The sequence below is a fragment of the Cydia strobilella genome, chromosome 26 (assembly GCF_947568885.1).
Source record: "Cydia strobilella chromosome 26, ilCydStro3.1, whole genome shotgun sequence".
In the NCBI taxonomy this organism is placed as follows: domain Eukaryota; kingdom Metazoa; phylum Arthropoda; class Insecta; order Lepidoptera; family Tortricidae; genus Cydia; species Cydia strobilella.
The window spans coordinates 6,205,377-6,349,555 of NC_086066.1; the positions used below are offsets into that span (position 1 = coordinate 6,205,377).

Below are 144,179 nucleotides of genomic sequence, written 5' to 3' on the forward strand. Positions count from 1 at the left end.
ATAGGAAGTGTGTGCGTGATAGATAACAATAACATCAACAATATTGTCAATATATTACTAAATACTTTAGTCTTTAGCTTGGAAATTCCAGGAATTTCCCATTCCCAGTTTCCCACTCTCCTGAATATCTGTCTGATCTGAGGTGAGCCATCTGAGGAGCGTTCGGAGTTCATTGTGTTCACACTCAGTAACAAACTTCTAAATCATATAAAATTTTGCTGCTTTATTTTAATACGTAAAATAAGACAAGGAGATTTAAAAATTATAAGATTTGTAAAGATAAACTATTTTAATTACCGTGATGATTTTAGGTGATGCATTGTTTGCATTACGTACTTACATAATATATTCATATTTTTGAACGTACGCTCGATTGTCAATGACGGCTCGTTTGTGAATACCATGTGAAGTTAGTCATTATTCTGAGATGTGAAGACATTGGACGAAAGAATTAATAATAAACGAAAACGTCAAATCAAATGAAATGAAAAACCAAACGGATCCGGCCGGGCCGCCACATTTTGTATATTGCGCGTACATTGCTAAAAATGAATAATAGTTAAGAATTTTATCTTTAAAGGTTTGTACAGTGCTTAAAAATAGTTTTATGAATTAAATAGTGTCTTAAGGTAAGATTTTTAATAACTTTTTCACTGTTTTAGTGTCGCCGCTTACTACGTCTGACCTTGGTCCTTATCTTTGGGGTCAGTAGTAGGGTCAGTTTTTTGGATTACTTTGATTCGTTTTACTAGTATATACAATCAAATTACACAATATTTTTTTAGTTATGAATATTACGACTAGTTACTTGCTAATTTCCTTTTTATTATTAGAAAACTGATTTACCATGGATGTGTTACAGTATCATTATCATTATCATCTTGCTCGCGTTGTCCCGGCATTTTGCCACGGCCCATGGGACCCTGAGGTCCGCTTGGGAATTAATCCCAAGAAATGGTAGGTTTTTTAGAAAGCGACTGCCATCAGACCTACCAACCCAGAGGGTAAACTAGGGTCCGGTTTCCTCACGATGTTTTCCTTCACCGAAAAACGACTGGTAAATAGCAAATGATATTTCGTACATGTTCCGAAAAAGTCATTAGTACGAGACGGGGTTTGAACCCGTGACCTCTGGATTGAAAGTAGCATGCCCTTACCGCTAGGCCACCAGCGCTAAGGCCAGCGCTTGCTCATGTTACAATATCAATAATGTTAAACTCTGACTACTCTAACATTGCACAAACTTGGCAGTAAGAACGCATACATATCCCTATTCCCTATAAGCGCCATAATTGACGACTTGGCATGAAAACTTAGCATGGTCTGATATCTTTGCACCCAGTCTGTAGCTGACCATAATAACTTCATACCCAAAACTGTGCATAACATAATCAATCCATAATTACCTCGGCGAGCGATAAAATATTTTACAATGAGATTAAAAAAATGTTGCTTGACCTGTGTTGCTACAGTGTGAATGAATTTATTTTAAGGAAGTGTAATAAGCCCTGACATTAGATAAAAAACTGAGATATAGATATAATAATTGTAATAACGAATAATAAATATAATAATTGTAATAATGAACTTTATCAATAGAACTACGAACACAAATTGTATATTGTAACGTAGTATAAATTTATTATAATTATATGGTTGACATTGTATATTATAGTATGGCTGAATTGACGTGTAAAATTTGTACAATTTTATCAATAAATGTATCTTATCTTATCTTATCTTATCTTATCTTATTACAAATCATTAGCATTTTAATATATCAGCGTTTTAAAAAATACAAAAACCACCATTGCACTGAGCGCTTTATTTTCCTTATCCTATTGTTGTACTGCCCAGTTTTTCTCTAGTGTAAAATTTTATATAATATATAAATTTTATTTATTTAATCTTTATTGCACAAAAGAAAATACAAATGTACAAAAGGCGGACTTAATGCTACAAGGCATTGTCTACCAGTTAACCTTCGGGCAAAGCAGATAACTTGTAGGCGGTGCAACATCACATTGTAATTACATATATAAATGTGAAGTGTCTGTCTGTCATTACAGTTCAAAAATGGAGGATGAGGATTTTCTTCAACCATCTCAGTTCTCCCGGACACAACAGCGCAGCAACTCCACCAATCGCTCCCAAATGGTCACAAGCACCATGAACCCGTCACCCAGCGGTTCCCAAGTCAGGCCGAGCCAGCCGAACCAGGCCCGCAGTCAGCCATCATTTCAGACAGAGCTGTCGCAGATTCAAGATGGGCTGAGGTTTCTTACTGATAGAATACAACAGCTTTCTGGAAACAGGTAATATTAAACTCTTTTATTTAATGATGTCTTCCTCCCACCAAATCCATTTAGAGGGTCATAGTCCCTCTCAAGAGGAAGTTGATTATTCTCTTCAAAGGCTTAGCGAGGGGAGGATGGGCATAAATCAGGGATGTTTGCTAAAGCGCATATAAATTGCGGTTTTATACAACTATGCGCAAACGATGCGCATCCCTGGTTGCGGGTGCATATTTATCTCAGTTCTAGGAAATTTCAGCAAAATTTTACAGGAAACAAGCGAAACTTTCATTATGGAAATGGACTATTTCGATTTCCATTGTTGTGAGTAGGGAGTGAAATCAGTGTAATGTAATTTAAAGTTTGTTTGGATTTAAATATATAATAAATACTGATATATATGACATTTATGGAGTACATAACATTGACTAATAGCATCGCAGTGAGATCAAACTTAACCTTAAACTATACAATTAAATCTAAAATTATACTAATTAATTATATTTAATTTAATTATCATTTCCTGCCCATTATTTTACAGACTTAGAACTATGACAAATTATTTTCAGACAGCGTGGGTACTTATTCTTAAATTTATTTTACTTACACTGTTGGCTCAGTAAAGCGCTACTTTTTTCGGTCCTGGGCTATAAATAAATAAATAAAGCCTTTATTACTGACTTATTTTTTTACAATAAAACATCTTTATATATATTTAACTTATTCTAATCTGTGTTTCTGACATCGGGACGATTTCATTGTCAGTCTGCCCTTTGCCAAAGGCCTTCCCTAGAATTTGCCATAACTTCCTGTTCATGGCCTTCCTTCTCCATAATGGTCCAGCTATTTCTCTAATTTCGTCTTCCCATCTTTTCCTTTGTCTTCCTGTTCTCCTTTTCCCATCACGGTCCTGGGCTACTTGTCCCCAATTGTTGACAATATCGTTCCAGCAATATCTTGGAGGACCAACACTTATTTTACCTTTCTTTTTTCAGGGGCATCCAGCGACCAGCGACAGCAGAACTTAAGCCGAACGTTAAAGAAGAATGCCAGATCTGCCACAAACTTTACGCCAACAAAACGACACTCTTCAGACACTACCAAGGTATTCATAAGGAGATGAACCCAGAGAGGTTCCATGGCTGCTTGGTTAACAGCACTGTAGTTAGTCTCGATGCTTCTTTCAGAGAGATACAATGTCCTATCTGTGCATATTTAGCTCCCACGCAAAGTGCTCTTGATGCCCATAATAGAACTACTCATAGCAATGTAGTTAATGCAAATGTAAATGTAGCTCCAACTCAAATCACTGTTGATGCTCAAAATAAAGCAAATAATACAGCTACAGCTGTCACCAGTAACGTGAATAATGGTAATTTTAAAGATAAAATGCACAAATGTGAAGAATGTGCTTGTTATTTTGAAGAGAAAAGCAAATTCGATGAGCACATGAAAGTACAACATGGTTTTGAAGTTGTATGTAAGATTTGTAACAAGAATTTCCTCTTTAAAGACATTGATGGACATGTTAAGAAGAAACATCCTGATGTCTATAACAAGAAGCGTAAAGATAACGTTGAAAATATCATTGTTGAGAAAGTGATGAAAAGTAAAAAAGGGAGGGTTCATGTTTTCATTTGTACTAAATGTGGTACTAAAATTTATGACAAGATGGAAGCAGAAAGGCATGCTAGAGGCCACAAAAAGGGGCTTAAAATAAAAGTAACTCCAAGAAACAAAGTAGCAAATGCTGAAGAAAGCATTCCAGTAGTGAGCTTAGATGATGATAACGTTATACTCACATGCACCAATTGTGATATTTCTACAGGTTCCTACGATGCTGCTGTTGAACATTCACAAAACCACATAACAAATAATATACAATTTGTGACACAAATTTGTGAAATATGCGATTTGAAGTTTGAACCATTATGCTACAAGAAACACATTGACTTGCATTACAGAAACAAAGAAATACACAGAGAATCGTTTAAATACTTTAAATACAGATATGAATTCCTGTCCTTTGAAAATTGGCTCAATTGTTTTGATATGACCGAGCCTGTAGTGAAAAAAATTATATCTGAAAGCATTTATGCACACACACGGTCTGTTAAAATGAGGGTCTTGCATGAAGGTTCATACAGACTTTACAAATGTTGTAAATGTGATAATTTTGTAGAGCCGGCCGCGGTGTACAACCATACTGTGAACTACGACACTTGTGTCAAAATTAAGTGTAGTTATCCTTGCAAAATTTGTAAAAGGACCTTCAACAATCGATTGGCTATAAACAACCATATAAAGAATCACAAAAGCGAAGAGGCATATAAGATTGTGTTATTCAATCATGAAAATGATAAAGAATTAAATGAAGTACTTAATGCTAATAAATTGCAAAATACTGCGAGCACCAGTAATGGTAATCTTTCCAATGTACTGTATAAATGCTTATGCGGTCTTTGTTTCGTAAGAAAAGAAACTGCTGATAAACACAAAATTATATGCCCTGGAAAAGATGCCAAAAATCCTTGTCTAAAATGCAACAACAAATATTTCTTCACTCAAAAAGAGTTAGTGGCGCATGCCTTTGAACATCATCAGAACGGAATACGAATTGTTATAGAAAATATTCATCCTGAAGTTATTGTGGTTGATTCTGACGAGGAAATCATTGAAATTGATTCAAGTGATGAAGACGACGGCCAAAATGAAGGTGTTAACAATATTCAGATTAGAGCTATAAAAACTGAACATGCAATCCAAAGTTCCAGTGATGAGGCTGGCAAACAGAACATGAATACGATAGGGATGGCAGCAGCTGACGCAGGCGTCACAAACGAAGAACATATGGCTTTGGAAGCCGCTACATTAGATATAGAAAAAACAGAGCAAGATGATACAAATGAAGATGAAAATAGACCTAATCACGAAATGGGAGAAATGAATAATGAAATGACCGATGACGATTCTCAAGACACAATTTCTTATGAAAATACAGAAACCTGCTCAGATGCAGTTACCCAACCTCCTGATGTAAACGAAGAGGGTCAATTAAAATTAGTTGCGCCAAATTTGTTAATAAACCCATTCCATAACCCCTTTGAAAACGGGTTTCTAAAAGTATGGGATGTTGGAGCGTTAAACAGAGAAATTAACACTGATATCGAGAATATAAGAAACCAAATTGAAACGACGACTGACAAACCATCTAATGAATTTGCTATAAAAAAAGAGAAATCTTGGTTGTATGATCCTACTGACTTTTCTCATATTTCTAAACGACGGTCTTTAAGGCAAGAAATGCGTCCAAGTTCTAGTAATCAACTAGTTCCAGAAGTGGAGTCACTATTAACAGATGAGGAAACAGGCATCAATCCAGACAAAGAAGAAACAGGACATAATAATATGCGCAAAGATTATACAGACAACAATGTATCTAGCAATGCCCAAACAGGTATAGATCACACTATTAATGGTATAAATGATGAACAAATATTAAATGAAATATCACACATTAACAATCGCAATGATAATACACATGAAACTTTAAACAACATTGAAGATATACATGACAGAATTGAAGTAGATAAAGATAATGACGCCCAAACAGAGTTGAACAGAAATGATAGTCACGGGGTTAATATAAATAAATCTCGAATTCTGAATGAAGAAATAGAAAATAATGAAGATCATGACGACGACCTTTTTCTTCCATCTCTACCACCAGGCATTGAAAATCGTGGACACATTGAGCTTAATAACAATCAGAAGGAAATTCCTAAAGTTATGCGTGAAGAACAAGTATGTAACCAAGTACACTTATCTAATGACACAACTAATGTTGAAACAGATAACCCAACTGAGAATGCAGACGAGACAGAACACAATACTAGATCTGAGAATGAAAAGAATGATTCCCTTAATGCAGACAGCATTGTAAATCAAACAGAAATTGATAATGATAAAGTAGGTGAAAATTATAATATGGATTCTAGGCCATCTGTTCTCGAAGACACACCTACAAACACTAATATTGGCGGAAAGGATATGGATTCTAGGCCATCCTTTGTGGAATACACACCAAGAACTACTATTGTTGATGAAAAAGATTTGGATTCTAAGCCATCTGCTCCGAAAGATACAACAACCACTAACATTAATGATATTAGTAGTAATATTCAAGTAGTTTCGAATGAGCCTCCAGAAAACCAAATAATGGCTACAGATAATATAATTAACATAAAAAGAGAGTTCCAATACATGAATATAAATATAAAAAGAGAATTAATTGAGGAAAACGAAAACACTGAAAATAGCTGTGATAAAGATAATCTAGTACAAATAAAAAGAGAACCAAATTATAATTTAGAGAACGTATACAAAGATAATAAAGAAAATGATTTTATTGATACGGAAAACGTGAATAATGATAACTATAATAATTGTAGTATTTTCTAAAAATACGATGACATTTCTTTTTCAACGTTTTTTTTTAAATTATAATTAATGTTTATGTTAAATAAGTGACTTACGTGCGTGAGTCGGCAGCAAAAATATTATACTTTGATTTTTTTAGCATTAGAAAAGGGGTAAACAATCTTGAGTCTTTTTATTGAAAAACGCTTTAAATAAAATAGTAACTAATTATTACTTATGAAACCAAAAGAATGTAAATGATCATAATAATATGTATTTGCTTAACACATGTTACATATTTGCTGTGATTTATTTTTCAATAAAAAGATTCGTCAATATCCGGTCCACACAGAGCGAGAATACGCGCGAGGCAATTTCCTCGCGCACAAATCGGCCAGTGTATACTTGCCTCGCGCGAGCCTCGCCGCCGAGGCAAGTCTACACTGGCCGTTTTATGCACGAGGAAATTGCCTAGCCCGCGCGTATGCTCGCTCTGTTTGGACCCGGCTAATGTTTACCCTTTTTCTAATGCTAAAAAAACGATGAGTAATTTGATTTGTCTGAATATTTTTGCTGTTATACTCGTATCTGTGTCTACCTCTACTCTACAGTGTTGCCATAAAACTATTCAAAGTTAAATTTAAACTCCTGAAAGGGGTTCTATATTGCTTGATGTTTATTGTCTATTATATTCTTCAGATCTAATCTAAATAGATTACGTAAACGCGCCAAAATCCACCATGTACCAATAAATACCCTGGCAAGATTTTATTTGGCGTTCGTCATGTTGCGGAATTTCAGTGGCACTATGTCACCGAAGTAAACAAGAAGAGAAGGTATCACAATTTTACCACAAAAATGTCAAAAAAAGATTGTCAAAAATGCAGCTTATAGCGACACTATCTCAGGCCAAATAGAACCTTATCACGCTTTACTTTAAAGAACAAATTTGTGGTGGAGTTCAAGAGCTCATTATATACAAAAGACATGACACAATGCGCAGTCTATTTAGATTTGTCTGTTTTTCTTTTGTTATTGTATTATCTAGTAAAGTTAAGGATCTAGTATCACCCGATACATATACTAATAGAGTAGTGTCTTTTCAAAAGGGTTCTATTTCTCGAAAACCATACAAAAATAAACCCTTTTGACAAGACAATCTTCAATAGTGAGAGGTACGTTCAGCAGCAGTAGCCGCTAGACGGGCGATTTGTTCACAATGTAATGTGTTCATTGTTCCCTTATAGTATTTTTAAAACAGCATAGGTACGGTTACACGTGTCATCACCATTTATAATCTTAAAACGCAAATACTCACAAAATAATACTGATATGACATTTGCCACCGTACCCATGATGTTTGAGAAATACTATAAACACAATTTCAATCATTTTGATCAACTCGCCCGCTTAGGTACCTATTTCATGATGGAGATCACATCTGTCACTGTATCCAATTATATGTGAAAATATTATAGACAAACTATAAATATATTAATTGTAGATGGCGTTACTGCAGCATGTTCCTTATATATATTACATAGATAACAGGTGCTGTGATTATATTTTTGTTAAGTATTTGTAGAATACTAGGGTAGAGTTCCGAAAATCGGAATAGGGAACGAGCCGCCTCGCGAAAAGTAGCTCGGTCTGAGACGTGTCTCGCCCGAGGCAATGCGGCCGCGAGTGCGTTTGCTTCGTCCGAGGCACGTCTACATGTACCGAGCTGCTTTGCGCGGCAATAGGGAATATTACGCACAACTCTGCGTAGAGGGCGCTACTAGCACAAACCATAGAGTAACTTATACTAGAGCGGTACTGTCATAGTAAATTTTGTAACCCCAGTAAATTCACTGCCATCTGTCGACACACTTTAAAACTAAAAATGAAGATTTATAAAAATACGATAGAATGTATTTAAATATAGATAAATGATTTTTTTTATTCGCATTAATTATTTTTATGATTTTGACCCATGTTCTTTCACTGATATGCGTTAAAATTGTTAAATAACAAACGAAACCGTCAACGCCATCTATATGACTGTAGGCCAAAACTAGTAGCGCCCTCTGAACGAGAATCAAATTTACTTGATTTTCGAGGCACGTTTTTTCCTTAGACTGTATCCATCTATTACGGAGTTATATCTATCTTTGCACAAACTAAGGGTCTACCGCGAAACACTTAAATCTAAATTTTGTTATCTTCCTCTATCACGAGCGATAGAGAAGCAGATAACGTAATTTCTATTTTCGCGTTTCACGGTAGACTCTGTAAGCAACCGCCTTGGCCTTGATGCATCAGTCGTAGTGAAAACTATAGTATGTTATGTACATAGACATAGTATATACAAGTAGTTATAGACATGAAACCGAGCGACCAGGGGCAAGAGAAAGTCATATTCATGTATTGACACTCATAAATTTCGGTATTTCGCCATCGCCTCCTTGCTATGATGCCATAACCCGACCATGAAACAAGTAACTGTCAATTTTTTTTTGTGACACACTTTTATTGCTGACTGTACTTCTTCTTATTTGCATGTCTATCGAGTACTTCTTAAGACCTTTCTAATGAGCCTAAACTTGATGTGTTTGTGTTTTTCCATCAAGGAGTTCCTTTGACTATCTACCGGCTGCATCATCAGAACACCTCCATGTTAGCATATTATTGCATTGTCACCGGTATTACGATAGTACTCCAAATTTCAACTGAATCAGATACCGGGAAGTGGTTCAAATTTTAGGTTCAAGATTTGAAGCACTATATATATATATACATACAAAGGTATATACGCAATGAAGCTAAATAAAAGTGTGTAAAAATGCCCGGTCGGTGATAAAGACAAAGCATGGCATTATTTTTCTCTTATAGGAATCGCAATAAGACTATCTTTCTCTATCAAAGAGTGTCAGGCCCTTGGTTATGTATAAGCAAGTATAAGTTAGTCTATGGTTTACAATATGTGGTAGTTACACTCTGGCGGCAGAACATTGCTGTAATATCCCCTATTTCCTCGCGAGGCGGCTTTTTCTGTGTGTACTGTGTACCAGCCTCATGATTTAAAATAAGACGTCGGTTATAGTTATGCCAAGAACTTTGCCATACAGAGGACTCGCTTAACCTTTTGGACGCCTATGACGGATATATCGGCACCGCAGGTCCAACGCCAAAGACGGATTTAATCGGTCAAAGACCACAGAGCAACATAGACCTACGTGCATGTGCATAAAGTTCATTTCAGTTTCGACACTTCGGTGACGTGGTCGAAAAGGTTAAAAGTCACGTTCAAAGCAAATTCATTTGGAACTATCCTGAATGAAATTGATAGGTTTTATTAAAATGCCAGTCAATTAATATTTGTTAAACTTATTGATTTGTTATTGTGCCATATAAATATCATAACACCTTATAAAACAGTCCCTCGCCGCGTCTGCCTGTATGTATGTATGTTCGCAATAAACTCAAATACTACTGAACGGATTTTCATGCTGTTTTCACCTACTTGAGGAAGGTTTAGGTGTGTAATTTGTTTTGTATGAGCGAAGCCGGGGCGGGTCGCTAGTTTGAAAATCCTGAATTAAGTTGAAAATGCCAGTCAATTAATATTTGTTAAACTTATTGATTTGTAATTGTGCCATTTTGATTATTAATTATTATTTTAAGTTTAAGTTGAATAAATACTCTGATGATTATTTATGTTTTTGTTTGTCATCATCATCATCATATATTTAAGAGTAGTCTCTTGTCGGTGGAGCAATTTCCATGTTTCGCGGTCCTCTGCCTTCTCTTTGAGAGCCTGATACGACATGACGTTGAGTTTTTCCTTTATTTGATGCATGTACGCTCTCCTTGGTCTTCCCTCCTTCCTCTTTGCTTCAACTTTCCCTTCTATGATGTTTTTAATAAATTCGTCGTGTCGTATCAGGTGCCCAAGCATCTTTCCTCTTCTATTATCTATAGTTCTTAACAAACTCATCTTCTCTCCTACTATACGTAAAACCTCTTCGTTGGTTTTCTTTTCAGTCCAACTGATCTTTGCCATTCGACGCCAGCACCACATCTCAAAAGCCTCCAGCCTCTTCCTATCACGTTGCCTCATTGTCCACGTTTCGCTTCCGTACAGTGCTATGCTCCAGATGTACACTTTTATACATATTTAATTGAATAACCAATTGAATTTAAAGCCTGTAAAAAGGTAAGACAGGTTTTCTTTTAGAATTTAAATGAGAGTCCAGCCAAAAGTTCCTAAACTTTGCGTCTCGACTCACGATTGGTCACGATGCCCTATATGGGTATAGAAAATACCTACCGCACGCTATCACACTTGCATATTCAAGTGATAGAGAGGCAGATAACAAAATTTCGATTTTTGCAGTAGTCACTTCGCCGCTTTAAAATTCTAGATTTAGACTCCGACCAGGCTGAGGTTGCTCTGACTTGGCAGTGGATAAATAGGATTTGAATAGGATACAAGCATAATGAACACCCTTAGGCCCCATTCGCACGAGACCTTAATAAGCGTTGCGTGTGCGACGCACCCATTTGTAATGGCGACTGAAAACCAACTCTTAGTTTAAGTTAGATAAGAATATTATAGCATAATTTTTTATATGGACTATTGTCTGAAATAAAGTGATATTATTTATAAGTAAGAGCGAGAAAGCGATATCTCTTTCTCGCTCTTACTTATGGCCCTTATGGGTGGGTCAACACGTAACTCTTTTTTTTTAAGCTCTCGTGCGTCTGGGGCCTAACACACTGGAGAATAAAGTTTTGTGTTCGATCACATATTATTATGATTTAACTATTTCTGTGATTATACTGTAGTAGGTTTACCTTGACTAGGCTTGTTATGATTATCAAATTTATACGAATGCAAAATTCGGGGCATGGAGACTGTATAAAGAAGCCAAATCTCTATGTATGAAAAGTGTCCATCAAAAAACAGTAATTAGGCGGCGCCACTGTCGCGACGCTTTCGTATTGAACACTATAGACAAGCAAATATACAAGACTACCATAATAGTCCAGAACGCCGCGACAATAGGAATAAATGGTATTGCATGTGAGGGTTGAGGAGTGGTTAGTCCTACCTCACAGTCCAGTTGTAGTCTTGATAATCTGCTTCGCTCATCTGCCTTATGCACCATCTGTGGTTAAAAGGGTTTATATGAAATGACGCATCACTAAGTGTCTACCACTAAGTATGAGAGTTTAAACCTCTATCTTTTATGTCTATATGTTTCTAAGGATGATGGCATCTTCCATCAATCATAAATAAGTGTCAAATGATATCTATTAGTTACTATAACATATATGAGAACCATCTTACCCGGCCGGATGTAGGTTATATCGGCTACCAATGTAGCCGCCCTTCGCAAAGGGTGTACTCAGTACATGCATAATACGTGCTGATAAAGGAATACCAAGCGACCGTAGTCATCTCTGCACTCCTGCACAGGATAAAGGAGAACCTAGCAGCCAAGGCCACAGAACTCCTAGAGCCGGCCACCACTGTGGTCACTCTTACATATTGATAAATTACCTAGTCCGCTTTACCTAAGATGGGCTCCAAAGAACTTCCACGACCTTCATCGTGAACTCATAGGTACAAACTTACTGGATCCACGGATTACCGCGTGGCAACCAGCAAGATGGCTATTAAGTTATAAATCAAGATAATTGTACAATAGTATAAGACAATAGGTACAAAGCAGTAAACACTTAGCTTTCAGGTAAACCAGCCCATGTGGTCACCGACTCTGCGCGTCGCCTTTCTTGGCTTCTTGATAATAACACTTGATAGCACACATTATATCAGATCACATTATTAGATCTATCTTCTTCTTCTTCTAATGAGAGAATGGCCGTTATTACCCAAATATGAAAACTTTTGTCTCATCGAAATGTTAAACCATAGACAATATCTTATTTAAATCTTCGCGACACTGTCGAACCGATCCGACTTGACTCGATCGGATCGACTGTCGCGACAGCCACCATACACCGAAATACTACCAAAAACAACCTACGTAATTTGGTCGGGTTATTTGTTGCCTTATATGGTTCATGTTATACTCATGTCCCAGAGCCTAACTAGCGCCACCGGAGAGATTAGGAACTATTATTTAAAGCTTAACGCGGTCACTTTTACAACAATTCTGCCATAAGAGATTGCGATCCTTTCTATACCATTTACCATCCATAATTCGGGGATTCTACTCAGTATAACGTATAACAAAGTAGACGGTGTAGTTAATTGTTGCTGATATTTAATAATGTAAGCTAATACATGGACATAAGGTACACTATCATTCACTGCAATGTGCGATGTTTAATGTATTCGCATTCATTCAACAGTGTTGCTATCCAAAAAATACGAGCATTAAATAAAGATGATGGGGCTCGCACAAAATCTTACTTATCTGTGAAATTAAAAAAAACTAGCTGTCACACGAAATCGTCGAAATGTCATTGTCAAGTCGATTGCTATATTTGCGTGTTATCGTTTCTGTGCACAAAAATATCAACAAAGTCGTTTTATAACTAAGAACCCGCATAGTATATCGCTAAATTGATGTTAGATCCTCCGCCATGAGTACAATTGGTATTGTACAAATACACGAGTCGATAAGTCGCGGCAGGGGTCACTATTGCCGTATTTGTTTTCGGTCTACAGCGGAGACGAGACTCGTCAAGCCTGACCATTCGAAAAACTTAATAAATAAATTGGCAATACGTTTTAAGGTAAGTGTACTTGTTATATCGATGCTTTTTGTGGTAAATAGGGGCAAAACATGAAGCGAGAACACAGACCAACCCCTACAGACAGAGCTTATAGGACGACTCGCGGTCACCACTCGTGCGAGCAATAGCGCTTTTAAAATGGGGCATTTTCTATGAAAAGGGACCTTATTGTCGATGGCGCTTACGCCGCACAGCGTCGCGCGGCATTGTATTTATATCGGAGCATCGTTTATAATGGCGTAAGCGCCATCGACAATAAGGTCCCTTTTTATAGAAAATACCACAAATAATGATCGCGCGCCGCTCCGATTACTTCCGTCCAAATTCACGACCTGTTAACAGTGTGCGCGTGTCTAGGAAAATAAATCGTAATTTATTTAACTGGGAAATCATGGGATTTTGCAGTGTAAAATGGTGTGGCAAGTCATCTAAGACTTCTACTTACAAAACAGATTTAATAACATTCCACAGGAAAGTCAGTTTAGTGTTAATACTTGAAGGGTACACAAAAAGAATATCAGTTTGTTTGGAAAATGTGATAATAGGGTAGTTGACACATGAAAGAAAAGAAAGAAAAGAAAAGAAAGAAAAATAACTTTATTTTGACTTCATGTTGAATTTTATAACTTAATCTAGTTAAATAGATAGAAAATGAGCAATTTATCACAATACATTGGAAACTTAAAAAAATTATGGAAATAATAAATCGCAGACCGGCTGGAATGCCCGTATATGAGTCACTGTGTAAGTGTTCATGTACGGGCTCCAGCAAGTAAATGATTGTTTATAATTTAGTGTAATTTTTTAATTTATGTAATTTTAATTTAATTGATAACCTGTTTTAATTTAATTTATGACCTATTTTAATTTAATTGTAATTTTTAATTTGTATTATTGTGGACCATTGTTGTCTGGAATTAAATAAATGATTATGATTATAAAAAAAAATACAAGACCTGAGTTTCGCAAAAAAACTTTTTATTTTTATTTTCGTTCCATTCCTTACATTTTATTAAAAAAAATATTGTACAGCAACAATATACATAAACGCAACATTTCAGCAAAATCGCAATTTCCTTGTTTTCCATACTTCGAAACGGCTTTTAAGCAAAGTGACACAGTGACGTCACAATGTGTTGCCATCTGTGTTAGAGCGTTTGCTCAGTAAAGTGGCGATGCCAGACTTTGACCATCATTTGTGACTTTTGTGTTGCTTTAAGACAATGGGTCCCATACAGACATTTGATCCTCAAAATAAACCTGATCGACTGATACCATTCATAAAAAAAGCCGGCCAAGTGCGAGTCAGACTCGCGCACCGAGGGTTCCGTACTTTTTTCCTCCCTTTGGGTACGGAACCCTAAAAATTGTTAACTACCCTATTAATCTCAAAATGCAGAGCTTTTAATAAATAATAATTTAAAGTACTACCTTGGTTTCAGGGGCCAATCCAAGTATGTGTCATATGCGAAGCCCTAGCACTATCTGCGGCGCGGTTTGTGAGAACCCTAGAGCTGGCAGCTCGAGTGAGCGATTTGTTCACCAACATGGGTGCAGTGCAGTGGCAGAATGTTCTCAAGTGTGTGGCGGCACCGGACAAGTACCCTAAGGTAAGATATTATTGGCATGCCCCAGCTTGACGGGTGCAATTTGGTTTCATGTTTATAAAATGCGAGGACAAGTGAAAGTTACTACCTAAGGTAAGCTATAATATTGGCACAAGGCGGACACGCTATACGTAAATAAATAAAATTTCTTTATTTCGGACAAATGCATAAAAAATCACTTGCGTTTCTATGTGTGAACGGCACGTCTGTACACGCTTCATGCGTCATAGTGTGAGTAAGTTGCTTAAAAATAGTACTGAGCGGCCGGCAAACCTTCCCTTCTTTTTTAATAGCCGGGTCCACACAGAGCAAGCATACGCGCGAGGCAATTTCCTCAAGCACAAAACGGCCAGTGTAGACGTGCCTCGACGTTTTGTGCTCGAGGAAATTGCCTCGCGCGTATGCTCGCTCTGTGTGGACCCGGCTATTAAAGAAGATTTTTTCCATTTGTCAGGTGTTAAACGATGAAAGCATCTCCCGACGAGCCCTGGATCTGGACGCGGCGCTGCGTGCGGTGCCGCGCTACGAGCTGCGACGCACCGACACGCTGGTGGTGCCCTCACCGCCGCAACGGTCAGAGATCCTACTCGACTAATGGAAATTTCGTTATCTGCATCTTTATCACTCATCACTCTTGCATATTCGAGCGATAGAGAGGCAGATAACGAATATCTTAGGCCGCGGACTGGATGCACAGGACCATCTAAAGATAACCAAACAATCGCTCGTGCGGCAGCCACAGAGCGGCTCGAAAAAAAGGTATAGACGAATGAATTCGGCGGTCACCGCTTGCCGCACCTCTGGTCGCATGCGACCAATCCGCGGCCTTACCCACAGTCATTGTCTTGGTCAACTTATTTATAGTGTCCAGAATGACCTGAATGGCCTGGTTCAGATATGTTCCTGATATACCCGATTATTATTTTTATCAATATAGTAATGATATAAATATAAATTCACAGGCAAGACACGGTAGTAATGCAACACGCCAACCCACCCATACCTACAGCGATGCCTCTGGCGCCCATAGTAATGGCTTCCACGTTGGCGCCTATGGTGCCCGCGTTGTCACCATTGGCGCCCAGACAGCCGGGGCCCACAACCACGCTGAACGCCAACACTAAGATCTCGGTGGACCCAGAGATGCAGCATGTACGGGTGGTAGATAAGGAGACTAAGCAGATTATTTTACATCCTATGGTGAGTTTAGATTTATTTATTTCAGGATAAAAATTACACTATAAATTTGCATCAATGTCAAAATTATGCTAATCTTCTTATTTATTTATTTATTTAATCTTTATTGCACAAAAGAAAATACAATCGTACAAAAGGCGGACTTAATGCTATGAGGCATTCTCTACCAGTCAACCTTCGGGCAAAGCAGATAATTTGTAGGCGATAGGTTATCATGATCATCAAATCAAGGGGTGTTGGAATCTGGTACAGAACAATCCAAGATAGACCCTTTTGGATACCCTGGTTTGATTCTGCCAACCTCTCTAGAAAAGTGTTAGTCTCAGCTTTCCGAGTCCGGTCCGGACACATCCCTACAAACAAATTTCTGTGCATGATGGGTGTTAAATCGTCACCACTGTGTGCAAACTGTCAGAAGACTGATGACTTGTCTCACGTGTTGTTGGAATGCGTCCGGAATTCGGACTTGAGAAAAAGAATTTTTGGTAGTCTGGGCTCCATGCACAATGGACAGATCAATTGTTGGTTGGCAGAGCCTATATCGGACAAAGCAATCAGTGTTTACCACTTTATTGACCTCTCCCTTGAGTAGGGAACTATGATAGCACCCATGAGGCTGACATGTTCACCTAGAGTGTCCAAAGCCTCCATAAAAACCACATTAAAAAAAAAAAAAAAAAAAAAAGGATAAAAATTACACTATAAATTTGCATCAATGTCAAAATTATGCTTATCTTCTTATGATCGTCAAATCAAGGAGTGTTGGAATCTGGTACAGAACAATCTAAGATAGACCCTTTTGGATACCCTGGTTTGATTCTGCCAACCTCGCTAGAAAAGTGTTAGTCTCAGCTTTCCGAGTCCGGTCCGGACACATCCCTACAAACAAGTTTCTGTGAATGATGGGTGTTAAATCTTCACCACTGTGTGTAAACTGTCAGAAGACTGATGACTTGTCTCACGTGTTGTTGGAATGCGTCCGGAATTCGGACTTTTTTTTTTATCTGGTTTTTATGGAGGCTTTGGACACTCTAGGTGAACATGTCAGCCTCATGGGTGCTATCATAGTTCCCTACTCAAGGGAGAGGTCAGTAAAGTGGTAAACACTGATTGCTTTGTCCGATATAGGCTCTGCCAACCAACAATAATTGATCTGTCCATTGTGCATGGAGCCCAGACTACCAAAAATTCTTTTTCTCAAGTCCGAATTCCGGACGCATTCCAACAACACGTGAGACAAGTCATCAGTCTTCTGACAGTTTGCACACAGACTTGAGAAAAAGAATTTTTGGTAGTCTGGGCTAGATGCACAATGGACAGATCAATTGTTGGTTGGCAGAGCCTATATCGGACAAAGCAATCATTGTTTACCACTTTATTGACCTCTCCCTTGAGTAGGGAACTATGAAAGCACCCATGAGGCTGACATGTTCACCTAGAGTGTCCAAAGCCTCTATAAAAACTAGATTTAAAAAAAAAATCGTCAAACATTACATACTAAGAAATATAAAATAAATTAAAATAATTTTCTATCTCAATAAGGATCGTCATATAAGTATGTATAAACAAAAACATGTCAAAAATTGATGTCAATTTAAGCAAAGAGGATATAATAAGATAGAGCGGTACTGTCATAGTAAATTTTGTAACCGCTGTAAATTCACTGCCATCTATCGACATACTTTAAAACTAAAAATGAAGATTTATAAAAATACGTTAAAATGTATTTAAATATGTATAAATGATTTTTTTATTTGCATTAATTATTTTTATATGATTTTGACCTATGTTCTTTCACTGATATGCGTTAAAATTATAAATAACAAACGAAACCGTCAACGCCCTCTATACGAGAGTAGGCCAAAACTAGTGGCGCCCTCTGATCGAGAATCAAATTTTCGTGATTTTCGAGGCACGTTTTTTCCTTAGACTGTATCCATCTATTACGGAGTTATATCTATCTTTGATTTAAGCAATTTAGCATCATCATTAAATGACAATCAAAAATAAAATAAATGTCATTATTAAAATACAATAAATCATTTGAATCATAAATAAAATTACATATATCATTACAAATTCAATAAATTCAATTTAATATTATATATCTGTATATACGGCAGTCTCTTTTTGGCCCTGTTATTTTGGAGGGAAAAGGGTGCCGAGAAATGAGACACGGTCGTTTATCGTATGGCTATATTCCGACTGACAGGCCTGTTGCCGGGTGCAACCGGCTGACGAGAAAATCTCATCTACCCCCAATATCTTAAACCTAACAGGCCCAGTGGTTGACTGGTAGAGAATGCCTTAAGGCATTAAGTCCGCTATTTGTACTTAGAATTCGATGTCCAATAAAGTTTATCCATCTACTTCAGGAGACGTATTTGCAAATATAATTATTTACTTTACACTTTATGGGAATTATAATTTCCTAAGTTATCTATTTTTAACAATTTAATGTCCAAATATTACTCAGTGTTTTCCTAGCTATAGCTCCAGTAACGACAAATCTAATGGCACCGTACAATGCCATCTACTTGAGCTGTCTAATTTGTAGTAATATACAGTTACAAACAAAACTTAGGTAATTAGCGGGGGGTATTACTGCAAAATTCTGCCATCAGAGTGCAGCACTAGCCCCTTTAGTAAACCATAGAGTATTTTATACATATATACTGATGACAAACACTAAACTATGACGAACTAAAATATGACATTATTGCATCAAGGCGGTTTGTTCACAGAGGACCTACCGGGAAACGCGAATCCGAAATTTCGCTATATGCCTCTTTATCGCTCGAATATGCAAATGACAGAGATGTTAGATAACGAAATTTAGATTTTCTCGTTTCGCGATACACCCTCAGATTGTGGTAGTGGCGCCCCCTACGCAGGGTTTCGCTTAATATTTCCTATTTAATTTATCGATATAGGCACTCCCTACCTGTCATTAAAAAAAACGGTCAAGTGCAAGTCGGACTCGCGCGCGAAGGGTTCCGTCGCCAAAAAAATCACGTTTGTTGTATGGGAGCCCCATTTATATTTATATTATTCTGTGTTTAGTATTTGTTGTAATAGCGGCAACAGAAATACATCATCTGTGAAAATTTCAACTGTCTAGCTATCACGGTTCATGAGATACAGCCTGGTGACAGACGGACAGACAGACAGCCAGACAGACAGCGGAGCCTTAGTAATAGGGTCCCGTTTTTACCCTTTGGGTACGGAACCCTAATTACCCATTAGGTTAGGTTTAAAGATATTTATTCTCATAAAAGCCATACAAGTCACTTACACGAGAACAGAGTTATAAGCATAGAGTAACTTATACTAGAGCGGTACTGTCATAGTAAATTTTGTAACCCCAGTAAATTCACTGCCATCTGTCGACACACTTCAAAACTAAAAATGAAGATTTATAAAAATACGATAGAATGTATTTAAATATAGATAAATGATTTTTTTTATTTGCATTAATTATTTTTATGATTTTGACCCATGTTCTTTCACTGATATGCGTTAAAATTGTTAAATAACAAACGAAACCGTCAACGCCATCGATACAACTGTAGGCCAAAACTAGTAGCGCCCTCTGAACGAGAATCAAATTTTCTTGATTTTCGAGGCACGGTTTTTCCTTAGACTGTATCCATCTATTACGGAGTTATATCTATCTTTGGTTATAAGTAAAAGTAATCCTATTAACGGTAGCATAAAAGTCGCTCGAGAGGTACTCATTTTCAATGCCTGCTGCCTAAAAACGTTACATATGACCTCTTCAATTTACAGGTTCACGGCCTCGATGGGAATGTATACGTACCTTCACTACAACTTCAAATACTCAACAATGGCATAGTGAGGAGCGCTCCAAACATTCAAAATGTAACTCCGGCTTTCGCTGACAGTGGAACATTGGATGACCCCCTAAACATACAAAATGTTGTGTCCCCACAATCAACTCCAGCTAAGGATAATTACTCAATATTACGACACACTTTACAAACGCAAGAGGAAATCAAAACATATAAAAAAAAAGAAAAAAGTGAATATTACAATTTCTTGGCATCTCAAATGGAAGAAAAGAAACAAAACTCAAATGTGGAAATAATCAAAATGAACGATTTGAATATAGTTCTCAACGATGAGGGTGAGAGTAAAAAGAAACGCAAGCGTAGCGGGGGTTCTATGGAGAAAACTTTGAGTGAAGTAGAGTTATTGTTAAGTGAGAACGCTAAAGGCGGGTGTGAGATTAGGTATGAGATAATAGATGATGATGATGTTGCGAAGGATAAAGTGGAGGCTTCGAGTAGGCCGGTTTTGAAGACGAATCGGACGGTGGATTGGGAAGATAAGATACCCATGGATGTGATATCTTTTATGGTAAGTAGTACCTAGTAGTAGTAGTAGTAGCAGTAGTAGTAGTAACTCTTTATTGTACAAAAATAAACATAAAAAAATTAATTAAAAATTAAAAAAACACGACTGCAGTTTAAAAGCGAACTGAAAAGCTAAAAAATATTTTGTAAATTCTTACTTTCTCAAAATTAGACTTAAACCCACATGTTGCATATATATTATTAATCGTCTTTCAAAGCTCTTCATTTTGATATCCCACTCGATAGGTTTTCAAGATATTTTTTTCTAAAGGTGGCGTAATATGGCGTATTAAGTCCGCCATGTTGTTTTTATAATGACGTCACATAGCCTATGTCACCCGGGATGACGTAAGGATTCCAATGATATATCATACATCTAAATCGGTTAAGGCATTCAGAAGTTATGGTGGAATAAAGAAACTCACATACATACAAACATGAACGCTGAAAACAATACACTCCTTTTTTGGGCAGTCGTGTAACAAGAGAAAAACGCATCATTTCATGCTCTAATGTTACTGGAAATAAACTATTTGTATTTGTACAAAGGCGAACTTATCCCTTTCAGGGATCTTCCAGTTAACCTTTGAGCAATTGAGGGAGAAATGGAGAACGGTAGACATCAAAGCTGTACTAAACGGCAAAAAAGAAAATATTTAATTTCCTAAAATATAGGTAAACCTACAGTATATAGCATAGGCATGGGATCCACCTTCCCTATTTATTATACAGGGTGGCTAAAAAATAAGTGCATTCCCGTTGCCAGGGAGGTTTTGGGATTATACTGAGCAACTTTTACTATGGGACCAACCCCGAAATAGCAAAAAAAATTTCCTGTTTCATACATTTTGGCTGGTCTATTTTCTATGGGAGGGTATTTTTTTTTGCGATTTCGTGGTTCGTCCCATAGTAAAAGTTGCTCAGTATAATCCCAAAACCTCCCTGGCAATAGGAATGCACTTATTTTTTTAGCCTTATTTTTTATCTTAGAACTATTCTAGAGTATTCACTGTATTACTATTTACAGTATTTACTATAGATACAATACCTACCTAATAAGTTTTTGTGGTAAGCTATTACTTAACTTGCAATGTACCTATGTAAGTATGTATGTAACTATTATTGTACGGATCAAATCTTGCAAGTTAAATTTGACCAACTTCCCGGTTTCCGATGAAGCTGAAAATTTGTATACATGTGTAAGTCGGGTGACAATGCAATATTACGGTACCATCGAGCTGATCTGATGATGGAGACAGGAGGTGGTCATAGGAACTCTGTGATAAAACAACGCAACCTAATTGTGTTTGGGTTTTTTTAGAATTGTCTTGATGAGTATTAGTTGCCTGTGGAAAGAAAAGTACAGTCAGCGATAAAAGCTTGTACCAAAATATTAATTTTGCCAACTTATTATAATTTTTAGGACGCGACCGACCCGAACCCCGAGGAGAGAATAATGCAGCCGCCCCCCATGGGGGTCATATCGGACGTTCGCTCCGTGCCCAACGACTTTACCGAACCCATCGAGTGCATCGACCTCTGTTGACGTGTATACACGTCCACTTTAACCACAAGCGTCTCACGGTCCTAATGGGTTTAACACATTTTACAAAAAGATCTCTCCTGTGGACAATACAGTAAAAAGTAACGACCCGGGTACATAAATATAAGGGTTTTCTTATTTGAGTCTCAAGGTACAGTGTAAAAATTAGCTTAAGATTCTCTTAACGTTGCGGTGTCTACAGGAAAGACGCGAACGAGTTAACCATACAATAAAATGTATATGACCCTAATTAATACTAGTACAAATTACCTCTAATGTTTGAATCATTATTAAGAGTCCCCAGCAAGTTCGGCCGAATTGCACCTTCCCATACAAACGGAGTTTCGTTCTCATTTTAAAACTACGTGTTGGATTGTAATGAAACTTTGCACATACAGTGATATGAGGTATATGTATGCCTGTAATTAGTTTATATAGCTCCAGTTTATAAAACAAACGAAATAGAGCAAAAACAAGTTTTGTATGAAAAACTTAAATTCGCTGTATTTTTTTAACTATGGTATCTGAAGCTACATAAACTAATTACAGAGATAGATATACCTTATCCTATTGTAAGTACAAAGTTTCAGAGCAATCTCTCAGACGCACCCACTTTGTCAGTAGAAAAAGGCGCGAAATTCAAATTTTCTATGGGAAGTCAACTCTTCGCGCCTAATTTTTTTAATTTGCCACCTTATTCTATTGACTAAGTGGGTGTGCCAGAGTATATATGTATAATGCCAGAGTATATATCACTACGTAGTATAAAACAAAATCGCTTTCCGCTGTCTGTCCGTCTGTCCCTATGTATGCTTAGATCTTTTAAACTACGCAACGGATTTTGATGCAGTTTTTTTAATAGAGTGATTCAAGAGGAAGGTTTATATGTATAATTTATAAAGGATTTGTGTAAATTAGTTGAACTACCCGTGCGGAGCCGGGGCGGTTCGCTACTGTAATAAGAGAAGACGTTAAAATTCTGACAAATCTTTATTTTTACTTTGTTTCATAAAATTATAATATTTAAGTGTTATTGTTGTGTCAAAGCATTTAATTTTATGGATTAAGTTAAAACTAGTGGCTCTGTGAGCTATACTGTGTGGTTCTGCCATTTTGAAAAATTTCCAAAAGTCATGGAGACTGTATAAAGGAGCCAAATCTCTATCTATAATCTCTAAAAAACAGTAATTAGGCGGCGCCACCATACACCAAAATACTACCAAAAACAACCTACGTAATTTGGTTGGGTTATTTGTTTCCTTATATGGCTTATGTCCCAGAGCCTAACTAGCGCTACCGGAGAGATTAGGAACTATTATTTAAAGCTGAAAGCGGTCACTTTTGCAACAATTCTGCCATAAGATATGTGCATCCTTTCTATACCATCCATACATAAGTGAATTATCAAAAAAAAAACTTGTAGAAGAGAACGGCCAGTCATAAGAAAGTAGTTTTGCTTGAGCTAAAACATAGACCTTCAGTCTCGCTCGGTTAATAATGAAAAAGTACTGAGAGCCAGAATATTTTTGAAATAGACAATACAAATGATTTTATAAACTAAACTAAACCATGTTCAAGTTAGTCTTTACATTTAATGCGATCCAAATACAGCTCAGGTGTGCGAGCGGGACACTATATACGTGCACAGCGCTTTCTCGCTCACGCACCAGAGCGCTGTAGGTATAGTTTGTCAAAGGACTGTCTCATTACAAACATAGACAAAGAATCATCTTTGTCTTAAACTAGTCATGGAGACTATATAAAGGAGCCAAATCTCTATGTATGAAAAGTGTCCATCAAAAAATAGTAATTAGGCGGCGCCACCATACACCGAAATACTACCAAAAACAACCTACGTAATTTGGTCGGGTTATTTGTTGCCTTATATGGTTCATGTTATTAAAATTAAATAATCATTTATTTTCAGGCATGGCCCATAGAGGTGTTAGTAACAAAAAAACTTAAATACTAATGTTAAACTCATGTCCCAGAGCCTACCTAGCGTCACCGGAGAGATTAGGAACTATTATTTAAAGCTGAAAGCGGTCACTTTTGCAACAATTCTGCCATGAGAGATTGGCATCCTTTCTATACCATCCATAGTTATAGTATTTTCGAACTCAATAGGTACGGTGACAGGTGTCATCTTGTAATATATGCATGCAAACCGGCGCGGGCGCGGTGTCGCTCCTTGCGCACCCCTTTTGTATGAGTCAGTAATAAACGGACCGTCTACTGTACTGCTGTGTTTCCTTCACGCTCAAATACCTTCAAATACCTCACATCTCCATAAAATGTATAACCTTAAAACGCCAAATCTCGCAAAATCGTATTGACGTCAGCCTACCCTTGTTTCAAAAATACTATGCGCACTATCCGTACCGAATGGGGTTGGCCGGTCGAAGTGTTTAGCAGATGGCGCCAGCATAGCTTGCCCTGGCAGTCCCTAGAATTGTGTCAAATTTTTGTTTTTTAATGGAATTTTATGCTTCGGATGCCAGCCCTTTAAGCCAACTCTCATAGAAAAAGGGGCAAACTATGATGGCGCCATCTATGCAAATCTTTGAAAGTTGCCAACCCATGTAAGTATGTAATTTTAGGCAGTCATCGCACCGATGTTGTTTCTCACGCAGCGTTGACCAGACATGGTAACCGAGTAATAGTCGTCATCAGATATATCGGAGCGGCCATGGTAGTACTCACAAATATCTGAACTCGCCTCTATTGTCAAGGCGTTAGAGTGCGTGTTCAGATATTTTCGAGCACCTTCGCCGCTTCGATATATGGCGACCGAACAATACCTATGTGTATAAGTCAAAAACTTTGTTTGTTTTGGTTATTGTAATATGAATACTCTTACCAACAAGAAATATAAGTATTGTTTAACATAAATTATGATTCACAACTGTCATAAGACATAATAAAATTTAAGTTGTATAAAAGTTTTTATTTTATTTGAAGATTACGGCAAATCCAAAAAGAACCTACAGGGACAGTGTACGTTGGAGTTTCTGCCATCTTGTGACTTAAGTCGGAAACTTAAACGTGTCATTGACACTTCACGCCCCGCAGGTGCTGCCTGCTGCCCCCTACAGTGCATGCACGCTCCCTTGCGCGTTGTAGGTTCTGCCATCTTGTGGCCTAAATCGGAAACTTAAACCACAGAATAAATATAGTACAGAAAGGACACTTCCTACGCCGCACCCATAAGTGAGAGCGAGAAAGAGATCTCTTATGGGATCGGCGCACCAAGGTCACGGTGCGGTAGTCTGTTAAAATCTTCCTATTGACCATCGGTTTGCCAGACTATAAAAAAAAATATTTTCGGCTGATGCGCATAAAGCAAAAACAATATGCAATAACAAAACGCAACCCAAAAATCGCAAAAAAAATGCCAGCTAGCTCGAGCGTTTTCTGTCATGGCGGCCGCTGCATGAATAATGAGTATTGCGGAATTGCTATTCAATTCGTTGCTCGTTGTGATTTTAATTAAAAAGTGTCGTTAAATCAAGCTAGTGCAAGTAAACTATAATTAATAACGTCATGGTTTGAGTTACCAAGCGTCACCGTGTAGAGTTTTAGCAAATTAAGTGTATTTTCACAGTGGACTATGTGCTAACGCTAAGCATTAGCAAGCATTAGGTTGTAACCATGACGCAGTTTTTACCTCCTAATTTGCTTGCCCTGTTTGCGGCGAGGGATCCTATCCCTTATTTGCCGCCTGCAGCGAAGCTCCCGCATGAGAAAAAACAAAAAGGCTACGATGGCGTCGGCGCTTTTCTCAACATCTTTGAGGTTAGTTTTTAACTTATACATCTTTTATGCGAGGAATATATGATGAGTAATTATTTGGGTAATTATTTGGCTAGGCACGATCGTGTGAATTTGGATCCAGATGTCGTATAAATTCAAGTTTATACGACAGTTTCCTTTTCATTAGACATTTCTTAGTTTCTTTTTGCTTTTCCCGTTATTTGAAAATACGAATTTCGCATGGTTGAATGACCATGATATTGCTTACATAATTTTAGCATGAATGAAATTGAGATAATCGATGTTGATTTAATTGATCTCTTGAAATTAACCTACACTGCATTGCAGATAAAGAACAAAGCTTTCAGTCAATACATACATATGAGCTTTCATCTTGCACTTTCTAAATACCATATTTGATGATTTTCACATCTCTTTGAAATCATACGGACTAGCACTTGTACTTAATAGTATTTTGAGCATTTGTGTGAATTAATGTATTATAAGGACCCATTTGCATGCTGCCAAAAACAGCTAAAAAGGCTAGACCAATGTAACTTTTATAATATCTATGTAAAACCCTTTTTATGTGCAAATAAATGATTATGATTATGATTGAGAATAGAAGTTACTGTCAAATTTTTCTTTGTGATACCAGTTGGGAGACACTCCTCCTTTTAGGCAAACTCGGCTCCGTTCAGCTCAGCATTGCTCCAAGCAATTATTAGGGTTGGCACAACTTGATGTCTATTTGCGTGTATGACCACAGATAAGATAATGACTTTAATTTTGACAGCCCTAATTAGCCGAAAGGGATAGTGCCATACATTAGAAAGGAACAGCATGATTCAACGCTGAATTGCTGTCAAACTATGGGTTTGTAGGAAGTGGCCTTTCTGTACGGTAGTACTGTTGACTGTACTTCCCATTTGCATGTCTATGAAGTATTTCTCGAGGCCTATCAAATGAGCTTCTCGATGTGTTGTGGTTTCCATCGAGGAGCTCCATCGGCTACTTTCCAACTGCATCACAGATCAGCTCCATGTTAGCATAATATTGCATTGTTGTCAGTATTAAGGCCATACTCTTAATTTCAACTCGACTAGATGGGGTCCCTTTGTTTGACATAATTATTGAAAGTCATAATGTAATAATTGTCATATTGTTAACTTTTCAGGATTTTCCTCGGGTTATCCTATAGATAGGTTAGGTTAGGTTTGTTCAGGCAATCCTGAAAAGTTACGCGTTTCTGAGAAAAACCAAATTATGACTAATGATAATTTGACAATCATTACATTATGACTCAATAATTATGTCAAACAATAGAGACCCGAACTAGATACCAGGAAGTGGTTTAAAAATTAGTATTTAAGTTATAAGTGTAAAATGAAGTTCCTCCTATTACTGGTAATCATCATTACCTTACTCAAGCGTATACATAAAATTTACTCTGCCTGCAGATTTTTAAGCAAGGAATTCAGTAATCAGTGTGTTTATTGCTGTCATAAGTTATACAAGTTGGTACATTTTGTTGGTTCAGCTATGAAACCCTGTAGGGCACTGCAATATAACTTAAATCTAACTTAATTAAAAACTGTAATAGATGTCATATATTAAAGAAAATGTGAATTTCTCGACTATATGCCATCTTAGTAAGACTAGGCGTCTTTGACCAGCTCTAAGGGCAAGCAGTGCGCGCTTGCACCTCCTAAACGAACTCCTTACGGATTTACGTTGTAGCTAGAGAGACTGGTGCTGCCATCTATGAACAAGTTAGGGAACAAATCAAATTATTTTTATTAAATATTTTGATGTTTTTTTTTTTTTTAAGTAGTCACACTACTATATATAAATTAAAAACTGTAATAGATGTCATATATTAAAGAAAAAGTGACGAAGCCCTCCAGTAGTGAAGGCCGGATTCGAACCGGCGTCTAGCTATCGTGGCTAACGCCATGAACCCCTAGGCCACCCCGCCACGGCGGTGCCCGTCCGAATTTCTCGACTATATGCCATCTTGTTATATATATATATATAGTATATTCCCAAACTTGTTCCTAACTTAATTACTTAATCACCTTACACCTTGAAGACATGCCTCGTGTGAGACATCAGGGCCGCACTTCTGCTGATACTCATCTCTACTAATTCCACTACTCATAATTTCCTTGGAAAGTGGGACATTGTGTGGACCTGCCTAATCAATGTATTATTAAAACCTACATTTCAGCATCCATCAGAAACGCCGCCGCCCACCCGCGTGGAAACCCGAGAGGAGCGCGCGGAGCGTCGTCGCCGCGAGCGCGCAGAACAGACAGCCTATAAGCTGGAACAAGAGATTGCACTGTGGGACCCGGTGGCTAACGCGAGGGCCACTGCTGACCCTTTCAAGACGCTGTTTGTGGCCAGAATTGTAAGTAAAAATCCCAATATACAAAACTACAAAACTACAATGCAGATTGCAGACCCTGGATCTAAGAGAATTTCCTTTATAAGTCATAAGAGTGTCAGAAATAATGCAAAATTGAACCCTATCAATTTGAAATAAAGTTCATAAAGGAGGGAAATATATTCCCTCTGCCTTATAAAGGCTTAAAAAGGCTTTAACAATGCATATTTTCACTTGGGGAGGTGTTGTAATTGTCACTTGTCAGCATTAAAAAGTTACGTGGTTAAAAAGTGACTGGACAATAAGTTCAAATTTCCCAGATAAATAATAAAATTGTTTTTATTTAAGTTCACTTCCGGGAGCTGTCAAGTAACGAACCGTATCTGTGCTACAGCGTAAATTTAATTAAAAATCTAGTGAAATAACAACTATCTGGTTACGGAAAGTGTACGGCGGTACGAAATATAAATAGTGACAATTAAATCACAAACTAAAAGTGACAAAAACAGTGCGTAAAAACCGAAAAGCGCGAAAACAAAAAACAAGAACAAACATAACTATACGTATAACTAGTTATCATAACCTACGAACTGTCACATCTTCTTCTTCTTCTTCTTCTTTTAAAATTATGGCTTCAGCCCAGTGGGACTATTTCGCCAGTATCAAGGTATTGAGAGGTTTACAAACGACAAAAATTGTACGGTTGTACAAGACAGTGTACGGTGATTTGTTAGCTCTTGTAAATCGATAGCTAGTCTTTACAAGAAGCACGTGGACTACCGGCCGTTGACTCCAAGATGGTGGTTAAACGCGCTTCAAAATTAATTCTCCATTCACTGCACACTACCACATTAGTTTACTGTATAATAAGCTATCGATATTACACTTTAAACAATATTAATAAGCAAAAAACAAAGTAATTAATCACGATGCTAACTATCAAGATGGCGCTCGAACCGGAAGTCAACTGTCACATATCGAAACACGATATCCGGTGTTATGACACTTAAGCTGTCAAATACATAAGAAGTTGCCAGTACAAAAAGCTACCAAAGACAGAATTAGTGTTACCAAGTACTGCCCAGTGTTGCACGATATTAAAAATTCCTACCAATTAGTAGAATTTTCAACAACTATGGAAAAACTGATAACACAACTAGTAGAAAAAAATGGAGACCATGAACATAAATATAAATAAAATGAAGGAAGAATACAAAGACCAAATGAAGGCACAAAAGGAAAAACTCACCACTGATTTGGCCTCCACAATCGATGACAAGCTGAAACCACTCTTTGAAGAAAATAAGGTACTGAAAGACAAAGTAGAAACTCTAAACAACAAAGTCCGAAGCCTGGAAAAAGAAACAAGAAGGAACAATATTATTCTTCATGGAATCGATGAAACAGAGGAAAATAATAACGAGCTCCAAAAACTGGTCATTGAGGCATTCAGCACGGTGAGCACAGCTGCGGGATCAGAACCGTTTGATAAGTGGGAACTGAGTGACGTCTACAGACTGGGCAGAAAGCAAGAAAAGAAACGTCGACCCATACTAGTAAAACTTACCCTCGCATGGAGAAGGACAGAACTGCTAAAAAACAACAAAAAGTTTCCCCTGGACACCTATGTCACAGAAGACTTCCCAAAAGACGTCTTAAACACAAGAAAAGAACTCAAAGCAAAGATGCAAGAAGAGATCAAAAAATGAAACAACGCACTGATTCGCTATGACCGACTCATAATCAGAGAAAGATCAAACGCAACAGAAAAAAGAAAAAGGTCACCAACGATAACACCAACAAAAAAAGACTCCGATGAAGAAGTGCCCCAGAAGGCACCAAATAAAATATATAAGACAAATGCTTTCGATCTCATGAACCGCCCAAGGGCAAATTCATATCAGTCCACGAGCGAACGAAGCGAAGAATAGCAATGAACGACAGACCCCCGGAAACACACCACAGTAGATCAAGCAACCAACATAAACTATCATTCCCCAAGACGAATAGCGGTCATCGTGGGGAATTATGACCGCAACCCTCCAACGAAAGAACCACAAACAAATCATGCGCAACAAAACTCTAACCAGTAATCCCAGCGAAACTAAACAACAAAAAACTACACAACAGAAACTTGAACAAAAAAACAATTTCAAAACAAATGAAGAACCTGTACGCATAAAAACACTACAAAATGACATGAAACTGCAGGGAAAGAAAAATGAAGAGAATTGGAGGAGGCCTCCACTCAAAGAGGGGTCCAAATTAAATTAAATTAGTAAATAACATACACAAACTTAACACTAACTACTAGCTATAAGAAAATTACTAACAACACGCAAAAACTTTAATGTAAAATTGGAAATTTGGAAATAAAGGCTTTTTTATTTTATTTTTTAAGTGGAAGCTTCTAAAATGCCTGCCTGAATATTTCCTAGACAGGTTCCAAATCCAAACTAGGACAATTCTGGGATTAGGAGCATTTTCAGGTCCCATACTGATAAATACAGTATACTAGCAAAACCGCCCCGGCTTCGCACGGGTAGTTCAACAAATTTACACAAAACCTTTACAAATTATACACATAGCCCATAGCCCTTCCTCTTGTATCACTTTATCTATTTAAAAAACCAGCCAAGTGCGAGTCGGACTCGCGCACGAAGGGTTCCGCACCATTATGCAAAAAAACGGCAAAAAATCGCGTTTGTTGTATGGGAGCCCTACTTAAATATTTATTTTCTTCTGTTTTTAGTATTTGTTGTTATAGCGGCAACAGAAATACATTATCTGTGAAAATTTCAACTGTCTAGCTATCACGGTTCATGAGATAGACCCTGGTGACAGACAGATGGACAGACGGACAGTGAAGTCAATCAATCAATCAATCAAACTTTTATTGGTAAAATAGAAGTATTTTATATGTCAACACATTATTATTATCTTAATACATTATATATATATTAATCTTATAGAACATTACTTACACATTTCACAGGAATAATTATATCTTAGTAATAGGGTCGCGTTTTTACCCTTTGGGTACGGAACTTTAAAAAACGGAGTTGCGTAGTTTCAAAGAAGAAGAAGAAGCATACATAGGGACAGATGGACAGACAGCGGAAATCAACTTTGTTTTATACTATGTAGTGATAGCTCTTTAGTCAAAATAAATATAATAACAATTTCTTTTGTTACAGAACTATGACACATCAGAATCTAAACTGAGGAGAGAATTTGAAGGCTATGGAGCCATTAAAAAGGTAAATATTCTAATTGATTGTTGAGATCTAGCAAAGATAGATATAACTCCGTAATAGATGGATACAGTCTAAGGAAAAAACGTGCCTCGAAAATCAAGAAAATTTGATTCTCGTTCAGAGGGCGCTACTAGTTTTGGCCTACATTCGTATAGATGGCGTTGACGGTTTCGTTTGTTATTTAAAAATTTTAACGCATATCAGTGAAAGAACATGGGTCAAAATCATAAAAATAATTAATGCAAATAAAAAAAATCATTTATCTATATTTAAATACATTCTATCGTATTTTTATAAATCTTCGTTTTTAGTTTTAAAGTGTGTCGACAGATGGCAGTGAATTTACTGGGGTTACAAAATTTACTATGACAGTACCGCTCTAGTATAAGTTACTCTATGGATCTAGGCACCATTGTCACATAAACTAAGGGTGTGCCCAGTTGGCGGAGAACAAGTTTCTTTCTATCTGATTTAAAATATATAAATAAAATAAAATTCGTTTAATTCAGACTTAAAATGGTTCATACATGTTAGTACTTAATACTATCTTAAGCCGCGTGTGTGAACACTATTTTTAATAGTACTACTGGCTAATGGCTCAACTTGAACCACATTAACTAATACTTAACTAGTGACTCTGTGAGTTGTAGACCAGTGCCCCGTTTATCAAAAGCTTGTAGCTTGTAATACAAGTGGAAGTCCCTTTCTAACAAAAGCAGCCCCCGCACCGCTTCGGAACGGACGCCTGTTCGCGCATGCGCCACCTAGCGGTCATATCTGTCGTAATAGACGCGTTTCTGAACTTTCTGTACTTAGTTTCTGTATTTATTCTGTGCTATAGGTAAAACTTCTTTAATTTTTTTTGTGTTCCAGATATACATGGTGTACAACAAAGAGGACGGAAAGCCGCGAGGCTACGCGTTCATTGAGTACGAGCACGAACGCGACATGCACTGTGAGTACTGTGCGCGCGCGCATGTATACAGGGTGTATGGTTCGTGACGGATAAAATCACACTGCTCGGTTCTCTTCAGTCATTCCCTCAATGCTGAGGATCTTGACATCATTTCTTCTGTTGAAGACCAGGTTCCTCCATAGACTTCTATTCCTCACCAAGCGCATGGCCTCGTGCATAGGATGACAATTTTACAAAATTTCGGTCTTTTCGGTTTTTTCCAGTTCTATTCAGAAAAATTAAATATGTCACACACAATGCCACTGATGAGTGATGACAGTGTCAAGCCCATAAAGAAACACATTAGACATGCAACCTTAACCTACCTGTTTAAATTCCTAATTAAGAATATTGAAAAATACAGAAGTTTTGAAAAAAACTTGGTTTATTCAGCTTTATTCTTTTTTTCGGAAGTATTGTAAGTTGTAACTGAAATTTGCATTGTTTTTTTCGTAAGAAACTTGAAAAAAACGAGCCGTTTTGAAATTTTCCCGTAATTTTCAACGCTACTCGTTCAGTGATTTACACACTGTCTAGTAGGAGTAGTAGTAATGCTCGGTTAAACTTGGGTTTTTAGTAATGAACATGAAAATTGAGCAAGTGTAGTCATATAAGGGACAATTGCAGCAAGCCATCAACATAGTAAATCTTGAGAGATCTTACGGGGCCCACTGACTATCAGTCCACTGGACGATATCCGCCTGTTAGTTAGAATTTGATAAGGACTGATAGTCAGTGGGCCCCTTTAGCTAACCTTTCCTATAAAATAATAGAGGTAGAGCAGAATTAAAAATGAGGAGTTCTCTGATAAGATTTAGACAACAAATAATTAACGAACTTTTTCTGTAAGATAAAATACTTCCTGTACCGAGCAGTGGGTGTACATAGTAAGAACTGTCATGAAGCATATTATATTATTAATTATATGTCTGAAAAATATAATTCAAAGTCACGAACCATACATATTCCTGACTCGTATTAACATATGTCATGTTCATACATGTGTATGACATTTTTTTTGCATTTTTCTTTACTTTCGGGTACCTTATTGAAATATCGACGTATTATCTATGTATTTATTTATCATTATTTTTCCCTTAATGATATCATAGTTTATCATTATTACATTATTACTCCCTTCGTTATAGGCGGTTATTAAGTAAAGTATAATGATGACACATTTATGAATATGATCTAAACTCTTCATTAAAGAGTGTCATTATTTTGTGAAAATAATGATTTGGAGAGTTATCGACCTTTATGCGGGGTGATTTCCAAAGATATGTTAAAAAATAAAAATCTATGAGACACAGCTTAACATTTATTAATGAAGAGAATATCATGGTTTAATCCTTTTGTAAATATATCCAATGCTACTAATATAATGTACTATATCTACTTGATTGTATAGTACATCGTTTTTCATTATTTATGAATCATAATTATTTGTTTAGTCCGCAAATATACAAAATGTTACTTTGTCAGCAGACTATGTGTTTAAAGGAACTTTAGGATGTAGGATGTTCCAGAAAATTGGTTATGAATACAATTGAAAGAAAGAAGAAAGAAAGAAAATACATTTATTAAAACCAATTATACCAATAACAACTTGTTTTGTTGATAATTTACTCTTTTTATTAAGTTCTGCATTTGTAAAACAAAGGCAACTACACAATTTAACGTTTATAATTTTACGAAAACGAATCAACTAATGTTACGCTCTTATTTCAGATTATATCTTCTTGAGTTTGTGGGCTCAAATGCTTAAAATACAAATGTGTGCTTTCTTTTTTTATCTCATTGTTAGTGAAATGATATGAAATATATTTTTAAAGACCCCCGCAGAAAGGTCCCCACGGAACCTAGACAATTGAGTACATGATTAACAAGGCATTTTCTATTTTATATCACAGACCCAGCCGTTAAGACCCCACTCGAGTAACCGGCCATATAATAGGTTTGTATGTGGTAAGATGCCAACATACAAATATTTATTAAAAACCCAACCAAACCTTATTAATTATAGTAGACCGAATTCGTTGATAAAGCTACTTATATTCAAACTGTTTAGGCAGAGAGATATTAAGTTTTTTCATTTGAAATTGAATATTAAAATGACACAAAAACAAGTAGAAACATTGAAACACCTTATTTAATTTTGCACTTATTATATTATTTTATAGCTTATTGGGCTTGACGTTCATATGTATTTTCCTTATCAACAAAATACCAAATTGTATTGACGTGTTAAATCTTTACTGTTTAGGAAACAAGATAGCCATTACCTTTTAAGAGGCAAGAAACTAAATATAAAACTGTAGGTACAGCTGTGTAAAGAGCTAAATCAAAATAAAAATGTAATTCCTGATTGTGCGCAGTCATTAATTCAGTATTTGAATTATTGAACTACGTATTATTCCAAAAATAATGAATATTATCAACATAAATGACCAAATAATGATATTTCAAGTAAAATTTATAATTAAAAATTATTTGTCAAACATATTTTCACTGCATACTCTCTCTTGCCTAATAGTTGGGGTGTAAGCAAGCATTAATTGGCTCTATAGAGCACCAGGTAAAGGTATCTTCGCGTCGCTAAAAGTTAAAAGAGTAAGTAAAAGTGTAAGTTGAGAAAAGCGTAAGTTGCGGCTCGGGGCGTGAGCGGGCGCCGCGATTTTCGACGAATTAGGAATCTGAGGTATTTAGGTATTTTTAAATAATATGAACCATAGTCTAAAACAATAACAAAACTTGTCGTGTTCTTGATCCACCGTTATTTCAAAATGCAAATGCAAAGAAAAAGCCAAAACATACCAATATCGTCAGCCCTAATTATAATAATGTAATAGTAAAAGTAGTTAATAATTAATAGTAAACAAAATTAATTATAATAGAGGAATAAAACTATGAAAACGGATTGTATCGCGTAATTCGCGTATATTGAATTTATAATACATCCCGACGTTTCGAACCCTTTGCAGCTTTCGTGGTCAACGGGTGACTGAGGAAAAACTACGGGTGTATTATAAATTCAATATACGCGATTTAATCCGTTTTCATAGTTTTATTTTATGAGTAACTATCGCGGTAACCGAAGACAATATTATATAATAGAGAAATTCAGAATTTGGCACCTTTTCTAGTATTGTAATAATCACGATATTTACATTTTTTTTGACCAAGATGATACAACTATACTAAAAAAGTGATTGTGATTTTTGAAAGCTTGTCAAAATATCATAAATTATTCCATAGGTTCAATCGATTGTGTACACGAACAAGATACGTAATAAATGTGTGCCCCTAAAGCAGAGTCACTAGATGGTGGACTCACGTCAAGAGATAATGTGCCTATTGAAAGCCAAAACAAATAAAAAATCTGATATTAAATCAGATTCAAGATTAAAAATGTGTGTACAATACAAATGATGTAACATAAACCTCATTTCTTATCGGGAGTTGCGGTCGCTCATGCCTCGGGGTTTGGATAAAATGGTAAAACGTAAAAATCCGGTAAGTTTCAAACGGATGGTGGGTATAAAACAATTTGTACTTTTTTTAATTGACGATTTCGTTCTGGCGTCTCTCGGCTTGGTCATGGTAGGTACGACAGTAGGTATGATTTCTATTTATGTCTATGTTTACAGGTAATGTCATTAAAGTTGAAAGTAATGATCATTATTTTCAACTTTAATAGTATGTGATATTGTTTTGAAATATGATTGAGTTATTACTATCATTATTCTCAATTGTAATTAAATTGATGTCATTATTTCTTACTTTAATATTTAATATTATTTTCAACTTGTGTTGAAAGTAATGATTTATTATATTCAACTGAAAGGTAAACTGACTGTTGTTATTGTTTTAAGTGTTATTATTTTCACAGTGAATTTCTTTTCAAAATTACTGAAAAATCTACAGTAGCAGTGAAAATACAATGTTACATGGACTGTTCTTCTTCACACAAATTCAATATATTCAAAATTATAATAACTATTATCTTTTGTACGAATTACAGTCCACGTAAATAATAACACTATTTTATGACTGATTTGTGACGGCTAGACGTTAACTTTCATACATTATTTGTATGAAAACATCGTTTTTCCAACACCAGTATGGTTAATTTGACCTTGTCTATCTAAATTCTAAACTACTAACTGACTGACAACCCACATATAAGTTGTATTTTGGACACTTTTTGGTGTGGTGGGTGGCACTAAGATGTGAAAAATAAAAAAATAAAACTATTTCAGCCCATATTTTAAGGTTTGTGATTCTCATGGTTCCACGTGTGTTTTAAATTCTGCGGATTCTAAAAAAGCCTCACGACGATATGGGAAAAAGCAAGACAAGTTAGTATTAAGACGTTTAAAGTAACGCAAAACGTATAGGTGGCGGCGACATACTGTGGCAAGGAACTTACATTAGAACTGGACGTTCCGAGGATAGGTAAAACATGACCTTGAATTACGCCACTCATCTCTTTTTGCAGGATGATGAAAGAAAGGACGCTTACCACGAGGAATTCCGTACAGGGTCAATGTACGATATGCCTCATGGTAAGCGTTATTAGTATTCCTTTATGCTCTTGAAATTCGGACAAGGTCAAATACCGTTGGGCCGTCACGATCAGTCTTCAAAGGCCCGTCTAACCCGACTAATAACACCCACAGCGGCGTACAAACACGCGGACGGCAAGAAGATCGACGGCAAACGGGTGCTGGTCGACGTGGAGCGAGCGCGGACCGTCAAGGGCTGGCTGCCGAGGAGGCTCGGTGAGTTACCACAACTACATGTAGCACCAGAGTCAAGGGCTGGCTGCCAAGGAGGCTCGATGAGTTATCACTACTACATGTAGCACCATAGTCAAGGGCTGGCTGCCGAGGAGGCTCGGTGAATTACCACTACTACATGTAGCACCAGAGTCAAGGGCTGGCTGCCGAGGAGGCTCGGTGAGTTACCACTACTACATGTAGCACCATAGTCAAGGGCTGGCTGCCGAGGAGGCTCGATGAGTTATCACTACTACATGTAGCACCATAGTCAAGGGCTGGCTGCCGAGGAGGCTCGGTGAGTTATCACTGCTACATGTAGCACCATAGTCAAGGGCTGGCTGCCGAGGAGGCTCGGTGAATTACCACTACTACATGTAGCACCAGAGTCAAGGGCTGGCTGCCGAGGAGGCTCGGTGAGTTACCACTACTACATGTAGCACCATAGTCAAGGGCTGGCTGCCGAGGAGGCTCGATGAGTTATCACTACTACATGTAGCACCATAGTCAAGGGCTGGCTGCCGAGGAGGCTCGGTGAATTACCACTACTACATGTAGCACCAGAGTCAAGGGCTGGCTGCCGAGGAGGCTCGGTGAGTTATCACTACTACATGTAGCACCATAGTCAAGGGCTGGCTGGCTGCCAAGGAGGCTCGTCAGTTTTCAACAATTTCGGTGTCAAATAAGAGTACAGCCCTGTGCCCACCTAATAACAAGCGGCCACCAACATACCCATGGTTTCAAGTTCATGCTCATATTTAGAATATACTCAACCCTGTGGTTCAGGGCCACGCGGCAGGGTCGCCTTGTGAAGTGATGGCGTTAAAGGAAATAGGAAAATTCTTAGAAGTTCTTGTCTAATGTTGACATTCAATTGCTCAAGTTGTTATTGAATCCCATCGGAAACCCAGAGCTAAGTTGCTTACTATTAAGCCCCCAGAGACCCCACACTGGTGTCTTTTGAGCGCCGACGTCTAGTCAGCGCTATGGATAATGGTGTCGCTGCGCAGTTGCGCCAACGTTGCGTCAAGCAGCAGCCATAGAGTTGACTAGACGCAGTGGCTCGGGAGACGCTGGTGTGGGGTAGCCCTAAACCGGCAGGATTCGAATGAGGGCTAACGCGTATGAATTCGCCGCTAGGGGCGCTAGTGTAGATGGTGGTCTTTGCAAAGTTCGAAATGTCACTTGTCACTTCAATGACTGATAGCTGTTCTTTAGTCTTTTGGACCACCATCAACAGAGGCGCCAACTGGTGAGCAAAAAAACGATAGCCCTCATTCCATGGACGCCTTACCACTAGAATATAATAAGTGGGCGGTCTTACCCTTTTAACGCTACGGTTATCTTGCGCGGCGCGTCATAGTGATCGTTATCAGAATGCACGAAAGTTGGTATTGGTCTGTAGCCGCGCGCCTCATTAGACGTCTTAGGCGGTCAAAGGGTAATTTTCTAACTTACCTGGTTTTTTGTTTCTCAGGTGGCGGACTGGGCGGAACCCGGCGAGGTGGTGCCGACGTGAACATCAAGCACTCGGGCCGCGAGGACAACGAGCGTGAAAGAGAACGCTACAGCCGCGAGCAGAGAGAGAGGGACGAGCCGCGTAAGTACATATACTAGAGTCGGAACAAGCTAAGTCTCCATGGCATTTGCATTAACAAAGTGTAGCGATGTCATCATTCATGTCAAATTTCTATGAAGATATTTATATAAGTTAGCTTAAACAGATTGTACATAACATATACTGGTTTGACGTTATACTTGTATGGACGCTAACGTTCACGAGGCTTCATTATACCTTTTCCTTAATCATATTCGACGCGCAAGTGAGCAACAATTCGGTCATAACCAAGATTTTTCGGGCGATAACTACCTGATTAAGGGGAATGTATAATGAAGAACGTCAGCTGATGTTCCGTTTGCGTGTTGAGACACGGTAGCCGTATCTTTTCACCCATAAATAAAATAAATAAAAATAAAACAATGAATGTTTCGTGTTGAAAACTGAAAACGATTTCCATGAAAGAAGAAAGAAAGAAGAAAGAAAATACATTTATTTGACGCCACAACATAGTACATAAAAAAAAGAAAAGCATGCAGACAAAAAAACATTTGGACGCCAAAAAGGATCCCCACTCAGCATAGTGCCGCGGCAAACCGTGGCGCTGGTTTTCTGTGGGGACCTGGCTTAATCTAAAAAATAATGGCGACACGTACGCCAACGACACACAAATAAAATTTACATTGACATAAAAATACAAACATTATTAAACAGAAAATTAAGACAAACAAAATATTAATAACCGCCTTTTTTAAATATATTTATAACGAAAGTTACAGAAAAAACCAACACCAGAACGAACTAAACTTAAGACTAAAACTAAAACAAAGACTAAAACTAAAACAAATCATCAAATTGATGCTATTGAAAAATGAATGCTATTGCTTGTATCCAGGTGGTGGGCGCCGGCGCAGCCGCTCGCGTTCACCGCGCCGGCGCAGCACGTCCCGCTCTCGCCGCCGCGAGAAGGAACGAGACAGACCGAGGGACGAAGAGCCGGCTGAGAAGTACCTAACCATCTTTTTATCATGTCAACCGAACGCGTGCGCTTTGTAATATACAGATCCTTATGAGAGACGGCACACAGCTTGCGTGACGTGTGCGACGTGCGTGCACGGCTCCAACATTTTAGCGCACGGCACACGCAGCAGGTCTGCTCTGGCCTTTAGATTCGTGAAGTATCAATATTGATACTGAAACAAGACAAGTGCTAACGAAGTTCTCTTGAAATTGTAAGGATGATATACATTTTTCATTGTAAGTGAATTTGGAACGGGAGACCTTTTTATTGACCTCTGGGTGCCTAGAAGTTAAAGATACCAAAGTGACAGTTCTATTAGTTAGTTTGGTTGGTATTAGGTAAATTTAGTTTTTATAAAAATCCAAATTTAGTGTAGCCCTCATGTTTCGGAACTTTTCATTTTGTGTAACATGTAACATAACCGATGTCGTCACACAGCCGCCGCCGGCGCCGCTCTCGCTCCCGCTCTCGCCGGCGCGACAAGGACAAGGAGAAGCACCGCGACCGCGACGCGCGCGCAGACCGCGACCGCGACCGAGACCGCAAGCGGCCGCGCAGGGATAAGGACAAGGTAACACTACAGTCTGTCTCTGTCACTCCCGCCGGCGCGACAAGGACAAGGAGAAGCACCGCGACCGAGACCGCAAGCGGCCGCGCAGGGATAAGGACAAGGTAACACTACAGTCTGTCTCTGTCACTCCCGCCGGCGCGACAAGGACAAGGAGAAGCACCGAGACCGCAAGCGGCCGCGCAGGGATAAGGACAAGGTAACACTACAGTCTGTCTCTGTCACTCCCGCCGGCGCGACAAGGACAAGGAGAAGCACCGCGACCGAGACCGCAAGCGGCCGCGCAGGGATAAGGACAAGGTAACACTACAGTCTGTCTCTGTCACTCCCGCCGGCGCGACAAGGACAAGGAGAAGCACCGCGACCGCGACGCGCGCGCAGACCGCGACCGCGACCGAGACCGCAAGCGGCCGCGCAGGGATAAGGACAAGGTAACACTACAGTCTGTCTCTGTCACTCCCGCCGGCGCGACAAGGACAAGGAGAAGCACCGCGACCGCGACGCGCGCGCAGACCGCGACCGCGACCGCGACCGAGACCGCAAGCGGCCGCGCAGGGATAAGGACAAGGTAACACTACAGTCTGTCTCTGTCACTCCCGCCGGCGCGACAAGGACAAGGAGAAGCACCGCGACCGCGACCGAGACCGCAAGTGGCCGCGCAGGGATAAGGACAAGGTAACACTACAGTCTGTCTCTGTCACTCCCGCCGGCGCGACCAGGACAAGGAGAAGCAGCGAGACCGAGACCACAATCGACAGCGCAGGGATAAGGATAAGGTAATGTCACAGGCCGGACACAGTACCGTATTAAGACATTTTGACGCCTTATAATATTTTTCATACTCTATGGGTAGGGTGACAGGTGTCATCTCCATATAATTTATTAATGTATTAATTTATTTCAGGACCGCGATCGCAAGGAGCCCAAGCTGCGGGTCGACGAAATCAAGGTCAAACAGGAACCGCATACCGGTGAGTACATTTACTGTATACTGTATATGTTATATACTTACTTACTCTGTTGGCTCAGCGACCCAAAATGAGTTGGCCTCCGACCATGAATCTAGTATAACTGGATCGGTCATGAGGAGTGGGGGAAAATGACCGAACGGGATAGTCTTATGTATCTTTCAGTAGGAGTAGCAGAGAAAGCGCTGTTATTGTTTGTCCTTGTCATAGTTTCACTTTTCCACCGCTGCCACAACCGAGGTTGTGGCAAACAAATAAGTACGTGACATGTCATGTTTGTTCGTTGCTTGTTTAATTATCGTTGTTTTGTATGAAATTGTGCTTTCTCTTATGAAATATAGTGATGGTTTGCGTTTTGAATGCTTGAACTTTGATAAAATAATGGTGAATTGTTCTGTAATCGGCTGTAATAGCCGCTCTGAGCAAAAATATGAGATCATAACCTTTCACACGTAAGTACGGTATTTTACACCTTCCCCTTAACGCAATATGTGAGAATAACATCGTAAAATTACGTTACACTCAAAGCAATGTAGAATCAAACGATTTCAATTAAAATATCACAATTATTTACGCAAATTAACAAAACATTATTTGTAAAATTATCCGCCCAAATTACGTAGGTAGGTAGGAGTCTGAGGTCAGCCATTTTTAAACTTCTTCTTAATTTAGCTGCATAACAATCATGTTAGGGATACCAGATGAAAATATCATAATTTTATGGGTAATTTTGACCTCGAAGTTTTTTCGTACTTCTAATTCCAAAAAATAAATAAACAAATGTTGTGAAGATTAAATGTGGTGTACATTAATTGGTGTGATTGCGATTTGTGATTTCTTTAAATTAAAACCCATAATACATTTTATTTTACGTTTTATTTACTAAACATGTTTAGTTTTGTACCACCTGCGCGAATTATAGGAGGTATTTCATTGTTTATATGCCTAAAAAGAACGGCCCATTGACATTTTATTTAACAATTTTTTAATACCGTCAAACAAGCTAACTTTGCCTCCAGGGTAATCGCCCCAACGTGATATCAAATATTGGGGTAATTTTTACCAATATGGTATCCCCACGTTTATGACGTCATCTATGTCTATCCCTTACGGGCGCACGCGTATAGCTGGTCTATATAATGCTAGGTCCATGCCTCCGACACAAGACAGCGCCACTTTTCTCGATCCTGTGCGACCTCTCGCCAATTGGTGACTCGAAGTTCGCGCAGATCCGCCTCCACCATGTCGCACCAGCGATACCTGGGGCGTCCGATAGGACGTCTTCTTGCTGGGCGGCCCAGGTATGCTCTTTTCACGTTCCGATCCTCATCCATTCTCTTAAGATGGCGCAACCAACGGAGTCTGTGAGCTTTAGTCTCTCCCATGATGTTAGGTTCAGCCACTAGGTCTTCAATCTCATGGTTCCTAAGGACTGTCCAGCTTCCATCCGGTATATGTTATACTGCGAAAAAAATGTTGGCTCTCCCGTAGAAAACGTCGACCAGGCCCCGTAGACAACATGCCAATCGCTAACACTCCGTAGCGAGTAGCGAACGAAACGCAACTGTCACTGTCACACTAATATGGAAGAGTGTTAGACACAAAGTGATTTGATGGCGAAGCGATAGCGATTGTCACGGCTAGGCCGCCTGATCTACCAAAATGTATGAAACAGCCAAATTTTTCGTGATTTCGATGTTGGTTGGGTAAAGTTACTCAGTATGGCTAAGAGTTGCAAAAATAAAAACACTGTATAGAAGTCTCGGTTAATCTTTAGTTATTTACTTATTTACTAGCGACCCGCCCCGCGGCCAAGCGGCACAGGTGCAATGCTGATGTATTATACATATAAACCTTCCTCTTGAATAACTATTAAAAAAACTGCATCAAAATCCGTTGCGTAGTTTTAAAGATCTAAGCATACATAGGGACAGACAGACAGCAGGAAGCGACCTTGTTTTATATTTTGTACTATTTAGTGACTTATCGGACCACTTTCGTGTAAAAATCCCCCGAATCATTTGGTTTGTAATCATACTCATTTATTAATAATATTATTACATACTAGCTTTTGCCCGCGACTTCGTCTGCGTGGAATTAGTAATTTGGGTACCTTAATTCTTAAACAAATCTGCTTTTTAATACATCCTTTTTTCACCCCCAAATTGGTCCACACTATACATTTCCACCCCATTTTTTACACCCTTAAGGGATGATTTCCGGGATAAAATATTCTATATCCTTTCCCACAGCTCAAACTATCCCCATACCAAGTTTCATCTAAATCGGTTCAGCGGTTATTGATTCCCCATACAAGTTTCCACCCCCCTTTTCACCCCCTTGAGGGGCGAGTTCTGGGATAAAAAGTATCCTATGTCCTTCCCCGGGACTCAAACTATCTGTATACCAAATTTCAACTAAATCGGTTCAGCGGTTTAAGCGTGAAGAGGTAACACACAGACAGACAGACAGACTTTCGCATTTATAATATTAGTATGGATTACACGTCAAAAATGTAATTACATGAGACAGATTACATTATTTTACAGTTTTGAGTAGTGTAGGTACAAATATGTCAATTAATTTTACAATTGTGAGCTTTATCATATTATTTAGTATTTTATTTTATTTTGTTGATAAGAATGTTAACATGACATTATAGTTGAACCAATGCGTCACGAAACTTAAAACTAACAGCAATAATAATACATAAAACAGCAACAATTATAACAACAATAATAGCACATTACATTAGTATAGACAGACAGACAAATTATATTGGAACAGTTGAGCACCTAGCATCCATCGCCTCACAGAATCTCAGGCATTCATTATACACTGCCGTCCATCGCCACGCAAATAGGTCGCACTCGGGCGTTGATGCCAGGAGCGTATTGTTACATTAAATTATTTTTTGGATGTCAATTAATATATTGTAGAAGTCATTCAGACTGTAAAAGGCATGGGAGAGGAGCCATTTCTTTAATTCACGCGCAAATGAGTTGGACGATTCTATCTTGGTGATGACTTTTGGCAATTTGTTAAAAACTTTGGGGCCCAGAACCTGCATGGTCTTGGAGGACTTAGTCAGTCGCTAACTTGCGGGAATCTCATAGACGTATTTTTTATTTTCAGATTATCCCGAATTCACGTTGCCAGCCATGGACGTTCAGATCAAACAGGAGCCAGCCGACGAGGACGAAAACAAATACAACCCGGAGGAGGCCAACGGGGACGATTACAACTATTAAACAGTCGGGCTATTTACACATTTTTTTGTATAGTTTTTCTCTCAAAACTCACTTTTTTTGGGTGTCTTAGAATTGGGGACAAGGAGAATAGTAAACGTAGTCCTCATTTTCCTCTCTGGTTATTAAAGCCTGACCAGGAATATATGATCACGCACCATGTTGCGGAATTTCACTGGAACTAATTTTTACATACTATATGAACTATTACCCTATACATGAAAACATCATGAGAATGAACAGCGCCCCCTTGACAATGATCATATATTACTGGTCAGGCTTTAACATTATAGAAAGTATTTTTACACAATTATTGAAATTATTGATTTTACTGAAATTGAAATTTGATGTATGTTGAACCTTAACTACGCCTCTTCGTTTGGTTTTTTTCGATTTTAAGATTATTATAAGAGTTAGGAGCAAAAAACAAATTCAATACAAATTTTTAAATGCTCCTAAGTTTTATAATAATTAAAAATTCGAAAAAATCCAACGAAGGGGCATAGCTTGTGGTTGACATACATCAAATTTTGTCTAAATATTTTCAATTTTGTTAATAATAATAACTTAACGTCCACCTGCCATAACAGTGTTTTAACATTGTTATGGCAGGTGTCCGGAGTTCTTTACAATAGCCCAGTCTCATTGTCCACCCAAACTTCAATCCATAGACCGGTATACTGTTCACTTTCTGCAATAGTCCCAATGCCTGCTGCGACCGGTTCATGGGTGTCTATTGTTGCGCCTGTGAACGGGTTCCAGCAGGCGTTCTACATGACATTAAAGCTCTCCAAGGGGCCTCTACGTGTTGGATCTATATCCCCACGCAAGCCTATCAAAAGACCGGGATTTATAGGCCCGTGATATCGAAGGAGATACAAATAACTTAATATCCAGAGAGGAAAATGAAATGAAGATTACGTTTTTATGAAGAGGCGGTATCGGGGTGGTCCTCCACTTTCGTTTTAACGCTAAGTAAATAAAAAAAACCGGCCAAGTGCGAGTCGGACTCGCGCACCGAGGGTTCCGTACTTTTTTAGTATTTGTTGTTATAGCGGCAACAGAAATACATCATCTGTGAAAATTTCAACTGTCTTAGCTATCACGGTTCATGAGATACAGCCTGATGACAGACAGACGGACAGAGGAGTCTTAGTAATGGGGTCCCGTTTTTACCCTTTGGGTACGGAACCCTAAACAGTATCGGAATTACAGATGTGAATAATCAGAGTCACGTCATTTCGATTTAAGATTCGATAATAGGGAAATAGAAATATACTTAGTCCATATTGTAAAGTATAATTTCGAGCACTTTATTGTTTGAAAGTGCTAACGATTAGGAAATCCAAAACTAGTGCTCGTAAGTTCTGAGAAAAGTTTTTATAAAAAAAATGGAAATACCCAATAAAGTCGTATTTTAAGTAGCGTGCGTGTTTTGCTACATTTTCTTGGACACTATTTTGAAGATTTGTGACGTTTTTAAGTAAACGTAGTCCTCATTTTCCTCTCTGGTTATTAAAGCCTGACCAGGAATATATGATCACGCACCATGTTACCACCACACCACCACACACCACACCACCACATTATAGCTTACCATAAGGACGAAATTTGCTTGTATCTTTATACCAATAACATGCCAGAGCGTCCTTATGGTAAGCGACAATGTGGTACCTTTTGCTTGAAGACGACACATTTTTTGTTATTTCCGTTTATTTGGTAAAGGTTTTACATTTCTAGCAAAGAGGATATAATAAGATAGAGCGGTACTGTCATAGTAAATTTTGTAATCACTGTAAATTCACTGCCATCTATCGACATACTTTAAAACTAAAAAATGAATATTTATAAAAATACGTTAAAATGTATTTAAATATGGATAAATGATTTTTTTTATTTGCATTAATTATTTTTATATGATTTTGACCCATTTTCTTTCACTGATATGCCTTAAAATTATAAATAACAAACGAAACTGTCAACGCCCTCTATATGAGAGTAGGCCAAAACTAGTGGCGCCATCTGATCGAGAATAAAATTTTCGTGGATTTTCGAGGCACGTTTTTTCCTTAGACTGTATCCATCTATTACGGAGTTATATCTATCTTTGATTTCTAGTAAACAATCGGAAACTAGCTAAATCTACAAAATAGTGTCTTTAAAAGTGGTTAGGAATAGACGCTCAAATAACCCTCCTTTTGGCTCCGCAGTCGGTTAACCCTCGCGGTCAAATCCGGCGGAAGTAAACTAAGTAATATTACTAATATTCAAATAGATGAATTTTATTTGCGACGAATACCTTATTGTATTCAAAATGGATTATTTTTAATGATGTCTGTAAAGTTATAATGGTGATAACTTAAAAATTGCCTCGTGTCTAATATGTTAAGGAGTTTGTAAACTCGTTTCCAACCGGCTTGCCCATAAAAGCGCATAGCTTATGTAAGAAAGGTCTGGGTTACCTAGGAACAAATTCATATACACGGTGGCTAAAAAATAAGTGCATTCCCTTTGCCAGGGAGGTTTAGGGATTATACTGAGCAACTTTTACTATGGGACCAACCACGAAATCGCGAAAAAAAATTGGCTGTTTCATATATTTTGGCTGGTCCATTTTGCATGGGAGGGTATTTTTTTTTTCGCGATTTCGTGGTTGGTCCCGTTGTAAAAGTTGCTCAGTATAATCCCAAAACCTCCATGGGAACGGGAATGCACTTATTTTTTAGCCATCCTGTATACAGTGTGGAAAAAATTAATGGGCCCTGGAGGGAAAGTGCCTTAGTTTGCTTAAAGGAAACATTCTTTTATTTTTAAAAAGAAACAAAACGGCATTCAAAGATTTTTTTTAATTAGCTTGTTTCACCCGGCAATAGAGACCAAAAATTAAAAAGATAAACACTCGCTATTTTATTTTACTATTCGATACAATACAGTTAATGTTCATGATAACATTTCTCCTAGAAACATTAGGCCTTACACTCGAAATAATCGATATAAAATCGAATATTTAGTATTCAATAATATTTTTAGACGAAAAATTGAAAAAAAATATGAAAAACCTTTGAATGCAGTTTCGTTTATTTTCAAAAATAAAAGAATGTTTCCTTTTTTTTTAAGCAAAATGAGGTAACTTAAGGTTTTGATGTACTTGCCCCCCAGGGCCCATTCATTCTTTCCACACTATACGTATTTGAGAGCCTATCGCGGATTATTTCTTTTGTTCATTCGTCTATTTGCCTCTTTATCGCTCGAATATGCAAGGCAAGAGTGATAGAGGCAGATAACGAAACTTCGCAGTAGGCCCTCCTACTCCTACATAGACAAGGGGCATTTCTTAAGTTTTTGCAAGACGTTGATATGCGGTGTTTAGACCATATGTGTGACGTCACTGAGTAATTAAGTAATAAACAATTAAGGGCTGATTATTTACTTGTTTTATTTGTATACATTTTTCCTGAAGCAAGCAAGATGATTTTGTAGGGGCACTTAAATTTTAACCCTTAAATGCATGTTTTTTTTATTTTTGGTTGGAAAAAATGTTTTTAATTAATTATTTGGATGTAGGATCTAGGAAGCATATGGATGTATACGGTTTGTATACATTTGGCAACAATATGCATTTAAGGGTTAAGTATACAGTCGGGAAACGGGTATAGCACAAGCAAGCAAACGATGTGAATTTGAGAATTCATACGAACATACGACTAGTAAAAGTAGTGTGTTCGATTTCGGCATAAAAATTACGCTTCGGTCGAAACTAGAGCAAATCCGAACCTTCGGTTTCGGCAAAAATCCGGTTTCGGTCGGAGACTACAAAAAAAAACCGGCCAAGTGCGAGTCGGACTCGCCCATCGAGGGTTCCGTACTTTTTAGTATTTGCTGTTATAGCGGCAACAGAAATACATCATATGTGAAAATTTCAGCTGTCTAGCTATCACGGTTCATGAGATACAGCCTGGTGACAGACAGACGGACAGTAGTCTTGGTAATAGGGCCCCGTTTTTACCCTTTGGGTACGGAACCCTAAAAAGCACATTGGGCAGGACGAGACTAGGGAAGAATCTAATGTAGATTTTAGACATATCTATATATTTTGATCCACAATACAAAATGCCATAAAAATTTATTTTATTTATTTGAATCCCAAATATTACATAATTCAGAAAGATAATAGTTTGCCGCTGGTCATATAGTTTGAATATTCTCAAATGATTTTTACGGCAAAGACCGTAATCTGTTAAACAAAAGCCATTGTTTCTTTTACGCGAGCGCGTGGCCATTGTGTCTGAGTGCGTGCCACGTAAAAATCATTTGAGAAGATTCAAACTATAATGAGAATTAGTTCTTATAGCTCTTATTGACCAATCGCATGGCCTCCCTGTGACCAGTCTCACTGGCGCCGTGCACAGTGCCAAAATGGCGTCGACTTGTGGCCTCGCCGGCGAACAGGACTCGCGGGGCCCCTGAAGAGTCCACGAGCGGCCTCGCGAGCCAATCGCGCGCGTCTGGGTACTGCGGAGTCAGGATGTTGTCGTAAGTGTAGCTGCCGCGGGTGTATGGGTTCGTGTACCAGGTTGATCTGAAAAAAAAAAAATATTGGCATTGTCATGTGTAGTCCTATTTTGAACCTTAACCTAATTACTAAACTCTGACTTATAATTAAATTCCAATAATCTAACCTCACTTTTTCTCTTTTCCGTATGTTAAGAAACTAAACAAAGCTAAAAGGATACATCTATATTTATTTTAAATGCTAGAGTATGCAAAAGGGAAATTTGAGTTTACTTCTTTACATATTTTCCATTATTACGAAAAAGGATCTGAGTGAGGTTAGTTTTTTGGAATTTCATTACAAATCAGAGTATAGCGTGCCGCATATGTTTTTGGGAACTGTCCAGTCTGGGTCCCCACGATACAGGCTGTACCTAGTGTGGGGATCACTGTAACTTTTATATATGTACAAATGGACTTTTTGGCAAATAAATAGATTTTTTGTATTTTGTAATAAATAAATAATGATGAATGGCTCTAGGAGGATATAACCAAAATTTTACGGTACTTAAATAATATTATTTTATCCAATAAAAACTTTTAATATTATTTCAAAGCTTAGAGCGAGATATGTTTATGGAGAAGGGATAACTTTCGGTGATAAGTACGTCAGATAAAGGGTCATACACATATTACGTACCTGATGATAGCGGCAGGCTGTGGTACAGTGACGTTGAGGGTGTTACCCATGAACCTCTGGAGCAGTTCTACGCATTTCGTCTTCACCTGGTCTTCTGGAAGCGTTTCAACCTGCCGAAGGATATTTTATTACATATCTTTACAAGTACGTTGCCGGCCTTTAAAATAGGAGTACGCTCTTTTCTTGAAGGTTTGGATACCCTATCGATCCGGCTACTTAAGGACGATGGTGAGAAAAGTTCGATTTCCATTTAAACCTGCGATATATTTTTAATAAAGGTCATGGATGTAAGTAAAGGGAGGTAGATATGGCACCCGGCGCTCGATCGTGAGCCATCAAATATAGGTTCCGGAACATATATAGAGTAAGTCGTACGGCTGACGCCAATGTGTCAAGGTTGTCACAATCATCTACTAAATATTGTCTGCATTTTAGTTTTGTCAACTATGAACGTCACGCGTCTATTATTAATGAAAGGTCATTGGTTAAGGTAGTGTTAGGTCTCCTATCCTACCTCCTTAGCAATGTCCCCACTGGTCCATAAATTCAGTACGTTACTGGACCCCACGGGCCGGTGGGCCCCTATAATCTTGGTGACCCAGTGGTCTGTAACCGGTACTTTCTTGCTATCCTCTCCCTTCCATATGAATCCAAACCTGGAAATAATATAATAGGTGTGAATTGCGTAATGAGATAAGCTAGATAAGTGGGCAATAAATTGCTGATATGATCCAGATGATAAACAATTTGCATATTTTTGGCACTTCGAGAGTATAAATATAAAAATAAATGTATTTTTTAGGGTTCCGTACCCAAAGGGTAAAAACGGGAACCTATTACTAAGACTCCGCTGTCCGTCTGTCACCAGGCTGTATCTGAACAGCTAGACAGTTGAAATTTTCACAGATGATGTATTTCTGTTGACGCTATAACAACAAATACTAAAAAGTACGGAACCCTCGGTGCGCGAGTCCAACTCGCACTTGGCCGGTTTTTTATTTACAAGTATTGTTGATGACGATGTTCGTGTATATTTAATTAAATATGCTTCCTAGTCTGATATAATTTTTAAGTAGTTATTTATATATGATGAATATTGTGTAAAATGGAATGGTCAGCTAATATAGGTCAGTCCAGACGGGATGATCAAATCGATCGATTTGATACGAAAAGAAATTGGCTTCGATATCATATAGCGTCCACCCACACCAAGTCCCCACGTACACAATTTAATCAACAATTTTAGTTTCATGGTGACATTAAAGCGCTTTTAATTAATTTTAATCTTCATTTTTATGTTTAACTGCTTTTATGAGCCATGTTGCTTGATTAATAAAATATATATTATGTATATATTAACCATTTATCGCTTAATAATGCCATATATGGCGGATATGATATTAAACTCTATTGACAGCTATTAAAGTTCAAATTTAAACAAATATTATTTATTACATGCAGGGTTCATTAAAAAACAAATGCTCCCAAACGCGCATACTAGCGTCACAAATCGGTATTCTTACGTCCGCACCTCCATTTTATCGGTCATAATCTTACAATCGAACAAAGTGGAATCGGCGAGCCAAATTTGCATCAACACCACCTGATTTCATCAGACAATTTAATCATATTGGCGGAGAATTGTTCCCGCCTGGACTTGCCTTATTCTTTCACCCGGAAACCGGACTTCACTAGAAAGTGTCCTGGTAAAAGATGTACAGGATGGCCAAAAATAAGTGCATTCCCTTTGCCCAGGAAGGTTTTGGGATTATACTGTAACTTTTACTATCGGACCAACCACGAAATTGCGAAAAAAAATTTTACCCTCCCATAGAAAATGGACCAGCCAAAATGTATGCACCAGCCAAATTTTTTCGCGATTTCAGGGTTGGTCCCATAGTAAAAGTTGCACAGTATAATCCCAAAACCTCCGGCAACGGGAATGCACTTATTTTTTAGCCACCGTGTATATTATAATGTATGTTTTCAACCCACCTGTTTACATTCAACGGCCACCAAACTTCATTAAACTGTAACATGATTTTGTCCAGTACGCCCATGCTTATTTTCTCAATGGCTGTTTGTTTGTTCTCGGGCAGAGGCGGCGAGAAAAGTGTAGAATATCTGTCAAATAACTGTTTTGTTAATTTACACATTTAATGGAAAGTTGTTTTTTTATCACTTAATTGTGTAAGCAGATTGAGTACGGAAGTAAGCACATTATTCACTCACAGCTACTCGTACTTAAGAGATACCCTCATATACAGTGGCGTAGCTAAGCGTGGGTGAAGTGGGCCGTCGCCCACGGTCTCGCGCCCCATGGGGGGCCTCGCGCGAGGCCCCTTCGGGCTCAGTGAAAGAAAAGGGCCTCGCTGATGCGATTTCGCCCACGGCTAGATTAGTTCACACTACGCCACTGCTCATATAGCTACCTAAAGTTCCTATGAAATGTTCTAGGCATTTTTTTCTGCACGTTTATTGTCGGTGCTAGTTCCGTGGTCAACTCGTAAACTATCCACTAAAGCAGAGAGCAACGAAATTCAAACACTAAACAGTGATGACGGAAATTCTGTAGACGAGTGCCTTATTAAATATATTAATGACGGGTCACTCACGTGTTTTAAGTCGAAAACGCTCGACATGTTTCACTCCGTACCGAGGAGCGTCATCAGGAGCTTGCGTCGACGGTGACGGACCGGCGCAGACTGCGGGCCGCAGCCCTCCGCGCCCGATGACTCGGCGCGGGCGCCGGTGGCGGCAGGGGGGGCGAGAAACTACCCTCGTTTACGGCATTATTGTCAAATGATGGGTTGCACACAACACTCACTACGTCATTCGCTAATGGTTCGTCCACACTGTCCACCGACGTAGTACCCAAAACAGTTTTCCAGCTCGGAGGCACTGACCAACCACAATCACGGTTAAAATTCGGATGACGACCAATTTCGATAGCCTCCCGTACTTTTCGCTGAATCACAAACTTTTCTTTCGCCAGCATAGTTACCTTATCGAAACGTATATAGTGAGTCGAATCCGAATCCAACACGTGTTCCGTCACCGCAGAACCCCGGCTATCCCTGTTCTTCATACTACGTATGTGCTCGGACAATCTGGTGGAAATGTTTCGGCCCGTCTCTCCTATGTAGTTTTTCCCACAGGAGCAAGGAATCATGTATACACCCGGACTGTTCAAAGGCTCCCTATCCTTTGGCGAACGCAGCACCTGTCCTAGCTTCATATGAGGACGGAAAATCGTCTTAATGCAGTATCTCCGGCGTAATAAGTGTCCGATTTTATCCGTCACGCCCTTAATGTAAGGTAGGTATAGGGGCAATCTCTCTGCCGTAGTTAAACGGGGACGCGCTGATGCGTTCGCAACACGATAACTCTGCCTCCAGTTATAGCCATTGCATTCCAATACCCGCCTCACGTGACCCAGCTCATGGTCCAAGTACTGTGGATCACAGAGGTTCAAGGCCCGATTAAACAGTGTTCTGGGCACAGAAGATAAGTGGCACGGATGATGGTGCGAATCTGCCCTCAGATATCGATCTGTATGTGTTGGTTTACGATACACTGTGGTTTGTATCCGCCCACAAGGTTTACGCATAACCAAGACATCCAGAAACGGCAGCTTTCCTTCGTTTTCTTCCTCCACTGTGAACTGGATCTTGTGATGCCTGGTATTGAGGTGCTCCGTGAGATCCCTTAGGCTGTTTTTCGAGACAATAGCGAAGACGTCATCAACATACCGCCACCAATATCTAGGTCTAACAGGCCCGCTATTTAAAGCATTTTCTTCAAACCATTCCATAAAGATATTGGCGGTCACAGGAGCTATCGGTGAGCCCATGGCCACTCCATCAACCTGAAGGTAATATTCCCCGTGCCACATTAAATATCCCGACTTCAGACATAACTCTATTGCTTCCATGTACACGGCAGGCAAACTAGTTTGACTTACGAGGTTAGAAATAATCCTAATCGTCTCATCCACCGGCACATTCCACCGCACCGCACCGGCACCGTCACCGTCGACGCAAGCTCCTGATGACGCTCCTCGGTACGGAGTGAAACATGTCGAGCGTTTTCGACTTAAAACACGTGAGTGACCCGTCATTAATATATTTAATATGTCTATGTCTCACGGAAGTTTTGTTACGAGTGCCTTACTTACCCTTCAGCACTCCGAGAGACGCGGTGACAATGTCAGCCACGTAGGAGCTACCGTGTGGCTACACTCGACGGTGACGCGCTCGGTGGGCTGCGGGGCCCTGATGACGCGTACCTTATTCAGCTTCATGTCCAGCTAGAGCGTCAAGTTAGCACACTTACTTGTCCTTCAGCACTCCGAGAGACACGGTGACTATAACAGTGTCAGCCATGTAGGAGCTGCCGTGTGGCTACACTCGACGGTGAGGCGCTTGGTGAAGTGCTGCGGGGCGCTGATGACGCGCACCTTATTCAGCTTCATGTCCAGCTAGAGCGTCAAGTTAGCACACTTACTTGTCCTTCAACACTCCGAGAGACACGGTGACTATAACAGTGTCAGCCATGTAGGAGCTGCCGTGTGGCTACACTCGACGGTGAGGCGCTTGGTGAAGTGCTGCGGGGCGCTGATGACGCGCACCTTATTCAGCTTCATGTCCAGCTAGAGCGTCAAGTTAGCACACTTACTTGTCCTTCAACACTCCGAGAGACACGGTGACTATAACAGTGTCAGCCATGTAGGAGCTGCCGTGTGGCTACACTCGACGGTGAGGCGCTTGGTGAAGTGCTGCGGGGCGCTGATGACGCGCACCTTATTCAGCTTCATGTCCAGCTAGAGCGTCAAGTTAGCACACTTACTTGTCCTTCAACACTCCGAGAGACACGGTGACTATAACAGTGTCAGCCATGTAGGAGCTGCCGTGTGGCTACACTCGACGGTGAGGCGCTTGGTGGAGTGCTGCGGGGCCCTGATAACCAGCACCTTATTCAGCTTCATGCCCAGCTAGAGCGTCAAGTTAGCACACTTACTTGTCCTTCAACACTCCGAGAGACACGGTGACTATAACAGTGTCAGCCATGCAGGAGTTGCCGTGTGGCTACACTCGACGGTGACGCGCTCGGTGGGCTGCGGGGCCCTGATGACGCGCACCTTATTCAGCTACATATCCAGCTAGAGCGTCAAGTTAGTACACTTACTTTTCCTTGAGCACCCCGAGGGACACGGTGACTATAACGTTATCGGCCTCGTAGGAGCTGCCGTCGCTACACTCAATGGTGACGCGCTCGCTGGGCTGCTGCGGGGCCCTGATGACCCGCGCCTCCTTGTTCAGCTTTATGTCCAGGTTGGGTAGACCCGGACCACCGTTGTATTTGTTCTGAATTTAAACCAACCTTTAAGACTGCCTTTCCACTGAGATAATACTCAATATCTTTATTGCTAATAAGGAAGTATCCATGCAGTAGTGGATACACAGTATGAAACCAATTTGAAACAGTAGAAAAAATTAATTTTAAACATGTCAAAAATATAGATACCCAATAAATAGCACATAATTAAAATTGATGAGGTTATTTCGATTACAATAATAATTAATAATTATACAGATTAATACATCATAAAATTCTGACTATGAACAATAAATAGTTCTCAGGGTTTGCTTATCGCTACACACACAGATGAGTGGAGATGAGAGGAATCAATATTGCATTATGTTGGGCACTAGCATAGAGTAACTTATACTAGAGCGGTACTGTCATAGTAAATTTTGTAACCACAGTAAATTCACTACCATCTGTCGACACACTAAAACTAAAAATGAAGATTTATAAAAATACGATAAAATGTATTTAAATATGGATAAATGATTTTTTTTATTTGCATTAATTATTTTTATGATTTTGACCCATGTTCTTTCACTGATATGCGTTAAAATTGTTAAATAACAAACGAAACAGTCAACGCCATCTATACGACAGTGGGCCAAAACTAGTGGCGCCCTCTGAACGAGAATCAAATTTTCTTGATTTTCGAGGCACGTTTTTTCCTTAGACTGCAAACATCTATTACGGAGTTATATCTATCTTTGATTAGATGAACTAGTCAAATACGCCTAATCTTTCTAAGATTGAATATACTCGAGAAATTGGGACAGGTTAATACCAAGCTAAGTAGGCAGCGATTTTGATAGCCCAGACAGTACAAGTGTTATTTTAAATGTGTTCAGATAACACTTGCGCAGTATAAGTAAACTCTGTTTTTTTATTCCGTAGACTAAAATTATTTATTTATTTTAAACTTTATTGCACAAGAACAAGTACAAAAGGCGGACTTAATGCCTTGAGGCATTCTCTACCAGTCAACCACTGGGCCAAACAGAAATTGTTAAGGTGGGTGCAGTGCAGTGCGATGCGAAAAAAAATAATTTCTAAATATAAATTCTAATACTAACGCCAATATACAAACTAGTAATATTTATATACTATAATACCTTTATAAACTACATAAATAAACAATATAAATATATATACAAATTTATCATAAAATTACATTTCATGTTGTACTAAGAAATGTCATGTCTTACACATGAAACGTCATTTTAGTCTGAATAAAAAAGCCGGCCAAGTGCGAGTCGGACTCGCGCACGAAGGGTTCCGTACCATTACGGAAAAAAACAGCAAAAAAATCACGTTTATTGTATGGGAGCCCCATTTAATTATTTATATTATTCTGTTTTTAGTATTTGTTGTTATAGCGGCAACAGAAATACATCATCTGTGAAAATTTCAACTGTCTAGCTATCACGGTTCATGAGACACAGCCTGGTGACAGACGGACAGCGGAGTCTTAGTAATAGGGTCCCGTTTTTACTCTTTGGGTACGGAACCCTAAAAACAGACCTTAGTGGAACTAAAAACTAAACTCTCGATCAGATGGCGCCACTACCTTTGGCCTACTCTCGTATAGATGGCGTTGACGGTTTCGTTTGATATTTAACAATTTTAACGCATTACAGTGAAAGAACATGGGTCAAAGTAATATAAAAATTATTAATGCAAATATTGCAAATAAAAAAAAAACATTTGTTCATATATAACTACATTTTTTGATATTTTTATTTTTAGTTTTAATCGTGTGTCGATAGATGGCAGTGAATTTACTGTGGCTACAAAATTTACTATGACAGTACCGCTCTATCCTATTATATCCTGTTAGACTAAAGCGTGAACTTACCAACATAATATCGAAGAAGGTGTTGTAACCATGCCGAGCCCAGCTCACGGACCTGTGGCCTTCCAAATCTTCGTAATCCCCCCCAGTAGTCACATCGTTCCAGTCACTAGAACCTGTCAAACATAAATAATAAATAAATATTGGAAATTCTTACACATATTGACTAAGTCCCACAGTAAGCTCAAGAAGGCTTGTGTCGTGGGTATATCACTACCAGTGGCGTAACTAGGGGGAGAGCAGGGGGGGGGGAGTGCCCGGGCGCCATCCAAGGGGGGGGGGGGGAAACTTTTGTCAGTCGTCAGGGGGCGCAAATTTGGTGACTGCCCCGGGCGCCATATCCTCTAGCTACGCCCCTGATCACTACATCTAATAAACAAAGTCCCCCCGCCGTGTCTGTCTGTTTATATGTTTGCGATAAACTCAAAAACCGGACAAGTGCGAGTCGGACTCGCCCACCGAGGGTTCCGTACTTTTTAGTATTTGTTGCGGCAACAGAAATAGGTTCATCATCTATGAAAATTTCAACTGTCTAGCTATCACGGTTCATGAGATACAGCCTGGTGACAGATAGACGGACAGCGGAGTCTTAGCAATAGGGTCCCGTTTTTACCCTTTGGGTACGGAACCCTAAAAACTACTGAACGGATTTTCATGCGGTTTTCACCTATTAATAGAGTGATCCTTGAGGAAGGTTTAGGTGTATAATTTGTTAATGTTTACCCGTGCGAAGCCGGGGCGGGTCGCGAGTATGTAATATATACTTAAATACATGGAGAACACTCGGACCCAGGACCATCGGCTTCATAGGCAGGGTCACTCAAGACAATATAACTACGTTTGCACCATAGAGTAACTTATACTAGAGCGGTACTGTCATAGTAAATTTTGTAACCCCAGTAAATTCACTGCCATCTGTCGACACACTTTAAAACTAAAAATAAAGATTTATAAAAATACGATAGAATGTATTTAAATATAAATGATTTTTTTTATTTGCATTAATTATTTTTATGATTTTGACCCATGTTCTTTCACTGATATGCGTTAAAATTGTTAAATAACAAACGAAACCGTCAACGCCATCTATACGACTGTAGGCCAAAACTAGTAGCGCCCTCTGAACGAGAATCAAATTTTCTTGATTTTCGAGGCACGTTTTTTGTTTTTGGAAACTTAAACGAGAATTACTTAAAAAAAGCAATTAAGTATCCGTTCAGAAAGATTCTTGTTACAATTTTTCAAAAAATATTATTAAAAAAAATATATACTTTTTGGTATAATAAGACAATTTAGAAAGGCAGAAGGAATATCTAACAAAGCCTGTATATATCTACTTATGGACCTTATGGTCTTGATATCTCAATATAAATTTGGCAAGTTCAGAAACGGTGTACGTGTCGGCTTCGGCTCCGCGCACGCCTCCCAAATGTCCGGAACACCATTGTTCCGTGATGGGAAAGACGTACAAATAATAAAGACTATATTTGATAATTAATTTTTCCAAACTTGAAATAAAACTATGAAAACTTATATCGCGTATATTGAATTTATAATACATCCCGACGTTTCGAACCATTTACAGCGTTTGTGGTCAACTATCGCGGTAACCGAAGACAATATTATGTTCCAAACTTGTTAGTTATATTTTATATCTATGTTATTATTGTATAGATACGAAACAAACAAAAAAATGAACCTATAAATAGATAAGTAAGTTTATAGGAGGTGGGGGAAAGGTTATCAATTTAAAGATAGTTTAATTATCTTCTTAATCTTTTTTTTTACATTATTTCGTCTGATTTTTAGGGTTCCGTACACAAAGGGTAACAACGGGACCCTATTACTAAGACTCCACTGTCCGTCTTTCTGTCACCAGTCACCAGGCTGTCTCTCATGAACCGTGATAGCTAGACAGTTGAAATTTTCACAGATGATGTATTTCTGTTGCCGCTATAACAAATACAAAAAAAATCTCTAAGAACAAATTAAATTATTTTCTATGAAAATATTTTAATTTGTGGTTTTTCAAGTAGACACACTACTATTTAAACTATAAACTGAAATAAGCCAGTCAGGGGGCGCCACAAGCCTTCGGGAATTGTCATATACTTGGAAATTTCGACCCATGCCACCGTGGCCGGATAGCCGAGCGGTTCAGGCACCTGTCCGGTAAACGGGGTACGCTGGTTCGATTCCAGCTCTGGACACTGGAGGCTTTGGTCATTTTTTTTTCCTTCGTATATGATATTTATTTCAGTTTACAAAAAAATTGTACGGAACCCTCGTAGGGCGAGTCCAACTCGCACTTGTCCGGTTTTTTAAAGGTTTTGAAAGGTACATACCCTCCAAGTAATTCACATACAGGTTCAGGAACTGCAGTAATCCAGATGTGAAATCTCCGTCCTTAAGTAAATGGGGATGACTTTTTGTGATTTCTTCCATTATTCTGAAAATTTAATACGTCATATTAATTAGGCTCAATTGGCTCAAATCTCTCCTGTGGACACAAGCAAAGTTATAAAGGAGTACCTACTCCTTTTCTATCAGCCTGTACGAGAGAATCATCATTCAAAAGCAAAGATATAGATATAACTCCGTAATAGATGGACATAGTCTAAGGAAAAAACGTGCCTCGAAAATCAAGAAAATTTGATTCTCATTCAGAGGGCGCTACTAGCTTAGGCTTACTGTCGTATAGATGGCGTTGACGGTTTCGTTTGTTATTTAACAATTTTAACGCATATCAGTGAAAGAACATGGGTCAAAATCATAAAAATAATTAACGCAAATAAAAAAAATCATTTATCCATATTTAAATACATTTTATCGTATTTTTATAAATATTTATTTTTAGTTTTAAAGTGTGTCGACAGATGGCAGTGAATTTACTGGGGTTACAAAATTTAATATGACAGTACCGCTCTAGTATAAGTTACTCTATGTTCAAAAGATATTTATTTACCAACACAAAAAAACAATAAATTGCAAGTACGCAAGTAGAGATAAAATACACTTATTTTCACCTCAGCAGCTCGAACAAGATTACTTTCGGCTCTCCCTGGAGTAAGGAAAGTGCGACTTTCCTCACTCTAGGGAGTGAAGGAAGTGCGACTTTCCTCACTCCAGGGAGTGAAACAAAGTAGCTTTTTAATTTAGTGAAGGCCATGAACTGCCACTTCATACTTTTTTTTTGTCTGTATTATTCTGTGTAATTCGAAATACATTTTAACCTTTAATATGTTCTCACTACTGAGGTGAAAAATTATGTGTGCAACACGAGAGCAAAGTTATTTTACATCTCGTGTTTTTGAGTCCTGAGAAAGCGAAATATTCTATAATTGAATCACGAGCGAAGCGAGCAAAATAAACACTCGCAAGAAAAACCAACTTTCCTCTCTTGTTACACAAATAACTATTGTCATTGAAATGCCAAGCAGCTTGTGGCTATGTTTTCCACATAGAAAGCGTTAGCGTTTAACGACGAAATAGTTCAAGACTTACTTCCTCGTGGTGAAATTCCCCTGACCCTCCGTTGGACTAGGCCCCTCTTCGATCTGAAGAAGAAGCTGGTCGACCAGCTGGGAGTCTACCGGCGAGCCGTCGGAGTGGTACGAGAGCATGGTCGGGTCTTGGGGTACGATGGTGATGTTGTGCTGCGTGGCCACGTCGTAGACCCGGCTGTTCTTGGTGCCCACTATCCTGGAACAGAATTGGTGGGTAACGGGAGTTGTATTGTACCCGTTCGCTTAAAGTTTGACGTTACCTCCCGGCCCGCTACCCCGCATCAACCCCTTACGCCTTATACACTCAGCTACCACAGATTTACATTATTTTTTAATGCTCACTTTATTATTAAAAAAAGTAGTGATAATAAAAGTAGTTGTAAGGCTTTGGTGGTCGAGTGAATAAGGCTTTAGAGGGGGGGGGGAGCGAGCCGGGAGGCAAGTTGAAGCGAACGGGTACTGTTGAACTCATGTCGACTTATCACCTCTCGTTGCGAATTTTCTACTTTCCGCTCTTGTATAGTAGTAGTTATTTCTCTGGGAAAACAAGCATTTTTGAGTTTTTATATGTTTTTCGAGCAAAGCCCGGTCTCCCAGATATTGTACTACTGTAATACTGTAAATAATTATTTTGTATCTGGTAGAGTCTGTTCGGAAAGTGAAGAGTCGTGGAATGTATGTATATAAGAGAATCTGTGCTCTTAGGGTTCCACTTACCATTCCGCCCCTAGCTCCACCACCCCGTTCCCGAAAGCCACAGTATGCTCCCTCTCCCCCACTGGGCCTCGATCGCTAGCACGCGCCGCCCGACGTCGACTCTAGGTTATTATATTATCTGTGCTCTGGGGTTCCACTTACCATTCCGCCCCTAGCTCCACCACCCCGTTCCCGAAAGCCACAGTATGCTCCCTCTCCCCCACTGGGCCTCGATCGCTAGCACGCGCCGCCCGGCGTTGGCTCTAGGTTATTATATTATCTGTGCTTTAGTGTTCCACTTACCATTCCGCCCCTAGCTCCACCACCCCGTTCCCGAAAGCCACAGTATGCTCCCTCTCCCCCACTGGGCCTCGATAGCTAGCACGCGCCGCCCGGCGTTGGCTCTAGGTTATTATATTATCTGTGCTTTAGCGTTCCACTTACCATTCCGCCCTTAGCTCCACCATGCCGTTCTCGAAAGCAACAGTATGCAGCCTCTCCCCCACTAGGCCTCGATCGCTAGCATGCGCCGCCCGACTTCGACTCTAGGTTATTATATTATCTGTGCTCTGGGGTTCCACTTACCATTCCGCCCCTAGCTCCACCACCCCGTCCCCGAAAGGCACAGTATGCACCCTCTCCCCGAAAGCCACAGTATGCTCCCTCTCCCCCACTGGGCCTCGATCGCTAGCACGCGCCGCCCGGCATTGGCTCTAGGTTATTATTATTATATTATCTGTGCTCTAGGGTTCCACTAACCATTCCGCCCCTAGCTCCACCACCCCGTCCCCGAAAGGCACAGTATGCACCCTCCCCCCCACTCGCGGCTGCGCCTCCATCGCTAGCACGCGCCGCCCGGCGTTGGCCAGCGTAGCCGCCGCGGTCACGCCCGCAGCGCCGAGACCAACCACTATGGTGTCATAATGAGGTGGGCTAGAGGAAGTTAAAAAAAATATAGCCCGTAGGTATCACAACACAAGTTCAAGTAATAGATACCCTACTTAATTAGATGATAATTAGTGTATTTAGTCTTGTCACTTCACCTTGCGATAACTTACCCCACATTATCACTCATTAAGCTTTAATAGCTTCAATATTTTTTCTGATATGGACTGAAATAAATAACATTACCGTCGTAATTAGTGATAACTGTGATACTGATTAAAAGGTTAAATTCTAACATAATTGCATGCTTTCTTTTTTTTCTACTAACAATAGAATAAGTCACAAATGTAAACATTTGTGGCTGGGTTCCACATGGAACCCAGTCATTAGTAAGTGTAAGCGAAACCAAATATCGAAAGTTGAAAAATCGAATATTGTGAGTGTTGTGTGTCGACCCGGTAACATCCCTAGTGCGCAAAACGTTCAAGTTAATAAACAAGACCAAGTGCGGGTAGTTCGAAAAACTCGCGCGCCTAGAAGATGTTGATGTCAACTTTAGACAGTCTTCTCCGAGACCACGGGGACAACGCCGTCCTCGAAACGTCGGAGGTGGGTTTAATACTTATTTTACGCGATTAAGTCCCGTCGTTGTAAATAATAATTTGTGCCATTTTCAACCAAAAGGGTACTTATTGTAGGTTGTTAATAAGGCGCTATTTCCATATAGCTTAAATTCGAAATCAACCTTATCAACAAGCGACAATGTGGTACCTTTTGGTTGAAAACGTAACATTTAATTAAGTAAGAGTTGAGCGCGGTATGCCAACAAACTGGTTACTCCAGTTTGGCGCATTTATAGTATATATGTAACTGTGTAATTGTTTTATATGAATAAATGAATTAATAATAATAATAAATCAAACCCAAATGAACATTGTTATACAATTATCATTCAAACGGCCAGATGTCCTGTGGCGTTACTACCATGGGAAAGGGGACGGTGTTTGATATGGGACGCCTCGTACCTTCGCCGCTTCCTACGTCAGCCGTAGGTACCTCACGCGTGGCCGGAGCTGCAGCCGAAACTCAAGCTTGCTCAAGCGGATCTAAAGTCTAAAGCAAGGGCCTGACACTCTTTGATAGAGAAAGATAGTCTTATTGCGATTCCTATAAGAGGAAAGAGAAAATAGTGCCATGCTTTGTCCTTATCACCGACCGGGTGGCATCATAAGTAGGAGGCGATGGCGAAATACCGAAATTTATAAGTGAAAGAGCAAAAATCCTATGCTACCCAAATTTTATATGAATATTCTTTCTCTTACCCCCGGTCGCTCGGTGACGCGTCTATAACTACTTGTATATACTATGTCTGTGTTCTAAAGCGTCAAAATCAAAAATATGGGGCATTTTCTATGAAAAGGGACCTTATTGTCGATGGCGCTTACGCCGCACAGCGTTAATAATGACGTAAGCGCCATCGACAATAAGGTCCCTATTTATAGAAAATACCACATATGTTCCTCTCTCCCCTGGCTACATATTCGTCCCTTTCTCTGTAGAAACGGCGGGTTGCTGAGGACTGGAGCCGAAGCCGAAGCGCTTCATACTCAGGTAGCAAAGTGAGGTCAGCGACGTCATAATGACGTATAAATGCTGTTAGGGCGACGCAGGACGTCGACTCAGACAGAAAGGGGAGGGCCCCCACTTCGAGTGGTTCCTTGTGCAAATGCTGTCCGTGGTAATCCAGCGTGGAAATACTGCGAGCACATTTGCACCGCGAACGGCAGGGAGTGGTTTAATTTTTTTTAAATTTATAGTTCTCATTCTTATTTGTCAGCTTCAGTTTTAGGTAATTTAATTTGAAATTTTTAAATTGTAACTGAATTAATATTTTTTATAATTGATGGGGAAATGACGCAAAATTTCCATCAAATTACTTTGCCACTCTTGTGCGTAAAAAACAACTTTCTCATAGTTATAGCTGGTGTGGTAAAAACGATTGTTTTATACTATTGTATTTATAAAATATATGTAGGTGTTGTTCGGTGATATTTATTTTTCACCTCAGCAGCTCGAACAAGCCTACTTTCGTCACTCCCTGGAGTGAGTAAAGTGCGACTTTCCTCACTCCAGGGAGTGAAACAAAGTAGCTTTTTAATTTAGTGAAGGCCATGAACTGCCACTTCATACTTTTATTTTAAAAAAAAATTCTATGTATTATTCTGTGTAAATCGAAATACATTTTAACCTTTAATATGTTCTCACTACTGAGGTGAAAAATTATATGTGCAACACGAGAGCAAAGTTATTTTACATCTCGTGTTTTTGAGTCCCTCGCTACGCTCAAGATTCTAACTTAGAATCACTCGCTTCGCTCGTGATTCAATTATACAATCTTTCGCTTTCTCGGGACTCAAAATAAACACTCGCAAGAAAAACCAACTTTCCTCTCTTGTTGCACAAATAACCTTTAATATATTTCATTTAAGTATTTTAAGTATAAAATCACTTACTTGTCTGCGAAGGTGACCCCAATCAAACACAAGAGTACTATTAGCTTCATAGTTGCCGAAAGCACTTATTTTTTCACAGATTTTGGTATATATCTGGTGTTTATCTATCAGATGGCTTTATGCAACAGCATAGCCATCGCAACATGAAACGAAATAAAACTATAGGTAATTGCATGTATTATTTTAAAAACTTACGCTCTATTTGTATTTGCACACCTCATGTGCACTTCCCGCGTGGAATAGTGATTCCTATGACTTAATCTAAAAATTGAAGAAATACGTTGTTACCTACCGTATTTTTATTACGATATTTCTAAATAAATAATGGTGCGTTACTCTCAAAAAATGTCTACAATCAAGTTACGTGACAGTTGCTTCATAATATTAGATGAGAATGAACGGAAGATGACGTCGGTGGCGGTTCCTGGTTAAATTCACTGGATTGCTTAAGATGAGAAATGTAACGTAACGTGTGCTATAATTTGTAATCAGTCTTGTCCAGTAAAGACTGTGAGTTTATCGTATTTCATTGAAAGCCCTCGTCATCCACGATTGAAGGTTCTGATGTGCTGTTAGCTGTTAACCTTAGACTGATATTCTATGAAGAAGACTTCTTGGGATTTAATTGTAATTGTTGCGTCTAGTCTAGTGCCTAGTTTCGTAGTATTGAGTGAATCCAGTAGATCTATCTACTATTATAAGTGCATTGTAATATGCCTACAATGAAAAATAATGACATTAATGACTTTAACTTCACTTCTATAACTTTGACTCACCATTTTAAAATAAAGACTGGAAAAAACCAACAAGGCCCAGTGAAGAAGCGGAGTTTGCTGAAAAGTTGGTGACTAAATTATGCTAATTAATAAATCATCCACTATCTTGATCTTGACTATCTTTTGTCGAGCGCCACCCATTTTGTGATCTAAAGTTCATTGATAGGTATAACCTCGATGACCTGCAAAGCGGAGCAGGCGTAAATAGATTATACATGTTTATTGTCAGACTTATATACCATATACTAAAGAAAAAGTATAAGTATAGGTATTTATTTACAAGGGTGTAAAGTTGTTGTTTTGCCCCTCGTGCTAATATTGATACCTGAGCAAGCGAAAGATTTCAAAATTGAACCACGAACGTAGCGAGTGATTCGAAAAGTGGAATCTTGACTTATATAATATCTCCTATTTACATACATTATGTACAACATACCTAATTAGAAATATTAGATTTTTTTAACTCGAAAATTGTATATTGTAACAGGCGCCGAAAATTTAACTGTAGTCTGTATTCCCAAACTGACCAACTTTTAACCTTTTGGACGCCAATGACCGATATATACGCACCGCAGGTTCAACGCCAAAGACCGATTAATCGGTCACAGACCACAGAGCAACATAGACCTACGTGCATATTCATAAAGTTCAATTTCAGTTTTAACACTTCGGTGACGTGGCGTCTGGATGACTGCTATAATGACTGCTTTTGTGTTTGACACGGCGTCGAAAAAGTAAAAAATAACTTGTGTTTTGATTTTTTCTAAAACGCAATGTATTCAGGGGCGCAGCTAGAGGTAATGGCGCCTGGGGCAAGCACCAAAGGTCACGGGTTCAAACCCCGGCTCGTACTAAAGAGTTTTTCGGAACTAATGCACGAAATACCAGTCGCTTTTCGGTGAAGGAAAAGTTTACCCTCTGGGTTGGAAGGTTAGATGGCAGTCGCTTTCGTAAAAACTAGTTCCTACGCCAAGTCTTGGGATTAGGCCAAGCGGCTCCCTTGAGCCGTGGCAAAATGCCGTGATAACGCAAGAAAGATGAGTCGATTTAAGCATTTACAAATACATAGGTATCAAAGCTCTCACATCAATCAATTTAATAGTATTAAATCATTTTACGGTTTAGACTCACTTGTTTTAGTCACTCGCGCGACATGTTTCGGATAAATCAAACCCAAATGAACATTGTTATACAATTATCATTCAAACGGCCAGATGTCCTGTCCTGGCGTTACTACCATGGGAAAGGGGGCGGTGTTTGATATGGGACGCCTCGTACCTTCGCCGCTTCCCACGTCAGCCGCAGGTACCTCACGCGTGGCCGGAGCTGCAGCCGAAACTCAAGCTTGCTCAAGCGGATCTAAAGTCTAAAGCAAGGGCCTGACACTCTTTGATAGAGAAAGATAGTCTTATTGCGATTCCTATAAGAGGAAAGAGAAAATAGTGCCATGCTTTGTCCTTATCACCGACCGGGTGGCATCATAAGTAAGAGGCGATGGCGAAATACCGAAATTTATAAGTGAAAGAGCAAAAATCCTATGCTACCCAAATTTTATATGAATATTCTTTCTCTTACCCCCGGTCGCTCGGTGACGCGTCTATAACTACTTGTATATACTATGTCTGTGGTCTAAAGCGTCAAAATCAAAAATATGGAGCATTCGTGATTCAATTATACAATCTTTCGCTTTCTCGGGACTCAAAATAAACACTCGCAAGAAAAACCAACTTTCCTCTCTTGTTGCACAAATAACCTTTAATATATTTCATTTTAAGTATTATAAGTATAAAATCACTTACTTGTCTGCGAAGGTGACCCCAATCAAACACAAGAGTAGAATTAGCTTCATAGTTGCCGAAAGCACTTATTTTTTCACAGATTTTGGTATATATCTGGTGTTTATCTATCAGATGGCTTTATGCAACAGCATAGCCATCGCAACATCAGGTAATTGCATGTATTATTTTAAAAACTTACGCTCTATTTGTATTTGCACACCTCATGTGCACTTCCCGCGTGGAATAGTGATTCCTATGACAGTTCCTCCAAGTCGATTTGGATAGGCTTAATCTAAAAATTGAAGAAATACGTTGTTACCTACCGTATTTTTATTACGATATTTCTAAATAAATAATGGTGCGTTACTCTCAAAAAATGTCTACAATCAAGTTACGTGACAGTTGCTTCATAATATTAGATGAGAATGAACGGAAGATGACGTCGGTGGCGGTTCCTGGTTAAATTCACTGGATTGCTTAAGATGAGAAATGTAACGTAACGTGTGCTATAATTTGTAATCAGTCTTGTCCAGTAAAGACTGTGAGTTTATCGTATTTCATTGAAAGCCCTCGTCATCCACGATTGAAGGTTCTGATGTGCTGTTAGCTGTTAACCTTAGACTGATATTCTATGAAGAAGACTTCTTGGGATTTAATTGTAATTGTTGCGTCTAGTCTAGTGCCTAGTTTCGTAGTATTGAGTGAATCCAGTAGATCTATCTACTATTATAAGTGCATTGTAATATGCCTACTATGAAAAATAATGACATTAATGACTTTAACTTCACTTCCATAACTTTGACTCACCATTTTAAAATAAAGACTGGAAAAAACCAACAAGGCCCAGTGAAGAAGCGGAGTTTGCTGAAAAGTTGGTGACTAAATTATGCTAATTAATAAATCATCCACTATCTTGATCTTGACTATCTTTTGTCGAGCGCCACCCATTTTGTGATCTAAAGTTCATTGATAGGTATAACCTCGATGACCTGCAAAGCGGAGCAGGCGTAAATAGATTATACATGTTTATTGTCAGACTTATATACCATATACTAAAGAAAAAGTATAAGTATAGGTATTTATTTACAAGGGTGTAAAGTTGTTGTTTTGCGCCTCGTGCTAATATTGATACCTGAGCAAGCGAAAGATTTCAAAATTGAACCACGAACGTAGCGAGTGATTCGAAAAGTGGAATCTTGACTTATATAATATCTCCTATTTACATACATTATGTACAACATACCTAATTAGAAATATTAGATTTTTTTAACTCGAAAATTGTATATTGTAACAGGCGCCGAAAATTTAACTGTAGTCTGTATTCCCAAACTGACCAACTTTTAACCTTTTGGACGCCAATGACCGATATATACGCACCGCAGGTTCAACGCCAAAGACCGATTAATCGGTCACAGACCACAGAGCAACATAGACCTACGTGCATATTCATAAAGTTCAATTTCAGTTTTAACACTTCGGTGACGTGGCGTCTGGATGACTGCTATAATGACTGCTTTTGTGTTTGACACGGCGTCGAAAAAGTAAAAAATAACTTGTGTTTTGATTTTTTCTAAAACGCAATGTATTCAGGGGCGCAGCTAGAGGTAATGGTGAAGTGTGGGACGTTCAGGGGTATAATGACAACACTGGAGTTGAGTATAGAATGAATCTTTATTGCAAATGTTGGCCTTATATACTAGTGAAACGTACATATGTTTCTTTGTTCTGGTTAATTGTTGCGTAATAATCGAATTAAAATAGATTTTCTTTGTTTGTGTTCATTAGAGCATGAATGCTACATATGGGACTGTGACGTATCAAATCAGATGGGAGATAGGTATTAGTTGTACAGGGTGATCTTCGGCTGTGGCCTACACCACAGCTTCCCCGTTTTTTTGAGACAAAAAATAGTTAATAACATAATAATATTTTTTGGCTTAAATAATCTTACTTTACTTATGGCTATGGTGTACATATGGTTTCTTAAAATTTTATTTTGGAATATAATAAAATGGTAATTAGTATTTTTTTTTATGTTTTAGTAATTCTATTTTATTTAATTCTATGGGTTATATATGGTTTCTTATAATTCTATGTTGGAATATAATAAGAAGCAAAAATAGTCTAAGTATTATCTGTGTTTACAATTTGCTTATGCTACCTGTTCCTTATATGGCTATGGAATGCATTGTTGCACCAACATGTGTTTATTGGTATCTTAACGGTTCATATTATATCTGTTTTGTTTACTGTTATAAATACAACATATTAAGCAAGTATTTAGTATTATGGTTACTAAGTTACATTGTTAAGTTATCCATAATTGGTGAATAAAAAGTATTTTTTTTTTCTAGAAAAATTTGGTAATTTATAAAAATATAAACTTACTGGATGACAAATAAAAGAATAATTCCTAATCTAAATTATCTTCTGTCAGTGTCATTGTCATTGAATATACGCGTAATTGTTCTCTGTCTCTATCCTTCGTACAAAAAAATTCAACCTGTTCATTAATTCTCTCATTTGTATACACGGTATATTGTTATTTATTTCTTTATTGTGTATACATTATTTTATACCATGAATTATTTTAACTTCTTTTAACACTTTCTTACGTGTTCAAGGACTTTCATGAATGGTAACTCGACCGTATCATGATGTATCAAGCATTTAGTGCCTGCATATATGTATCTAATACCCTCGCGTGGGAATTATGCTCGTTCCGTACACTATCGAGCTGTAGGTAAGTAAGCTTCTTTGTGGTTCGCGTTACTTGTCTTTTAAATGAGTACATATATAGTACTTACACAGCGTATTTTAGCGCATGTGTATTCAGCATGTGGTCGGCCGACCTTATTATTATATTCAATATATTTTATTTTGGATACAAAATAATTATTTTTTTATAGCGCGCTGTTACATAATAATATGTAGACTTGTTAATTTCACAGTATAGTATTATATAATCTGTGATTTCACACATCGGAATAAAATAACTTTCCGTGTGGCTTAGGACCTTTTCAATTGAGAGCTCGCTCGAATTGTTTTAGTTTCAAGGGTTCCGTTTATGGTTTGTATCTTGGTGTACTACCCCGTGGTAGAAATAAAAGCATATAAGAGTCACAATAACTTTTAGGTGATCAGGCTAATCGTTTGATTGCGATAATTATCTGATTTAGCTTTCCTATTTTTTGGTTAAAAAACTTTTTTTTCCCATTATTCTTCCGTTAATATTTTTATTTTTGCCATTTTTATTTTTTTGGGTATTTATGCCCTTTGTTCCGAAAGTACAAGACTTGCTCCGGTGCGGGCGTATATGATATGGACACCTCTTGGTCCTTTGCACCCTGTATGGCATCCTTTAGCGAGGAATATCCTCGCGATGCTACAATGGTACTTAGTTTGTCATTGCGCAGACCCTCTGCGAATTTATTTATCGCCATTTTTTCATTTAGAGGTTGCAAGATTTTATAGGCCTCTGGCTTCCCATTTGCCTGTATTACTGTGAGGTTTACGAATAATTCCTCTAACTCTTGGCCGTATCGCTCGATTGTCCTATTCCCCTGTTTTGTCGTTAATAGTTTTGTTTGTATCGCGGTTGCTGATTTCGTTGGTAATAGTCGGAGCTTCATTTCATCAATTAAATTGGTTACACTGGTATGCTTATCTGATATGGTAAGTTTTGCACTTTGAGTTAGACGAGTTTTAGTCACGAAGTTTATTAACATTTTTGCGTCTGATTCCTTGATTAGTGTAGAATACAATTCTATGGCGTCTATAAGCTGTTTAGTAACGGCCTCTGAACCGTCCATGGGTGGCAGCAGTGCTGCCGCCGTTTTTAGGTGAAAACTGTCATTAGACGTCATTGTGTCTTGTTCGTATGTGGTTATGATTTTAATTTGTCATGTAATTTTTGAATGTCAGTCATAATTGTCTGTACGTTATTTACATATAATGTTCACATTTATTGTGAAACTGAGATTTTACAACAGTCTTTACACCTTAATAAAAAAAAAATTCGCAAATTATCAAATTAACGCAGTTGTGTTGAATTTGTACCTGTAGTTGCTGTTGCGCACTGGCGGTGGGGTTAGTGGAGAAGGGCTGGTGCAGGTGAGGCGGGTGCTAGACGCTCTGCTCTGCCTTGTTGGTGTTGCGCATCATCGTTGATACCGCTTGTCGCTCAATTTTTCTTGTGAGACATTTATGTATTTTTTCCATATGGCATACATAAAAATGGCGCATATTATTATCAGCACCGCTGTGGTTGTATATGTTGTGATTGTGTTGCTGCCCGCTTGTTACGCGCTGGCGTCGTTGGCGGCTCCGTTCTGAGCGATGATGACCTCTTCTTTTCTGTCCTTGGTGCACTGACTTCCCATGACTTTAATGGTACTGGCTTTTGCTGGCGCAGTGGAGCTGGCTGGCTAGTGGCTTTTAAGCTGGGGCTGCCTCGAGCAGCCCGACTGGCAGGCGCAGTGCCATGAAGTGGCTGGCTGGCTGACTGGCTGGCTGGCACGGCTGGCACGGTGGTTGGGCAGCCGGGCAGCGTCTAAGCTGGGGCTGCCTCGAGCAGCCCGACTGTCACGGTCGCCATGAAGTGTGGGACGTTCAGGGGTATAATGACAACACTGGAGTTGAGTATAGAATGAATCTTTATTGCAAATGTTGGCCTTATATACTAGTGAAACGTACATATGTTTCTTTGTTCTGGTTAATTGTTGCGTAATAATCGAATTAAAATAGATTTTCTTTGTTTGTGTTCATTAGAGCATGAATGCTACATATGGGACTGTGACGTATCAAATCAGATGGGAGATAGGTATTAGTTGTACAGGGTGATCTTCGGCTGTGGCCTACACCACAATGGCGCCTGGGGCAAGCACCAAAGGTCACGGGTTCAAACCCCGGCTCGTACTAAAGAGTTTTTCGGAACTAATGCACGAAATACCAGTCGCTTTTCGGTGAAGGAAAAGTTTACCCTCTGGGTTGGAAGGTTAGATGGCAGTCGCTTTCGTAAAAACTAGTTCCTACGCCAAGTCTTGGGATTAGGCCAAGCGGCTCCCTTGAGCCGTGGCAAAATGCCGTGATAACGCAAGAAAGATGAGTCGATTTAAGCATTTACAAATACATAGGTATCAAAGCTCTCACATCAATCAATTTAATAGTATTAAATCATTTTACGGTTTAGACTCACTTGTTTTAGTCACTCGCGCGACATGTTTCGGAGAGCCCAGGTCCTTTCTCAAGCACTAATAGTGCGAGCAGCGTTCACGACGACCGTGTATTGCGTACTGCCGCTGCCGTAATAATAACCGTAAAATGATTTAATGTTAGTATGTCTCACAACAGTTTAAATTCGATTAATTTAATAGTACATTGTTACAAAGGCCATTCTTCTATTTAACAGTTTAAACTCTCGCGTTTCGTACACTTCATTAGTAAAGAGGATCAAAATTCCTTTCGTTATCTTGTTCCTGATCACTCTGTCACGTTTGTATTTGTATGTGTTGTTGTGTGTTTGTGTTTGTTTTGTTGATAGAAATCAATTAAATAAAAAAAGTCTATTGCATGTCTTTCTAGCGGTTGATTATATTTTACATGAGAAAAAAATCATAACTAAATTTTACATTATACAAGAAGCTACACTGTCATATTTTTGAATAAAAGATAAGATAATGAAATATAATAACGTAAAAATAATTAAATTAACGCGATATGTCAGACCCGTTAAAATTACTAAATGTATGCATTCTTCTATAGGGCCCTCCACACTCATGCGCGAATCGCGGCGCGAAGCCGCGAACGCGAGTGTAGAACCTAGTTCGCTGATTAGCGAACTAGGCTCCAGACTCGCGTTCGCGGTTTCGCGCAGTGATTCGCGCATGAGTGTGGAGGGCCCTTATGAGTTACGAGAATTCCCGCGCACTCCATTTTTTGATATCAAAATAGACCCTCAGCTCAGAGGATCACACCAGTCTTGAAAGCAGCAAATCCTATCCGAGCGCTTAATTTCTATAAGCCGTCATTTAACAAACTCCCGGTGGATCGGTGCCGCTGTCGTTCTATCGGTCTCCGCGTCCGACACGTCGAGGCGGCGCGCCTCGCTCTGTGCGTGCGAGCGGTGGCCGCTCCCAACGCCTGAGGACAACACTACGTTTAGTACTTATGTTTTGAGTAGGTACGAAAACAACACCGATATAAAAGTATCGATGTGAACTAGAACATATTCATCGATAACTCGTTTTGGAATCCCTATGCTTTGCATGTTATTTTTTGTTTTATAGCGTTTCGTTCCTTAACGTCGCGGCAAAAAGGCTAATGAATTTGTACGGCGTCGCGCCGCGACGTCAAACGTGTACTAACCTGGAGGAGCGGCGTCACTAGCCTGGAGGAGCGGCGACACACTAACCTGGAAGAGCGGAGACACTAGCCTGGTGGAGCGGCGACACTAACCTGGAGGAGCGGCAACACTAGCCTGGTGGAGCGGCGACACTAACCTGGAGGAGCGGCGAAACTAACCTGGAGGAGCGGCGACACACTAACCTGGAGGAGCGGCGACACTAAACCGGAGGCGCGGCGACACTAACCCGGAGGAGCGGCGACACTAGCCTGGAGAAGCGGCGACACACTAACCTGGAGGAGCGGCGACACTAACCTGGAGGAGCGGCGACACTAGCCTGGAGGAGCGGCGACACTAACCTGGAGGAGCGGCGACACACTAACCTGGAGGAGCGGCGACACTAGCCTGTAGGAGCGGCGACACACTAACCTGGAGGAGCGGCGACACTAGCCTGTAGGAGCGGCGACACACTAACCTGGAGGAGCGGCGACACTAACCTGGAGGAGCGGCGACACTAGCCTGGAGGAGCGGCGACACTAGCCTGGAGGAGCGGCGACACTAGCCTGGAGGAGCGGCGACACACTAACCTGGAGGAGCGGCGACACTAGCCTGGAGGAGCAGCGACACTAGCCTGGAGGAGCGGCGACACTAGCCTGGAGGAGCGGCGACACTAACCTGGAGGAGCGGCGACACACTAACCTGGAATAGCGGCGACACTAGCCTGTAGGAGCGGCGACACACTAACCTGGAGGAGCGGCGACACTAGCCTGGAGGAGCGGCGACACTAACCTGGAGGAGCGGCGACACACTAACCTGGAATAGCGGCGACACTAGCCTGTAGGAGCGGCGACACACTAACCTGGAGGAGCGGCGACACTAGCCTGTAGGAGCGGCGACACACTAACCTGGAGGAGCGGCGACACTAGCCTATAGGAGCGCCGACACACTAACCGGGAGGAGCGGCGCTGGGCCCTGGCGCCGGCGCCGGCGCGGACTCTCGCCGCGAGTAAGTGTGGTCGTGATCGGATGGCAAGGATCACCTGCAACTGTCAATGCAATGAGATGGAGATTATGGACGAGAATGGCTGTTTCAACGGGTGATAGGTGCCTAAATTTAATGCCGAATATTAGTTTCGCCTGGCAATTTTGAATTGAGAAAGGTATGTTGAGATGGTTTGGACACGTGGAAAGAATGAGTGAAAGAAGGCTAACAAAGAGAGTGTATAAGGGAGAGGTAGAAACGGGAGTTGGAAGGGGCAGACCTCGGCGGACTTTCTCTGATCAGATCGGGGAAATCCTGAAGAAAGGCCAGGTCAAGAGCACCCTAAACCGGCGAGCGTGTATGAGGAATGTTATGAAAGTGAAGGCAGCGAAAGAGATATGTCAGGATCGTAGCAAGTGGAAATCCGTGGTCTCTGCCTACCCCTCCGGGAAATAGGCGTTATTATATGTATGTATGTAAAATTTTGAAAATTCTGTAAAGAAATGCGGAATACGGATAACAGCGGCTTTACAGAATTAAAAGAAATATGGCACAAAAAATAACAATGAACAATTATAGGGTTATTAAACGGGAACCGATTCCATAACGTTAAAAAATATTCAACTCCGTAGACGATGACAATTTGCTAGTTCCTTTCCAAAGAAAACGTTCGGCCAACCAAAGCTGTACCGTGACCTATCGAACCGCGCAGTATGCGGGCTCGTGTCCTCCGTGGGTCTGCTAGTTCCTTCCCAAAGAAAACGTTCGGCCAACCAACGCTGTACCGTAACCTATCGAACCACGCAGTATGCGGGCTCGTGTCCTCCGTGGGTCTGATACCTGACCGCCGGTCGACGACCATCCACTGCCGACTGCCCGTCGGCGGCTGCGCCCCGTCGTTGATTCGCGATACCGGAGCACTGCTCGACGGTGGCCTTAAAAAGGTCCTGATGCAGGCAACTACGGCCAACAATGCCGCGGAACGACGGGAAGAAAAGCGCACTCCAAGTTATTATTGGCAACTTCAGAAGAAAACGTTCCTCTCGATTAAAAGGTTAACTTGACGGAAACAAGGAAAAAATTGAAAAATATTCGCGGACCACAAACAGATCTTTCCACGTCAATCTCAAAATCCCTCTGAAGTCCCCCGAAGAAAACAAATTTATTCTTTCCGAATCAGAATTGAAATTCAAAATGCAACGCAATTGTAACCTGCTAACATCGAAAACATCTCAGTCCAAAAAAGGTTCCATGTGTTTTTATAGAGCGCCATCTAACCGTACTTGCGTGAATCAATTCACACTGTACGACACGACTAAACAAACAAGCAAACTAGACATGACAGACAAGCAATAAGTAGTTTCCAAAATTGACGACAGGTGTAGCGTCATGCTACAGTATGTGTAAAATAACAATACCAGGCATGCATAGAACGTAAGATTATTAAGCTTCTTACCTTTATAATGTCCTTCAAGGTCTGGTGAACAATTATTTGTACTTGTAACATCACACTTGTAAAGTATCTCATTAGTATGTTTACTCTTATGGTAACTACCCATTTTACCCTACCCAACCAGCCTTTCTTGCAGAGACTATCAAAACTAAACTGGTCACATTTGTAACGCGCATCATCAATGTGTTTCATTACATGAGCTTGCAAATCACATGTACTAGTCACACTTGTAAGGCTTTTCACCAGTGTGTTTCCTTACATGAACTTTCATATTACTCTTTTGGGCACAAGAGTAACTACACAGATCACACTTGTACGGCTTTTCACCAGTGTGTCTCCTTACATGAACTTGCAAAGTACTCTTAAGGCTACAAGCGAAGCTACACAGATCACACTTGTACGGCTTTTCACCAGTGTGTTTCCTTACATGAACTTTCATATTACTGTTTTGGGCACAAGAGTAACTACACAGATCACACTTGTAAGTCTTTTCACCAGTGTGTTTACTTACATGATATTGCAAAGAAATCTTATGGGCATAAGCGAAACTACACAGATCACACTTGTACGGCTTTTCACCAGTGTGTCTCCTTACATGACCTTGCAAACTACTTTTTCGGGTACAAGCGTAACTACACTGGTCACACTTGTAAGTCTTTTCACCAGTGTGTTTACTTACATGTTCTTGCAAAGTACTCTTATAGGCACAAGCGAAACTACACAGATCACACTTGTACGGCTTTTCACTAGTATGTTTCCTTACATGAACTTGCAAAGTAGTGCTATAGGCAAAGGCGAAACTACACAGGTAACACTTGTAAGGCTTTTCACCAGTGTGTTTCCTTACATGAACTTTCATATTACTCTTTTGGGCACAAGAGTAACTACACAGATCACACTTGTACGGCTTTTCACCAGTGTGTTTCCTCACATGGACTTGCAAGTCATATTTGCGTCTGCTAGCATAGCTACACTGGCCACATCTATATTTCTTCTCATTAGTATGCTTCCCCATATGCCTAATTAACTGTGATTTTCTAGTTGTTGTATATTCACAATGAGCACATTGGAAAGTTTCAAGTTTGGCGCTCGGTTTCTTCAGTGGATTTTGTCCTGCAAAGAGAATGTTTTATTTTACCAAAGAGGATATAATAGGATAAAGCGGTACTGTCAGTCTGTCATAGTAAATTTTGTAGCCACAGTAAATTTATTGCCATCTATCGACACACGATTAAAACTAAAAATGAAGATGTATAAAAATACCATAAAATGTATATATTTATTTTTATTTTATTTATTTTCTTAATGAGACATCTTATATATAGGTTTAAAGATATTTATTCTCATAAAAGACATACAAGTCACTTACACGAGAACAGAGTTATAAGTAAAAGTTATCCTATTTACGGTAGCATTAAAGTCGAGCTCGAGAGGTACACGCTCACACATTTTTTTTTTTTAAGGTGGGTAGTGGTTTAAAATGTATTGCGATAATTTAGTTTTAAACGCATTGAATGAGCCTGTCCCTCTCAGATCAGACGGTAATTTATTATAAAGCTGTGCACCTTCATATGTAAACATTTTTTTCCCTAATTGTGTTCTTATCTTCGGTAGCACAATGAAACTTGCACGACGAGTAGTGCGTTTGGATATTTGCTTCTTCGTTATAAAGGCTAAGTTAGTATGGAGTGCGCTGTTTAATATTTTCCTAACAAGAATGCTGGTACTATACATATACAATTGTTTAATGTTCATTAGGCCATTAGTATATATATATAAGGATACATGTTTTATTTATTTGCATTAATTATTTTTATATGATTTTGACCCATGTTCTTTCACTGATATGCGTTAAAATTGTTAAATAACAAACCAAACCGTCAACGCCATCTATCCGAGAGTAGGTCAAAGGTAGTGGCGCCATCTGATCGAAAATCAAATTTATTATTATTATTATTATTATTTCATTTTAGACAGGCAGCTGATGCTGGTACGTCTAAATCATAGTTCACTTAGCACAGTTAGCATAGTTTGTCTAGTCTATTTTTAAATTGATTAACACTTGCAGAGTTCACAACTTCTGAGGGTAATTTGTTCCAAGCCTTTACTACTCGGTTTGCAATAAAGTGTTTGCCGATATTTGTTTTGTGCTTTGTTGTTATTAGTTTAAGGTTGTGTCCTCTTGTGCGCGTGTTTGAGTTTCGAGCGAACAGATCGCTTAGTTCTGGACAGTCGTAATATCCGTTAATTATTTTGAACGTTTCGATCAAGTCGCCGCGTTCACGCCTTTTTTGCAGTGTTGTCAGGCCCAGCTTGACTAATCTTTCTTCGTATGAAAGTGACTTTAGTTGTGCGGGAATTTTAGTGTATCTACGCTGCACTCGCTCGATCATGTCAATATCTTTTTTGAAGTATGGATTCCATATCTGAAAGCCATATTCCAGAATTGGTCTTATGTAGGTCTTATATATCTTTAGCATTGTTTCGGTGGTGAGGATACGAAAAGCTTTTCTAATTATGTAGATTATAGAGTTAGCCTTTTTTACTATTCGTGAAATATGGGGTTCCCACTTGAGATCATTAGACACTATGACTCCCAGGTCTTGTTGGGTCATGGTTCCTGCTAACGCTACGCTGTTTAAAGTGTATGGCAACTTTGGGTTTTTGTTGTGCATGTGGAGGACTGTGCATTTAGATTCGTTGAGGTTTATAAGCCAGTCTAGGCACCAGTCCCTAATTCGGTTCAAATCTGACTGTAGTTTACTATGGTCTATCATGGGGTTTACAAAAAGCTTAGAGTCATCTGCAAAGAAGCTGAAGTTGGATTCGATGGTGGTTTGTAAGTCGGTAACAAATATGCTGAACATTGTGGTTGAGATGACCGATCCCTGTGGGACGCCGCTCCAGACATCAAATTCGTCAGAAACACTGTCAGCGATACGTACTCTAAATTTTCTGTCGCTTAGAAATGATCCTATCCATTGTAGAAGCTTTCCTCTTATGCCAAAGTGCTCGAGTTTGGCCAGGAGTCTATGATGGGGCACTCTGTCAAAAGCTTTTTCATAGTCCAGGTATATCACGTCGATTGGTTCTGCCTTATCCAGATGGCTAGACCAGACCTTGACACATCCTAGTAGGTTAGTGACAGTGGATCTTCTCTTCATAAAGCCATGTTGTTGGTCGACAATTATATGATTCCTATCTAGGAATAGCCTTATTTCGTCGTTTATAATAGCCTCCATTAGCTTAACTGCTAGACAAGTTAGACTGATTGGTCTGTAGTTGCTGGGGTTAAGTTTGTCTCCCTTTTTGTAGATAGGTGTCACTAAAGCGTTCCTCCACTTTTGCGGCACGCTTGATGTGTGAAATGACTCCTTCATTATATGCGTAAGAGATGGTAGAATAGCTTTACATTTCTTTAGCAAGACTGCTGGGATTCCGTCGGGGCCCATGGAAGTGTCTTCACGTAGCTTCTTCAATTTGTTCCAAACTTTATCTTCCGAAATAGTGACGTCACATAAGGATTCCTGGATGCGAGGGCATGCAATAGGTGGTACCGTGTCGTGTGGCTCCTTAACATAGTTACTTTCAAAACGTTTGGCGAGGGCATTCGCAATGTCAACCTCACTTGTTACTGTCTTGTCTCCATCATGCATAACACGGGGAACTGAAACTTTTGTGCTTAGTTGTTTTCTAATGTAGGCGTAAAACGCCTTAGGTCCGAGATTTAAAATGCGGCTTTCATACTCAGTTCTAGACTGCCTAGTTAAACTTAAAAGTGCATTATTAAGTGTTCTGTAGTGCTTGTAATCATCTCTGCATCCTGTAAGTACATATTTGTCCCATGCCTTTCGTTTGTCCTGTATTTTTTGTTTTATATTCTTGTCAATCCAAGGTTCCAGTGGTGGTTTGCGCGGTGGCCTCACGTTCGGTGTGTGCTTGTTGGCCACCTCGAGGAAGGTGGATTCAAATGCTTCCCATTTGCAGTTAGTTGTATTATGTGTGCTTACTAAATTTAAAAGATTGCGTTCATATAAGGCCGAGTCTACACTCTCTGTGTCTGTTTTGAAGTAGTTTTTCCTGTTCGATTTTATACTTTTACTTAATGTATTATTGTTTTCTATTTGCATTGACAGTAGCAAGAAATCATGATCGGATTTGCCCACAGGCGGTTGGTGTTTAACAGCTGTAATAAGGTTTTCGTCGTTCGTCATGACCAGATCAATAAGGGAAGACCGGTTGCCTTCTCTGTGTCGAGTGGGTTTTTGGACCAATTGATACAGATTGCTTTGTACGAACATTTCCTCAAACATATACTCTCTTCTATTGTCGCTATGTTGAATGTTTGCTAATGGCCAGGTTATCTCACGGTAATTAAAATCTCCAGTAATGATGACGTTACACGATGTGGACGCAGAGGATATCTCACTTATCAACATTTTTTCTTCATTTATACAAGAATCTTCTGGTCGATAGATGCATGCAAATAAGAATTTGTATTGGTTTAAATTTATATCTAACCATAGCGTGTCAATAGACTGGAGAGAAGAGTAGCTGGTATTTACTTTAGCTAGTATTTGTAATCCACATACCTCCTGAGCAACATACACAGCGATGCCTCCGCCTCTTCTGTCAACCCGGTCCTTCCTGTATAGATCATAACCCGGAATACTCACTAAGTTATTGGGTATATTCACATTTAACCATGTTTCAGTCACAGCTATGATTATCGGCTTGGGTTTGCATGTAAGAACACGAGTATGAAGTAGGTCGAATTTAGGTTGTAACGAGCCTAGGTTAGTGTATATAATGATATTGTCTAAGATAGGTAGAATTGTATTGTTTTGTTTGCATGTTGTCGTTTGTTTTGGTGTTATTGTTGGGTGGCTTGGTTTTTTGATGAAGTTATTATTTTAGGGCAACCGTTTATGAATTTAATTGTAAGGTTTTCCTCTCCTTCATTGGTGCGTTCCTCCAATTCTGTGCGTAGAATTTTTAGGTATTCTTGTTGTGAAGGTGTTTGGTCAGACTTGATGTTCTTGCCATTAGAGTGCCTGCCTTTGTTTTTAAGAATCTTCAGTGCGTCGTATTTGTTGTTAAATATGATTTTGGTTGGTCTCGGTCTGGGTGAACTGTTACCTGGGCGTCCGAGACGCACGACCTTGACCCCGGACATGTTGACCTCCCCGGTTATAGTGGCTACAATTTTTTCACATTCTCGCACATCATGCTGGTTCCTTTCTTCCGGTTGGTTAGACGAACTTTCAGGTACATTGAAGACAATGACATTTTTGGCCCGTTTTTTCCGCTCAATCAACTCTTGAATGACCTCTTCCCGGCTCGCAATGTCATTGCGCCTTTTCAAATCTTCGACCTGTTTTTGGAGCTGTTGTATAGACTGCAGAATGTTTGGGAGCTCGCGCATCGTTTTTTTGCAGTCCGTGCACAAGAATTGAACCACTCTTTGGATTGTTTTTAACTCAAACACGCGCACCTCTGTTGGTGAGAGGCCTGCACATTCTTGGCAGAGTTTGGTCGAGCAGGAGTCACAACCAATGACTATACACTTAGCACCACTTGATTTATTACACTTCGAACACTTCATTGTTGTTTTTGATATTTATTAAAGTATTTTTATTCTATAAAATTATATAGTTGATATTAGTGTGTTGTGGGTAGGATGATACACTGTTTTAACTTTTAGTACAAATTTTCACTATTTTGATATTATTTTTCTTGGATAACACTTGTGTTAGAGTATTTCACTATATTTCACAGTTATTTGCTGATATTTATCGTAAAAAACACTTTTAACTATTTATTTAAACACAGAGCACAGCAGAAGCTTGCTATCGCGAACGCGCCGAACTACCCTCTCTTTTTTTAATATTAAATTTTCTTGATTTTCATGGCACGTTTTTTCCTTAGACTGTATCCATCTATTACGGAGTTATATCTATCTTTGATTTTACTGAAGCAAATACAGGGAGTGTATACATTCATTCATTCATTATTTATTCATGAACAAAGGTTGGGTATTTATAGGGTTGGTCCTGGTCACGCTCGCTGATTAGCGAACTAGACTCCACACTCGCGTTCGCGGCTCGCGCATGAGTGTGGAGGGCCCTTTAAATTTTATAATCGGCCCGGCGAATGATGATTCCTATGACAATTTAGTTTTGTATGGAGTAACTGTCAATGTCAAATGTTTTTGGACTTTTTTTGGTATTTTAACACATTTTTTTATTTAGAAATGTAACAATAAGGGCTATCGTTTTTTTGCTCACCAGTTGGCGCCTATGTTGATGGTGGTCCAAAAGACTAAACAACAGCTGTCAATCATTGAAGTGATAAGTGACATTTGACATTTCGAACTATGGAAAAGACCACCATCTACACTAGCGCGGAGTTGCTTGACGACCGCCATCTTGGCGACATCGAGTCGGGATTAATTTTTTGTTTTTGCTCATTAACGTTGTTTGAAGTGTAATACTGATAGCTTATTATGCAGTAAACTAATGAAGACGTGTGCGGATAATGAAGAATTAATCTAGATACGAGTTTATCCACCGTTTTGGCGTCAACGCCAAGTAGCTCCACTTAAAACGAACTAAGAGCAGAATCATTAGGGAATAGTTCGGTCTAGTACAGTGGAGGGAATCGTGTCTTTTTGATTTTAGTACATGTACTACACAAGCCTAGTGTGCGATAGAGATAGGAACAGGCGTTTTCGAAATTCCTTGTGATAAGCATCCTTTCTTTAGAGAGAGCCCACAACTGTTTCTTTTTTTGTATATGCGTTAGTAGTTGGTGGCAAATTCATTGGTTCATGTATTAATTAATATTACTACCTGTAAGAATTATTGTAACGTTTGTGCCCAAATAAACATTTGAAAAATTAAAAAAAAAAAAACTGACCTGTTGGTGCGCGCACACCGCGCTGCTCCACTAGCACGGGGCCGAGCACTAGCTCATCTTTAACGGCGTGGTCGGTGTACAGCGCCGCCGCCGCCGCGCTCACGCCGAGCGACTCGTCTTTTACACGCACATCTAAGCACGAAGGTTCGGCTTTTATAGACAAACCCTCGCACCTGGGCTCGTCTTGTACACACACATCATCAAGCAAACGCTCAACTTTCACAGACACTCTCGAGAACGTGGGCTCATCTTCACAAGGCTCAGCCTTCACGCAAACACTCTCTATGCCCTGTAACGCTGACTCCATCGTCAACTAAAAACACTTTTAGGAGTTTTCGGCATGGACTTTAACCTAAAAGTTAAGTTATTCAAGTAAGTAGAGGTAGGATCTTTATTCTTGATTCAAAATATATTAAAAATTCAATGACTATTCATATAATAGCTCCAAAAGCAAAACAAATAATCGGCTCAGTTGGTTTTTAATTAATGTCAATGTCAAATTATTTGACATTTCGTGAAAGCAAGAGCGTGCGTTCAAATATCCATTATGTTCCGCACAGTCAGTGTTGCCAACTCGGAATTTGAAAAAATGCCAGACTTATGTCTAAATTATGCCAGAAATATGCTAAGTAATTTTGAAATGTGCTAAAAAAGATGCTAAAATATTATAGGTAACAAAGAACCGGCCATTATGACATGACATTGACTATACCATAGATAACACAAAAAGATTAGTGGATGTAGACGAGACAATTTTTCGCACAATCTGATTGACAATTTAATTGGTAACGCGTGAAGGCCCTCTACATTCATGCGCGAATTACGGCGCGAAGCCGCGAACGCGAGTGTGGAGTCGATTTCGCTGATTAGCGAACTAGACTCCAGACTCGCGTTCGCGGCTTCGCGCCGTGATTCGCGCATGAGTGTGGAGGGTCCTTATGAAAAAAAGGTCGCGGTGCGGTGCGGTAGTCTGTTACGGCTTATTATAATTCCTCGTATGTATAAAATTTCCTTTGACGGTTGTGCCATGGATTGTCTATCACTGCCAAGTAGGTTTCAAACTTGGCTTAGGGACATAATCACTTGATTCACTAAATTATGCTAAAAAAGATGCCAGATGCTAAATGGAAATTTTCGATGCCAGAGAGTGTGAAATTATGCCATATCTGGTACCAATTATGCCAAGTTGGCAACACTGCGCACAGTCGAAACTTTTTTTTCTCCAATATGCCAATCAATATTGATCTGAACCACGCACACCCTTGCATTCACGAAATGTCGTATTGTAATCTATGAATTTGTTATTCACACTATAGGGGATATTACTGCAATGTTCTGCCACCAGTGCAGCACTAGCCTTTTTAGTAAACCATAGAGTAACTTATACATACTGTACCTTTAACAGGTTTTTGACAAGTTTTCAGAGATAATAAAATATGACATTGATGCATCAAGGCGGTTTGTTTACAGAGGACCTACCGGGAAATACGAATCCGAAATTTCGCTATCTGCCTCTTTATCGCTCGAATACGCAAGAGTGACAGAGATGTTACATAACTAAATTTCGATTTACTTGTTTGACGATATACCCTCAGATTGTGGTAGTGGCGCCACCTGCGCATAGTTTCGCGTAATATTCCCTTGTGACATTACATAGAAAGGACGTTTTTTATTATTCTGAGGAAAGGACCTCAGTCACAGAATAACTAATAGTCTCAGGAAAGGACATTTATCAATCATCATCATCATTCCACGCAGACGAAGGCGCGGGCATAAGCAAGTAATTCGCAAAAAGAAAGACGTTGTTCAGTAAAAAACTTATCATTTTATTGCAAACAAAATATATAGCTCATTGTTTTAGGACAATTTTCAAATGAAATTTATAATAAACGATATACATTATTTCCTTTTAAAAATACCCTTCAATAAACGCCATACTATTTGCATCAAGCAAAAATATTCAATTTAAATCAAGGCAACAATAAAAATTCTCATTATTATATGAATTATCAAATATATTACTTGATAAAGGCCACTTTAAATGGCGTTATCGTTGAAAAGGATGAGCAGGTATCATAGTACTTTTAACAGATGGCGCTGTTTTGCCACAATTTATTGCAACTTTGTCTCAGCATATTTTTTGCCCAGAGTTATGGTAGGTTATTTTTAATTAAATGTTATTATATGAATTATCAAATATATTACTTGATAAAGGCCACTTTAAATGGCGTTATCGTTGAAAAGGATGAGCAGGTATCATAGTACTTTTAACAGATGGCGCCGTTTTGCCACAATTTGTTGCAACTTTGTCTCAGCATATTTTTTGCCCAGAATTATGGTAGGTTATTTTTAATTAAATTTTATTATATGAATTATCAAATATATTACTTGATAAAGGCCACTTTAAATGTCGTTATCGTTCAAAAGGATGAGCAGGTATCATAGTACTTTTAACAGATGGCGCTGTTTTGCCACAATTTGTTGCAACTTTGTCTCAGCATATTTTTTGCCCAGAATTATGGTAGGTTATTTTTAATTAAATTTTATTATATGAATTATCAAATATATTACTTGATAAATGCCACTTTAAATGTCGTTATCGTTCAAAAGGATGAGCAGGTATAGTACTTTTAACAGATGGCGCTGTTTTGCCACAATTTGTTGCAACTTTGTCTCAGCATATTTTTTGCCCAGAATTATGCTGGGTTATTTTTAATAAAAATGTTCTTCTATTTTAAAACCACAACGATCATCAGATCAATATGCGAAAGCGGAGATCAATATCAGCAAACTTCAAACTATTAAGTTTTAACCTCATGGGAAAGTTTTCCAATTCTTAATTTGAACCTTGTTCGATAAGTAAATTGGAACGAATTTCGTTTGTTTTACAACGCAATGAAACAATATAAATGATACTTTAGTTGTTTCATGAAAGGTTCAAATTAGATTGCAACGAATATGTACATTTTAATGTACATATAGACTCACGAGGTTAACTAGAGATAGGTCGAATATAGACTTTGCCGAATACGAATATTCGGTTCAGCTCAAACCGAACCGAATATTCGGTTGGGCTAAAACTGCTTAAAACGCTGAAATTAAGTTCATTCGGGCTCAGCACGGTCGCATTTTTATCGCATGTCACGTTCTAACAAGTATGTAAGTGCGAAAGTGACAGGCATAGTGACAGGTGATAAAAATGCAACCATGCTGACACCGCAGGTCCGCGGGTCTGCACTCATAACCTGTTTTTGACCATTCTCCCGGACGACCATGAATGTTTATGAAAAGGAACGGAAACGTCGCGGACGCCTTTAATAGTAGATTGTGTTACAAGGGAGCAAAATGACATATTTACGGCGAGGGCGTACATTAGATCGTAAATGAAGCGAAGGATTCTATAATAGAATCCCGAGAGTAACGTGGGAAAAAATGTAAAAAATGTGCAAAAAATGTAAAAATCCTAGAACAGAAAAGTGTTATTTTGATTCCTCCTAGCAGGGAAGAAAATTTCCACTTTGATCCCTCCTAGCAGGGAAGAAAAACCTCTTTTTCGAATTGGTGATGTGAAAAACAAATTGTTTATTCGATAAATATTCGGCAGTTCGAACCGAACATTGAAAAATATGCCGAATGATTACCGAATATTCGGCCCATCTCTAGTTTTAACCCTTTAACCGCCACGTCTATCGTGCGCGGCGCTACATCGCGGTACTTGTCCGAATGCACGAAGGTTGATGTTGGGCGTCATTTGACGTCTTTGGCGGTCAAAGGGTTCTGCAACTGTTGGAATAAAAGCTTGCCATATTCTTGCCTTTCACATTTTATATTTGTCAATTCCTTTATCGATATTTAACAATACCTTAATAATAATAAAAACCGGCCAAGTGCGAGTCGGACTCGCGCACCAAGGGTTCCGTACTTTTTAGTATTTGTTGTTATAGCGGCAACAGAAATACATCATCTGTGAAAATTTCAACTGCCTAGCTATCACGGTTCATGAGATACAGCCTGGTGACAGACAGACGGACAGCGGAGTCTTAGTAATAGGGTCCCGTTTTTACCCTTTGGGTACGGAACCCTAAAAAAAACAAAGTGTGAGCGAAATTCATAATATTATACTTAAAATGTACAGCATTAAAAATAACATTTGGCCATGTGCATTTTAAGGTATCTAACCATAGTAATAATTGAGAAAAATCCGCAAAAAGTTGGCCAAATCCTTTTTAGATTTTGTAACGTCAGCCTGTCAGCCACAAATCTTAAGCTTAAATTACGATTTAAAACAAACTTATTAATTAAATATGCATGTGTTCAATAATTCAATTAGCCTCATGCATGAAGTTTATATTTGAACGAAATATGTTTTATTCGGATGTTTGTTACCGTTATATCATGTTACAAATGCATTTCCGTTTTTAAATTACCATTTAATTACTTAAAATTATAAATAAAAAGTAAAAAAATTTGCCCGCGAAAAACTAGTGAGCGAAACGCTCGAAACGCCACGTGACATCACGCGTTCGACAGATTAGTGTCATTAGTAGCAAACGTCAGTTGGGCCGCCCAACGTGTGACGTCATCACGCTCTGTCGAATTCGCGCCAAAAATTATGAGCGTTTCAACCGCTCAAAAATTTTCAACATTTTAAATATTTTTTAATAAAATAATGTTAAGGTTTATAAAAGTATTTTTATCATTTCCGGTGTTCCAACGATATAAATTATGAATCCAAAAATAAAAATAAATTCATGCATGGAGCTAATTGTTCATTGTGATGATTATAGAATAGGTACATTAGACTTCATAATTATATTTTTATAACGCCAAATCTAAGATCTCTAACATTTAATTATTAATATTATGAAATTATTATGCAAGTGAATCTCAAATAATAACATAACTATAGTTGGTCAAGAAAATCTTTTCAGTAAATAAGAACAAAAAAAAAACCGGCCAAGTGCGAGTCGGACTCGCCCACCGAGGGTTCCGTACTTTTTAGTATTTGTTGTTATAACGGCAACAAAGTCCATCATCTGTGAAAATTTCAACTGTATAGCTATCACGGTTCATGAGATACAGCCTGGTGGCAGACGGACAGACGAACAGACGGATACTCGGACAGACGGACAGCGGAGCCTTAGTAATAGGGTCCCTTTTTTACCCTTTGGGTACGGAACCCTAAAAACTACACTCATCCCAGTCTTCTGGGCGCCAGCACCAGTGCAAGACAAAGACAGTATACAGTATGACTCTCTCCGTCTACGCCCGAAATAAGACAGTCCCTTGACAAACTATATTTTATGTTTTTACGCGCAAATTGATTTAACCGAAAAAAAATATGTAATTTCAAATTTTAAACAATATTCTACAAACCAAACTAATTAATTATTCATACGAATAATACATATAAAAGTAACCAGTTGATATCATATTTCTAAAACATATTAAGAATCCCCGGCAAGCTCGACCGAATTGCACCTTCCCATACAAACGTAGTTCCGCTCTCATTTTAAAACTACGTGTTGGATTGTAATGAAACGTTGCACATACAATGACATGAGGTATATCTAGGTCTGAAATAGTTTATATAGCTCCAGTTTATAAAACAAACCAAATAGAGCGAAAACAAGTTTTGTATGAAAAACTTAAATTCGCTGTATTTATTTAACTATGGTATCTGAAGCTACATAAACTAATTACAGACATAGATATACCTTATCCTATTGTATGTACAAAGTTTCAGAGCATTCTAGCTAGTCGTTTTAAAATGAGAGCGGAACTACGTTTGTATGGAGAACCGAGCTTGCCGGAGACCCTTAAGCATTTAAGGGATTTTTTTTATCAATCTTTAATCCATATATACAAAAAAATATTGTCAATAAGAAATAATTCGCTATCATATTAACTTAACCAAATCCTAAAAACAACATAAGCAAGAATAAGAATAAAAACTAAATCTCATACTGTGATAAACTCAGTTTAAATCTATCGTGACTGAATTATAAAAACCAAAACAGATAAGGAAAATAACAAATTTATTTAAGTGTGAGAAAGACAATCATAATTCAAAGTGATTTTTATTTATTTATTCACATTTGTGTTTAATATTGTCTTCGGTTACCGCGATAGTTACTCATGAAATAAAACTATGAAAACGGATTATATCGCGTATATTGAATTTATAATACATCCCGACGTTTCACATTTGTGTTATTAGGAAATAAAGAATCATAACAAAAGTGAACGCACAAAAATATCTATTTTATGAACCTGTTAATACACATTTTTGTGCTCCTAAATCCCACTAAGCTAACTCTTTGCTGACATTGACAGAACAAAGTGTGGTAGTGTCAGTATTTTTTATAGAAATTTGACATTATAGTCTAAGATACAGTAACAAGCACCTTCACCGATCTGTCTACCGGATGAAACTTATATTTTATGAAATAAAACATGTTCCTGAATATATATGGGGCATTTTCTATGAAAAGGGACCTTATTGTCGATGGCGCTTACGCCGCACAGCGTCGCGCGGCATTGTATTTATATCGGAGCATCGTTTACGCGACAAGCGTAAGCGCCATCGACAATAAGGTCCCTTTTTATAGAAAATACCACATATAATGGGTTCATCCATTCATTATGTCACACGAATTTCGAGGTTTTTTACCCCTCCCCCCTCCTTGTCACACTTGGTCACATTTGGCAAACCCCTCCCCCCCTGGTGTGACGTCACATTTTTTAATGAAATCGGCAAATCGAAAGTATTATTAATATTTTAACCCCCTCCCCTCCCCTGGTGTGACGTCACATTTTTTCAATGAAATCGGCAAATCGAAAGTATTATTAATATTTTATCAAAATATTGTTGACAAAAGAAATATTAGTAATTTTATAACCCAAAACAGAAATAAGAAAGAAATTATTGTTCGAAAAACTTGTTATATAACTATACAGCGAATAAAATAATTTAAATAAGTTAATGTGACGTCACAAAGTGTGTGACTCCCCCTCCCCCTTGTCACAACATGTCACATTTTCTTGACCCCCCTCTCCCCCCTAAACGTGTGATGTAATTAATGTGACTAAATAGGGTTGCCTAAAGAAATATGGTTAAGGCCAGGGTTCCATTAACCCTTAGTCTTAATTAAGTGTTAGTGTTAGTGTGAGGCACTTCATTCGGTTCTTGTCTGTTTGTCTGATTTAATATCTTGTCTTTTTATTAATTATATAACAATTCAAGTCTCGGAGACCCTTTACATCTCTGGATAATTTGATGATCTTTTTTATTATTATATACATTTTATCTCTGACTTTTACATCTCTAAACAATTTTAGTACTTCTGTTATTTGTATAGTTTTTATTAGTTTTTTTTTCTTGTGTAATTTAGCATTTATATTTATGTAATTTTTGGCTTAATTTTATTGATTGTAACAATTGACATGTAAAAGTGCCCCTGTGACCTATTTGCTGAATAAATGTTTGATGTTTAGCTTAGTCTGACTCTAGGTACGTTATCTTACGAGTATTACACAGTATTAAACTTTCAATCACTGGAAAACTATCATTCTGTCGTAATAATAAAAACAATACAACCATAATTAAAACCCGGCATACTTTATGCTTATTTTATAAATTCTGCGTTATGTCATGGTTTACTTAATTAAAACTTAATAATAACTTACTTCTTTATAGCAATTGTAAGGCACTAAACAATTAAGATGTGATACAGACACGATTTTAAAGGTAACAGGGGGTATTACTGCAATGTTCTGCCACCAGAGTGCAGCACTGGCCTTTTTAGTAAACCATAGAGTAACTTATACATACTGTACCTTTAACAGGTTTTTGACAAGTTTTCAGAGATAATAAAATATGACATTGATGCATCAAGGCGGTTTGCTTACAGAGGACCTACCGGGAAACGCGAATCCGAAATTTCGCTATCTGCCTCTTTATCGCTCGAATATGCAAGAGTGACAGGGTCTGTCGCGAAACAAGAAAATCGAATGGATGGATGGTTAAAGACGCCTAGTCTTACTAAGATGGCATAAAGTCGAGAAATTCGGACGGGCACCGCCGTGGCGGGGTGGCCTAGGGGTTCATGGCGTTAGCCGCGATAGCTAAAGACGCCGGTTCGAATCCGGCCTTCACCACTGGAGGGCTTCGTCACTTTTTCTTTAATATATGACATCTATTACAGTTCTTAATTTATATATAGTAGTGTGACTACTTTAAAAAACACAAATCAAAATATTTAATAAAATAATTTGATTTGTTCCCAAACTTGTTCAAGAAAATCGAAATTTCGTTTTCTAACAGCTCTGTCACCTTTGCATATTCGAGCGATAAAGAGGCAGATAGCGAAATTTCGATGTTCTCGTTTCGCGGTAGGCCACCTGTAAACAAACCGCCATGATGCATCAATGTCATAGTGAAAACTTGCCAAAAAACTTTCAGGCACAGTATGTATAAGTTACTCTATGGTTTTCGATAGGTGCTAGTGCTGCACTCTGGCGGCAGAATTTTGCAGTAATACTCCCTATTGAAATAGTTGTCACCTGTCGATATGCGGATATGCTTCAGTTCACGATTAGGGGGTCAAGCCAAACAACAGTTGATAAACGTCAATCAAACTTAAATAATGTATGGAAATAGTCACATATATGACTTTTCGTAGTATCTCTCATCCCGACTTTTTTTGCGTTTGTTTATGTACGGTTGTAACCTTGACTAGGCCCCCAGGACTTGGGCTCTCCCATTTTTTCCGCGGGTCAAAAGTAAGGGCCCTCGGATCGTACTTTAGAGACTTCACGACAATTTTTCAATTCCAATAGTAAACCCTTTTCGAATAAAGGGCACGATGCATGTTTGTATGACATTCATACAATGTATGTATGTTAGATCAACGGCATTTCTTGAGGAAGTCGAGCACCTCGGGCGGGTAGGGGCGGCTGACGGACTTGCTTTGGGAGCGCGCGTACTCTATGGGCGTCACCGAGCTGGAAAAAATTATAGTAAATTCATTATAGTTTGCTAAATTATTGCATAATGAACTCATTATAGTTGTTTTTTTTAACAAGCAGAAACAGTTGCGATCCGGAGGCCGTTTTGCTTGGGTACCAAAATAAACGTTCTAGCTGTATCTCATGAACCGTGATAGCTAGACAGTTCAAATTTTCACAGATGATGTATTTCTGTTGCCGCTATAACAACAAATACTAAAAACAGAATAAAATAAATATTTAAGTGGGGCTCCCATACAACAAACGTGATTTTTTTGCCGTTTTCTGAGTAATGGTACGGAACCCTTCGTGCGCGAGTCCGACACGCACTTGACTGGTTTTTTATTTTTATTGCCCTACTGAAACGTTCTTTTTGACTCCCCAATAGTTCATATGGTTGATGAGAAAATAGTTATTTGTATAACAAGCGAGCAAAGTTTGATATTTCTTCGAGTGCCTTATTTTTAGTCTATAGATTCACGAGCGTAGCGAGCTTAATTTAAAAACAGTGAGCCAAATGCGACTTTGCTCACTTTTTGTAGCAAAGTACCCTTGTTCGAGCTGCTGAGGCGAAAAAATAATTTACCTTCGATTGGGAGCATGGGCTAGCTGCTTCCACTTGGCTCGCTCCACGTGTCTGAACAGTGTCATGATGAGATGCAGCTCACAAGTTGAGGAGTTGACAGCCAAGTGCAATGCTGTGTCACCGCCCTTCACGTCCTGTAACAATGCAATCTTTAATATAATATACTAGATGACAAATCTCCATTAACGGTATCAAAGATAGATATAACTCCGTAATAGATGGATACAGTCTAAGGAAAAAACGTGCCTCGAAAATCACGAAAATTTGATTCTCGATCAGAGGGCGCCACTAGTTTTGGCCTACACTCGTATAGAGGGCGTTGACGGTTTCGTTTGTTATTTATAATTTTAACGCATATCAGTTAAAGAAAATGGGTCAAAATCATAAAAATAATTAATGCAAATAAAAAAAATCATTTATCCATATTTAAATACATTTTATCGTATTTTTATAAATCTTTATTTTTAGTTTCAAAGTGTGTCGACAGATGGCAGTGAATTTACTGGGGTTACAAAATTTACTATGACAGTACCGCTCTAGTATAAGTTACTCTATGACGGTATCAATCGATCAGGTTTATTTTTAGGATCAAATGTCTATATGGGACCCATTGCAAAAGTCAGAAATGATAGTCAAAGTCTGACAGTCGTACTTCACTCGCGAAACGCTCCTAACAAAACGATAAGTGAACGTGACGTCAAGGTCACTGAGAGCCCATTTTGAATGTATGGACAAAACAAGAAAATTGCGTTTTTGTCGGTGAAATATTGCGTTTATGTATATTGTTGTTATGCAATCTTTTTTGGATAAAATGTAAGGAACCTAATGGTACCCCTACTTTTTTCCTTTTTAGAAATTTCCTATCCATGTTACTAGATTTTGCTATAAAATTCACCATGTGTCATCATCCCTATTGACCGAGCCACAGAATAAATAATAAGTACTTGGTACAGGTTCACTCTCTAACAAAACGCGCCTATTACGACAGAAATGGCCGCTAGGTGGCGCAAGCGCGAACACGCGTCCGTTCCGTAGCGGTGCGCGGCAACCACTATGGTTAGACACCAAAATTGGTGTGGGCCGCATGTACTTGTAGCGACGCGACGAAATCGCGGAGTGAGCCACGCCTGACCGAGCCAAGTGAAATGTAACATTTAACCTCCCGAGACAGCTCGTACCTAACAAATGAGAAATCCAAAATTTGTCACTGAAATTTGAAACTATAGTGTAGGAAATAAAGTTCATTTTGTTTGAAACGTTGATACCAGATGGAATTGTTCCAATTGCATATGATTCAAATTTTATCGAACTGAATAAATACTGTAGGAGGGGTGCGAAACTCCTTGCTTCGGGCAAACTCGGCTCAGTTCGGCTCAGCATTGCTCCGAGCAATTATTAGGGTTGGCACAACTTGACGTCCCTTTGCGTGCACAACCACAGATAAGACCTGAATTTTGACAACCCTAAATAGCCGAAAGGGACATCACGGTTCGACCCTGAACCGCTGTCAAACTTCGGTGTTGTACAAGTTTCCTTTTATTCTGTGACTGTAGCTAGTACAGTCGCCATCAGACATATCGGAGCGGCCGAGGTGCTCACAAATATCTGAACACGCCTCTATTGTCTAGGCGCTAGAGTGCGTGTTCAGATATTTTGAGCACCTCGGCCGCTCCGATATATCTAATGGCGACAGTACAGTGAGCCTTGAGCTGAGCTTGTTTACCTGTCATATTCGAAGCACGAAACTATCTTAGATTTTACGCATCTTACTCAATCAATGTATCTTTGGTCTGGAAGAAACTCACCCCGGCCCATAAGTCCGCCTTCCCGTGATCCAAGAGAACATGCACGGTGCGTAGATGTGGATTCTCTTTGCTGTGCAGTTTGCACGCCACGTGCAACGCCGTGTAGCCTGGAACAATAATACATTAGCACAGAATAAATAATAGTACTACCGTACAGAAAGGTAACTTTCTACAAATCCGAAGTTTGACAGCGGTTCAGGGTCGAATCATGATGTCCCTTTTTAGGGTTCCGTACCCAAAGGGTAAAAACGGGACCCTATTACTAAGACTCCGCTGTCCGTCTGTCTGTCTGTCACCAGGCTAGCTAGAGAGTTGACATTTTCACAGATGATGTATTTCTGTTGCCGCTATAACAACAAATACTAAAAAGTACGGAACCCTCGGTGCGCGAGTCCGACTCGCACTTGGCCGGTTTTTAATATATGGCATTATCCGTTTCGCCTATTTAGGATTGTCAAAATTCAAGTCATTATCTTATCTGTGGTCGTGCACGCAAAGGGACGTCAAGTTGTGCCAACCCTAATAATTGCTCGGAGCAATGCTGAGCCGAACGGAGCCGAGTTTGCCCGAAGCGAGGAGTTTCGCACCCCTGACATTAGTAAAACCCCGCTTTACTCAAGGGATACGTTCCGAAAAAAAAAACTCTTACTACTCTTAAATTTTTCAAACAGAATGGTCAAAGAAAGCGGGGATTTCCGCAACCAAAGACAAGTAAATGACCGCATATTTTTAAGTATACTCTGGCGAACCCACTATGTGAGTAGAAAAAGGCGCGAAATTCAAATTTTTTATGGGAGGTCAACCATTCGCGCCTAAATTTTTTACTATTGTCCCCTTTTTCCACTGGCGGAAATGGCTTGCCAATCTATACATAAACAATCCGCGTAATGCGAGGCATTTTAGCGCGAAATTTGAAATTGAAACCGGGGTAAAGCGGGGTATTACTGTATAAGGACCGTGCGCGTTGGACGGTCTGCCATCTTGTGGCCTGAATCGGAAACATAAACATGTACATTGCCAAAGCAAGTGCTGCCATGTACCATTCTCGTACGTTTTCTTGTGCGCATCCGGTTCGAGAACTTAGAAAAACCAATATTTTTTTTTCTTTCCGTGGCAACGCATTTTACAAGAGAGGTAAGTAAGTAAGTAAGTAAAGTAAATATTCTTTATTGCACCAAAATTATACATTTTACATACATGTAAAACTACAAAGAAATATTTAAAGAAAAAAATACATAATTCTATGTGTTTATTTTTTTCCTACAGCATTTATTTTTGCTTTATCAGGCTTGAATTCAAGGTGTTTGCCAAGGAATAGCCTAAAAAATTAAATATCTATTTCGGAACGTTCAATATTCCATACAATATTGCTAGTAGCATCGTTATAGCTGATGTGTAAGTAAATACATTAAAATCAGATCAAAACATAATAAAATAATTAATAATATCAATTTAAACAAAACTTTCAACAATGAAATCACGACCCAATAAATTTGAATAATAAACATGTGGTATTTTCTATAAAAAGGGACCTTACGCCATTATAAACGATGCTCCGATATGAATACAATGCCGCGCGACGCTGTGCGGCGTAAGCGCCATCGACAATAAGGTCCCTTTCCATAGAATAGAAAATGCCCCATATAATAATAATAATAATAAGCCCAGGGCAGCTTGTGGCGAGCTTTTGGGGAGTGACGACCCCACGGTCCCGAGTGCTCCAGAGAGTCGGCCAGGGTCTCCGTCTCCGGCGTGTCTTCGTCGGTCGGAGTGGACCCCAAGGGGACCCGCAGGACTCTCAGCTCTGGCTTGCCTTCATTGGCCGTCCAGAGGGGAGTCGTAAGAGCTATATGCTCCAGGGGTGGAAGTGAAAGATGCATAAGACGCGAGTTGGCACAGTGGCTGCTAACAGCCACTGGGTAGCGGCGCGGCGCACACCTCTCGACACCCCTGAGCCGCTCACACCGGTGTTGCTCCTGGTCGTCTTCACGACGGCAGTTTCAGGGGCCCATCTAGTCAGCGGCAAGTCACCACCTGCCTCGATAACGTGTATTAACATTGTTATGGCAGGTGTCCGGGGTTCTTTACAATAGCCCAGTCTCATTGTCCACCCAAACTTCAATCCATAGACCGGTATACTATTCACTTTTTCTGCAATAGTCCCAATGCCTGCTGCGACCGGTTCATGGGTGTCCATTGTTGCGCCTGTGAACGGGTTCCAGCAGGCGTTCTACATGACATTAAAGCTGTCCAAGGGGCCTCTACGTGTTGGATCTATATCCCCACGCAAGCCTATCAAAAGACCGGGATTTATAGGCCCGTGATATCCAAGGAGATACAAATAATAATAATAAATATGTAAATGTGAACGGTTTTACCTTCAGTGTTGGCGTGGCCTTGTCTGAAAAGGGGCGGCGACTCGCTCACCAGCTCGTTGAGCACGGCGGCGTACGCGTCGCCCGCGCGAGCGCACGCGGTCACCAGCGTGTCGCCCAGCGCGTCCGTCTGCAACATTCGTTATTACAATTTTAAGGCCGTTCCATCGGCTTGCCGCTGTCACTGTCACATTTCGCAAGAAAGAACGGGAAAGATCATGCGCGCCAAGTGTCAATTTTGATCGAATTTTGTCGATTTTTATTCATTTTAAAAACGTTACCTTACAACGAAATTCAAAAGCTATGAAATTACTATTTAAGTTAAGATTGTTTTTTCTTCTTTTTTTGTTTATAGTATCACATAATAAATAGCCGAGTAAAGTTGGATTAAAAGTCCGAGTTAGAGGTTATTTTGGGAATTAATTGTACCGAGCGAAGTGTCATAATTCGTGTGTCGGAAGCTATGTTATTAAAGATAATATAGTCAAGAACTACATATATTTTTTCCACGTCTACGAATATCAACGCCTCTAAGAAAAACATGATCATATTAGGAGATTTTTCGCCTTCTGGCTCAGGGAATCGCCTCAATAACAAAACTTCCGTGAGACAGACATCACTACATAGTATAAAACAAATTCCCATTTCGCTGTCTGTCCGTCCGTCTGTCCCTATGTATGCTTAGATCTTTAAAACTACGCAACGGATTTTGATGCGGTGAGGGGGGGGGGGGGGGGGGGGCAAAATGGGCAAAAGGCAGCAGCAGGGAAACTTGTCAGTCGTCAGGGGGCGCAAATTTGGTGAATGCCCCAGGCGCCATATCCTCTAGCTACGCCCCTGCCTATTACTATAAGACTCCGCTGTCCGTCTATCTGTCACCAGGCTGTATCTCATGAACCGTGATAGCTAACAGTTGAAATTTTCACAGATGATGTGTTTCTGTTGCCGCTATAACAACAAATACTAAAAAAGTACGGAAACCTCGGTGCGCGAGTCCGACTCGCACTTGGCCGGTTTTTTTCCTTTAATATAAAATTTGGAGTATCGCTCGCAGACGTATCTGCATGTAAAAAAATTGGTTTAGTAAGGAAACTGCCCGTGAGCATTCACCTTTAGATTTAGAGGTCCCACTGGTCATGGAAGACAATCTCCCTCCCTTCGATGTAAGAGGAGTTGAGTCGCAGGGCGGTCCTCACGCACTGCATCAAGTAGCGCGTGAATATAGGCTTTCAGAGCGTATTTCATGTGTCCTGGTGTAGCTGGAAGATGGTAGTCCTGATGGATGGAGGGTCCTCGGGATAGGGATACTGACCTCATGGAAGACGCTCTCTTTCCCCTCCATGTAGGAGGAGTCGAGTCGCAGAGCGGTCCTCACGCACTGCACCAAGTAGCGCGTGAATATAGGCCGCCCGGGGCAGCGGAGCGCCGCGGACTTCAATAAACCAAGACCTGGAACAGGTGAGATAAAAATCTTATTAGTTACTTAATAGTACATTATTGTAGAGGCCGGGAAAGGGCAATTCGTGAACTCCCAAGAACAACTCAGGTCGCAGAGCCAGGACCCTCTCGCATAGCAGACTGAATAGGACGCACTGCAAGTCCTGCTTGCCGTCTGTCGACAGACTGTTAAAGCCTTCTAACGAGGTTTGTGACTTACCGAAGTCTCCCAAGAATAGCTTAGGTCGCGGAGCCAGGACCCTCTCACATAGCAGACTGAATAAGACGCACTGCAAGTCCTGCTTGCCGTATGTCGACAGACTTAGCCACACTTGTTGGAGGAACATTAACTTACCGAAGTCACCTAAGAACAGCTCAGGCCGTAACGCCAGGACCCTCTCGCATAGCAGACTGAATAGGACGCACTGCAAGTCTTCCTGCTTGCCGTCTGTCGACAGACTATTAAAGCTTTCTAACGAGGTTTGTCACATACCGAAGTCTCCCAAGAACAGCTCAGGTCGCAGAGCCAGGACCCTCTCGCATAGCAGACTGAATAGGACGCACTGCAAGTCTTCCTGCTTGCCGTCTGTCGACAGACTTAGCCACACTTGTTGGAGGAACCTTAACTTACCGAAGTCTCCCAAGAACAGCTCAGGCCGTAACGCCAGGACCCTCTCGCATAGCAGACTGAATAGGACGCACTGCAAGTCTTCCTGCTTGCCGTCTGTCGACAGACTTAGCAACACTTGTTGGAGGACTCTGGAACAAAGGAATAAAAAATAAGTTACATTGTCTATGGCAATGGCTAACAAGAGTAACAAGTCACAAACAGAAAAGCTAAACTCTAAACGCCTAATCTCAATAAAGTCTAGACCATAGCGAAAAGCGACTGGTAAATGTCAAATGATATATCGTACATAAGTTCCGAAAAACTCATTGGTACGAGCCGGGGTCTTAACCCGCGATCTCCTGATTGAAAATCGCAGGCTCTTACCGCTAGACTTACAGCGCTTTTACTTATTCTGTTGTCTTATTACGCGAATGCCCCTCCTATGTTGGTATTTGACATGTTACCTACTTAAACAAACACAAAATATGGTGGCGCCACGATATGGTCCGACCGGACCGGTACATGTTCGATCGGTTGATCCTTGTAAGTCTACTTAATGTTGTGTACTTATGTCGTCATGTTGTATTAGTTTGTGTAAACTGTGTGTAATTTATTTTTCGCCATATTTTATTTCTTTTTCCTTTACGTTGCTTTCTTTTTGTCTGTTACCTTCCGTGATTCTCACCTGATGGTCTCATCGGAAGAACAACGCTGGAAGTCGCCAGCAGCATGCTGAGATGGGGCCATTTCGTGACACTTTATTTTCATGTATGTCTATTGTCTGTGTGTTTACGAATAAAAACTATTCTATTCTATTCTAAAATGAAACAATGTGATGTATTAATTAATTCACCATTAGCGTAATTGTTTGTTCCAATGGCTTATCGACTAATGGCTTTTTCGTATTCACCAGTTATATCTCACGTTTCTTTCTTTTACTTAAATACGTTCGCAATTATCCTAGTCCGTGAAGCTGACTGCACCGGCTTGAATAGAACAAGTGGGGCAGTGTCATTATTAACGTCATATTTTTATAGAATTTGACATTGCCACACTGTGTCATTGGCGTCATTGCAAATGCCATGTAGAGTTAATTTGAACTCTAATAACAAAATTTATAACAAAGACAGATTGATAGGAATAACAACTACATATTTTATTTTGATCTTTCAATCAAAAATCTAATCGAATATGGCCTAGTTATGGATTGTCTTATATTTAAGTATACGAGTAAATTCTTTGTGTTCTCCATACGCCTCCGTCTTAAAGTTTTGTCAACGGTTTAGAGGGTCAAATCTTAGGTATAGTAAGTATCTTGTTGTTGTATTTAAGAACAAGTTCGGCCTGGCCAGCCACATTAGGGCTCACGCTAGACAACGTCCATAATGTTTATTTGGGGTCGCCGTCATCGAAAACTATGAGGAGGACTGTATATATATATAGTAAGTATATATATATATATATATATATATATATATATATATATGTATTTATTAGAAAACATACAGTTTATACACTAATGGCGTTATTCATAAACGAATTATCGATGAATCGTTTGTCTTTATCTGTCATTTTGACTTATATATTTGTAAGAAAGGGATAAAACATAATTTAACTAAATCAGGCCCGTAAAATTTTATGAATAAGGGGGTAACTATAACTAGACACTGACTGAATATATAGCTGAACGTTGCACATATCTGAACACGCACTCAATAGCGTCTTTTGAGCGTCGGCGCCCAGTCAACGCTAAGGAAAATGGCGCTGCTGCCATACAGCCAAAGAGTTGACTAGACGCCGTCGCGAAACCACGGGAGACGCTATAGTGTGTAACTCTTTGACAATTGGGAATATTACGCGAAACTGTGCGCAGGGGCACCACTACCACAATCTGAGGGTCTATCGCAAAGCAAAATCGAAATTTCGTTATCTAACATCTCTGCCACTCTTGCATATTAGAGCGATGAAGAGGCAGATAGCGATATTTCGGATTCGCGTTTCCCGGTAGGTTCTCTGTAAACAAACCGCCTTGGTGTATCAATGTCATATTTTATTATCTCTGAAAACTTGTCAAAAGACTGTTAAACGCACAGTATGTATAAGTTACTCTATGGTTTACTAAACGGGCTAGTGCTGCACTCTGGTGGCAGAACATTGCAGTAATATCCCCTATATAGGCGTGTTCAGATATTTGTGAGCGCCTTGGCCGCTCCGATAGATCCGATGGCGACTGTCACTTAATAAACAAATCAAGGTCGAATACCAATTAGTCTCAACTATCCTTATCTCGTGTATATATTTATGTATACACGTGTATATGTAGTGTGAGCATTTTCCGGCCGCTTCGTATAAGAATTAGCTTGTTTTAATAACAAAACTTCCGTGAGACACAGACATATTAAATATATTAATCACGGGTCACTCACGTTCGACTTAAAACACGTGAGTGACCCGTTATTAATATATTTAATATGACTTAGCTTGTTATAATGTTATAATTTAATATCGACTTCCTTATAAATCTTACTAGCGACCCGCCCCGGCTTTGCACGGGTGCAATGCTGATGTATTATGCATATAAACCTTCCTCTTGAATCACTCTATCTATTAAAAAAACCCGCATTAAAATTCATTGCGTAGTTTTAAAGATCTAAGCATACATAGGGACAGACATCCATCCAGACAGCAGGAAGCAACTTTGTTTTATTTTATACTATGTAGTGATAATACTGGACGGACTGATATACTCATTTATATAGGTGTTGTAGTGACGTTAGTTCATATGGGGCATTTTCTATGAAAAGGGACCTTATTGTCGATGGCGCTTACGCCGCACAGCGTCGCGCGGCATTGTATTTATATCGGAGCATCGTTTATAATGGCGTAAGCGCCATCGACAATAAGGTCCCTTTCTTATAGAAAATACCACATATCATGTTTATAAGTTCACATAAAGGTACTGTTCGGATTCAGACAGCAGTATAGCTGCAGCAATACTGCAACTAGACATTACTGCCAAATGCATTGCTGCGGCAAATGGCAAGCCGGCCAGCAACCTCGATTTTGACATTTGTGACCTCCCTGAATGACATGTTGTATGACCTAAAATCTAACTCCGCTGTTTTTATTCCAGATGTAGGTACAGTCAAGTGTAAAAATTCGCTGACATAAGAACTATATGAGATGGGACAAATTTTTGAATATGATTTATGGACCCACATATTTTTACACTTGACTGTACCTATTTCGATAGGGAAATAAAGAAATATCCATTAATGTTAGAAATTACGTACCATTGAGTAAGGCGGGGAAAAACGCAGTTAGCGTTATTATGACGTTTACTATGATTATTAGCACCCATTTTACAAAACTGCTTAACAAAGTAGGTACCTATTAAGGTGCAGTGCGTTCAGCCAGATTTTGAAAAACCGGCCAAGTGCGAGTCGGACTCGCGCACGAAGGGTTCCGTACCATTACGGAAAAAAACAGCAAAAAATCACGTTTGTTGTATGGAAGGCTGGGAGCCCTATTTTAATATTTATATTATTCTGTTTTTAGTATTTGTTGTTATAGCGTCTATAGCGGCAACAGAAATACATCATCTGTGAAAATTTCAACTGTCTAGCTATCACGGTTCATGAGATACAGCCTGGTGACAGACAGACAGACGGTCAGACGGACGGACAGCGGAGTCTTACTAATAGGGTCCTGTTTTTACCCTTTGGGTACGGAACCTTAAAAAACGTAGCGCTTTGTTAGACCATTATACGGTTGCAAAAATATATGAATAGTAATCTTGAGGCCTTTCTCTACCAACTTCAACGACTCGAAACCTGATTAAACTTTCGCTCCATTCAAAATGTATAACTATTTTTGCACAAAAGGTAAGGTAAGGTAAGGGAAAATGGCTTCTAAAAATGCGTAATGTTATTTAAGTTATTTTTAATAACAAAACTTCCGTGAGGCACTGACATATTAAATATATTTAACCGGGTCACTCACGTTTATAAAGTCAATGATTGGTCGACATCTTTCGCTCCACAACGAGCAGCATTTTCAAAGAGCGCTCGCGTTGTTGTTGCGTTGCGTTATGGAACTTATAGAGCGAAACATCATCGACTTTATAAACGTGAGTGACCCGGTTTAATATATTTAATGTTATTTTTGATGGAACTCATCGATTACTTTTCTTTTTGTTGAAAATAGCGTCATAGCATGTACTGTGTAACATATTATTATATTCAGTTTCTATCTGCGAGTTCCTATAAGCTCTGTATTGCTATTTAAAAATTTAAACTAATATTTTATAGCTGTTGGAATTGTATAAATAAATAAAATAAAATAATAATGTCATCCGCGATCCCGGGCTGCGCGGCCATCCGATTTCATATTCCCGTGATTTCGTGATTTATTTTTATCGAGACAAGTTTTTCACCTTTTAAGGTTTTGGCTGTAGTCTGCCCTTGTAAATATAGTCTAGTTTCCGAGTGAATTTTTTCATGGTATTTGCCCATGATTAAAACGTGTTAAAATTCAATATCAAAACAACAATTTTGCTTTAGCCCCCTACAGTGTGGATTGGTTGGTACCCAACAATACTGTATCCCTATTATTCAATGTCACAATCCCCAAACCGAATCACTTCGTACGGCAATTAGCCTCTCTATCGCTACAATATGTTAGAGTGATAGAGACGCAGATAACGAAATTGCGATTTTACGCGGTAAGTCCTCAGGTATAGTATCCCCTATAACGCCTCTGTCCAAGTTATTTGTCATTCTATTGTGAACCTTTTTCAAATGATACAGAGTTCTTTTTCGCTCCCCTAACCGCGCAGGTAGCCATCCCAGCGATTTCCAAACGATGTTTTTAAGTTCTACCTGAGGATATTGTTTTATACAATGCTTTACTTCATGATCAAGGATGCTTTTGTGTGGCCCCTGTGTAAGTATTTGTGGTATTTTCTATAAAAAGGGACCTTATTGTCGATGGCGCTTACGCCATTATAAACGATGCTCCGATATAAGGGTGAATCAACTTTTAAATGTCCACATGATGAATTTATGGACTTATTTTTTTTTTCTTATATTCCATATTTCATTATTTTGTTTAAAAGATAATTTTCTATAATTTATAGTTATGTATAGAGCAGAGCACTTTTTTTGCGAATTTAGTGAATTTTACTAAAAAAAGTTCACCAGCCTAAATCTGCTGTCCCCTGGACAACTATTTAAAATTATTTTTTTAACAAACCAGACATCAATTATTGTGAAAACAGTTATTTTACATACATTGATTAAACAATATAGTTTCATGTTTTATCTATAAATATGCCAATATCGCCCTGAATTTCACAATATTTCCCCTTATCATGTCCCCAGGACAACTGTGACTTCACAGGATCGGAACTTTTTAATTAAAACGCTATATAGTAATAGTAATGTAACAAAATTCCTCCTGCTACTTGGTTTTGTATTGTGCTATTGTATTTTTAAAACAATATGAATAATTCTGGATGTTAAAACGAAAAAAATAACAATAAGTGATTTTCAATTCAGGGACAACGTAGTTGTCCCAAGGACATATCTGGTTGTCCAAAGGACATTTTAGAGCCTACAATCTTTAGGAAGGTACTAAATAAAACAAATTTATTGAAGTATTAGGAAGCAGTTTTAATATTTCAGCACACCTAACAACATTAAGAATTGTGATAATACAATTCTTAATAATCAACAACTTTAAATCAACTAGTTAACATTTTTTATACTTAGTGCAGTCTTTGACAGTCTCTTTCTTATAATAAAAGATCACAATACGAGTCATATTCAGAGAATAATCTTTAAAAAATCTTAGACTAATTGGAGACCAACAGTTGTTGTTATCCCCTAAAATAAAAATCTTCTGAAAAACATTGGTATCCAATGAAAAACTTAAAATAATATTGACGCCTCTTTTCTAATTAACGTATCTATCGAAAAATTAGTTTTTCTTAACCTAATGGAGATCAACAGTTCCCTACAATAAATTACTTTTCAAAAACATTGGTGTCTATTGGAAACTTAAAATAATTGACACCTCTTTTCAATTGAATTTCCGGATTAGGAAGTTTTTGAACGATGTCTTCATAAGCAACATAGGAGACATCTTTTTCATTGAGGACAAATAGTTTCCCACCTTTAACACATTTCATAAATGTGACTTTAATTTCTCCATCGTCGTCGATATTGCTTTGACCAATGCATGCGTAAATATGGTATGATTTGCCTTTGGTGCCATAAACTTTGACGAGTAGATAATCACCCATTCCAGGTAATAACTGGTTTTGCCCTGATACTGATGGCTGTGTAGTATTTTTTTCATCATTAGACTCATCAGAAGAACCATACACACAGTTGTAAATACTTTTGTTTGGAGCCTTATGTAGATCAGTAAATAAGATGTCATCCTGTTTTAAAGAAACCAGGGCACTCAAAGGCAAATCATCATCAGTATCATCACTGGATATAATATCATCACGTATGTTGTCTACATCATCAAGTATGTTGTCCTCACACATGTCCACAGGGGATGGAATTATTCTTAAAGTTGGGGTAGGTGAGTAAAACTTTGGATGCAAACAGTCGCACAATCCTCTTGAGCAAAAACAACTCAAATTTCTATACTTTAGTTGGCCACGAATCCTTGAAAAGATTTGGTGCACATCTTTGGTTCCAGGCAGAGGGACAAGATCCTTTGGAATACAATTTTGAACATCGTCAATTTTTTCTTTGATTATATAAAACAATTTGATTTTGCTAGATTCCTTGAGGGCTTGGTAAAATCCAAATGCATCGGTTATGTCTTTTCCAGTTGCTACCTTGTTATCCGCCTCTCTTTTAAGGAATCCCCCAATTCCATCAGCCGCTCCCTTGCCATGACCTGCTTCGAAGAATGACCAGCTAAATGCTTGAAACCCGTAGTCAAATGTTTTTGTACAAGCCAAGAAGAAGTTACCTTTCTGGCGATACTGAGAGAAAGGTCCATCAGAAAAGTAATGGATAGTGTCAATTTCAGGGTAATCTTCAATAATGCTTGTTAGAATCGGATGTAAGTGCGCCCATATTGCAGCAGGTTGATGGATATTGCATGGCGATACAGAGCAAAAAGAAGATACCTTGTAATTTTTGTCTTTGTCGTGCAGGTATACGACAACAGTGTGGAGTGTTATTTGGTTGCGGGATCCACCAAAATGGTGTGCTTGAATTTCTTCATGGCATTTTGCACTATAATTTTCGCTGAAATCAACTAAAATTACGGCTTCGTTTGGTTTAATGTTATCAACACTTTGCCGGAAATTCCTGTACTGGGTTTTCATATTGAAAATATGTTTTTTTAATATTTTCAGATCCTCTTTAAATTTATCTATCATGTTTTGTACCAAATCTTCATTCAATCTTTTAACATTCTTAATAGATTTCATCCTTTTGCCTCCTTTTACATAAATTTCCTCTTCTCTCACCCATTCAAACCATTGCATTTTACCCTTAACATTATCTTCGTTTATTTTTATTTCTCTATCTTGACATTGTACACAAGTACCAAACATACAATCCATTTTATTACTGTCACACACTGTTTCTAGAATCAGTGTACTTGTATCCACCGCATTAATAACTCTTTTCTGCTTTAGAGCCTTTATTTTAGCTGCTGCATTTGCATGTGTTTTACAAAGGCACATATCCCTGCCATCTACTGTTGGTCTGAGTACGTAGAAGGGTCGATGTTTCGTAAAATAGAAATAGGAACATTTTGTCCCTGGATTCTCCAACTTAAACGCTTTGAATAAATTTTTCATTGACTCTAAAAGGAACCGTTTTTGAACTTTTTCTTTTCCTTTAGTGACGGTTTCTTTCTTGCCGGCGGTGTTTCTTGACTCTTGACACATCATCTCTTTGGAAAAAACATTTTACTTTCTTTATTAGTTCCGTTTCACCCTTACATGTTGTCTTTGCTTTAGCGCTTCCTTTTACACCTAAACTGTCCTGTATGATTTGTTTCTTGCGTGATTCATCTACGTTTTCAAATATCTTTCTCAACATCCTTTTCCCTTCTCGTGCCTTTGTTGTCATGTAGTTTTTCTTTATAGCACGAGTTAAAGTTTTGTATTTTTCGTATAATTCATTTTCTGCCACGGTTCTTTTTTCTTTAATTTTATTTAATTCGTTTGCTTTACGATGAGCCCTCTTCTTAAATTTTTCTAATTTTTTTTTCCACATATTGGCTTGGCTTCGTAATTTTAAATTTTCTTTGTACATCTTAGATCTATCTCTACGGATTATTTTCCTTCCCCTTTTTTTGTTCTGTTCAGATTCCAGAGGTGCAAAGGGAGAAGCCGGCGGAGTGGGTACATATTGATCTTGTGGTATATTGATTTCCTGCAAAGTAGACGGAGAACTTGGTGGTGTTTCTTGCAGTATGTTTCGAAGTGCTTTTGATCTCTTTCTTTGTTCTTGTTTACGCAATTTCCATATGGTTCTGCAGTTTTTTTTTGTCCTCAGGCTGCATAGCTGATATCGATATTTTGTTTTTATGATAACTTTCTCTTTTTTTTCGCTTCCTTTCAGCCAATTTTTCTGGGTCTGCTTTAAGTCTCTCTCTATAGCGCCTAGATTTTTCCTTCTCCGTCAACCCCATTGCCTAAAATGAAATACGTATTTAATATTGTCTTCGGTTTCCGCGATATCGACTCATGTAAATAAAAACCGGTCAAGTGCGAGTCAGACTCGTGCGCCGAGGGTTCCGTACCAACGGTAATTTTTTTTACAATTTCAATCCATAAATTAAAAAAAAAAACAGTTTCATACAGACAGTTTTATTTACATGAAATACGTGTAAGCAAGTTATAATTACGGTAAAGATCCCCGTGATTGAAAAAAAAATGTAATTGTTGATATCTTAAAATTAACCTTATGTCAAAGCGAAAGGTCAAAGACTGGGTATTTACCCTATTTAACATCTTATCACATGTATTTACCCTATTAAAAATCTTATCACATCATTTTTGTCTAACGGACAACCAAAATGTCCCAAGGACAACCAAATCAGTTGTCCGAGTGACTAGTTGTCCGAGGGACTTTTCTAAAACTTTGAACCGTACAATAAAAATTAATGATTTGTTGTGTTTTATTTCACCCTTACCGTAACATATACATATAACAGAATCTAGTGCGACATAATTTATTCAAATATATTAAGTACTTACGAATTTGTGCCGGTGGTCCGATGGACAGACAATAAAACCACCCCGCACTCACCAACAGTACCCGACCGACTGACGCCGCGAGTGTCGTTTATTCAAAATGGCGGCTAGACCTATCAGATTACCAGGAAATTAAACTTGTTGTCAAGTGCCTTACTGCGCCATCTACATTTAGATTCCGTAACTAATTTATGGTTGTCCGATGGACCTGCATGACGCGGATAATTTCAAGGGACAACACTAAAACGCAAGAAATTTATAAACGGTTTAGTACAAATATAAGAAATCGGTGTTTTATTGATGATACTTATCCATAAAAATGATTATGTGTATATGTATATCAATCCCACAATAGTATTTTTTTTCATGATTCAAATTTGTATGGTGCACCGTCGCAAAGGGACAATTTGACGTACTATGAAAACCATCTTTTGGTCTTTCGGACAACCATTAAAAACCGGATAAATTGTAAAAAACAATTCAATGTTTCGTGATGAAATGTTACGTAATATTACTGGGAACAGAATGGAATGCAAATAAAGCTCATTACCTTTATTATAAATTTGTAATATCGATCAGGGACTCTGTACGTTTGATGTTGAACATTAAAAGTTGATTCACCCATAAATACAATACAATGCCGCGCGACGCTGTGCGGCGTAAGCGCCATCGACAATAAGGTCCCTTTTGGGATGGTAATTTTTTGCCTATTTCCTTGAATAACTTCTAAACTGTTTATCCAAAAATTATAAAAAAAATATACTTGAGATTCTCACAATAAGCTCTTTCATTTGATATGTAACACGATATAGTTTGAAAAACTTTATTTTTAATTTTCTCATTTATCCCCCAAAAGAGGCCCCCATGTTTAAAATTCATTTTTTTACGTTACATGTCCGACTTTGGGTCACAAACTTACAATATATACCAAACATGTATACCAAATTTTAACTTTATTGGTCCAGTAGTTTCGGAGAAAATAGGCTGTGACAGACGGACAGACGCACGAGTGATCTTATAAGGGTTCCGTTTTTTCCTTTTGAGGTACGGAACCCTAAAAATGCATTAAGGATGACTCACGTTAGACCGGGCCGGAGCTTCCGGCGCTTACTTTTCTATGACATGACAGGTGATCACGCGTGATGCTTTCCATAGAAAACGAAGCGCCGGAAGCTCCGGCCCGGTCACGGCCCGGTCTAACGTGAGTCATCCTTTATGGATCTGAAATTATACATTTTAGCATCCTAGACGCATCTGGGAATCCAATTTTATTTGCGTTTTAGTACAGTGGCGGAACTGGCGGCTGCATAAACTCGATCCCCACCGGCTTGCTCATGGAGAAATGAAAAGCTAATTTGACTCCGGTGTGCATACGAATATTTACGACGCGCCGCCAATGGCCATGGTGTTGGTGGACTTGGTGGTAGTATTAATGGTAATGGAAAAAAAACCGGCCAAGTGCGAGTCGGACTCGCGCACGAAGGGTTCCGTACCGTAAGGGTTTTCTGACACTTTCAAAAAGTAGGACGTTTTGCACGAAAAGAGTCTGCTTACACTTTTTAATCATTTTACAAGTTTTTATTCAACTTGCAATGTTAGTATTGTATGTATTTGGGTCAAATCTAGCAAGCTACATTCTTTTCTTCTCAGTACACTCGTACACTCTTATCAGAGTAGTCGCAAGCTAAATTAGAATTACCATTATACGATCGCGCTTGAAACTTCACCTACATATACGTAAGTTGGGTGACAATGCAATGGTGGCAATGCAACCTAATTGTGTTTGGGTTTATCAGAATTGTCTGACGAAGACACGGGCAAAAGCTAGTACTTAGCAAACTGGTACCCGATGAAACATTTCCACACCTTCGGCTTTACGAATAAAATCTTGCACTTCAATGCAAAGCTTCAATTTAGGTACTACATTTATGAAATCGCTCACCGATTTTATGAACCAGTTCGCATGTATTATGTATATTCCTTCAATCGAGAGGTCGCATTATCATACTGAGGAAAACTGCGCATTGCGTCATCGCGGCCCACGTCTGGGATAAAAATAACATTTTTTGCAAAGGTATGGATATTTTACATTATTATACTTGTACGTTGAAATCTTGTTTAGACGTCTAAGTTCTGCACTAACTTTGCAGTTTCGGAGTGTGGGAGTGTCATTATTTAACGCTCGGTGTCACTCTGTCGTTTGCGAACGAAATCGGTGCTGAGCTGCAGAGCTTGGTCCGACTAGTACATTTGTGTAAGTACACTACGTATATTGTAAGTTTTTTGTAAGTTTACTATTAGATGTTATCAGTTTTAATAACTTATTTTTTTTCTGTTGACAAGTATCAAGAAGGTTTCGCGTTTTTGATTTGTGACTATTACGAGAGGATGACACAGAGTCAAATTAAGGCCTCACAAAACAGAGGACCTACCACGAAAGGGCTTCTGGTCTGGTGTTCGATAGCTGAAAGTCATTTTCCCTTACTCGCTCGCTAAACTGTGCTTTAATTATTGTTCCGAGCAGACGTGAGCCGAGCGCGTCCTAAAAATGAATGATATAACACGCAATAGCGTATAATAAAAATGTACTCACCCGTACGCCGTCTGTGTATCCAAGCGCGCTAACTTCACGCACAACCCCTTCCTCTCCTCAATCTTTAACTTCTTCGCGTGTTCCTCAAAAATCTCCTTACACGCCTTCCGGCTCATCATGCAGCACTCGAACTTCGAGAATCCAGCCGACAACTCCTTCTGAAGATCTTTATACTGCTTCATCGACATTATTGATGTTGGATTGGATTTCTTCTTCTCTAAAACAGGCTTTTCTATACCCTCTAAGTTTGGGAGCTCCTGATACGCTTCTGAGATCTCCTGGTATCGCTCTAAATCGCTGTAGTTGGGCGATCTACCAGGAGATGAGGAATATGCTGGTGATGTTAGCGGAGGTGAGCCTAAGTTAAGAGAAAGAGGGCTTAAAGCGTTCTCCGAATAAGGCGGAGTAGGGAAAGTATGTGCTCGGGGCTCCTGATTTCTGATCTGATAGTTCTCTAAATCGAAATTGAGAATGGTGTTAGAGATGTCTGTGTACTCTCTGAACGCTAGTGTGTCGTTAAGCATGTTTAATTCGTCGATGCAGAAATGAATTTCCTCAGGCAGTTCGGACTCTTTTCGCGGGCTGGTTTCTTGAGTAACGAAGTCTAAGCCGGTTTCTAGGAGGAAGTCCTGCTGGTCGTTGTTAAGGGGGAAGTTCTGGACGTTGGTTTCGATGGTGGAGATGGCGCGGGAGATCTCTGCGAGGTCCGTGTTAGGTTTGACGAACACTTGGCCGCCGGAGAATGTGTTTGTGTTGACCACCTGAAAAATGTAGTTTACTTAGACATTTCGAGGGAGACTGTTTCAAAGGCGCCCTATCCTGACATAGTTTTGTAGAAGACTTAAAGAGATTAAGGATTTTACTTTAGCTATTAATAGGGAAGACAAGTCAAGCCGAAATCAGCTAGTAAATTTTACCGAATTTTACATGTTGCTAGCCACTGAATATAAATGGGTATGACAATGACACCAAACGTAGGTATTATAAGTTATTTTGAGAGGACTGACTACAGAGGTTGGGTAAATACAGTGGGTAACAAAAACATTGATACTGATGTTGTTATCTTAGTTAAACTTTGTACCAACATTCTTTAAATTACAAATGTAAGAGCACGAGGGGAATCAATTCCTGGAATTATGTTCTCCGAAGACAATTCGATCAATCGTTTTTTTTGTGTTTTGAAGGAAATGAAAACCACTACATATATCATATATTTTTAATATATGTAATCTGTTGTGGCGTTAAATAAATGTATTTTCTTTCTTTCTTTCTTACAATAGATTCTTCCCTGTTGGTAGTGGCGGACCCATTCTCATCTAGGAATTGCATCATCCCTAAATCCATCCATTCTGACACAAGGGCAGACTTATGGGCTAAGGGGCTATGTGCTTGAAGTGCTAATGCTTGAAAATGTAACAAATACTTGTTGAAAGTAACAGCGCGATCATCCAGGCCCGTCTAAGCTAACTCTGCACCGACTTTGACGTAAAAAAAGTGTGAAAGTGCCACCATTAACGCCTTATTTTCATAGAAATCTGACGTTTACAGTGGCACTCCAACTCTCTATCACCCCAAAGTCTGTGCAGTTAGCTTGGAAGAAATTAAATCATTTCAACAATACCTCTTTGTATTTCTCCACGTCCCTGCTATACGGATGCATGACGGGCACCTCCCTGTTCGTCTTCATCGGCGCCCGTGGCAAGAACACCGTTTGCAGCTTCTTTTTCCCAATCTTTAACTCTTCCATCTTCTTAACCACATCTTCACTGTCTTTTTCATATTGGTCCTTTTCTTTTGCGTTTGGATCATCATGTTCAGAATAGCCACTGTCTTGTGAGGAATGTGAACCGAATCTATCGTTACGAGATTCGATTCTTTCGAATTCTTTATTGTCATCTCTATCTTTCCTCTCTCTGTATGAAAATCTGTTCAATTCATTTTTATCTTCTTCATTTTTGACTTTATTTTCTTTTATAGATATTTTCTGGAACTCTTCTAGCAGAGTTGCGACTGGAGTGACTTTGAGCGTTGTTATTGGTTTTAGTTCTCTTTTTTCTTCCTTTTTCTCTTCATGTTTTTGCGTTTTCTTTTGGAAGAGTGTCCGGACGAGTTTGAGCAAGTTGGGCTTCTTCTCCTTCTCCATTGGAGTTGTGTTTAACATTGTAGCTGTGCCCATGTTATTAGCTTAAGATCATTCTGAAACAAAGAAAAATATGCCTAAGATACAAGTAGGTAAGTACTACAAACAAACCGTCCAGCATGAGTTGTGTTCTCGCGCGCGACTCCATACTTGAAGTCGCGCAAGATGTATAGAGGTGCGTGCGAGAACGCTAATACTCATGCTAACAGGCCAGATAACACAAAGCATCCTAGTCGTTGTGAATTCATTATTTAAAATTCCAAGGATAATGTATATAAACTGCTAAAAATTTAATTCATGAAATGTGGTGTTGAATTTCCGAAATTAACTTTTTTAAACGTTGCAAACAGTAATAATTAGACTTATAGTTTATCACGAATAAATGCGATGATTTCTGATTTATCCTATCCATTCTTGTTGCACTGCGTGTGCTATCAAAGTTGTTGCTGGTTGTTGCAGTCTTGTCTTGGTCCGACTATAGAGATCGGTGTGAGTGTCAGCCGTTGAGTGTTAGTAAACAAGCAACCGGCACGATGCCAAGCTCGGCCGATGGCATGTTTATTGCGATTTGCGTTGTATGTCTGTACTGTATGTACGGATGACTAAACTCTGATTTATAATTAAATTCCAATAATCTAAGCTCACTTTTTCTCTTTTCCGTATGTTTTAAGAAACTAAACAATGCTAAAATGATACTTCTATATTTATTTTAAATGCTAGAGTATGCAAAAGGGAAATTTGAGTTTACTTCTTTACATATTTTCCATTATTACGAAAGAAAAGGATCTGTGAGGTTAGTTTTTTGGAATTTAATTACAAATCAGAGTATAACTGTGTAGATAGCCGCCTCACTCGGTCAAAACACTGCAGAGAGCATTCTTATGCCATTTAGTAACTGGAGACGCCTTGTCTGTCATTTTCTGTACAAAACAGCCTGCCGATTTTTGCAGTGGAGGGGCACGTCAAATGTATGGCTATTTGTTCCTGAGTTATGGATGTTATCTAAATATGTATCTAAACAAGTATGTATTTATTTATATAAGTATGTACTAGTACTCATAGTATAAGCAATGTTTAGTTTGGGGCTAGGTTGATCTGTTGTAAGATTGTCCCCAAAAAATTATTTATTTTTATTTCAATATTTAATTTTAATACTTTTATAAGAAAATCACCGCGCAACTTTTGTACCAACCACCTAAGTGGTAAAGGCGGGATTCCACTAGTGTGCGGCACAGTACAAAAATGCTTGTGCCTGTGCCGCACACTGGTGGAAGCCCGCCTTTAAGCTGTATGTAAGTATTATTTTTCTATTGTTTATTTTCCCGCTAGTGAGCACAGATAAGAGATTACAGCTATCTAATAATCGTATCAGTCGGATTACGCCTGCGAAATATAACAGGAAAAGATAACTTTTCTCACATCAAAGCTGATCTCTGAGAAACAATTTCATACTCCATATTTATTGTGCCGAGGAGAATTTTCAAAAATTACAGTTCCCATGAAATGTTCTCGGCATTTATTTTCTGCACGTTTATTATTAAACCTTCTTACAGTTATAAACTGTAATAAATGTCATATATTAAAGAAAAAGTGACGAAGCCCTCCAGTGGTGAAGGCCGGATTCGAACCGGCGTCTTTAGCAATCCGGGCTAACACCTTGAACCCCTAGGCCACCCCGCCACGGCGGAACCCGTCCCAATTTCTTGACCATATGCCATCTTACTAAGACTAGGCGTCTTTGACCAACTCTAAGGGCAGGCAGTACGCGCTTGCCCTCCTATACGAACATTGCCCTTCTTATAGTTAGTTCCCATTTCTATTATACTTGACGTCAATATGTGAAGTAAATGTTAAATGAAACAGTCGTCAACAGTTAAGAAGACTGAGTAATAATCCCTTACTTTCTTAAGTGGAAACTTACATGAGAATTTTCTCATTAGAGTTTTCAGAAATTATGAGAATGTCCTGCAACTTGCATAATTGCTAACTCCATATTGTCTGGAAAATAAACAACCCCAGGTCCTCCACGAAACCTAGCATAGCTCAAATTCTCTCATTGCTTCCTTTAGTGTACGTGGAGACCCTAGGTTACCTAGGTACCTACTTATTCCTGTATACCTTATCCATTCCATCCAAAGTCTGTCTGTCTTTCTGTCTGTGTGTTCCCTCTTCACGCTTAAACCGCTGAATCGATTTAGATGAAATTTGGCATAGAGATAGGTTGAGTCCCTGAGAAGGACATAGGATAGTTTTTATCCCGAAAATCATCCCTCAAGAAAGTAAAAAGCGGGGTGGAATTGAGATAATTAATGAAGTGCCTGCTAATTTGTGTGCATATTTGCATAATATGCTCGAGTTGAATGATTGCTATGAGAATATTTCCAGGCGCTATACTTACTTTAGCTGCTGTTACTAAGTCCACGCAGACGAAGTCGCGGGCAAAAGCTAGTCCTTAATAATTGCACCCATTCGACACGCTTAAGCCAAGATCAATATCATTTATCGCTTTTATAGACTTCTCATAATTCGGAAGATAGCGTGCCTTATCGAAAACAGATACATACCTAAATATAGCGATTGCAGCACTAATGTAAGGCTCCGAATTTCTACGTTAATATTCGAATTTCGTGTTTCGGATACGATTTGGAAGCCAGTTCGCAGATTTATAAGTTTATGACGATAAGTAATAATGAGTAATTATACAGTTCCCACCTGGTTAATAGGGAAACATTGTAATGATACGCTTTTAACTTTCACTAAGGCCATTCAAGAAAAACCGGACAAGTGCGAGTCGGACTCGCGCACGAAGGGTTCCGTACCATTACACAAAGAACGGCAAAAAAATCACGTTTGTTGTATGGGACCCCCCCCCCCCACTTAAATATTCATTTTATTCCGTTTTTAGTATTTACTGTTATAGCGGCAACAGAAAAACATCTGCGAAAATTTCAACTGTCTAGCTATCACGGTTAACGAGATACAGCCTGGTGACAGACAGACGGACAGTAGTGTCCCGTTTTTAGCCTTTGGGTACGGAACCCTAAAAAGAAGTATCAGTCAATTTGGTCTTTATTTACATATAAGATATATACAGTGGTACTACGTAAACGAAATTAATAACTAGCTTCAATCTAAAATAGTATCAGTTTAATTTGAAATCAATAGTGTAGGAAATATGGAAGGAAGTTATCTTATATTTTGAAACCGAACGATACAAAATAAATGAAACTGTGCCCATTAAATATAGTTTAAATTACATTGAAGCAGTCTCCTATAGGTAAGACCGTAGGCTTTAGCAGGATAAATCTTTATCATGGCGGTAAAATGTGACATGACGTGGACGAGTTTTTATCCCGAAAATCATCCCTTAAGAAAGTAAAAAGCGGGGTGGAATTGAGATAATTAACGAAGTGCCTGCTAATTTGTGTGCATAATATGCTCAAACTTAGATTGCTATGAATTTTTTTCCAGGCGCTATTCTTACTCTAGCTGCGGTTATTAAGTCCACGCAAACGAAGTCGCGGGTAAAAGCTAGTTTAATATAGTTGTTTCATCCGCTACTATAGATAATGGCTGTTTCTATAACTACTGTATACCTAATTTCAGGGGTGTATGTAGTGTAGGTATATGAATACTATTCGTATGTGTATTTATGCGTGTTACCAACCAAGACACAATGCCTCTACCTACACATACGACGCCAGACATTGCAATATAGTTTGCGTTTAAGCGATACTTGGAAAACCCCTCTCGATAATGACTAGTCGATATAATCGTTATCACGCTGAACTATGGCCTAGACACGCCGATAATGTGTATAAACAGATAATTTTCACGAACAGATGAGCTACATGATGGCTACATGCATTGAAATATAATTATTTAAAATAAAACAACACTACTTTCATAACGCTCGCGCGTCGTTTTGTTTCGCTTTCTGGATTCAGAACGTTTTTGACTAAATGATTTGTTTCCGTTACCCAAAGATTGTCTGGAAGCGATCGCTCTTCAGCGATAAAACCGCCTGTGGTCCTTAATCAATTGTTTTCTGTGAGCTGTATCTTTTACTGAGGTGTGCCAATAAGTATTCTATATATTTATCTACTTAATAAGTATTATTATTAATATCTGTGCCGGACTCTCTTGCTTTTTAGGGTTCCGTACCCAAAGGGTAAAAAAGGGACCCTATTACTAAGACTCCGCTGTCCGTCTGTATGTCATCAGGCTGTATCTCATGAACCGTGATAGCTAGACAGTTGAAATTTTCACAGATGATGTATTTCTGTTGCCGCTATAACAACAAATACTATAAAAACAGAATAATATAAATATTTAAATGGGGCTCCCATACAACAAACGTGATTTTTTTACTGTTTTTTTCATAATGGTACGGGACCCTTCGTGCGCGAGTCCGACTCGCACTTGGCCGGTTTTTTGATATTTTTGTTTTTTAAGGCGCTAGAGCACTTCAAATATTCGCAAAAAAGTCCTCATTGACTAGAGGAAGCATGGTATTCAAAACTGACAGCAATTAGCCTAAAAAGCAAAACAGTCCGACACAGATAATTTAATTACCATTTAGATCTCAAAATTTCGTTAGATTTGGTTAAGTTTTGGAGGAGGAAACAGTCGAATAAGAAACCTCGTTTATAGAGATTTTTACGCAGGATTTTTCGCCCAACCTGGCGTTGTCATTATCGTCCTTATCGCACTAGTTTTCGGAGCCGCTTCCGTTAGCGAGACGGATAAACTTAAAATCTCAGCTCCCGTATCCTCTTCATATTTTAAAAGTCAAACAAACAAAATGGACCTGATATTTTAGTTTTATCTCGCATTCTGATAATAATATTCACATTATTGTATTGTACGCTCTACTCTCCTATTTTGCAATGCCACCTCGTACATCTACATATCTCCCAATAGGCCCCGTTTTTGCAATTCTAATGTACTTCTGTAAAATATTCAATGCCAAAGTGCTACGTTGTTGTGTCTCAATGGTATAAAAATAATATGTAGGTACACGTGGGCAACGCTAAAAGTTCTTAGATTCTCAGAAACTTAATTAATTAGACGTAACTTGTGACCGAAAAGCTGGCGGCTTCGTCGCATCGCATTTCGATACAACGACGAAATACCGCCAGCATCCTCGGCCTATTCTATTTTAGATTTAAGCTAGTTACTCGTACTAATTTGGTTTAGTAAATAGTACCTACCACTGTACATCTTTTATGTAAGTAAATAAATGTTTCAGAAGTTGCATTTATAATTTTGTTAAATAAATTGATGATTCAGAATATGCTTTATTGGTTTTCTAGAATCTTTCTGGCAACGAATGTACATTTTCTTTGTGGTAGAACCAGCCTGAAAAACACACGTCCAATGTATTTAGAACGTTCTAATGTGGATGTTTTGTATGTTTGTATCCTTACTTCCTTAGCAGCCAAAACTAGTTTACATTTGAATTTTTTAATGGAAAAATTACTGCCTCGGATGAGCTTAATAGCATCTTTCGCAAGTGTTTTTGCTTGTTTGACTCTGTTCATGCATTACTATCCAGATAATTGATAAGTAGACGTTATCGCAATATCAATAATCAATACGTCTGACGAGATAACATCACTGATAGCCAGATAGGACCGTTATCAATTTATCGGTAATCAAGTATCATTAGTATAACACCGGATATGACATCATGGTTTCAGTTATAACAAACAGTCTAGTGTGTTTAAGTTGCAGAAAAGACGATATAGTAGAAGTTATATGTATTTTTGGTTGCAGTTCATTGGTATTAGTACCACTCGTTTTTAATTCTAGTCTTCTTTGTCGTAACCTCATGGCTGAGGGACGTGACGAGTGTGGACACTCTTCACCAGTGCTCTCCAGGCCGCTCTGTCTTAGGCCCAGTGCATGCTAGCCTGCAGTGTGGCGTGTGTAATTCTAGTAGTAACATTTAAATGCCTAGCAAATCTAGTAATGGAGATAGTATTGAAGGGAGTCGGTAGTGTGAGTCGGGCTCAATCACTTAGTTTTTGATCCGACCCCTACGGGTTTTTTAAAGACATTTCACTCACGTTTCAATAAAAAAAAGTTTGTTTAAATTGTGTAATGTACGGAAACGGAACGCGAGTCCGACTCGCACTTTGGCCGGGTTTTAATCAAAGCATGCAAATGTTTGGGCAATGTTGAGTTTACGTTATGCGAATATTGCGAATGCGACCAAAGTGTAAAGAAGCAAGGTCATACAGATGCGAAACGAATTCAGGTTACAAAACAACATATTGTGCTATATATATAGCCGTGCGATTTCGAGGATCCGAAGGGTTTTAAAAAGGCCAGTTATTGAAGTTTTGTTTAAACTTTCACGGTTAACACATCTTATACCTTTAAACAAGCAATTCTTGTATAAAATATGTATGTATATATATTTCGGGGATCTCGGAAACGGCTCTAACGATTTCGATGAAATTTGCTATATGGGGGTTTCCGGGGACGAAAAATCGATCTAGCTAGGTCTTATCTCTGGGAAAACGCGCATTTTTGAGTTTTTATGTTTTCCGAGAAAAGCTCGGTCTCCCAGATATTTTTAATTTAACTTACAACAGGACTATCAAATAAATTAAGGAAAAAAATAAAAATTTACTAATACCAATATTGCTATAAAACACTTACATATATTAAATACTAAGTCAAAGTTAATCTGAAAAAGCTTTGGCTTTCCCACGAACTGTGATTTGGTTGAGTGCTAATATATATATTTTATTTATATATATATATATATATATATTTAATATTTATTTAGTACTATATATTTATGTATGTTAGTACATATTTATTTTATTGCATAATGCAATTGATGTATTTTAGTTATTTGTAGACGTTAATATTGTAGTTTTCCTTTTTAAATATTATTGTACGTTCTGTAAGTTTGTCTATCTATCTAATTCGAATTTTCCACTCATTTACTCTAAGGTTAGCTGGAAGAAATCCCTTATAGGGATAAGCTCGCCTTTGTACCTAAATTTATATGAATTTCATGTTAACAATTTTTGTTTTGTACAATAAAGTGATTTACTACTACTACTACTATTTTTGCCCGCGACTTCGTCTGCGTGGAGTTAGTAATTTGGGTAGCTTATTTTTTACCCAATGTGCTTTTTATCGATTCCCCATACAAACTTCCACCCCCCTTTTCAGCCCCTTAAAGGATGATTTCTGGGGTAAAACCTACCCTATGTCCTTCCCCGGGACTCAAACTACATATCTCTATACCAAATTTCAACTAAATCGGTTCAGCGGTTTAAGCGTGAAGAGGTAATAGACAAACAGACACACTAGCATTTATAATATTATGGATTAGATCGTGTCATTCAAGAAGACGCGTGTCTTGACTATAGTAATGTCATGTTATTAAATATTAGATTTGACAAATCTGCGCGTCATCGTGGATAATACGTTACGAACTACATTTCGTAGCGGTTACGTCGTTTTGACTTTAATAAGTTGTTAATTGAGTTAGCTATGATAAACTAAATAAACACACTTAATGCGTCAATCATCTATACAGTTTATACAATGTTCGCTTTTATACTTTACAATGGATGTCCATGGCAATGGCACGTTTTACTGTCACGATAAAGTAAGAGAACTAAATGTATGAGTGCACATTGACTACATTACATTGGCCGAGACATTGGAGTCAAAATCGCATTTAGTTACACCAATTCGCCACATGACTGAGCGCGTAGTCGTGTGGCGAATTGCGCAGTGGAAAGGCGTCAGTATAAACCACAGGGCGGACACGCTATACATCAAAAATCACACGGAGTAGGATGGAGATGGCAAGTGGGCGTTCCCGTCTATCCGACAGTTAGTAGCGACCGACTCACTTTATGCACAGACTATGCTCAGTTGTTGTGTAAACTTCATGCTCGAATGACATTCACGTAGTACGCACGCTCGTCTAACAAAAATTGATAATTAAATTTAAAATGCCGTATTGTGCAGTATTAAGCTGCAGAAATCACAGCGGTTTAAAAAATCTTTCACGTGGAGGTATTTCCTATCACCGGTGGTTATTTATTTAAATATAATCTAATAAATACGAAAAATCTGTTTATTTTGCATTATTTAGGAATGTTCGTTAAGTAAATCTATATTTTATCAGTTAGAACTTAGAGTTCACAATCCTTTGTCACTATTCTTTACGTTTATCTGGAATATTCGCTATCCTAAATGTCAAATAACTTCGCTACTCAGATGCTGCGCAATGTCGATATTTATATCGATAAAGTTAAAGTTACGATATTTCAAGTTTGATGTTTGGTTCGGTAATAAATTATTATTTTAGACACGTTTCTAATTATTATTTGGGATAATCAATGTCTTAGTAAATATGGCAGCTCTGGTCATCAAGCACTAAGTTAAGTCGGGGTCATTTCATGGCAACCTTTCAAACCTTCGTATTCCTTTACATACGTTTTTGTTTTTTACACCCATCATATTTTCATCGTTAATATAATTAGACTAGGTACTTAATGCACTTATGCGTACAATGCATGCAATGTGCCACGAATAAACGTTTTATATTTTCTATTTCTTTATTATTAATTATTGTAGGTTACCACAAGATGCCGATATTAAAAATAAATGGATCAATGCTACTGGGCAAGAAAATTAGTTTCCGCAAAAATATAGCACCATTTGCTAGGAGCATTTCTTAGAGAAAGATTTCTGGGGATAAATTTGCCATACATCTCATCTAGCGTCCACACGCAACTTAGTTACTAATTTAGTAATTATTAGTGACATTCGGGCTCACTAAATTAATAAAAAGTGTTCCGTACCACGCAAACTAGCGTCAAATATTGGAATTTTGCCGCCCCCCTTCCTGATTTGATAGGTCACAATCTTACAATCAAATCAAGTGTGATCGATGAGCCAGTTTCATGTATGCTTTCACACCATACAATTAATTTGACAATTTAATCAGGTTGTCCCGTCTAGATTTGCCTTAAATGCTGCTACAAGTAAATATATTGTTAAAGACGAATACTTACCTATGTAAGTAATTGCAGATTTGTGATTACAAAATAACAGCAATACCGAGTTAATAGACCTTTAAAGAACTATGATTTTATCTGTTTGACTTTAAGATATATTTAATGTTCACATTAACAACCTAGTTGGTCAATTAATAAGAAACAAATTTCTAGTTAGATATTTGTTGTACTGTACTACATATTATTTTTCATACAATCACGATTATCACTACCTATATTAACATCATAAATAAAGTATCATCTAAATGTGTTAAAACATACGGTAATGAAATATCAATACCTAACTGAACACACAAATATCGATAAAACACTCCGATTACACTGTCCCCTCCCTATATCGTCGAATGGAAAGAAGTTCCAACGGTTAGCTACTCGCAGACGTGTAGAGATCTCGAACGCACCAGTGTAACGTGACCGTGAGATCCGTAACAAACCATGCGTAATTAGACCTTACTTATACTGGTTTTTTAGCCCTTTTCTCGCCTGTAATAAGTAAGTGATTTTAAAATTATATAAAATAACGCCATCTGGTGTTGAGTAGTTGTATTAGGTGAACGTTGAGCGAGCTTTTGTGAGATGAATGAGATAATGAAAGAGTCGTATGTCATATAGCTTTGACATTATATTTTAAACCGTCACTCATGTAGCCTACAGTTGATATTCGTTCGAGAAATGTCCACCGGTAATAACCTTTTGGTATGGAAAGTTGCTACGAATCAGAGCAATTTTGTAAGTGTGTGACATATTTTAACGTGGCTATGAATGTGTGAGTTTAGCGACACTGGTTTTCATACTAAATAGGAGTCATTTCACATCCACTAGTTTATTAATTCGTGAAAAATCACTTGCGTTTCTATGTGTGAACGGCACGTCTGTACACGCGTCTCATTTTTCATTTCATTTATTTCATTCACAAGCAATAAAACATCGCATTGGAAATTATACATTAAAATACTTAGGCTAACACAAAAAAAATACACAATAACATACAAGGAATAAACGTTAATTTGCTCAAATATAACAAAAATGATTTACTAATGAAAAAAAAAAACAATTACAATTATAAAATGTCAGTCTTAACTTGTACACAACTAAAAAAAAATAAAAAAATCAAAATATGTCAATTACGCAATAATTCTATTATTTATATTGTATATATATGAATAATTCTAATTTGAGTGTATATAATGTCAATTCAATAAATAATTTTAATTAGTAGGCTGACAAAATTCTTCCACTGAGTAAAAACACTTGCTTAGCAAAAAAGTCTTGAGCTTGGTTTTAAACCTGTTTACATTGACGATCATCTTCAGTTCAACCGGTAATCTATTAAAGAGAATAATGGCCTGATAGCTTGCTGAGTGCTTAACTATGTTAAGCTTAGCCGAGATTGTTTGTGACAAGTCTTTTCTCCTAGTAGCTAGACGGAGTTCGCTGTCTTCTGGTGTTTCTATATTAGACGTCATGCGTCATTGTACGCGTACGCCAGAAGTCCGCCAGATGTCTGTCGCGGGGCGAGGTAATTCGAGTCGGAGCGGGGCGGTGCGTGGCCGTTCTGTATGATTACTATTACTTATTCTGTGGTATAAACAAAGTATACAGGGTGGCAAAAAAATAAGTGCATTCCCGTTGCCAGGGAAGTTTTGGGATTATACTGAGCATCTTTTACTATGGGACCAACCAACAAATCGCTAAAAAAAAAATTAGACTCCCATAGAAAATGGACCAGCCAAAATGTATGAAGGAGCCAATTTTTTTTCGCGATTTCGGTGTTGGTCCCATAGTGAAAGTTGCTCAGTATAATCCCAAAACCTCCCTGGCAACGGGAATGCACTTATTTTTTTGCCACCGTGTATAAGCGAATACATAAAATTCCGACCGAACACCGACGCCTGAGCGCGCTGTTGTAAACTTGTAACTAAATGCGATTTTGACTCCAATGTATCGGCCCCATTCGTAGTGCTCGTAAGGAAGGTCTTTATATGTCTATGCATCCAACCATGTAACAATATGTGGCTTTCCACTAGAGAAGGGACCTTTCTATCAGAATTTCAGACAAAAAGGATCTTATTGCACTTGAAGTAAGGACCCTTCTGTAATGGAAAGCCACATACACAAAATAACTAGCATTTTATGTAAATTATATTCGCGGTTAAATCCCATATTAATCAATAAAAAAACCGGCCAAGTGCGAGTCGGACTCGCGCATCGAGGGTTCCGTACTTTTTAGTATTTGTTGTTATAGCGGCAACAGAAATACATCATCTGTGAAAATTTCAACTGTCTAGCTACCACGGTTCATGAGATACAGCCTGGTGACAGACGGACAGACGGACAGCGGAGTCTTAGTAATAGGGTCCCGTTTTTACCCTTTGGGTACGGAACCCGAAAAACCAAGTCTAGAGCAGTTCCATAAATAAATATTAAGGATAATGTACGACGCACATTGACCAAACTGTTGATAACATAATCACCGAAAATATGCCTTTTAATAATGTTCCTTATTTTCCGTATTCATTATGGCACTATTTCCATACAGATTTATATAAGAATGAACCTTATAAACAACTGATGATGCGGCAACTTTAGTCTGAGAACTCTTGAGACAGATTCAATTGAGGCAAAAATTAAAATAAGCTGAGTAAATGCATTGAACTATTATTACTTTTATTAATAACGTATAGGTCCGGCACAGAGAACCAGTATTTTGCGCAATGATTTGTTGTTGTTTTGACAACAAACCATAGAAGCTATATTGACAAAGATATTGACATTTTCGACACACGGCAGGCAGTATTTAGAAGGCAGGTTCTTAGGGTTCTCGGCCATCATCACACTTCTCAATAATAGTACGCAATTTGACATGTAATTATTAAGTATTTGCGAAATGTTGTAATTTGTTATTTAGTATAATTTTGAGTAGTTTTAGGATACTTTTTTATAGTTTTAGGATAGTTTTTGCTCCTTATATTTCTTTCTTGCTGTGCATGCTTGCTTTGGATGGCATTCTTATGCAATACCTACCACTCATGTACTCTTTGTAACTATGTTGAATGTTGTCTGTTTAGTGTGCCTTTTAAATAAAAAAAAAAAAAAAAAAAAAGGAGCGGAGCATGAATCTCGCGACCTAAACGCGTAAGCGCCATGAATTTTATGGCGCTTACTACGTTTTGGTCGCGTGGTACAGGCTTCTCTGTAGTATTAAATCCCATTTACAATCGGGTCTAACACGAATTTATATTGTTACTGTTGTTGTTGTGTTGTGTGTTATTTATTTGTGTTGTTATTGTTGTGTTGTGTGTTGTGTTCTCTGTAGTAATAATGGTCACCTGTACAGGTCGTATTTCTCTACGGATCTCGTCAAATTTTGTGAGCAGGCTCAAAAATTATGTTTTTTTTTGTCGATTCAGTTTGATTTGGGTTCTTCATTAAGTTGGCTAGAAAATTAACAAGCGACAATAAGTACCCTTTTGGTTGAAAATGGCACATATTAATTTCATATACATTAGGGTTCATCTATTAATTACGACACACGAATTTCGAGGTTTTTTCACGCCCCCCCTTTGTCACACTTGGTCACATTTGGCAAAGTCTGTGACTCCCCTCCCCCTTGTCACAACATATCACATTTTCTTGACCCCCTCCCCCCCCTAAACGTGTGATGTAATTAATGGATGAGCCCTTATTTGGACTAGAGGAAAACCCAGATGCAGCTTTTTAGAACAAGTGAAAGAAAAAGTAGGGGTTGTGTTGTCACAGAATAACTAATAGTACTACCATACAAGCAAATGGGCCTGGGCTGGCCATATATGTCGAACAACGGATAACCGGTGGACTAAACGTGTCACAGAATGGTCACCAATAGGAATAGCGAGAAAGCAAAAAAGACCAAATAAAAGATGGAGAGACGAGCTAGTGAACTTTGACAGATACTGGTGGAGAACAGCACAGGACAGGAAGGAATGGGAGAATCTGGGGGAGGCCTTTTCCGCACAAGCGACATGCAAATAATAAACCAATATGAAATTTTATGTAATTGTAAAAAAAGAAGCATGAAATAAAGGCTATTACTATTACTATTACTACTACCATACAGAAAATTCACTCCTTCACAAGTCAGATTTAGGTATAAAATTATAACTATTCTCGCCGCATGCAAGCGAAATTGTATTGTTGTATCAAAAAGTCAAAGCTGGCGCAGGATAGGGAATGCTGGAAGATACTCTACCGACAATAGTTGGACCATAAGACCTTCACTTTCCAAGCCAATAATATTGCTAAAACTGGCAGTTTACTTTACACATGTTTTCAAGGCAAATCAATAATTGTCTGGCCAACAACTTCAAGGCCATGTCCTTACCAAATACTGTAATTATGTTCCAAGCAATATAAGCAATGTACTAAATGCCTACAATTACAGTAAACAAGTCCGCAGATAGCAGGTGAATCCCAGTCTGTTTAAGTACTTTAAGCGTAGCGAGAACCTAAAGGGGAATTCCACGAGAATGTCCCTTATGAAATGCTTTTGCCTTGTATGGCACCCAATGGTACCCAAGAGAAGGTAAAAGAAAGGCGAAGAAACCTATAATGAGATGGGGCGACGACATCGCGCAGGCAGCTGGCCGTACCTGGAGCAGAGTGGCAATGGACCGGAGAGAGTGGAGAAGGTTGGAGGAGGCCTTTGCCGAGGGCAAGCAGGCAGGGAATTCAAAAGATGGGAGATAATAGAGAGATAATGTGCAACTATTCCTTGTTCAGCAAATAAAGGCTATTTTTTTTTTATTATGGCAGCTAATTCAATCAAATCCGTTAAGCTCGAGAATATACTGCCAATTTGTTAGCAGTCATGAAATATTACCAGACCCAATATCATTTTCTCAGCCTTTTCAGAACTATTAGAAGAACGGCGTTTCGTAAGGGACATTCTCGTGGAATGCACCTAAATAGGTTTTGATATAAAGTAGCCAACCAGTATATACTATAAGAGAAAACCGCAGAACAGAAAATACAAGCCTATCATGAAAGAGTTAAGTAATTTATTTAGTCACTTCAATGACAAATATACAAGTTATCCTTAATTAACCTAAACCACAACCTGAATGTAGGCACTTACAATTATAATAACAATTATTACCTAACAAATATTTATTTAGGCAAGACAAAGTAACCCGCAAAATGCAAGATACTGATCGCATCAAACTCATAAAAGTACTGTTTTGAGACTTGAGAACTAGGTAGGAAACTAGGAAACGTGTGACGCGCGGACAGCGAATGAAATTTGCAAATTCAACTTTCGAAAACACCACAGAGAATTACTTGTTTTTTTTAGCACTTACCTGCGTATAGACAAATGTCCGTCCAAAAACAACACTCACTGCACTCCAATGTATTTAATCCAGTTTTTTCACAAATCACAACCGTTAATCGCGGGTTTTCCTGGAATTAATTTGTTATTTGCAATATGTTGCGCACGAGTAAGCCGGACCACGCAACACGCAACGCAGCGGCAGCCGAAGTGGATCTGTCAAAAATGTCAAAATATTTGCGTCATTAGTGTTGCCAGTCAAATTCAAAGTTACTCCCCATTTTTAATTTGACGTTTACTGTAAACGTATAAAAAACTGATTAATATTCCAAAAATATGAACTCATATAGTTGGTCAAACCAAACTGTCAGTAAATAAGAACCAAAAAAAAACAAACTCATTCTTTTCTTTTGGGTTCTAGTACTAGTGTAAGACAAAGATAGTATGATTCTCTCTCTCTATGTTTGAAATGAGACAGTCCTTTGACAGACTATATTTGCATTATTTTTTATAAACGGCATTGTTTTCATGGTTTGAGTTTACGTAGTGTGGCAGGGGCGTAGCTAGAGGATATGGCGCCCGGGGCAGTCACCAAATTTGCGCCCCCTGACGACTGACAAAAGTTTCCCATTTTGCCCCCCCCCCCCCCCCCCCCCACCCTAGCTACGCCACTGAGTGTGGTTGCGTCACTTTCGTTTGCCATAGTCAAATCCCAATAGCAATAACTACACTACTAGCCACTGAACAATATTTGTTACAGAAATATATTTTTTCAATAATTTATTTGTAATATATATGTATTTAAAAGAGGTGACGATCTCCCCAAATGATAAACAAGTTCAATAAAAAATATAATAATATTTTAAAGTGAACTTTGATTTGTACTTATATCGATCGTATACAGTTTTGAGATGGTGTTCTCATAAGTGCTCATTTATAGCATAAGAGATTTTTTAAACTTTTCATATTCCGAATGTACCTGGTGAGGTTAAGCGAGTGAAAGAGCAAATATCCAAAAAATTTAGTCTTAAAAAATCTCGCCCAGTTCTCTGAGGGTCTACCGCCAATACCGAGGTTCGCAATTTGCGGGCATCTTTCTCTTTTATTCCATTTAAGGCATAGCCAAATGGAATAGTAATGATATAGTTGGTCAAAAAAACTATACTCATCCTTTTCTTTTGGGTACTAGTACTAGTGTAAGACAAAGACAGTATGATTAGCTCTGTCTATGTTTGACTGAGACAGTCCTTTGACAAACTATAAATCCAATTCGTAATAATAAAACCCTCAATTACAGTATTACTTCATCAGCTAGCAACACTGAATTTAAATGTCAACCTCATATTTTTAGCGAATGACGTCAACGTCAACTATTTTGGGTATCTTGGCCACTTGACCACCTTTTCTTTGGACGATTTACGGATTTTAGCAGCTATACAGTGGCTAAACCGTCTACCATTACCTACTTATTTACGTAAAGGACGCACTACGGGTAGCTACAGGTCATGTAAAACAGCTCTGAGCCTAGTTTTTTTTTATACCAAATAGCTTAGAGCGAGAAAGCAATATCAATTAGCACCTTTACCAGACAGAGACAGTATAAACAATAAAGATACAACGTGCTTACAAATATTACGCGGCAAAGTAGAAAACATTCCCGTTATTCGGCCGTGAGTACATTCCTGTAGTTTTTTTAATTTGGTTACTATGTTTGTAATATTATGCGTGGTTTTACCATTGATTCAAAGATTCAAAGATTCAAAGATTTATTTGTTCAACATAGGTAAGTTACAAGATGTTAAATACATATTTCAGTATCACTATGTCGTGCCTATTGGCATACAAATTCAATAAAAATACACGCTAATCATAATATCACAGAAAACAATAATAGTCAAAACAGGGTTATGTCATGCAGTAAATCTTAATTAGGTAATTCAGTCAAAAATTCTATAATAGAGTAATATGCTTTCTCGGTAAGAAAAGCTTTTAGGTTTTTTTTAAAAACATTATTCTTGTTTTTACATGCAATTATATTCGCCGGTAACTTGTTATATATTTTGTGAGCCATTCCAAGTATACTTTTTTGTAGAAGTGCCGTTTTATTTGGTACTTTTTGCATAGACTTTAGTTTGTTTTGAAGGCGAACGCTTTTAAACTTACTAAATAGGCTGTGGTTTGTATTTACAAAATTGGCCATTTCGTATATATACAAACATGGCAATGTAAGAATTTTGAGACTCTTGAAAAATCGTTTACATGGCTCACTTTCTTGGACACCGCAAATTGTTCGTATGCATTTCTTCTGAGCCTTAAATACAAATTCTTTATGGTGGAGTTTCCCCAAAAAAGGATACCATATCTTAAATTAGATGTGACATAAGCATGATAGGCGGTTAAAAGTGTCGATTCGTTTGCGATTTTTTTCAAATTGTACAACGCGTATGAATATTTACTTAATTTATTACATATATTGTCAGTTTGTGTTTTCCATGTCAACTTATTATCTATACTTAATCCTAGAAATTTCGTTATGTCCGTTTCATTCACTTTATGTCCCTTATAAACTATGTTTAAACTAGTAGATTTGGTTCTTTGCTTAAATGTCATAATATTTGTTTTGTCCAGGTTTATTCTAAGATTATTGTTATCAAGCCATTCTATAATAGTTTCTAAGGTATTATTTATGTCAGTTTCATATGATTCTATATTTTGTCCAGAAAAAATAATGGTGCTATCATCTGCAAAGAGAACCATCGGGTGTACCGTAGCTTTAGGCATATCGTTAATGTAAATTAAAAACAATAGTGGGCCCAACACACTTCCCTGGGGTACCCCATAACAAATACTCCTAAAGTTAGATGAGTAGGTTTCCTCTTTTTTCGTACTGGGAGATATTCTTTTGATTTGTGTAATTTGTTTCCTATCTCTCAGGTAAGAACGGATTAGACTGAAAACATTACCGCGAATTCCATAAGCATGTAGTTTGTCTAAGAGAATATTATGGTCAACAAAGTCAAACGCTTTTGACATGTCCATATATAAAGCGCATGTAGGGATTTTTTTGTCCATGTTATTAATAACTTTTTGTACTAAATCGAAAATTGCTAAATTTATTGATTTTCCCTTTCGAAACCCTTTTTGTTCGTTTGCAAATAAGTTTTTTTTTTCAAAGTAATTGTAAAGACTGTTGTATATAACTTTCTCTATGATTTTGGCAAAGACAGAGATTAACGCAATAGGCCTGTAGTTCTTCATGTTATCTTTATCCTCCTTTTTATAAAGAGGTCTCACAATGGATAGCTTTAGTTTGCTAGGAAACTCACCTGAGCATGGAGCATACATAAATTTACTATATGGCTGAGTATAGGAGAGATAATGTCAGATGTTTTTTTTATTATTTTCGTATGTATACCATCGTGTCCAGTGCTATTTGTATTTTTTAAAGAATTTATTATTATTTTTATGTCATTAGAATTTGTCGGCTTCATAAATAGGGAGTTAGCATAGTATGTCATTGTTTTCTTATAATTATTTTTGTTGCTAGTGCCACTATGAGGAGTAGCAAGACGAACTTGGTCCACGAAATAATTATTAAATTCCTCTGCAATATCTTTAGGATGTGTAACTGCCTTTCCATTGGATATAATTTGCTTAATATTTTCAGTAGGGTACCTAGCCTTAGATGGGTTAATAATTTTCCAGGTGGCTTTTGTTTTATTCCTTGATCGTTCAATGATACTGTCATGTATGGATCTTTGAACACTGCTTATAATTCTTTTAAGATGTCTGGAATAACATGTTAATTTTTCTTTTAGGTCCGATTTTCGCGTCGCGTCGTTTCGTTGATAACATAACTTTGTTGCTTAGATAGGTAGTTAAAATAAAAAATAGCTTGGCTGTGATGGCTATCGCGAGAGGTGCGATCTCTGAGCAGGTTTCAATTTACTTTACAGTAAGTACATATGGTGATACTTTCTCGCACTAGTGCGTCAAATAGCACTTTTCGTGCATATGTCGAATGTTTAAAGGTCCATATGTACTGTAAAACATTGTACGATACACGTGCGAATAGGTAATTTTGCAACTCGTGTCGATAAACACTCCCTGTGGTCGTGTTTTCATTTATCGCCACTCGTTTCGAATTTCCTCTTTTCCGCACTTGTATCGTAAATAACGATTACTGCACGTATGGTGCTACTTTACCGCACTAGTGCGGTAATTAGCACTTTACGTGCCTAGATATGTCTAAAATTTAAGGGGCCATATGTATATAACGTTGTACGATACACACGCGAATATGTAATTTGCAATCGTGTCGATTTAAAACACCCTTCGGTTGTGGTTTAATTTATCACCACTCGTTGCGAATTTCCTACTTTTCGCACTTGTCTCGTAATGTACTATTATATAATTTTTATTTCCATGATCAATTCAAGGCTTAATTTATTTATTTTATTCATGAAATCTTTAACCCAGGTAGCAAAATGACGTCAGGGACGTCATAATGACGGTATTATTACGTCATAATGACGTCGCTGACGTCATAATGACGTATAATTGCTACTGGGGAAGTACCTACTTGTCAAACAATTTGTTTGTGTGAAAATATATGATATGACAATGATATGATATGATGATGACATGAAGCCTTACTGTGGGTTTATAATAATCTGTGGTTTAGGTGTATTATTTGTTAACCCGTGCGAAGCCGCGGCGGGTCGCTACGATAGTAATCCATAAATAGGGTATTCGACTGTATTATATAGTATTAGTAGTAGTAGTAAACTCTTTATTGTACAAATATACACATTAAAAATTACATGGTACAAATAATAAGATGTACAAAGGCGAACTTATCCCTATGAGTATTATAGAGCTAACCTTCAAAACTTTTATATTTTTTTTCGCGTACCAGTTATCACCATGGCAGTTCAGTTCCAAAACGCGGCAACACTCAATTTAAGTTGCCTTATTTTAAACCCAACTCCCACTATTTTAAGGTCAACAACCGTATAAGGATCGGTGTATTGAAACATTTGAAACTGACCTAATACAATTGATTCGTATGGATGCATGTGAATTTCTCAGGAATAACAAGCCGAACTGGTTAGTGGTTTGTATTGGAGCCTGTTTCGGATTGGATGAACTAATTAAACACAGGTATCTTTTAAAGGCAAAAAAAAATTAAACACAACACGCTACCTTTTTCATGAAAGTAATGAGATTATTGAGAGGGCGTAAAGCCAGAAAATTAGGGGACAAAAGATATGGAGTGCCACTATACTATATTTGTAATTAAATTCCAAAAAAACCGGCCAAGTGCGAGTCGGACTCGCGCACGAAGGGTTCCGTACCATTACGGAAAAAACAGCAAAAAATCACGTTTGTTGTATGGGAGCCCCATTTAAATATTTATATCATTCTGTTTTAGTATTTGTTGTTATAGCGGCAACAGAAATACATCATCTGTGAAAATTTCAACTGTCTAGCTATCACGGTTCATGAGATACAGCCTGGTGACAGACAGACAGACGGACGGACAGACGGACAGCGGAGTCTTAGTAATAGAGTCCCGTTTTTACCCTTTGGGTACGGAACCCTAAAAACTAATCTCACTCAGATCCTTTTTCTTTCGTACTAATGGAAAATATGTAAAGAAGTAAACTCAAATTTCCCTTTTGCATACTCTAGCATTTAAAATAAATATAGATGTAGGTATCCTTTTAGCTTTGTTTAGTTTCTTAAAACATACGGAAAAGAGAAAAAATGAGGTTAGATTATTGGAATTTAATTATAAATTAGTTTAAACTTGCGACAGTAGAAGATATGGTTTGACCGTAAGGTAAAAGTGGCTTTAAATCTAGTTAGCTACTAAACCAATCTACATATTCTCGAGGCCGGTACAAAATTGCAGACAGGTTTGTGCGTAAGAGCCTATCCTGTGCGATTACGGACAGTTGCTTGACAAGTATTTGCACTGCCTATAGCTACAGGTTGCAAACTACAGACTATAATGCACTATACATAATATCGACAATAGGGTCCCTTTTTATAGAAAATACCACAAATACACCGCATTATAGGGCTTGTTACATCGGCTCTTTATCAAGTCACTTTCGAATTATTTTAATTTAGAAATTAATTTAGAAAGATGGCCGGGCCGGTGTATGAACCCAGGTAACATTGTGACGTCAGCGACGTCATATTGACGTAAAAATGACGTCATAAAGACGTTGCTGACGTCATAATGACGTATAAATGTTACCTGGGGATTTCCGATGGCCGCGGAGGGTCTCCTCTCCGGCAAGCTCGGTTCTCCATACAAACGTAGTTCCGCTCTCATTTTAAAACGACTAGCTAGATTGCTCTGAAACTTTGTACTTACAATAGGATAAGGTATATCTTTGTCTGTAATTAGTTTATGTAGCTTCAGAATAAACCTTCCTCTATCTATTTAAAAAAAAACCGCATCAAAATCCGTTGCGTAGTTTTAAAGATCTAAGCATACATAGAGACAGACGGACGGACAGACAGCGGAAAGCGACTGTTTTATACTATCAAAGAGGATATAATAGGATAGAGGAGTACTGTCATAGTAAATTTTGTAACCACAGTAAATTCATTGCCATCTATCGACACACTTTAAAACTAAAAATGAAGATTTATAAAAATGCGATAAAATGTATTTAGAAATGTATGTAGAGTCCCTCAAGGCAGTGTCCTTGGACCATTGCTCTTTCTAGTTTATATTAACGACTTGCCGTCTCTTACCAATCACAAGATTACGCTTTTTGCTGACGACTGTTCTATAGTAGTACAAGAGAAAGATACTCAAAATTATGAAAATGAAATCAACCAAGTCTTTAAGGATGTAAACCTGTGGCTAATAAATAATAATTTGAAAGTTAACCTCGTTAAGACGAAATCTATGGAATTTTATGCACCACAAGGGAAGCCAAGGAATGTAAATATAAACTATGATGGTCATGCGATTGAATGTGTGTCATCAATTCGTTTCTTGGGTGTTATTTTAGATTGCTATACTAACTGGAAAGACCATACAGAAATGCTAATTGATAAATTAAACAGGTTTATATTTGCTCTGCGAAGGCTCTCTCAACTTTCTTCACAAAAAACTGCACTCTTAGCATTTAATGGACATATAATGTCCAATTTGCGATATGGCCTATTACTTTGGGGTAACTGTAGTAATATGCAAAAAGTATTTCTGCTACAAAAGAAATGTATACGGGCTGTATGTGGTGTGCATCAAACAGAACCCTGTCGACCTCTCTTCCATAAACTAAAAGTGATGACGCTACCCTCATTGTACATTTATGAGATAAGTTTATATGTCAAACATAATATAGGTCTATTTAGAAATAAGGCATCTACCACAATATATCCGTCTCGAAACGGCACTCAGCTGTGCTATCCTTTCCACTCGAAGACAGCATTCTTTGCAAACAATGTGTTATGTATGTCTATAAAAATATTTAATAACTTACCCGTAGAAATAAGAAACTCTGACATGCCTGAATTTAAATACAAATTATACAAATTTTGCTTGGATAAATGTTATTACAGAATCGACGAATATTTGACATGCTTACGCTTATGAATATGAATAATAAACAATTAATAATGGAAATAATGAATGATGATGAATAATGCTTATAATATATTGTATATCTTAGATAGAAATTAATAATTAGTATATGTGTTCTAACTGATGTAAAGTTAACTGATACTATATGATTGGTTTGCAATAATGCATGGTTTATTTAATTGTTCTGTATACTTAGTTATAGTACCTAGTTAATAAGGAATGTTTGCATGCTTCTTTAAGTAAAATGTACGCACTTAAAATTACCCACTGTCCAACTATGTTTACCACTACATTTTTGCAAATAAATATATCTTATCTTATCTTATGGATAAATGTTTTTTTTTATTTGCATTAATTATTTTTATGATTTTGACCCATGCCTTCCTTCCATCCATCCATTCCATTCCATCCTTCAGCGCCCTCTATACGAGAGTAGGCCAAAGCTAGTGGCGCCATCTGATCGAGAATCAAATTTTCGTGATTTTCGAGGCACATTTTTCCTTAGACTGTATCCATCTATTACGGAGTTATATCTATCTTTGATACTATGTAGTGATTAAGTAAAACGCCTGGTTAAAAGTTAAGAGAAATCTTTAACAGCTTAATCATTCAATCCGATAATTACAAAGATTTTTTTTGCAGGCGTTTGAAATTTTTGACTATATTTCCTGCATAATTTATGAATGGTACCTCAGCTGACAAATTTTCGACTAAGTACAACATTTTACAGGCATCACAGGCCTCAAGGTCACCTTCTGATGGCAAACGTCACCTATAACGGGCCTCATTTGTCTATTTTCTTGGTAGCAGTAGGCCGAGCACATGATTGACGCGACAGTATCTCGCCGCGAGATAGACTACACGTCTTTTACTACTGTATGAATTAAAGAGGGACGGGTAGTCTATGTCGCGGCGAGATACTCTCGCGCCAATCATGTGCTAGCCCGGCAGGTGATATATATTATTGAAAATTTGAAAACAAAGAATGAGTTGTAATAATAAGACGTAAATACGGATATTAGTGTCGTCACTAGTTTACATTTTTAATGACCATTTAATGAAGAGCTCTAGCTGCCCGGTTTCCGAATTTTTTTACCGATTTTTAAATAGGTGGGGTGGGGGAAGGGTGGGTAGGTGGAGGGTGGGTGGCGTAGGTGGGCTTCTGCCCACGACTACATTTGCGTATCCAACAAAACAAAGGTAATACTAACATGAAATACAAACATAAAAACTTTAAAGATTATTAGTTTCTGACATTCTACGTATAAGCTCGGCCGAATTTCACCTTCCCATACAAACGTCCCTTTAAAGGTCCTTTTTTATAGTTTTTCGTAAATAACTCGTAAACGGTGGCCCATAGCAAAAAAAATCCTACAAAAAGATATACGAGGTAGGACACCCTAAAATGATCATGAAACCCAGCTTAATATGACGTAGTAAAAGTTGCACGGTTTTAAGTAATAACCGACTTAAACCGGGCTAAAATTGTACGTGCTCACAGGCTTCGGTCCGATCACATTCCATTGAATATGTTTGCTCATCTGATGAGGAAAGCAGAGTCGCACAACTGCGATATTTGCGACTTATTACTTATGTGATAGAACATTTTTTGCTACGGGCCACCGTTTAAGAGTTATTTACGAAAAACTATAAAACGGGTAACCCAAAAATCTCATCTCAAGACACATATGGAGCATTTTCTATGAAAAGGGACCTTATTGTCGCTGGCGCTTACGCTGCACAGCTTCGCGCGGCATTGTATTTATATCTGAGCATCGTTAATAATGACCTCGTCCCGTCAGGGGGGTGTCACTGCGCAGTTTAGGTATATTTGGCAGGCGCACCGCCCGGGCAGGTGTATGGCAGTGGGCTGCCGCTCGCGCAAAATTGAAAATACGCAATGGCTTCGAAATCTAAATCGCGATCTAATCTGTATAAAAGATAATGTTCTGTTTACGGATGTCTCAATAAACGGAAGAACAAAGAAGCAGAAAAAACATTTTTTTTAAATTCCGGACTAAATTGACCGACATATTTTCAAAGGAATAACTACTTCTGCGGCATACCTACTTCCGTGAGAATCAGACATACTATCTCCGGATAAAAATTTTATGTCTACGTTTGTAATTCCTACATATTTATCTTAAAAATAATAAATCAGTAGGTATAGGTACAAAAACTTGTCAAGTGACAACCTCGTCCCGACACTCGCAGCTCGGTCATAAAACTGCGGCGCGCAACGAAGATTCACGGTTCGTGCGCGGTTATAAGTTTCAATTTTGCTTGCAGGCGGCGAGTGTAGGTATAATTTTGTACCTAAATCTGGCTTTTGTGAAGGAGTGAATTTTCTGTACGGTAGTACTATTAGTTATTCTGTGGTCCCGTCTGGACGCCCTAGGTACCGCTGGAAAGACGAAGAGCAGAAAGACCTCAGCGAACTCGGCGCCGTCGACTGGACAGAAACGGCTTTGGACAGAGTAGCATGCCGGTCTTTGGTGTCGGAGGCCAAGATCCACTTCGGGTCGTCGCGCCACAGCAGTAAGTAAGTAAGTGTCGTTAATAATGGCGTAAGCGCCATCGACAATCAGGTCCCTTTTTATTTCTGATTATTGACATGTCTTTATGATTATGATACTAGTCAAATTTTAAATTTTAATGGAATAGTAAATGTTTAATGTGTTAAAAATAAGTACGGCTCACCCGGTATTGTATTGTCCTAGTCCTGGCTCTAAGTATATTGATGTGCATGGTAGGTTTTAATTAATTGTACTTTTTAACATTAGTATTTAAGTTTTTTGTTACTAACACCTCTATGGGCCATGCCTGAAAATAAATGATTATTTAATTTAATTTATAGAAAATACCACAATTATGGCTCTCAAACGCCTGGTTTCGCCAATACGCATTAGAAACAAAGCTAAACCAATATTGATACAATTATCTACGTCTACGTAGGCTGTTATGGCACTTACGGCCAAATTTGCTCAGTTGTTCTGAAACTATGTGTCGCGTCGGTTCATATTCCAACATGGAGTTTATACTGTTGTTATCTGTAAGTTCATTTTATTTTATGATTTTTCTCCAGTTTGTTGTGCTTATCTTCCCTTTATAAATCCACCGACATCGACACCACTGTTGCATTCATCCATAGCCTGGGTAACCGCTTTATTACCTAGTACGTCATACACACAGTTCAAGAGAATATGATGAAAAAATCTAAATTACGTCATTGGGGTTGTATGTTTGATTGCAATCGTCGTTATTATTATTATTCAGAGCCCACTGTGTCCCACTGCTGGGCAAAGGCCTCCCCCCTCTTTTTCCACTCTTTCTTTAGTGCTATATCTGGCCAGCCTCTCAAAAAGGAGTCCAAGTTATCCCGCCATCGCCGACGAGGTCTGCCGGATCCCCGGTTAGACTCGTGGGGCTCCCACTCCGTGGTTAAACTGGCCCACAAGTCGTCCGGCATTCGGCAGACATGACCAGCCCAGTCCCATTTCAACTTAGCCGCTTTCCGAGCTACGTCTTTTATTTGAGTCTTTTTTTATTTTATTTATTTATATAATAATATAAATCATTTTATTAAACGAAATTACACATAACAACATTAACAGTAAACTATAAATAAACTTAAAAATAATAATATTATAAACTACAAATAAACTTAAAGTAAGGCTTTATTTATTCACTTTAAATATTAATACAACTTTTGCCAGCATGCCACTATGTAAACCCTTTAGGGTTTATGTAATAGTTGGCGAGATCGCGCGGTCCGATCCGCCATTATTGCTTAATACAATATATTAGGTATATAATTATTACTACACTGTACAGTTATATATATAACAAATTTATCTATACACATCAAATCTCTGCATCTATTTTATACATTACTCTAGACTTAGGTAGTATTTTTTTTATCTTAGAGAGCAGCGTGGTGTTTCGGACTAGATCCCTTAATTTTACACCTAATATGCTGCGCTCGTCGTATGTTCGCGATCGTCGTATTCATAGCAAATCTACATGACTCCAACAGCAACACTCCTAACTGTCCATCGGTGGACCGTATGCCTTATTTAGAACTTTAGGGTTTACCTACTTACGCACGGATTCATCGGTGCGCGAGCCCGACTCGCACTTGGCAGGTTTATTTTATGTTTTGTTTATAAAACGGTTAATATGTTCTGTTTCAGATCCTGAGTTTATCTCTGGCGCTACCTAGTCAAGGTACCTAGTTTACTTTTTTATTTAAGTATTTTAATTAAAAAGCATTTTTTTCAAAACACATTTTAGTAAGGTAACCTAACCCTATTATCTATATAGATTATATATTAGGTAGGCGCACGTACACGGCAGGCGCACTTCGCCCCCTTCACGGGGAAGTGCGCCTGCCGTGCAGCTGCGCCTACCCTTATATATCTATATAGACTAAATTAAAGGTAGGCGCACTTACACGGCAGGCGCACTTCGCCCCCTTCACGGAGAAGTGCGCCTGCCGTGTAGCTGCGCCTACCCTTATATATCTATATAGACTAAATTAAAGGTAGGCGCACTTACACGGCAGGCGCACTTCGCCCCCTTCACCCCCTTCACCTTACCTAATTAGTTAGTGTCATACTTATATTATAATATATGTTGTGTCTTTTCGCGAATCCTTAACAATCATTGTACAGATAAAGAGCATAATTGTTTTCCGTCGTATTTTCACGGAAACTTACGAAGTCTTGCTACCCATCTCAGTCATCTCGGTACTGAAGTAGCATGACAAATGAAGGGTACACGGAAAGAACATGTCTAGTCACTTTTTTCGAAATGTAGAGCTCTTAATGAACTATTAGTTATATCTTTTGCTACCACTATAATATATGTAACACATTTTTTTTTAAAAAGACCGTCACGGAATTACCATACATTTTGACATGGTTCTAAATTTTAAAACCGCGATTACTCAAAATGTTACTCAAGGAACTAGACATGTTCTTTCCGTGTACCCTTCAAATACAAACGTTTCCGAGAAAATACGATGGAAAACAATCACAAAACAATCATGCACTAGATCTGTACCCTAGTTTGAGCATGCAAAAGCATGGCCAACATAAATACAAAAAAAAACCGGCCAAGTGCTTGTCGGCCTCGCGCACCGAGGGTTCTTTTTAGGGTTCCGTACCCAAAGGGTAAAAACGGCACCCTAGTACTAAGACTCCGGTGTCCGTCTGTCTCACCAGGCTGTATATCTCATCAACCGTTATAGCTATAGACAGTTGAAATTTTCACAGATGATGTATTTCTGTTACCGCTATAACAACAAATACTAAAAAGCACGGAACCCTCGGTGCGCGAGTCCGACTCGCACTTGGCCGGTTTTTCATGTTCAATTACAGTTTCAGATCCTCCAGCAAGACCCAACTGCATCAAAATGTCACCAGAGAAGGAACAACAAATCGATCAGATAGTCGCAAAACTGGAACAATTCCTCAACAATCTGACCATAGAGCACGAACACTTCGACATCCGTCTCCTCAAGCTATCCATAGAGCAGCATACCGAGGACGAGGAAGAGAAAGAGACAGTGCTACAGCTCTCTGTCAACGACTGTCAATTGTCAGATGACGATTTAGAAGAGATTGATCATCACAGAGAAAAAGCGAAGCTAGAGAGAGAAAAAGAAGCTGTAAAAGAAAAAGCTAGGAAAGAAAAAGAAGCGGAATTGAAAAAGGAACAGCAATCTGATAATAGTAAGAAACAAGATCACAATTTGAATAACGTACATGAAAACAAAAATAAATCTGATAATAATAAGAAACAAGACCAAATTCCGAGTAAAAAAATAGAACAAGAAAACAATAAAAACTCGCAAGCTCATGAAGCAACAGAAATAGATACAGAACAAGTAAATCAAGTTAATCAAGGCAGCGTTAATAAACCCGAAGCCGGTGAACAAAAACATGGCAATTTAAAGAATAACGGTATAGTAAAACAAGAAAATCAGGTAGCTAAGGCAGAAGCTAATGATCAGGAAGATGATAAATTTAAGAATAAAGATAGAGACCTAGAAAATAATGGCAAAGAAGAAGAGCAATTAAATAATATTGATAAAGAAGTACGGCCTGAGGTTATTCATTTAGATTTGGACGATAATGGGCAGAAGATTGTGGAAGCTTTGGGCAGAAAGGAAAAAGATCCGATAATCGTTTACGTACAGAAGCGTAACTCAGGACAATCCGAGTACTGGTTTCCTAAAAGGAGATAGTGACGTCTTTAAACCCAATGTCTGTTAGTTAATTATTTAAATATTATACAGAATACATTTTTATTGGTAAAATAAAAGTACATATAGTATGGGACATATAACAGAGACATATAATAATCATAATCATAATAATCATTTATTAATAATATAAAATTACAAGTCAATAGGTACTATAATATGTAGGTATTATACAATATTATTCGTATTCTATGACATGGGTTTACTTATAAAAAGCTCTTTGTGGTCATAGAACGTCTGCTCGAGGAGCCATTGTCTGAGTTTAGTTTTAAACATTGACGCACTTTTTGCAGTAACAATTTCACGCGGAAGGCAATTATACACTTTTCGACCCATAACATGTGCTAGCTTTTTAGTTTTCGCAATAATATATATAAAGGTCAAAAATTCAAAATAACTTAGGTTTAACACTGATTTAAACTTTCACGATTTTTACTCATTATTTAGCAGAACGGGACTTAACGTCGGAGGTTTTAAAAACTTAATTACACGCGACTAAGTCCTGCTCTGCTAAATAATAACCCAGGTAGCATTTATACGTCATTGTGACGTCCGTTACGTCAGTATGACATATAAGTGACGTCATTATGACGTCGCTGACGTCACTTTGCTACCAGGGAACTTAAGTTTATATAAAATTGTTTATTTAGATGTATTTTAATTTAGATGTTTTTAATTTTATTATAAGTTGTTTTAATTATTAGTTGTACCCTTTTTTTGTTCCTGATATAAATATACATTATAATGAAATAAAGTTTAAATTGATATTCTTATATTCATCCCTACAGAGATGTAAGTGTAGCGAATCTTAGGTGGCATTCCATTTTTAGGGTTCCGTACCCAAAGGGTAAAAACGGGATCCTATTACTAAGACTTTTATGTCTGTCTGTCCGTCTGTCACCAGGCTGTAACTCATGAACCGTGACAGCTAGACAGTTGAAATTTTCACAGATGATGTATTTCTGTTGCCGCTATAACAACAAAAACTAAAAACAGAATAAAATAAATATTTAAGTGGGGCTCCCATACAACAAACGTGATTTTTTGCCGTTTTTGCGTAATGGTGCGCGAGTTCGACTCGTACTTGGCCGGTTTTTATCCAAAGATAATATCATTATCTTGCTCGCGTTGTCCCGGCTTTTTAGAGAATATAAACGATATTTTTATATGTAACTATGTACCAAAAATATAGACCAAGTATAGACAATTATGAAAAAAAAAAAGATAATTATTTTTACCTATCCCGTGCGCAGAAATATTGGTAGTTGATCAACGAAGAATTTTGTTTCGTGATTCGTTTCGTGGTAGACATGTGGCAGAGACAAAGGAGCTGTCAGGATAGAGTAAGACCAGGGGGGGGGGAACTAGAAATATAGTTTAAGTTAGTAAAGATGGTAGCGATTTCTGTTAATTCATTCTAGACAACCAAGAATCTATATCTAGTAGACAACCAAGAATCTTATATACAAACTGGATATTGCGTGCCGAACATTCCTTTGAAGCCAGAAAAAATGACCTTGAATTACGTCACGCCGATCTTGCATCTCTTCTCTCTTTTCTCTCTCTCTTTAGGGTGTCGGATTTCGGCCTCCAATGACTCCTACAATGCTTTACTATGCAATACATAGCGCATAACCCAAGTAAATCGACGAAAAACTATTATTTCACGAAAAAAATCCTCTAAATTGGTGAATGACTTCTGACAATTCTGACGTGATTCTGACATATCGGCCATATTTATTAATTATTAGTGTTGCAATAGTACGCAGGAGGTGCATTAGGTGCATACCGGTGAAATGAGGATTTTGATTGGGTTCTTTTTTTTAATAATACAAAGAAAACTAAGTAAATTTGATTGCAGAAAGTTTCATAAGAAAAATATAAATTTCCGTGGAAATTAGCTTAAAGTAAATTAATTAGTTGATGCCGGATAATTCGTATTTCTATAAAAAATAAGGTTTTATTTTATAAATAACCTAGCAATACATCACAGTGTCGAAAACAGATCATAGGAGCAAAGGCGAATGAACCTGGCTTCAACTCATGATTCGGCACGCAACATCCAGTTTGTATATAAGATTCTAGTCATGGAGACTATATAAAGGAGCCAAATCTCTATGTATGAAAAGTGTCCATCAAAAAACAGTAATTAGGCGGCGCCACCATACACCGAAATACTACCAAAAACAACCTACGTAATTTGGTCGGGTTATTTGTTGGTTCATGTTATACTCATGTCCCAGAACCTAACTAGCGCCACCGGAGGGATTAGGAACTATTATTTAAAGCTGAAAGCGGTCACTTTTGCAACAATTCTGCCATAAGAGATTGGCATCCTTTCTATACCATCCATAATTCTAGTAGACAACCAACTTTTGCGTAAAGTTGTGACTTCCGATTATGGAAACTACATCACTAGATGTCACTACAAAGGGATATAATTTTAAGGCATGGATACAACTACAACATTAAGAAGGTTGCATATTATACACCTCTTTGTCAAGACCTTTTGTTTATTTATAATGTTGACAATATGTTACGTTAACAACGGTTGTTTACTGTCAGACAAAAATAAATGTCGTAAACAGATATACTAGCATATTCATTCTCTATTAATGATGAAGTGGTAGCTGATTAAAAATGAAGCAAGCATACCTATGAAAAACACCTTTCAAAAATATATTGGTAATTTTAATTTTGTTTACGAAAAACATGTTCGGTGGCACTGCAAAGATTCGTGCGATTAGATCCCGCCAAAGGCGTCTGAGACGAATTAGAGCGCATCTTTGGAGGTACGTGCGTAGACAAGACATACAACCTATGCCTGAAATTCATCAGCTACAAGAAAGACCCAAATCACATCATTAGTTTATTACTCATGTGTCAATTTTAAAGAATAGGTATCTGGACCAAACTTCTATCTGGAAGAAATTCTCCTAATGTGTATGATCCTAGACACTTTACCTACGAAATATCCTCAATGTAAGCTCTTAATGTCAAAGAAGGAGTTGAGAACCTGGCAAGTCAGTTATGCGAACACGAAAGAGTTCTAGTCCTAAACTAACTATATTCACGTACGCGCCCCTCCAGATGCAAAGGGGCCCATCACGCTCGCCGCGTTACCACGTTGAACTGCGATGGACAACCTTTGCATAAGGAACAACCCGGAGCGAGGGTCATGACCACTTTCCCGCAACC

The 144,179-nt window shown here is 38.5% G+C and overlaps 7 protein-coding genes and 1 non-coding gene across 10 annotated transcripts; 4 read left to right on the top strand and 4 right to left on the bottom strand.

The window, feature by feature from the left end:
- Nucleotides 1-445: 445 nt before the first annotated feature.
- Nucleotides 446-7,080, top strand: LOC134753110 (GATA zinc finger domain-containing protein 14-like). Of its 2 annotated transcripts, none has more exons than XM_063688878.1 (3): nt 446-580; nt 2,070-2,315; nt 3,290-7,080. In XM_063688878.1, exons 2-3 carry the CDS (start codon nt 2,077-2,079, stop codon nt 6,753-6,755), a joined length of 3,705 nt encoding a protein of 1,234 aa, XP_063544948.1. In that variant the 5' UTR covers nt 446-580; nt 2,070-2,076; the 3' UTR covers nt 6,756-7,080. The 2 variants fall into 2 exon arrangements, with proteins under 2 accessions (XP_063544948.1, XP_063544946.1); XM_063688876.1 differs by having other exon boundaries at nt 501-629.
- A 6,109-nt stretch (nt 7,081-13,189) lies between these two features.
- LOC134753276 (uncharacterized) lies at nt 13,190-24,869 on the top strand. The gene is made up of 6 exons (XM_063689119.1): nt 13,190-13,463; nt 14,906-15,073; nt 15,525-15,643; nt 16,033-16,270; nt 20,057-20,647; nt 22,067-24,869. Exons 1-6 carry the CDS (start codon nt 13,311-13,313, stop codon nt 22,187-22,189), a joined length of 1,392 nt encoding a protein of 463 aa, XP_063545189.1. The 5' UTR covers nt 13,190-13,310; the 3' UTR covers nt 22,190-24,869.
- A 732-nt stretch (nt 24,870-25,601) lies between these two features.
- Nucleotides 25,602-45,979, top strand: LOC134753282 (U1 small nuclear ribonucleoprotein 70 kDa). 2 transcript variants are annotated; one of them, XM_063689128.1, is made up of 11 exons: nt 25,604-25,981; nt 28,170-28,352; nt 31,526-31,588; nt 32,459-32,540; nt 37,223-37,324; nt 38,799-38,921; nt 39,775-39,886; nt 40,339-40,471; nt 40,950-41,036; nt 41,373-41,439; nt 44,572-45,979. In XM_063689128.1, exons 1-11 carry the CDS (start codon nt 25,838-25,840, stop codon nt 44,685-44,687), a joined length of 1,212 nt encoding a protein of 403 aa, XP_063545198.1. In that variant the 5' UTR covers nt 25,604-25,837; the 3' UTR covers nt 44,688-45,979. The 2 variants fall into 2 exon arrangements, 1 of the variants encoding a protein (XP_063545198.1); XR_010128805.1 differs by lacking the exon at nt 40,950-41,036 and having other exon boundaries at nt 25,602-25,981; nt 40,339-40,899; nt 44,572-44,601.
- Nucleotides 45,980-48,802: 2,823 nt separating this feature from the next.
- Nucleotides 48,803-61,073, bottom strand: LOC134753117 (spermine oxidase-like). Its single transcript, XM_063688886.1, has 8 exons — nt 60,599-61,073; nt 59,440-59,543; nt 57,098-57,210; nt 55,063-55,241; nt 51,871-51,999; nt 50,390-50,531; nt 49,876-49,985; nt 48,803-49,263 (listed from the first exon to the last, which is right to left on the bottom strand). The coding sequence occupies exons 1-8, from the start codon at nt 60,715-60,717 to the stop codon at nt 49,023-49,025; spliced, it is 1,137 nt and encodes a 378-aa protein (XP_063544956.1). The 5' UTR covers nt 60,718-61,073; the 3' UTR covers nt 48,803-49,022.
- A 12,155-nt stretch (nt 61,074-73,228) lies between these two features.
- Nucleotides 73,229-83,406, bottom strand: LOC134753281 (zinc finger protein 782-like). Its single transcript, XM_063689127.1, has 4 exons — nt 82,945-83,406; nt 76,030-77,139; nt 74,543-74,637; nt 73,229-73,389 (listed from the first exon to the last, which is right to left on the bottom strand). The coding sequence occupies exons 1-2, from the start codon at nt 83,249-83,251 to the stop codon at nt 76,244-76,246; spliced, it is 1,203 nt and encodes a 400-aa protein (XP_063545197.1). The 5' UTR covers nt 83,252-83,406; the 3' UTR covers nt 73,229-73,389; nt 74,543-74,637; nt 76,030-76,243.
- Nucleotides 83,407-91,790: 8,384 nt separating this feature from the next.
- LOC134753261 (uncharacterized) lies at nt 91,791-127,276 on the bottom strand. Its single transcript, XM_063689092.1, has 9 exons — nt 127,133-127,276; nt 112,219-112,793; nt 110,598-111,358; nt 98,788-98,915; nt 98,032-98,168; nt 96,723-96,849; nt 94,345-94,451; nt 92,540-92,673; nt 91,791-91,950 (listed from the first exon to the last, which is right to left on the bottom strand). Exons 2-9 carry the CDS (start codon nt 112,771-112,773, stop codon nt 91,854-91,856), a joined length of 2,046 nt encoding a protein of 681 aa, XP_063545162.1. The 5' UTR covers nt 112,774-112,793; nt 127,133-127,276; the 3' UTR covers nt 91,791-91,853.
- On the bottom strand, nt 114,345-114,417 carry Trnas-gga (transfer RNA serine (anticodon GGA)). Its single transcript has one exon. It is a non-coding gene; the product is annotated as a tRNA-Ser (tRNA).
- Nucleotides 127,277-137,670: 10,394 nt separating the features above from the next.
- Nucleotides 137,671-141,678, top strand: LOC134753232 (putative pre-mRNA-splicing factor ATP-dependent RNA helicase DHX16). Its single transcript, XM_063689034.1, has 3 exons — nt 137,671-137,765; nt 138,907-138,940; nt 140,095-141,678. Exons 1-3 carry the CDS (start codon nt 137,715-137,717, stop codon nt 140,961-140,963), a joined length of 954 nt encoding a protein of 317 aa, XP_063545104.1. The 5' UTR covers nt 137,671-137,714; the 3' UTR covers nt 140,964-141,678.
- The last annotated feature ends 2,501 nt before the right edge of the window (nt 141,679-144,179 follow it).

Excerpts from the sequence above, each read along its gene's own strand:
- LOC134753110 (XM_063688878.1), top strand. The coding sequence starts at position 2,077 with ATGGAGGATGAGGATTTTCTTCAACCATCTCAGTTCTCCCGGACACAA. Across the intron at positions 2,316-3,289 it reads CAACAGCTTTCTGGAAACAG|GGGCATCCAGCGACCAGCGA; the intron begins GTAATATTAAAC and ends TTCTTTTTTCAG.
- LOC134753276 (XM_063689119.1), top strand. The coding sequence starts at position 13,311 with ATGAGTACAATTGGTATTGTACAAATACACGAGTCGATAAGTCGCGGC. Across the intron at positions 13,464-14,905 it reads AATTGGCAATACGTTTTAAG|GGGCCAATCCAAGTATGTGT; the intron begins GTAAGTGTACTT and ends CCTTGGTTTCAG. Across the intron at positions 16,271-20,056 it reads AGATTATTTTACATCCTATG|GTTCACGGCCTCGATGGGAA; the intron begins GTGAGTTTAGAT and ends TTCAATTTACAG.
- LOC134753282 (XM_063689128.1), top strand. The coding sequence starts at position 25,838 with ATGACGCAGTTTTTACCTCCTAATTTGCTTGCCCTGTTTGCGGCGAGG. Across the intron at positions 32,541-37,222 it reads GCACGAACGCGACATGCACT|CGGCGTACAAACACGCGGAC; the intron begins GTGAGTACTGTG and ends TAACACCCACAG. Across the intron at positions 39,887-40,338 it reads GACGAAGAGCCGGCTGAGAA|CCGCCGCCGGCGCCGCTCTC; the intron begins GTACCTAACCAT and ends GTCGTCACACAG.
- LOC134753117 (XM_063688886.1), bottom strand. The coding sequence starts at position 60,717 with ATGCTCTCGTACCACTCCGACGGCTCGCCGGTAGACTCCCAGCTGGTC. Across the intron at positions 59,544-60,598 it reads GGGAATTTCACCACGAGGAA|AATAATGGAAGAAATCACAA; the intron begins GTAAGTCTTGAA and ends TTAAATTTTCAG. Across the intron at positions 50,532-51,870 it reads TGGCCGTTGAATGTAAACAG|GTTTGGATTCATATGGAAGG; the intron begins GTGGGTTGAAAA and ends TATTATTTCCAG.
- LOC134753281 (XM_063689127.1), bottom strand. The coding sequence starts at position 83,251 with ATGGAGTCAGCGTTACAGGGCATAGAGAGTGTTTGCGTGAAGGCTGAG. Across the intron at positions 77,140-82,944 it reads CGGTGTGCGCGCACCAACAG|GACAAAATCCACTGAAGAAA; the intron begins GTCAGTTTTTTT and ends TTCTCTTTGCAG.
- LOC134753261 (XM_063689092.1), bottom strand. The coding sequence starts at position 112,773 with ATGGGCACAGCTACAATGTTAAACACAACTCCAATGGAGAAGGAGAAG. Across the intron at positions 98,916-110,597 it reads GATACACAGACGGCGTACGG|AGTCCTCCAACAAGTGTTGC; the intron begins GTGAGTACATTT and ends CCTTTGTTCCAG. Across the intron at positions 98,169-98,787 it reads GCTGTTCTTGGGAGACTTCG|GTCTTGGTTTATTGAAGTCC; the intron begins GTAAGTTAAGGT and ends CACCTGTTCCAG.
- LOC134753232 (XM_063689034.1), top strand. The coding sequence starts at position 137,715 with ATGTGTCGCGTCGGTTCATATTCCAACATGGAGTTTATACTGTTGTTA. Across the intron at positions 137,766-138,906 it reads AGTTTATACTGTTGTTATCT|ATCCTGAGTTTATCTCTGGC; the intron begins GTAAGTTCATTT and ends GTTCTGTTTCAG. Across the intron at positions 138,941-140,094 it reads TCTGGCGCTACCTAGTCAAG|TTTCAGATCCTCCAGCAAGA; the intron begins GTACCTAGTTTA and ends GTTCAATTACAG.